At 37.3% G+C, this 132,881-nt stretch overlaps 15 protein-coding genes and 1 long non-coding RNA gene across 25 annotated transcripts; 7 read left to right on the forward strand and 9 right to left on the reverse strand.

The window, feature by feature from the left end:
• Positions 1-1,007: 1,007 nt before the first annotated feature.
• On the reverse strand, positions 1,008-2,811 carry LOC116198459 (aspartic proteinase nepenthesin-1). Its single transcript, XM_031528608.1, has one exon. It carries the CDS (start codon positions 2,496-2,498, stop codon positions 1,134-1,136), a length of 1,365 nt encoding a protein of 454 aa, XP_031384468.1. The 5' UTR covers positions 2,499-2,811; the 3' UTR covers positions 1,008-1,133.
• Positions 2,812-6,280: 3,469 nt separating this feature from the next.
• LOC116198573 (uncharacterized protein At1g10890-like) lies at positions 6,281-8,908 on the reverse strand. The gene is made up of 4 exons (XM_031528756.1): positions 8,693-8,908; positions 7,938-8,156; positions 7,141-7,360; positions 6,281-6,839 (listed from the first exon to the last, which is right to left on the reverse strand). Exons 1-4 carry the CDS (start codon positions 8,818-8,820, stop codon positions 6,582-6,584), a joined length of 825 nt encoding a protein of 274 aa, XP_031384616.1. The 5' UTR covers positions 8,821-8,908; the 3' UTR covers positions 6,281-6,581.
• Positions 8,909-20,134: 11,226 nt separating this feature from the next.
• LOC116199528 (probable LRR receptor-like serine/threonine-protein kinase At5g63710) lies at positions 20,135-24,946 on the reverse strand. 4 transcript variants are annotated; one of them, XM_031529901.1, is made up of 12 exons: positions 24,657-24,946; positions 23,983-24,123; positions 23,722-23,857; positions 23,529-23,600; positions 22,966-23,109; positions 22,822-22,893; positions 22,668-22,733; positions 22,450-22,520; positions 22,226-22,366; positions 21,619-21,960; positions 20,998-21,392; positions 20,135-20,756 (listed from the first exon to the last, which is right to left on the reverse strand). In XM_031529901.1, the coding sequence occupies exons 1-12, from the start codon at positions 24,667-24,669 to the stop codon at positions 20,448-20,450; spliced, it is 1,902 nt and encodes a 633-aa protein (XP_031385761.1). In that variant the 5' UTR covers positions 24,670-24,946; the 3' UTR covers positions 20,135-20,447. The 4 variants fall into 4 exon arrangements, with proteins under 4 accessions (XP_031385761.1, XP_031385763.1, XP_031385762.1 ...); XM_031529903.1 differs by having other exon boundaries at positions 22,226-22,282; positions 24,657-24,945; XM_031529902.1 differs by having other exon boundaries at positions 22,226-22,363; positions 24,657-24,945.
• Positions 24,947-26,701: 1,755 nt separating this feature from the next.
• LOC116199529 lies at positions 26,702-33,567 on the reverse strand. The gene is made up of 13 exons (XM_031529905.1): positions 33,023-33,567; positions 32,237-32,723; positions 30,845-31,149; positions 30,661-30,753; positions 30,475-30,565; positions 29,923-30,016; positions 29,502-29,599; positions 29,209-29,278; positions 28,867-28,970; positions 27,984-28,100; positions 27,792-27,868; positions 27,646-27,690; positions 26,702-27,555 (listed from the first exon to the last, which is right to left on the reverse strand). The coding sequence occupies exons 2-13, from the start codon at positions 32,549-32,551 to the stop codon at positions 27,006-27,008; spliced, it is 1,959 nt and encodes a 652-aa protein (XP_031385765.1). The 5' UTR covers positions 32,552-32,723; positions 33,023-33,567; the 3' UTR covers positions 26,702-27,005.
• Positions 33,568-44,172: 10,605 nt separating this feature from the next.
• On the forward strand, positions 44,173-47,965 carry LOC116201210 (probable magnesium transporter NIPA6). 2 transcript variants are annotated; one of them, XM_031532351.1, is made up of 9 exons: positions 44,173-44,637; positions 44,789-44,849; positions 44,946-45,036; positions 45,161-45,321; positions 45,420-45,547; positions 45,640-45,777; positions 46,661-46,753; positions 46,835-46,952; positions 47,514-47,965. In XM_031532351.1, coding segments are annotated over exons 2-9 (861 nt in total). In that variant the 5' UTR covers positions 44,173-44,637; positions 44,789-44,848; the 3' UTR covers positions 47,645-47,965. The 2 variants fall into 2 exon arrangements, with proteins under 2 accessions (XP_031388211.1, XP_031388210.1); XM_031532350.1 differs by having other exon boundaries at positions 44,789-44,845.
• A 3,117-nt stretch (positions 47,966-51,082) lies between these two features.
• LOC116198919 (ammonium transporter 3 member 1-like) lies at positions 51,083-53,812 on the forward strand. Its single transcript, XM_031529188.1, has 3 exons — positions 51,083-51,835; positions 51,917-52,202; positions 52,927-53,812. Exons 1-3 carry the CDS (start codon positions 51,173-51,175, stop codon positions 53,445-53,447), a joined length of 1,470 nt encoding a protein of 489 aa, XP_031385048.1. The 5' UTR covers positions 51,083-51,172; the 3' UTR covers positions 53,448-53,812.
• Positions 53,813-62,735: 8,923 nt separating this feature from the next.
• On the forward strand, positions 62,736-63,134 carry LOC116200390. The gene has a single exon (XM_031531236.1). It carries the CDS (start codon positions 62,736-62,738, stop codon positions 63,132-63,134), a length of 399 nt encoding a protein of 132 aa, XP_031387096.1.
• A 5,576-nt stretch (positions 63,135-68,710) lies between these two features.
• Positions 68,711-75,346, forward strand: LOC116199498 (uncharacterized protein At5g08430). Its single transcript, XM_031529866.1, has 10 exons — positions 68,711-69,032; positions 70,309-71,062; positions 71,290-71,393; positions 71,689-71,748; positions 72,347-72,397; positions 72,720-72,790; positions 73,027-73,295; positions 73,675-73,896; positions 73,980-74,216; positions 74,768-75,346. The coding sequence occupies exons 2-10, from the start codon at positions 70,405-70,407 to the stop codon at positions 75,190-75,192; spliced, it is 2,097 nt and encodes a 698-aa protein (XP_031385726.1). The 5' UTR covers positions 68,711-69,032; positions 70,309-70,404; the 3' UTR covers positions 75,193-75,346.
• Positions 75,347-83,287: 7,941 nt separating this feature from the next.
• On the forward strand, positions 83,288-88,450 carry LOC116199497 (chloride channel protein CLC-c-like). Of its 5 annotated transcripts, none has more exons than XM_031529863.1 (8): positions 83,288-83,420; positions 83,981-84,353; positions 84,466-84,666; positions 85,239-85,416; positions 85,493-85,755; positions 86,058-86,327; positions 86,424-87,546; positions 87,957-88,450. In XM_031529863.1, exons 2-8 carry the CDS (start codon positions 84,124-84,126, stop codon positions 88,044-88,046), a joined length of 2,355 nt encoding a protein of 784 aa, XP_031385723.1. In that variant the 5' UTR covers positions 83,288-83,420; positions 83,981-84,123; the 3' UTR covers positions 88,047-88,450. The 5 variants fall into 5 exon arrangements, with proteins under 5 accessions (XP_031385723.1, XP_031385722.1, XP_031385725.1 ...); XM_031529862.1 differs by having other exon boundaries at positions 83,361-83,538; XM_031529865.1 differs by having other exon boundaries at positions 83,362-83,538; positions 84,494-84,666.
• A 131-nt stretch (positions 88,451-88,581) lies between these two features.
• LOC116199499 (SUN domain-containing protein 4-like) lies at positions 88,582-91,233 on the reverse strand. 2 transcript variants are annotated; one of them, XM_031529868.1, is made up of 6 exons: positions 91,069-91,233; positions 90,940-91,001; positions 90,557-90,731; positions 89,168-90,408; positions 88,996-89,081; positions 88,582-88,905 (listed from the first exon to the last, which is right to left on the reverse strand). In XM_031529868.1, the coding sequence occupies exons 3-6, from the start codon at positions 90,702-90,704 to the stop codon at positions 88,674-88,676; spliced, it is 1,707 nt and encodes a 568-aa protein (XP_031385728.1). In that variant the 5' UTR covers positions 90,705-90,731; positions 90,940-91,001; positions 91,069-91,233; the 3' UTR covers positions 88,582-88,673. The 2 variants fall into 2 exon arrangements, with proteins under 2 accessions (XP_031385728.1, XP_031385727.1); XM_031529867.1 differs by lacking the exon at positions 90,940-91,001 and having other exon boundaries at positions 91,069-91,232.
• Positions 91,234-92,572: 1,339 nt separating this feature from the next.
• Positions 92,573-96,764, reverse strand: LOC116199500. The gene is made up of 6 exons (XM_031529869.1): positions 96,485-96,764; positions 95,235-96,066; positions 94,723-95,141; positions 94,085-94,154; positions 92,980-93,988; positions 92,573-92,837 (listed from the first exon to the last, which is right to left on the reverse strand). The coding sequence occupies exons 2-5, from the start codon at positions 95,942-95,944 to the stop codon at positions 93,925-93,927; spliced, it is 1,263 nt and encodes a 420-aa protein (XP_031385729.1). The 5' UTR covers positions 95,945-96,066; positions 96,485-96,764; the 3' UTR covers positions 92,573-92,837; positions 92,980-93,924.
• Positions 96,765-109,908: 13,144 nt separating this feature from the next.
• Positions 109,909-115,325, forward strand: LOC116201523 (long chain base biosynthesis protein 1-like). The gene is made up of 13 exons (XM_031532785.1): positions 109,909-110,034; positions 110,168-110,334; positions 110,441-110,535; positions 110,930-111,021; positions 111,211-111,304; positions 111,388-111,460; positions 111,541-111,673; positions 112,033-112,207; positions 113,977-114,117; positions 114,203-114,298; positions 114,401-114,542; positions 114,656-114,783; positions 114,932-115,325. The coding sequence occupies exons 2-13, from the start codon at positions 110,229-110,231 to the stop codon at positions 115,100-115,102; spliced, it is 1,446 nt and encodes a 481-aa protein (XP_031388645.1). The 5' UTR covers positions 109,909-110,034; positions 110,168-110,228; the 3' UTR covers positions 115,103-115,325.
• Positions 115,326-115,384: 59 nt separating this feature from the next.
• Positions 115,385-116,821, reverse strand: LOC116201524 (probable carboxylesterase 18). The gene has a single exon (XM_031532786.1). The coding sequence runs from the start codon at positions 116,609-116,611 to the stop codon at positions 115,604-115,606; it is 1,008 nt and encodes a 335-aa protein (XP_031388646.1). The 5' UTR covers positions 116,612-116,821; the 3' UTR covers positions 115,385-115,603.
• A 959-nt stretch (positions 116,822-117,780) lies between these two features.
• On the forward strand, positions 117,781-119,223 carry LOC116201835. The gene is made up of 3 exons (XR_004155952.1): positions 117,781-118,071; positions 118,595-118,671; positions 118,748-119,223. It is a non-coding gene; the product is annotated as an uncharacterized LOC116201835 (long non-coding RNA).
• A 130-nt stretch (positions 119,224-119,353) lies between these two features.
• Positions 119,354-120,706, reverse strand: LOC116201833 (probable carboxylesterase 18). The gene has a single exon (XM_031533260.1). The coding sequence runs from the start codon at positions 120,626-120,628 to the stop codon at positions 119,519-119,521; it is 1,110 nt and encodes a 369-aa protein (XP_031389120.1). The 5' UTR covers positions 120,629-120,706; the 3' UTR covers positions 119,354-119,518.
• Positions 120,707-127,799: 7,093 nt separating this feature from the next.
• On the reverse strand, positions 127,800-129,189 carry LOC116198679 (probable carboxylesterase 18). The gene has a single exon (XM_031528898.1). It carries the CDS (start codon positions 129,001-129,003, stop codon positions 127,942-127,944), a length of 1,062 nt encoding a protein of 353 aa, XP_031384758.1. The 5' UTR covers positions 129,004-129,189; the 3' UTR covers positions 127,800-127,941.
• Between the last annotated feature and the right edge of the window lie 3,692 nt (positions 129,190-132,881).

The raw sequence follows: 132,881 nt of genomic DNA on the forward strand, positions 1-132,881 counted from the left end.
CTGCAAGTGCAAATGAGCGAGAGGTTGGACACATCGGGAATAATTGTGAATTTCTCCAAAATCATGTATTATAAGTATGCTCGAGTGAAACACAGATTAGGATGTTGTGTTCGAAAATAGATACATTATTGAAGTTGTTGTTTGGAATTTCTTGTATGTAACTATAGAAATGTAATGGAAATAAAATCACTGCATAAAATGTTACATTATATAGCAATACCATCTCCTCATACCAAAAAATTCGCATAATTCAGTGATATAATAATAATATATACGAAGATAGGTAGAGTAGAAGGACACATTAATCGATGGGCGTGGAGGTGACTGGTGATCTAACTTAGGAAGGTCGTATATATATTTTTTATTTGGCCTTTAAGCATTGGCTATACATACATAACTGTCCGTTTGATGGTTTAATTACAATTTGGTTTAAGATTACAAACATGCCCTCTCCTTTTATATTCCTTCCCTTTTATCTTTAGTTAGGTTTGAATTTATATTACAAGTACTGCCCAGACCAATTATATTTCTCCCAAAAGAATTGACTATTTTGTTACTGAATTTTGACATATTATAATATACAGAAATCATAGGGAGAAAATTGCACGTACGGGTCCCTTCAGAAATTTGGAAGCCTTCTTCCCATTTTGAGCCGTGATTGCGATTAGGTGGTTGGTCATTTTTGCTTAGAAACGATGTTAGATCGGTGAAAAATTGACAGCAAATTCTTACATGTTAACACATGACATGCCCTATTGCAGGGCCACGAAGCTTATATTATACTAGCCTAGCAATGGTTAGATATGTATACTTAGCTTGTCGATATTAATTAATTCTTTTATATGAAAAGAGAGTAGAACTGTGAGCAATGAACTAAAATGTAATTGACCACAAAAGCTAATGTGCCCTGATATTGCATGGAAGCGACCCTTATGTTAACTAGGCATTATATTGGCTAGATGTAATTAATTAGCCCTAGGATATGATTTTAATTCAACTAAAGAGAGCACGTAGAAATGTTATTTTTATTAAGTTGATGAACTAAAATGTAAATATCATTAGTAAAATATCACGCAAACAAAAAAGTAAACGCACGCCTTTGGACTAGTTCAGAGATTAGATGAAGACATTGCTCATAATTGATCGCACTGCGTTGGGATGAAAGATAGTGTTTCCTTCTCAAGATCATGCACGACCATCATGTTCTGCTGCTGCACGTTCCCGAAGATCGACATCCCGCTCGAACTCCCCATCGCGAGGCACATGAGCCCGACGCTCGAGTCTGCTATCATATAGTTGTCCCCTGGCAGGTCTAGGTCCGCACCCTCAAAGTGGAACACGAGCTTCGGGACCTCGACCTGGGCTGACCCCGAGGGAAGCGTGAAGCAGAGGTCGAGCCCGGCCGTCCCTGACTTATCGACTGAGAGCTTTGTCTGGGAGATGAATTCCTTCTTGACCAGGTCAAAGGCGCTCTCCTCGAGGTAGGTGATGGTCGTGCCGGAGTCGATGATGAGGCCGCCACTCCCGTCACTTTGGAGGGAAAAGGTGGATTTCTTGATGGGCAAACGAGTGTCCCCGACAGAGATTCCTTCAAGGGGAAGATAATAGAATGATGGCTGTGATGGGTTCTTAATCAGTGGGATGGTTATGATTGCACTTGAGGATGTTTTATTGCCAATTGCTTGGGGCCCAATCAAGAGCTTGCTTGTCTTTGAGTCATCGATCGAGGTCAGGCAATAGGAGAACTCGGGCACACCAAGCTGCGACACGAGGGATAACGGCCCACGCCCCAGGCCCACGAGCCCGGCACCCTGGGAGAAGCCGCTTCCCTCATTGTCCTGCCCGCACCCAAACCCTACTTTCGGGACCGAGACCCCTTGGCTGTCCCCAGAATCTCCGAACGTGAACGTCTCAGTGGCCATGACACCCTGAGTGGAGGAGTAGTCGCCATAAGTGTAGAGGTACTCGCACCCACCGCTGTCGCACATGGACGTGGGCAGTGCCATGCAGAGGTTGCTCGAGCACGACAGTGTCGTGAAGCTGGACGACTTCTTGGGGTCGAAGATCGGCGTCTGCTGGTCATAGCACTGGGAACAGGGCTTGCACTGGGTCCAGATCAAATCGCTCCCGGTGTCCATGATCGCCGGGAAGCTCGCACCGGGCGTGCCGATGGAAAGCTGCATCAGGAACTCCCCATTCCCCGAGTGGATGGGGGACTCAGCTTCCAGTTCCGAGGTTGAACCTGCCGCCAGGACCATCTTGCTGAGTCTGTTCAGCCGGTGCTGGCCCCGAGTGAGGGCGCGCTGCAGGCGCTCATATCTGGTGAAGTTCTTGCCCGAGTCGATGTGCTTGAGTGTCACCTCGAACCCAAAGTGCTTCACTTCATTCTTGACGAGAGCCCACCTCGACGTGGCCAGTGACTCTGTCGGGAAGCACGCAACCCCAGCTAGCACCACTAGTATCAAAGGCAACAAGCTGAAATTGCCCAATGAAGCCATATATATATATATATGCAACCAATCTTCAAATAGAAACTAATTTGATCAAAGAGAGGAGGGTTGATGTGTGAAGGCTTTATAGGTAGCAATGTCTCTCTATATATGCTTTGGGAGCATCAACGGGACTTGACATGAATAAATATAAATATATATACATATTATATGTATGTCTATATATACAAGGGAAGTGAGGAAATGGTCTTAATTAAAGGAGGGAGAGAGGAGAGGAAAGGGCATAACGCTTTCCTCCAAAAGAGGAGGAGGAGGAGAAGGAGAAGGGCTTGGAGAAACTAAAGAGGACTCGATCGTTTGAAGACTTATTAGAACAAGAAATTAATGCTTGTAGTTCCATGTGGATATATATATATATAAATACATGTATATGTATGTATTTAGAAAGACATACAAGTAAGTTGAGCTTTCCTACCGAAAACAAAAGTAAATTAAGCTTCAGTGGGAAGTTGTGAAAAAATGCTGTATGTCCTCTCCTCTTAGCCGTGGTGATTGGGCAGGAAAATTATATACAAAAATTAATAATACGTTATTCACCGGAAAAAAAAAACTTATAATATGTTGCAAAATAACACTGTTTTAAACCATAAGAAAAGCAACTATATGTATATATATAGATATAGATATATTTTTTTAACTAAATTAATGTAACATTTTCTTTTTATACGTACTACATATTCATAAATTTCTATGAATCTTAACTAATTCAAATTCAAACTGGATCACCACTCTCCCAATTATAAATTTTTTTCATTCACAATACTCGAATCCTGTACTTTACTTAAGAAAAAAAAACACCAAACCACTTAACTCACGTTATTAAATTAATGTAATGATTTATGTTCAGTAAGGATCCTCCTTTTAATGAATGATTTGCATAGGTTGCCTATAAAAAAAGAATGACTTGCATAGGCTAATCTGAACGTGTCACCTCACAGTGTGTCAGTCTTATCAGTGATTATCGGTAAAACATTTTGGAGGGCATTTGAGCTCGATGATTATATGCATTTTCCAATGATTAGTGCGTATATATATATATATTGAATTGGAAATATAAATATTAGTTTTACATTGATATGATGCACGCGGATGATTGTAATTTGAGATTATCGATTGTAAATCTCAAGTGCTTCGATAAAAAAAAATAAAAAATTCCCCGAGCACACTCTTAAAATTTTTAACTCAGGAAACCAATTATTATGACTCATTATATACCCCCAAACAATGCAATATATGACGGAGAGTTCAAATTTTACCGAGAAAATCTAAACTCTATGTCAAAACAAATAGATCCTTACATATAGCAAATTCGTTATTTTTTAAGAAGAAAGTTATTAATTTATAATTAATAATTTTTTCGCCCAAAAAATAGTTATAATTTTTAATGTAACGAGAATACTTGCTAAATAGAATATATGTATGTATATGTATATATATATATTACGCCTTGTTATTGGATAGGGCAATTTGTTATTTTCTTTTGCAATATGTCAACATACTTATCAAAAAGCTATATATATATATATATGTTATGGAGCATAAGATGAGGCATCTCATTTATATAAAGTTTCTTGCTGCATAAAAATAAACTTACTACTTTTTTTTAGCATACTTCAAATTATATGGTAACTTTCACTCGTTAACGCAGTAATGAACAAGATATTAGAGGATATTATCAATATTCTTTTGTGATTTGATTAGATTCTATTTCCTTTTTTTGTTATGGGAATACCTCGGTGATTTTCCCTTTAAATGTGTGTAAATACATTGTAATTCTCTCTAAAGTAATTAATCGAATAATATTCTTTCTCTTAAGAGATTTCCCCTTTGTTATTCTGCTAACACAAGATCCGCAATAACAGTCAGAACCAATACGAAAAGCATTTCCCTTGTTTTTTTTTTTGAAATTATCAATGATTACTAATAATGGTTTTCTCTTTTATCATTACCATTATATATATACATATATATATATACACACACACACAGATACACATAAAAACACACATATGAGTACACTTTGAGTGGGAGGACGGTTGTGACTTTGTGAAGAATGATTTGATTATTTCTTTTTTGAGTAGTTCCAACGATAAACCCAATGAAGCCGGTCGACTAATATTTATATTAAAGTTATATGTGAAGATTGGACATAGTCCTTGCACCACAAATACAGACACAATGGAAATATAATCGCTGCGTAAAACAGGATTGTTTGTTACAGCGCGGATCGATCTCCTTGTATTAAAAATATGTTGCTTTCTAGTTTTGGTATAATTGATGATTAGATATGAAAGATAGGTAGAGGAGAAAATATGCAAATATTGTGATGGGAAGGAGGTGGGTGATCTAACTCAGAGAGGTCATGAGGGCTTGTTCGGCCTTTAAAGCATCAAGGTCGGTTTAATGGTCTGATTTCGGAGTTCGTTTTGAGACTACACAAACATGCCCTTTTTATTCTTTTTTCGTACTCTATCTGTATTATTATTATTATTATTTGTTACCAATAAGGCTCATAAATTTTGTACAAATAAAATAAAAATCTTAATAACTAATAAAGGAGCATGAATGGTTCCATCATGAAAATAGAACCGAAACCTCTTAATAATCAATCAAATGGCATGCGCAGTTGTAATACACCATCTTTCTCACTACATCTTTAGAAATTAGATTGGAATTTCTTTTGCAGTGTTCTTATTTTTCTAATAATTTTTATATAATAAGAAGTATTCTGGATTTGTCCGATTAATTCTACGGGCACAGATAAACACCCCGCAATCACGCATGACAGGCAATTTTGACCTTACAAATCATGCCTGGAAGTGGCCCACTTATGTCATCTTCTCTAATTTTTACCGAATGTCAACATTGTTGGGTATAAATTATTGGAGCCTATTTAAAAAAGTATAAATTATATTGGATGAAATGTCACGAGTCCCTTTAGTGATTTTTCACAAGCCCCTTATTGCAATTTTAAGCCATGATTAGGTGATTGGTCATTTTTGCTTAGAAATGGTAGCTCTGTCAAGAATTGACAACAGATGGTAACATTAACACAATGCATTCCCGCACTGGGCGGTCACGATACTTCTTGTGAAGAAAGCTTGTGATTTACTCTTGCTAGAGCAATAAATATCTCAAGTCTTCATCAAGTCTAGGCTATGGCTATTTACAATTAGTCGTCGGACCTTAATCTAATCTTCTCAATCTTGATTTTGCATTGTAATATAGTATCTGTAAAGCTGTAATCTTTGTTGACAGTACAGAGCCACAAACCAATCTTAGTTGACAGTATCAGAGCCACAAACCAATCTTATCAGGCACGAAGATAGTCATCCCTAACAACTTGAGAGAAGCCGGTCGACTAAGCTTTTACATGTTCTCTATCTTTATCCCTTGTAGGAGCTTATTTGGTCCTTTTTAAGAAACAATTCATTATACCTACAAACGAGACCCACATCTGACCTTATACAGACACGAAGAACGATTCCGTAATGGGATTATATTATTTTTCCTGAAGAAGAATTCCTAAAGCTTCTAACTACGTCGACATGTAATGACACTGTTTAAGGAAGGAAAGAACATCATGAGATTGAGAATGCAAACTAGAAAGTGGGCCCAGACCGGGAGGGAGGTTGTGATGTCTGCCTGTCCTTTGAGTAAAGTTGCCTCCAATCTCAAAACCAGCACCCAAGACAGATCTGTTCTGACTGAAATCTTACTATGGATCCATATATTTCATCAATCATCTGATAATCACATCACAGCTTCAATGAGAGAGAGTAAAGAGTCAAGCTCGTATAGCTTATATATTCAGTAGAATTTTTACAATCAGGCAAATCTAATAGTCATTGAGAGCAAAATTCAAAACATCCTCTGCCACAGATAAGGGAATCCAATACCTAACATCGTCTGCATTTTCAGGAACATGGAATGCCCGCTTATAAGTTAAGACTGCTGAGCCGACTCACCTCCTTCTCATAGTACAAAATGGGACAAATAGTGCATTTTCTGGGTATGCACATCCGCTTGGGATGGGAATATATGCAACCGGATGAAATTAGATTCCAGCTGTTACAGACCGAATGACATCTTCGAACGAGATTGGTTTTTAACCAGTAAGCTCCTCTGCTTAGCACGTTCCTCTTCCTCTTCCAACCGTTTCCTACGAGCAGCCTCTTCTTTCTGCCTCTGAATCAGCTCCAGCTCCCGCTGCCTTTCCTCTTCCTTACGCGCTGCCTCCTGTGCTTCTCTTCTCTGGGACTCTTCCACCCGCCTCCTGTTCTCCTCCAGCATCCTATCAAGCTCCTCTCTCTCTCTTCGGGCTTGTTCCTGCAGAATATTACAATGAATATTAACAGTCATGAAAAAATCCGCCCATGAAAGGAAAATGGTATACAATAATTTGCCTTTTCTTGTGTCCCCTTTTATGTCGAAGATTACTGGAATTGTTTTCAATTCAAGCCCTTCATCCCAGCTATTTGCTGCCTTCACTAAACACACCATCAATATTGAAACCAAACCTTAACATTGTACACAGTTCATTGCAACATATTGCTTTAACCCTTCCATGTCCCTATCTCTATGGCCAATTATGAGATCATTAGCTATCATAAGCTAATAGTATCCTTACTTCTTTCCGTCGAGCTTCCATTAGAGCAGCTCCCTTCTCTTTCTCAAGTTGAGCTGCAACATCGGCCAATAATTTGGCTCGTCCTTCTTCTATTCTTCTAGCTATTTCTGTGTTAACTTCCTCAGACTTCAACCTCTCCTCAACATTCTTCCGGATTGCTTCTTCAAGTCTCTGTGCAGTCTCTTCTTCCAAAAGTTTCAATTCTGCCTCATGTTGAAGCCTGACAGCATATCCAAACCATGAGACATGAAATTGTGCCACAACCCAAGAATGAAATAGCACAAGCAAACCCAAGCGATGGATATGAAAAGCCTACGGAAAACATTTGCAAATAGAATTGTCCAATAACATGGGATAGTCTGGTCCAATGCTTCAAACGTACTTTACCCTTTTCTGATCTGTAATAGAATGAAGTTTCAATAGGAATGGGAAACAAACTGAATTATATAGTTGCTTCCTTTGAAAAGCCAAACCAGAAATATGCAAGGTGACCTTCGCCTGCCAATATTAATATATCAAACTCTAAACTTTGCAAAGTACGGAATTGTTAAGCATCCACATCCAGAAGATGCACAGTAGCAAGTTTTCTATTGTCACTGACTTAACAGAAAAGTGGAAATATTATCCATCCTCACAAATGATACCAACTTTTAACTTTTAAGCAAGTTAAACAGATGCAATCTAAGCTTATTGACTAGTACAAGAAAAAGAATGTAAACTACAATATATTAACCAACTGATACTGCCAAAGAGTGACGAGTAAACGTAAAAAATTTAATAATTATATCAACAAAGACCTTTTCTTTTCTTCTTCCTCTTTTTTGAGTTTCTCGATGACATTCTTGCGTTCAGTAGAGGCAAGGCTAGGATTGGGGGACTTGGGTGGTGGGGACAGGGATCTGCTAGGACTTCTCTGCCTTCTGTGGCGCCTGGGCGTCGGGGATCTTGTCCTGCGCCGCCTATAAGATGAAGAGCGACTTCTTCGGCGACGTGGGGAGCTCGAGCGACTTCTTCTTCTGCAATAAACGTAAATTTCGCGTCCTTCAGATTCAACTCCACACTAACATCATGACAGATAACAAAAAAGACAAGAAAAACGTGACCTTCGAGAAACAGCAATTCTAGTTTCTCAACAGCAGCTGAATCCTCTGTGCACTGAAGGAACAATGTTCCTGAAGAGGACTAACAAGAAAAAGCCACCGACAATCAACCAAACAGTAACAGCAACATCGGAGATTAACATGTAAAGAGCTTCAGCAATTGCCTCACAATCACGAAAGCAGAAATCACATCATACGGGCATCAAAACTAGGATGCCACCTTAAGAGGGAAGGACAAAGATAAAAATTTTACAAACACATTCAGCCAAATACTTCACTACTTCCGCCGCACAAGTGACGAATTTCACGTTCCACTGAGCATTCATATCCACCATGAACGTTCTTGCAGGGAGCAGCTAAAATTTTTGTGAAAATACAACAATTCATTTGAAACATGGAGTGGACATCAAGTGGTTTATAATCAGATTGAAGGGGAAGAAATTAGGGACGACCTGCTGTGGGAATTGGAGTACGGCGACCGGCTGCGGTCCCGTCGACTTCTTCGGCTGGAACGGCGGCCAACTGGCGACGGAGAGTGCCTTCGCCGGTACGACGGCGACCTTGATATGCTTCGAGCCATTTGATTCCTTCCACTTTGCCGACTTGCGAAAAGCGCAAAATCTAAAAACCGAAGCGGGAGAAGAAATCCGAGCAGGAGCTTCCGGACCGGTGAACCGGGTCCACCATCACATGACTATTGCCTTTAAGGTAAGGTGTAAATGAGCCTAAGCCGAATCTGAATCTTAGGAAGCTCAAGCTCGGATCGTTTATTTGCTCGTAAGCTTGGGCTTCGGCTCGAACTTCGTTGAGTCTAACGGTACGTTTGGTTTCAGAGTTAAAGTAATTTTGATTTTAATTGTGGAAAATGACAAAATGTTGTGTAGTGTGTTGAGTTAAAATTAAAGTTAAAATTTTTGATTTGGGAAATGTGTATTTTTGTTGTCTAGTAGGTTGAGTTAAAGTTAAAGTTAAAAATTTTGTGATTTTAACCCTGAAAACAAACGGACCGTAACTCATATCTGAGTTCAAGCTCGCCTCATTGAACAAAACTAAGGCTCGAAGCAGAAAAGTTGTGACTTATATAAATTCGGATAAATTTGAAGCCGTTTAGACCCGAAACAAAATCAATATATATAAACTTATAAGTAAAAGTATAATCCAACATTACCGTTTATAATAATACATGGGTCAACATTTATCCTTATGCTTTATGGGCCTAATATTATGTGGGTCTGTAGCTATATATATATATATATATATCTGTAATTAAAAAGCTCGTTTAGAGTCGCTAGTTTCCCGAAATCATTGAGTTCGACTAGGCTCTCTTGACTAGCGAGCTTGAACTTAGCTCGATAAGATCAAGCGGAATTCGAGGTTTCATCAAGCCGAGTTTGAACCGCTCGCGAATTGTTTCATTTCACTTATAGGCCCATGACAGCGAGTCCATATCTCATCATCTCGATGCCGGTGACCGAGCAGAGCATCGCGTCTCGTGGGCCAGATCGATGCCATTATATACTATTCAAAGGCCCAGGCCCATGCCTTGGTTTTTCTCCCGAGTCCCGGGATTCATGGCAGGTCGCGTTAACTCACAGTTGATGACCCAATTGAACGAACTAACAGTCTAGCCCAAGCCGCCCCAGGTTCGGTCTTGGCCTTAAAGCTTGGTTTAGGTATCGAATATGAGGACTTATTCGTACATGAATAGAAAGTTATTTTTATCTATCCATGCTAACAATTTCGGAAGGTGTGGCATTGGTTTGAGTATTGTAAATTATAAGGAATTTGAGATTATTGAGAAATTAAGTCGTGGAATATCATATTTCTATGAATGTCATATTTCTGTATTTAGCAAATACATTGTATTCCTTAAAATATACATAATATTGTGATATCTTGATATTTAGTATGGTAATAAATTAATGAGAAAGATATATAATTTTATAATAATACACTTGTTATATAATTATTTTAGGTAAAAAAATAATTTCGATTGATGAAATTAATAAAGAAAATTTTAGAAGAGAGGATTTACTAGTGAGAGGAAAAGATAGTGAAGAGAGACACGGAGTGTGTGAGAAAATTTAGGGTCGAACAAAGGAAGTCGGTAGTTAAAAAAAGTTGAATTTACTAAAGTATCCCAACTTCTCTTCAATCCAATAGCTATCAATTTTTCAAATTTATTTCTAAAAGGCATATTTGGGAGAAGGAAAGTTACAAACTATTTTTCCTTCTCCCATATAGTAATATAGATCAAATAATTAGAGTTAAAATTGAATAAGAACACATTAAAATCTATTTTTTAAATTTAATTTTAATATAAATATATATTTATTCATTTATTTGTTTACAGGTGCTTGTAATTTAAAAAAATTACTATCCCCACATAATTATATTCATAAAAAATAAAAAATATACACTTTATTATTTTTAATTTATAATAATTGTATGAATTAATAAATGAAGTTAACTTTAAAAAAATTAAAATATAATAGAAAAAATAATAATAACTTGACTCTCTTACTTGAGGGTAAAAGGGTCAAATTATATAATATTAGTCGTGAAATCCATGCGTTACAAGAGATAGAATGTCAAAAAGAAAATTTTCAAGCACAAAAAGAGGGGTAGATAAATTATACGCATCCAACAGCAAGCGGAACACAAAAAGATGATAAAGGCCAATAATTTACACAGAGAACTCGCGAATCAGTGCAAAAAAGATGAAAAAATGGAGATTGGTAGATTTATATTTTCATATTTGAGATGAGAATCACAAGTTAAAAAACAAATTTAAATATTGAAGTCACCTTCATGCGTGAATTCTAATGGTAAACGTATTTACTTTTTGAGAGATCACATCTTGTGATAGCAACATTTTGCTCTAACCGAATTGATCACAGTTTATGTGTGGTAAGTCCTATTTATAACATATTGTAACGATAAAAAAATATGATAATATTTGTTTTTTGAAAGTAAATATGATTCATATCTATAAAAAAATATTATCTAATTTGTTTTTTGAAAAAAAATTGATTAGTATCTATTAAAAATATGTCTAATTTATTTTTGAAAACCAAATATGATCTTTAAGATCTTATATGATTTATTTAGATAACATATAGTTTGAAATACAAATATGAATTTTATTAATTCACAAAATGAATGAGGTATATTAATTCAAATCTATTTTTATGTTTTAAAAAATTTAAAAGTTAAAAGTTAGAAATTCGTTTTCAAAAAAATTCAAATCTATATTTATATTTTTTTAAAACTTAAAATTTTAAATTTTAAAAATTATTTTTAAAGAAATAAAAAAAAATGAATGGTCCTACAAATCTATATCTATATTTTTAAAAATTTATCTTTTAAAAAAACTCAAAAAATCAAGAAAATTCAATTCAGTAATGGAGCATTCTAAGGCTATCTAATCAGCCCTCTTGTATTGTACTTTTATATATGCTAGTCGTGGAGTTCGTGCATTGCACGAGATAGTACATCAATTTGAAAAGAAAATATAATTAAGAATTAAAAAGAAAAATCCCTTCGAGAGTCAAAGTGGAACAAAAATAATATAATAAATAATATTCTTCACATTTAGTGGTAGACGAATTTACTTTTGGAGAGCTTGTATATAGGGATAACCTTTTGAAAGACAAAAGTCACATCAACAATCTTGAGAAACAATATGAGAAAAAATAAGGAAAAAAAATTACGATAAAAATGACAGAAAAAATCAAAGTATAAATTTAATCAACTCACTTGCACCTAGGGATAGACATATGTTTCGAGAGCTCGCGTTTAGTTGTAGACTTATTAGTTGAGGTAAGGCCAATACGTATGTGTATGATGATTACTATTTATAACCATCATATATAATCTAGATAAAATATAATCTAATTTGTTTTCTTTTTTTGGTTAACAAGTCTGATTTTTTTTTAAAAGAAAATTTAATACATATATATCTATACCATAAAATATTATCTAATCTATTTTTTAAAGATAGATATCTATAAAAACATATAACTTACATATACTTTTTCTTCTTATATATATTGAAGGATGTTATATATTAATATGTACTTATTTTCATGTTAATATTGATGTGAAGAAATATTAATTTTTATTTTAAAAAATTGAAAATTATTAAATAATATCTATACATATAATAAAATCTTCTCATTTATTTCAAATACATTATGATATATAAATTGTAAAAATTAAAGAAATCATGAAATCAAATTTTATGATGAGATATCTTTAAAAAAATATATTTTTTATTAAAAATAATTCCAAAAATATAAATAAATAAAAACCTAGAAAATTCCTTTTGGAAAATAATGCTAATATATTCTTATTTTGATGTTAATATTGATGTGATGAAATATTAATTTTAATTTTAAAAAATCCAAGATTATTAAATAATATCTACACATGTAATAAAATCTTCTCATTTATTTCAAATAAATTATCTTGTATAAATTATAAAAATTAAAGAAATCAAGAAATCGGATTTTATGATGACATATCTTGAAAAAAATATTTTTATTAAAAATAATTAAGAAAAAAATCTAGAAAATTCATTTCAGAAAATTCATATTACCTTCACTTGAATATCACTATAGTGTACAAAAGATTTTATGATATTTTCGGTCTTTTTAATTGGAATATTATAAGCGAAAATAATTTCGAAAGATTTTTTTGCTAATTTCATAATAAAAGATAATTTAAAATTTTAAGAACTCAAAAAACCGAGAAAATTTCATTCAGAAATGGAGTGTTCTGAGGCTATCTGGCATGTTCCATCTCATATCGTGCTTTCATATATATATATATATAGATTTTATGCGTTTTGAAAATAATTTCAATAATTTCGATTAAGAGTCACTGAAAAAACATAATGATAAATATAACTTCATCCATATAGGGCTTGTCCAAGTGGGCATAAAACCCCTAACAAGAGAAGGCTTAGATATCTCAGTACTCCTAGTGCTTAGGGATGCTAGGCTTTTGAATTACCATGAATCCATCCTTGGGACAGTCGAGACTAGTCTGTGCGACGGACCAATCCATTTCAACTGTTTCCCAAATTTCACCATGTCCCTCAAAGACCAAAACATAACTCATGGCTTAACCTTGCAGATCAAAACGCATAATTACAAGATTGCTTTAGGCTCCATCCCTTTAGCCCTTGTGTACATAATCCATTACAAAACGATGGTCTCAGCGTTTGCAACCAGAGCCTTCAACCATAGCCCCAAAGGAGAAACCCTCATTTTCTAAACAGACATTGCCAGGTCAAACACTGTAGTCCCTAGACCAATTAGGTGGAATGAGGTAACTCTTCCTGAAGAATGGGTCTTAGAAGACGCAGTTGCACCTGAAAAAATCCAAAATGAGGAACTTAGTCGAGTGAGCCAGTTCCAAGATAGGAGAGTTTCCATAAGCTTTCGCCATAGGAGATCAGTCGACATACAGTCAACCTTAACCCCTTCGATAAGTTCTTCCTTTAGAAGCCCTGAGCTAAGAAGGAGATCATTCAGTGTTGCCCCATCGGCAAACACTTTCCAAACAGCTACTGAAGCCCCTCCTAGGTCCACCAACCTTAGAGGAATTAGTAGTGTCGCCACAGATATCCCTAGGCCAGTATATTCTGTCCCAAACACAGATGAAACTGAGTCTTCACCCCCTTCACCCACATTTTCATCCATAACCGATACGACCAGGATCAATCCTAACCCTGAGATCTATGTGATTGAAAAACCCTTGACATTAGCATCCAACATCCTTAGGAATGATTTCTGCTCCAAAGAAAATGAAAATTGGAGGAATTGGTTGCATGATGTCTTTACGAAAAAATATGTAGAGACCATAATGCAAAATCAGTGGATCCATTTCATGGAGAAAAATAGGAAAAATATCCTTTTCTGGGACTGGTTCTACCAGGTCTACATGGAAGAAAAGGCCATCAAATTCACTGAAAAAACCATAACCTGGAAACTGCCTTTTAACAAAGCCATAGTTTCCTCAAAACCTCCTCCAAAATATGTTGAGCCAAAAGAACCTGAGCAAACCAAAAACCTTAGGTTACTCAACATGATGATCAAAAACACCCGCGCTTTAGAGCATGAAAACCGGGAAGGGGAAAGAAAACAAGTAGAGTCAGAACTTCGCCAAAAACTCCATGAGTTGCAAAAAGAAGTGAAAACTCTAAAAAACGATGAAAAGCTGGTTCAGACCTTGGACGATTCTGAACCCAAACCTGAGTGTAAAAGCCAGGAATTCACCCATCAGAAATACCTCCTAAAACCTACAATTAAGGTGCACGACTTCCAGATGGAAGCAACTGCCCTATTGGATACAGGTGCAGACACCAATTGTGTGAGGGAGGGATTAATCCCATTAAAATACTGTGAAAAAACCCATGAATCTTTACATTCTGCAAGCAATAATAAACTGAAAATTTCACATAAAATTGCAGAAGCAAAAGTCAAAAATGAAGATTCAACTTATAAAACTGGTTTCCTAGTTGTCCAGGACTTAAAAAATGAAGTCATTCTAGGAACCACATTCATTCAACTCATCAAACCCTTCCTTTTCACCAACTCTGGCATAAAAACGGTGTATTTAGGAAGCAAAACCCTTTTTCCTTTCATCACAAAACCTGTAACCATAAATCTGGACATAATAGAGGCAACTGAGAGGCAAATTGGCTGGGTAAAAGATGAGATCTCACACCATAATGTTGAAAATCTGCTCCAAAAACCAGATTTGAAACAAAAAATCGATAATCTCAACAGGCTGATTCAGGAGTCAGTTTGCGGAGAAACCCCAAATGCTTTCTGGGATAGGAAGCAACATGTCATCGATCTACCTTATGAAAAGGATTTCGATGAGAAAAATATCCCAACAAAAGCCAGACCCATTCAGATGAATCAAGAGTTAGAAAAACACTGTAAAGTGGAAATCCAGGAACTCTTGAACAAAAAATTGATTAGACCTAGCAAGTCTCCTTGGAGTTGTTCAGCCTTCTACGTGAACAAAAACGCTGAGCTCGAAAGAGGAGTACCCAGGTTAGTAATCAATTACAAGCCTTTGAATCAAGCCTTGAGGTGGATTAGGTACCCAATACCTAACAAAAAAGATTTGCTCCAAAAACTTCATGATTCAAAAATATTTTCAAAATTCGACATGAAGTCAGGTTTTTGGCAAATTCAAATCACCGAAAAGGACAAATATAAAACTGCATTCACCGTTCCGTTTGGCCATTACGAATGGAATGTAATGCCATTTGGGCTAAAAAATGCCCCATCTGAATTTCAGAAAATCATGAATGACATCTTTGGTGCATACTCCGATTTCATAATAGTATACATTGATGATGTCCTCATATTTTCCAAGACCGTTGATTCTCATTTCAAAAATGTGAAACATTTTATGAGAATCACATCAAAAAATGGTTTGGCTGTGTCTCCGACTAAGGTCTGCCTTTTCAAAACCATAATTCGATTTCTAGGGCATAATATCAGCAGGGGCACCATAATCCCCATAGACAGGTCCATCCAGTTTGCTGATAGATTCCCTGACCATATCCATGATAAGAAACAGCTACAGAGGTTCTTAGGTAGTCTCAACTACGTTGTAGACTTTTACCCTGGCCTTAGTAAGCTCTGCAAACCCCTCCATAACAGGTTAAAGAATTCTCCTCCACTATGGACGGATGAACAAACCAACATTGTGAAGCAAATTAAGCTTCAAATCAAAACTTTGCCCTGTTTACACTTGGCAAACCCATATGCAAAAAAGATTGTTGAAACGGACACCTCTGAAGAAGGATACGGAGGAATCTTGAAACAATCAAAAAATGGAATTGAACAGGTCGTCCAGTTCACATCAAAACATTGGAACCCAACCCAGAAGAATTACTCAACCATTAAAAAAGAAATTCTTTCTGTGGTCCTTTGCATTTCGAAATTTCAATTTGATATTTTAAACCAAAGGTTTTTACTTCGGATTGATTGTAAATCTGCAAAAGAGGTTCTTCAAAAAGATGTTCAAAACATTGCGTCAAAACAGATTTTTGCCAGATGGCAAGCAATCTTGAGTGTCTTTGATTTTGACATCGAATTCATAAAAGGTGAGACTAATAGTCTCCCAGATTTCTTGACAAGAGAATTCCTGTAGGTACCACCATTAGCATGAGGACTCGTTCCTCCAAAAAAAAGGCTTCGGCCTCAAAACAGCTGGCTCCCAGCTAGTCGATCAAAAAAGAGGAGCAATCCTCAAAACAAAAGGCTTCTAGCCAACCCTCCTTCGGACAGATCACTGTCGATAGCCAGATTAAAACCTATCGACAGACTCTCCAACAGGAGATCGATAAGCAGGGCTGCATGCAAACCCTGCCAAGTAAAATTCCTAAACCCAAAAGGGAGAAACAAGCTCTTGAAAAACAGAGTTCATCTCCCCATAATCTCGATAATGATACTGTGGTTCAGCAATGGATTACTGTATTAAAAGATAAACCGGAACTAGCACAAGTGCTATCTGGGATATCTCCTCCTCAGCTGGAGACTAGCAAGGGAGAGAGCTCTAGGCAAATCGCCAAAAGAGCAGAAAAAAATCTCACATCATTTTCCGATAAGGAAACCAGCTCTTCAAAAACAGCACCATGGTTTCCAAAATCATTATTTCAAACTGTTTTGATCATGGAAGAAGGTTTTTACCATGAAAACCCCTTCTTCGCAGCATCAAAATTGTTTCCTGAAAACTGATATTTCCGGCCAATGGACATTTCAAAAATCCGGGAATATTATGAGAAAATTCTGAGTGATACAGGTTCAGTTGAGTTCAAACACCACATTGTCCCTGGATCATCAAACACCATATCCCACTCTACTGCCAAAATACAGAGAGTAATCCTCCCAAAAGAGTGGAATGAGGGAAAACCATATCAAATCCATAAATTCCCAACCAGATTCTCCTCTGATCTCCCCCATAATGCTATGTACTCCTACTGGGATTACCAGCAAGTATGGTACAATGCATTTTTGTACCAAAACCATGAGTTCAGACACACCTGGCTCCTTTTCTTTCATTCCAAAACACCAGCCATATTCCCCTTCTGGTTTGCCCACTGGTGGTCACTCTGGGGTTCAATTCCAGACATACTACCCCCCATAATTCATGAGGCTTACATTACGTTTGCTTCTCGATTCAAACCAAAAGGGAATCAAACCATATTTCCTGTGCTTCTCCAATTCTACCAGATTTTTGGATTATCATGGGTTCATAACTGGTCCTTCGGATACAAGCCAGATCAACAGACAGGCTTGCAGACACTGGCCAGAATCTTCAAATGCAAATGGTGGGTTAAGTTGAAGGTAGATCATCTTGATCCCCATTTTGTTCTCGATTGGTTCAGGAAAAACGCTTTCGTCTCAGACAAAGCACAACTGGACCACCAAAGCTTCCTCCAGGTCAAAGCCAGGGCTTCCTCCTTCCTCTCAGCAACAAAAACTGATGAGGATTATATTGGTCGTCTAGGCCAAATTCTCCTGGAGTTCAAAGATCTGAATACCACTGCATCGTCTACTTCGGAATCCCACAAGGAAGGCGATGATAGTGATCCATATTCAGACTGATTACAAGCCTCCGCAACCGAGAGCGTCCGCCCACTGCTAACACGTTTGGATCATTACCGGACAAAAAACCTTTCGGCTCGACAGGCTATGCCCCATATAAGCGCAATCTCCGAAAGCGTCCCACCACTACTCACAGTGATACCATAACGGACAAAAAACCTTTCGGCGAGCGTGCTCGACATAAAGCAGCAATCTGTCACTATTTGCGACAAAAAAGACACTGTAGCTACAGTTCTTCCACTGAGCTCGACAGTACCCCGCATGTGAGTGTACAGTCCAAAGCTGCACAGTTCTACAAGGCATCTTCCATCGCCTATAAGAGTGGCCTCTCCTCCAGCATTGAGGGCAGAACACTTCCACCTAGAACACTCTCTTCTTCTCTTCTCTTCTTCTCATATGTAAACATCCGGCTCCCATAACCCGGATCCTCCAACCCCCATTCTGTGTGTAAGTTCCAGTGTAAGCTTGGGTCGAGTTCTTTCAGACTCTTCCCTTCTCATTTCTTCTTTTGTTTTCTTGAACATCACGTACTCCCTTCAGCCCATCATGGGCTAAGTTTCTGAATAAATCTTCCATGTTGATCTTATATTTATCTTGATCGTCCATGCATATCAGAGCCTTGTTCTTTCAATATTCTATGGTTATCCCTTATGATAGATCTTGGGTGTAAATGGTATCAGAGCCATAAGTGGGGATAGGATGTATAGTTCGTTTTTATTCTCAGATCCAGTAGAACTCATAGGTCATGTCATCTAGGACCGCCTTCATGGCTGGTAGAAACTCATATAGTGTTCCTCTTCAGGTGTGGCAAGGTACATATCTATACAATGAATTGAAGCTGGTAAATATAGTAATTAGGCAGCCATAGCGTAAGATCTCTTTAGAAGTATAGATCCAATATCACAATGAACTGATGCTAGCATAAGAAGTAATGTTAGGAGGCTCTAATGTCCATCCAGTCGCTCTAATGGACCCTACACATTCACCGTTCATAGGAACCCGGGGGGAGTCCTAAGGTATTCCCGTTTGTAAGTCCCGACAGTTAGGGCAGTGTCAGGGAGAAAATTGGACAATGGCCCGGTAGTGTTATGAACACCGTCTAAGTAGATGGAGGTTATCGACTGGAGTAGAGTTATCCTCGTGCATTATCGTTCGTCTAGGTACAGCAGTTGGGATAGGAGATAGATCGATAGAGAGTCTTACTGAGTTTGTCTGCCTACTATTATTGTTAAAACCAGGTACAGCAGTTGGGTAAGGTATGTGCTAGATCTTGCAGGGAAACACTGTGTGAGGCTTCTTCCATTCGTCCAGGTATTTCTTAGATCTTAATCTTTGAGAGAAGCTGGGTAGGAGAATTAGATACGGATTAGCATCTTCAAACTGGCTAATGGTTCAATAGATCTCTAGAGCTTTTCGTCTAGGTATAGATTGGAATACTGAAAATGTAAGGAACTGATATGCTGTTTGAATATCTTGATAAATATTTGAGAGACTGGAAGGTTTATTAGTTTGAAATATGGATTGGTTTAAAGCAAGCTCTTCGAGTACATGTTCTTCTGAAAATAATTTCGATAATGATTCTTTCGATAATGATTCTATTCTCTATGGGATAACCATAGAATACTTGGCCCTGCTTTACCTTAATTGTTATTTGAACAAATAAAATTTATGTTTTAGTGCGAGTGGGAATAGCATTTCTCTTATGCATGTCCATGGTCCATGGAGTGCTGAAAATTCCAAACATCTCAGAAAATAGATGGCAACTATGATTCATACTTAATAGTCAAATACTCAGTGACAGACTCCAAAAAGTTTTCCAAAGAGTGCATTCCCCAAGAATACCATCGCTTCGGGACCAAAAAAATGTCGCCCAAGAGTGGGAAATTTTTGGGCACGAGAAGTCTGAATGCGAAATCAAAGGTTCCAAGTTTTCTCCACATACGAGAAAATTGGCTTGTTGTTTGTGCAAATGGCATATGCATTGCATGTTTTGTTCCTGGTCGGTTTGGGTCAATCTTACACAGATTGCGCGTCTTCAGGCAACCCAAGTCAGGCCGGAGCTGGATGTGTTATTAGGGATGCGGATGGTCGATGGGTGTGGCTGGACCCAGTCGTTGCTTCATCCTCTTGGCCCTCATTTCCATCGCTTCTCGCCGACTGCATCGATTCGCTCTATTATGGAATACTATTCGTGCTTCCGTACACTATCTTTGGCCTACATATCTACCGAAAAATTAAATTAGAAAATAAAGAACATTGAGAAACTGCCTTTTCATTACACGAGATGGAAAACAGAAGCAGCAAAATGAGAGATATGCCACAAAAACACCCAGTATATGTACATATTTCATGTCACTGAAACATAATATGATGATGCCTACGCAAGACTCGGTTAGTCTGTTTCTTCTTCTCGTTCTTTTTTTTTTTTTCCTTTGGTGAACATCTCATTCTTTTTTTTTTTTTCACTACCTAGTATATTAGGCGATATCGAACATCGCAATCCAAAGCTGTTCCTGATTCAAACAGTCTGTCTCCAAAATTCCAGGCGAGTCGTATTACTAGAGCCCTGTTATCTGGCCTTGGATAGCTGTATTGCTTCGAGCTGCGTGGTCTCTTCGACCCAGGCAAAATGGTGAGACATGTATGAGTACTGCTTATTCCTTTCTTCCTCATGCTGCTCCCACTGCGCCCATCTCTCTGACAAACCGACTCCTTGCAGCATGTTGACCACATCCGTCATACTTGGCCGTTCATCAGGCGAGCTCTGGGTGCAGAGAAATGCAACCTGCACGATGGTCTCAACTTCTTTGAGGTCGTACACCGCCAGGTTCTGGTCCACTATATCTTTGAGCCTGTCTTCTCTCAACAGCTTCTTGATCTGTTCACATTGTATCAGACCGATTTAATAATGGTAGTATGTTACGTGAACGATTTCATGAAAAGCCCGTCTCTTCAAAAAAGTTGGCAGGTGACCGGTTCATAATTTTCAACTGGTATTAGAGCACGAATCTGTTTGCTAGCACTGATAAATTCCCCTTAATATCTACTTACCCGACATTCATTTGCACTTAATATCTACCAATTAACGAAATATATACGCGAAGTGATAAAAACCTTACATGGTCAAGCAACAGAACATCCTCCTCCTCCTCGAGCCGGGAGAAGTCGATAGCCCGCTGACCAGTCACAAGTTCGAGAAGTGTTATGCCATAGCCAAAGACATCGGTCTTTTCTGATGATTTACCTGTAGACAGATACTCTGGCGCAATGTGGCCCATGGTGCCTCTTACTTGCGTGGTGACATGAGTGAGCTTTGCATCGACGATCTTTGCTAGCCCGAAGTCGCCAACGACAGGCTCGAAATTATCATCCAGGAGGATGTTAGCGGCCTTTAGATCCCGATGTATAATCTTGGGGTTACAATGCTCGTGCAGGTACTCCAATCCGCAAGCTGCACAGAATGCTATGCGTTTCCTTGTTGGCCAATCCAAGCCCTTCTCCCCAGGTTTCAGATCTATAATCAATCATATCATGTGGAAACGTATTATATATAATGACAGACACCAAGGATACGTTAATGTTCGACAAGATATGTGTACCTGCAACATATTTATATTACAGTTTAAGCTTTTATATACGTTGGCAGCAGTCCAAAAAAAAATTAACGTGGTATATATATCAGTGTCACAGTTTGAATCTTGGAGCTTGTGTTTATCTCCGGTAAGGGAAATTTGAAGTACCTCTCAAGTGGTATGCGACACTAAGGTTCTTCATATACGGGTATATCAGCATTCGCTCCGAAAAGGTTGTACAGAATCCAATCAGTCGAAGGAGGTTCTTGTGAACAGCAACGCTAATGAGTTCTACTTCCCTACAGAAGGCGGCTTCCCCCCCAGGACTGTAGTAGTCAGTTAGTCGTTTGACAGCGATCATTGTGTTGTCTGAAAGGACACCCCTGTAAACCTTGCCAAAGCCACCCTGCCCAATTATGTTGCTCTCACTGAAATTGTCGGTAGCAAGTTGTATTTCCCGCCATGAGAATCTTCTCACTTGGGAAAAAGAGATTTTCCCAACATCATCGCCTAAAGTTAATGAATAAAAACAAGGCTCCAATCACTAAATTGCTGCAAAGGACCAAGGCCTTGTTTGGTGCGATGGAATAGAACGGAACAAAATCATCAATGGAGCAGTCCAATTACGTAGCAAGAATTGTTCTTTCCTTTACTTTTTTTCCAGTTGTTCGTACCAAACAGGGCATGATCCATTATATGGCAATGCGATTGAGAAGAAAGGGGGGGGGGGGGGGGGGGGGGGGGGGGGGGGGGCGGGAGGAGGAAAAAAACTCACCTGCAACGTCAACGAACACATCGCAATTCTGTTTGTGAAACTGGAGGAATCGGTACCCTAAGAGAGCCCCAGTCAACAGAACGAAAACACCGCAACTTACACCAGTTATGACCCCAAGTTTCAGCTTCTTTGATGACACTGCTATGTTTATTCCATCCAAGTTTATTCACAATTTGCTGATGCAGATAAAATTCATCAAGGCTTAGGAAAGGAGGAGAAGAAACCTGGAACTGGTGATTTCGATACACAAGGTTGAGTCAAGTTTGAGCCACATAGAACATGAGTTCCTGTGAAACTGACAATAAAAGAATTTCTCCAATTAAGTCAAGAACTGCGGATATCTATAAGTGATTGCTAAGATAAAATTTCAAATTCCAAGTGGCACCAGTCTGAGCTTATTCAATGTTGTTCAAAAATTTTGAGGAGAAACGTTATGGCATACTTGAAAATTGCCAATGAAAAGAGTGCGCTTGGAACTCTTCCCGTCAAGTCATTGGATGAAAGGTCCCTATCAAAAAGAAAACCATTAGTAAATGAGAAATTTGAACATCAAAGGGCATATATCATCTAAGGAATGTCGGACTAGGTTTGCTTACAATTCTTTCAGTACTGTAATGTTCGCTATTGTGTCGGGAATGGACCCAGATAGGTGATTTCCACTCAGTATACTACACCAAGGTTAAAAGTGTTACAGCATAAATAGGAAGCACAAATTCTCTGACACACGGAGTTATACTCACAGATGCCTTAAATTGGACAGTCGACCCCACGAAGATGGTATAGTGCCACTGAACTTATTATTCGCGAGATTCAGAACTTCTAACTGCTCCATAGTTCCGAGAAAATCAGGTAGTTCACCTGTTAGATCATTGTTCTGCAATTCCCTGCAGCAAATGAGGTCAAAGTGTATTTGTGAAGCGCGGCAGATTTCACCATCAGGGAAGACAGTTCCCGTTCTATTTCCTTCGCACGAAGACTGCATTTAAGTTCCATATTCCCCTTACTTTTCTATGAAGAAGCAAAGGCATATCATAAGTTTTTCGGAGAACCACACTTTCTGAAGTATAATACAAAAGTTACTACCCTTTATTCGAATCTCGGGGAATCTTCTACAACCAAACGGTAAATAGTAACAAAGGACAGACGAGTCTATCGGGAAAAAAACAGAATGAGAAGTTTGTGACAGACAATCAATAACTACCAGCCACTGAAGGGATTCTATATATTTACCTACTTCCTTCCATGAAATCGGTAATAAAGAAAAAAAGGCAAAAGGTAGAGCTATTCTAGTTCGACAACTTACAAGCTGACTAGGTACTTTAATTTGGTGATTGCAGGAGAAAGCGTTCCTGAAAATCCTTTCGATTCCAGGGCCCTGTAATTTCCAGGAAAGAACAGACTTGATTGAATCTAATCCAAGGTTACAATAGTATGAATGTGCGTGAAGCATGATCATAAAAGAAGATTGGAATAAATGGAACAGTTAATGTACTCACAGGGCTACAACATTAATCCCATCTCTGCAGGTGACATGGGACCAACTAAAGCACGGGCTCACAAAGTTATCGTTCCAATCGTTAATAAGATGATTGGAATCATTAAGGACCCTCAGGAAATCGACCAAAGCTTCACCTGAAGAAGTCATAGAGAGCACCAAAGCATTAGATCGTAGTCACCTCAAATATCCTGTTGGAAACACGATCTTGCAATGTATTACAGTTGAAAAATAAAATAAAAAATAAGAAGAGGAAGATAACCTTCGACATCAGGTGCATTGGATGAATAGCTCAAGAACACGAGAATGATGAGCCAGGAAGTAATCAGATTAAGATGAATCCTATGACCGTGGAAGTTTCCCATCATTTTGGCTCGTAACATATTGCCTCTCCTCAATAACTCTGCAGAAAAAGAAACCAATTCTCCATCGATATTGGACTGACTTGCACATAAACATACAATAAGATGTCCACGCACAGCATTCAACACAGAACAAACTGGTTCGGGAAAAATAATAAGCACAAGCAACCTTAAGCAGCCACTTCGATCTCCAATGACTTTCTAAATGACGTTTGAAGAAAACATTGACAATTAATAAGTTCATATAGCCTAGTCCAAGCATCAACTTCTGCATTAACTTGACCGATGCATTAGACACATATAAACTCTCACAGAGTGCAATTTCTCCCCTAAACTCCGGTCATGCTATGAACTTATTTCCCTTACTGAGTTATGATCAATCCAAATATCAAGAAAGCATTATCCTGAATGTAACTAAGCGGGGAAGCAACTCCGCCTCAAGGATAACTCATAAGTTTCGTATCATTCATATCAGTCAAAGCAGATTAGAATCACAACTTCTTCATGATGAAGCTGAAACAAAAAGGGCAACTAACAGAACAGAACAGAACAGAGAGAAAGCTATAGAGCTTGCCTGATTCAACCATAGCTTATCAAACCCGGAAGACAGTATGAAGGTGATGAAGCAGTGGAGAGGATCAATGATGTGGAGGGTGGAGGGAAAAAGATTTGCATATAATACAACAATCACAACCATGATCACCCCATGAAAATCAAGTTGGATTTGAGTTGTGGAGCCCACGAAGCATTTGACAAGGTGGTAAAAGGGAAGGGGGTGAAAGAATTCTGGGAAGGGCCAGTTGGACGTGAAAGTGGAATGGAACAATACCATGAGGAAAAGGAGTATAATAGTGAAAGCTAAAATTTGTAATGTGATGAATATATATATCTGCTTTTGGTTCTTTTGGGTGGTGGTGGGAAATGGAGAATGAGAATCCCACTCACTCCCTGCCCTCCAAATTAATGGACCTCTGCCTGTCCTTTCTTTCTCTCATTCTTTCCTCTCTCTGTCTTTGTGCTTTATTTTGATTTGATAATTGCAATTAAAGAACTGCCATTATCCCATTGGCACTTCTTTTATTCCTCCTTTATGCAAATAATGGTGCTGATGCTAATGTTCCATTCCTTTCCATCATAGTCTCAGAGAGAGAGAGAGAGAGAGAGAGAGAGAGAGAGAGAGAGAGAGAGGGAATGGATCCTCTGTGTTCAAGCAGAAGCTTAATCCCACTCACCTGATCTCATTTGCTAAGTTGATATTCCCTGTTGGGGTGACAAGCTGACAGCAACAGCCAAAATTTAATTCATACCTTTCTCCTTTCTTTTTCCTATTTCTTTTGTGTCCTCCTCTTTCTTCCCAATGGAAACATATTGCATAGTATTATTATTTATAAGCAAGAGGACAACAATGTCCCTGGCAAAAGGGATAAACAGGACAAACTTTAGTGGATAAGACTGCACACTATGCATGAAGCCCCTCTATGCTCTACCCACTCTACCTTATCCTCCTCTATTTATGTTCCAGTCATCGGCTGTTTCTCGATGTGATCGACTAATGCCGAAGTCGATATATTCTGCGTTCACATCCTCTCATTCTCATACTCCACCCCAGATTCATCATCCTTTTTTCGTAGTTTACGGACTTTACCCATCGATATGCATACCTCAGGCAGTCCGATGGCCGGTCTGGTTCTGAAAGCTACAAGTGAAGTTGGGTCATGGTGGATAGGGAGAAATGGATGACAATAGAACAAAAATTTGGTCAAAGGTAACAATGAAGGAAAGGTAGGAGGTGACATCTGAGGAGACGTTTCAGTTGGGAATCAGCCGACAAGGGGGATGGGTGGAGAAAGTTTCATGTATAACTGGTATACTATATGACACTCTGTCGCAAGGTTTAATTTTTTTTCTCTTTTTCTAAAACCACCATTTTTCAAATTCGTAATTACTTGTACTGAGGTGTTTAATATCAATCAACTTGTAATACAAGTTATATGAAATATTCATTATATACAGGACTTTCTCGAGGTATACCATAAAATATGTACTTTGCATGAAGAAATATAAAAAAAAGGCGTTATTGCTTTGATATTTCAGAACGCAAGTTGAGTTTTAGACCAAAGGTTGCTTACAACAATTCCTTGCTTTTTAGCTTGGAATATACGTGTGTGTATATATATATATATATATATGCATGGACATATTATATAAATGTTTTGGGCAAGGACGGTTTCAACTCAGTGGATCATAGCGCAGAACGGTGCATGTGAGCGAACAAAGAACCTGATTCGAGGAGAATTTGTTCGGTCTGATGACCACGAACATGGTAGAAGCGTGTGCAATACGGGAATAAAAAAAAAAAAAAGACGTCTAGCAGACCCGACTTGGATCGATCTAATCTACATCTTAAACAGCTAATTTGGGCATGACAAGTTTACAGCTGAATAAGTCCACGAAGAGAAGCCTAACATCAGAAACAGTAAGACTGGGGACTATTATAGATCTCAGGATAAGAACAGAGGCAGCCTTCCAGAATTGGGACAGCAAACAACTTACAAAGCCGGAGCACGACCGTGGAAGAAACACCAAGTGCTAGGAAAAATGTGTATCAGCTAGTCTGAGTAATCGGTCTATAAAATATGCAAACTTTCTTAAACTCCAAGAAAACAATATTTATCTTGCATTCCCTTACATGTATATATCACAACAAATATGCAGCAAATCTCGAGTACTCCAGATATTACCACGTGAAATGAGTAGCATTGAATAAATACTTTTACCCTATCACTGTGCATTATGCAGACGGAATCACTCTCTCTCAAAATGCTATCTATGTACACCGACACAAATAAATCAAGTGCATTTGCATGTAGAAGACCCTCATCTCCGTACCTTATGTTTGCCTACCCCAATCCGGATGTATATTTTATCTGACAACCTCAACTCTGTCGATCACATCCAATGCCTTCTCTTTATTGATGCCGAAATCGATTGCTGGAATCCCTGAGGAAAGCCTCTTAAATGGGAGTGGTTCCTCACTCGCCTTACTCTCCCCCGCGGGAGAGTAACTGGAACTCTTGCTCAATCTATCGTGCTTTCTCAACTTCAGTTTCATGGAGTCAAAGTCCTGGCTCTTGCTGACACCCCGGCATCTGATCTTCCTATCAACTATTTCCAGTAGCATTTCCTTGTCTTCTGGGGTTAACAATGCTTTTGAGGGGGAACTTTCACCATTGGTTCCATTGCTGGGCTTATCTCCCGACTCCTGTTGAGGGGTTGAGCAGTTCGGGGATTTCATGGGGGACTTTGTAGGACCTCCATTATTTGGAGCGTTCTTAGCTGATTGGCTTACCAAATGGTGGAGCCATAGAAGCTGCTCGAGAATATAGCTTTCAGTCTTCGCCTTATCAGCATGGTGAAGGGTTTCAATGCGAATCACATCAATTGGTCCTGTGGGTTTTCTGTTTCCCTCAGAACTGCACATATGAAATTATATTAAAATAAGGACAAAATGGAAAAATATAGGGGAAAAAATGGAAGAATAGAGTCAGCGTACAGATTCTTACCCAGTATTTGCCCATTCCCCGACCCATCCAAAACCATGATGCGCTCTGTTACAAGTGCATTTCGAGAAAGAGAAATCAGAACAAAGATTGGAAATTTATATCAGAATATTAGTGCAACAGAACACATGTAAGGAAAACGATCTTACTTGGCCGTGTTACTGGCAATCGGCACAAGCCATTGCAAGGTTTTCTCCATCTCAGCCTTGATTTCCACAACAGAAAGCTGCAGAAGTGAACCAGAGGAAACAATTCCAAATTAGCAGTTCTAGTCCTTTACGCGAGGAAAAGGTTCAGACTAACATCAGCAAAAAAGAAATGTTGTAGAATGAGACAAGTACCTCTTCCTTGGCAACGAAAGAATGTATCTTCGGGCGCAAAGCAGACTTTATACTAGGAGGTAAGCTTTGGTACAGAGTATCCCTCATATTCACTGGTATGTTACTGGAACGAGCTACCTGATAGGATTAATAATGAAAATAATGGTAAGAACATTAGAATACACAAACTTCAGGTGCACAATATGGTACAACCTAAAGAACAAAATGTAGCAGGGTACTAATAAAAAACAAAATCTAAACTAGTGGTTTCTCATAAGACCATTGTAAATCCCTGCTTGACAGTCGTAACTGCCTAGTTTACAAAGACCCATAGAAGAACGTAAAATGCTCGAGAGACAAATTACAAGTGAAAGAAGAACAAATAATTATCCTCCTCCTCTTGATATCTCATGTTAAGGCTATACTTTGTTTCTTTGTGCCTCTCAGCTATCTTACTGAACAACATTTTGTCTTGGACATTAACTTGACTTGAACTCTCAAGTCAAATTTAGACATAAGTATCAGTAGGCAACTCATAATATAGTCATAAGAATCTTGTGTCTACTATAGTACCAAATTGACACAAATAAAGAAAGGGACCAGCATCTATTCATTTACCTTAGCATCTGCAAAAGAGATACCACATTGTTCCCACTTGTAATCTATTACCAATATCGAGCAAGCCTCTACTTTCTTTCTTTATTTAGAGTTTTTTCTTAAATATTCAAGGTCAGTTACAGAAAAGCACACAGAACTATGTGTCTGCACATATGTTTTCATTCTGCTGCCATAAGACAGCATTAGATGTTACCTTGGTCACTAGCAAGTTCAGATTGTAAGTGACACTCGACAAATGGCTCAAAGAGGATAAACTTGAAATATATATATATATATACACACTTACAAGAGTATCAATTTGGATTATTATATTTGCATAATGCAAGGAAAGGCCGGCAGGTCCCAGTCTCTGGTTACTCGGTCCAGATGGCTTTGCTGGTACATCAGCATCTGCAAAGGTGATTGTCAGTCATTCAGTCTAGTAACACAAGAAGTTCAGTTTCACATCATGCGCAACAATGTCATCTAACACAATTTTCTCTTCACAGGAAAACAAATAATAAACTTGTGATCTGTTGTATCAATATTTGTGACCCGAAAGAACATTTTTCCCGGGATATATAGATGAAGTATGCAATTAAATCTAAGCCTAAGATCATTAATTTCAAGACCTTGAGAGATTACATACCAGCAGCACCGAAAGTGCTATGAATTTCCAGAAGCAAGTAATGAACAATATCTACAAGCTTCTCCATCACCTGCAAATTAGGAAACCAATCATTGCTTCTATCTTATGAATCATTTCTTACATCATTTATTCTCCAGTTCAAGCAGGCAGATAGACCCTCTTCAGCCAATCTTATGATGCTTTACTAAATATAATAAGGTCTTCGTTTTTAAGATAGAAAATACACATTTAGAAATTATCAAATAATTTAGATGATTCATGATAGGAATGCAGCAGGTAATCTCAAGAGATACCTCTTCCAAACTTCTGGACCAAAGCGACTTCTTTTTCAAACTCTTTACTTGCTTTCTTTGGCTTTTAAGTTCTGATCTCAAAATGGACAGGCCATCACCTACAAAACATAGAAGGATATGAGGAACAAGCTTCTAATACCAATAGCATCAAATGCAAGTCCTCTGGATATGAGCAAATACCAGAAGTCAATTCTACATAAGCATAAGTAAAGCGGCAAATCAGATAGTAGGCCAGATATTTAGATACATAAAAGATTGCTCAATATAAATTCAGATTTTTGCCTCTTCTGTGCCAGCTTATATCTTTTTGAAGTTGAGTAACTTTCAATCAGCGTACTGTCACCCTAACTCATGAAGAAGTATCTTAAATTAAGCTGAAATTAGTGATTCACACTATTATTTATCTAGAAAAGTGGAAAACCTTTCTGTGCAGAACTCGAAATCTCATCCTCTAAACGCTTTCGATGATAATCTTGCTCAAATCTGTCCAATGTGTGCAATTCATGATATAAGTCCTGAGGACACACAAGAACCATTTTACTATCACAAAAGTAGGAAGGCATCATCATTTATGTCTAAATGGAAACAAGGAGAATGGAAACAATGAGCATGGGATTTTATTCCTATTGCCAGACAAAAAATCAGTTAATTGAGGTTATATAAGAAGGGAATTGATGTCAAAGATCATCCATTTATTCACTGAAAAAAGAATATCAATTTAGCTTTACTAATCTTTTATTCAACCTGCATTATCAACATCACCGCATTGGAATACTTTTCTTCACTTTATTTTAGTATCAAGCTTGCATATCATAATATTCTTAGCATCTTCAAATGAACATAAACATTCCACTTTCATCCTAAATCCACAGACATTAATTAACTTTAAACACAAAAGCTCATCTATTGCGCAATCTCATGGCTACCCTTCGGAGAAAAGTTCAATCTTAGATTACACTAGGTCGACACTTACTGCTGTATACTGAACCATCGTCATCAACTGCTGCATCACGGTCTCAGCCTCTTCTTTCAATTGCTTCTGCGGAGTTAATTCTCTTTTTATTCTGTACAAAACAGAAGCTTATAAGCTATCACTAATTATGATATAAATAAAAAAAACTAAACTAGAGAATATACATAAAAAGAATAAAAAGATTACTTCTCAAAATAGCGGTCTAAGTTGTGCCACTGAGGATCTTTACAGCGATTCCCAAAACGAACTACTTCACTGGCGAAAATCTTCAGCTCTTCCCTATAAACAAAGGGATTGAGAACAATTAATCAATAGGTGATCAACAATCCTGCAGTTCATCCATATCTTATAAAAATTTTATAGTCTCTACCTCTTGTCAGCTTCAACAATCCTTAGCAGTTCATCCATATCTTTTGATATCAACTGCTGAACACCTTCCGAAGGAAGCACTACTTCTTTCAAGTGTCTTATACTCCTCTTTGAAAGGGATTGCATGAGACTGGATCCCTTAACTACAGTGTTTGCCACCTCAAAAGCTAATATCTCGAGTTCACTTCCTTTAGTTGCCACTCCAGAAGCGAAACCACTGTTAGCATTTAAATTTGTCACACTACTCCCAAGAGCATCAAAGACTTCAATAGCTCCTCTGCCTAACCGTGAGCTAACCTCTGAAACCTGCAAAATGCAAGATTGCCGCACTCTTCAGATTTACGGTGGCACCTTTCCACAATGTGGAGTTGTGCTTCATATGATTCAACAAGAAGTGTCTTTTCTCGGTCCGGTGGGTACTGAGTTCAGGTTTGGTACATCAAACTGGAAAGTGAATCTACATGGCATAAGTTTCAACACCAATACCACATCCCTTTTCATATTCCAACTATTAAAAAGCACTCTACACATTTTCAACAATGCTCATGTAATTCGAATCTAACCAGAACTTAAGCAACATGCCATTACTACGTGGTGCATATATGCTTCCATGCAGGAAAAAGGAATCTTGGTTGAACAATTCACGCGTATTTGCAGATTTTGACTTTCCAGAGATGTTATGAGCACCTTACATTTCTTTTTTACCTGCTTTCAATGAGTCATCAACAAGTTGTATGCTTTCCATTGCTTTGTTGTTTAGGAACATTCACTTCTTAAAGTTAGAAGAATTAAAGCTAGAAGATTTCAGCATCTCATTTAACTTAAGTAATAATTTTAAATCATGTTCTACTTAAATGCGTGGAATTGATTTAGAGGAAATGCGTGGGCCACCGAGATTTATATGTCTAAGTCTCGGTGCCCCATGCATTTGCATTCCTCTAAATCAATTCCATATATTTAAGTAGAACAATAAGGCTTCATCTAACACGTATAAGTCTCCCCATAGCTCATCAATACAGGCATATGTTAATCAGTCAAATGAAAGAAAAAAGATGACTCCAACATTTAATCAGACAGGCCATAATGCGGGACGAGAATCAAAATTCACCATTAGATTTGTGATTCTAGAATTACGGTTCTACATTGTTTACATAAGAGACATTTTTATTCCATTTTTCATAGCCCATTTCAACTTTAGGGTGATCTTAAGCATCAACTAACTCAAAAGGAAGTACAAAAACAAAAACAAAAAAAGGAAGGAAATAGAACTGCCATCAATGAAAGCAATATTGACGGATGCTAATTATATCACAATTATAAGTTTTAGAACCATAATTTGGCAACTCTAATAAACAATTCCAAATCTTGATTCTCATCCAGCATCAGGACATACCTTTGCAACTGCCGCCTGGGTGGACCTAACTGATCTAGATTTCTGCATCGTATACCGAGGAATCCCGTCGTAAAAATCATCGTCATTACTTGAATACTGAGCCGTGCTTGATTGACGAACAGCCTGAGCTGGCTCCTGAGATTGTTTGGGCTCCCGGGACTGTTTCTCCATAACTTCCCGTGCCTGTGGAGGAATTATAGTGTTGCTCTGCACGCTAGAGCGATAAACCGGGGCGGACTTGTAAGGGTTTAAGCTCCCATTTGTATCTGCGTATGGGTTTTGCTTAATTGCAGCCCTCGAACAAAGCCCTCCCATTTTGTCCAAAAACCCAACTAAAATTCAGCTTTCCACCAATCTTCCCATACAAGACAGGGTCACGGGATCAACTCGAGCAGCCCTGATCAATGGAAACTCCCAACACAGAATCTGCCGAGCAATCCTATTGAAGTTCTTAACAGCTATATCTTCTTACAATCCCAGCAGCAACCTAATATCAGAGAATCAAGAGATGAACTTCATGAAGCAACCGGAAACTAGGACCCATTTAAGTAGCAGGGCAGCTCAGGAAGAACCCAAACCACCAAACTGTCAACCGGGGCAACATAAATGGAAAACAATGACATAACAAGCTACCCAAAATAGAAACTTTGCTCAGTCATAAAAGGAAAGAGAAAAGCAAAAAGCCCAGGTAGATAAATGAGTGAAACTATCAATCAAAGAAGGGGAGAAGATTTAAGGGGTTGAGCCTGTTGGGGCAAACGAGGCATGGAGGTGGGAGAAACTCACCGGAAACCGAAGGAGGAGAGCTGGATCTGCAATTCGCGAGATGAGGGTGATGCCCCCAATTAAGGATTGAGAAGCTTCCCAAATTCCAAACCAGAAGCTCGAGGAGGACGAGGAGGAGAAGACCGATGAAGGAGGAGGAGAAGGAGAGGTGAAAGTCCACCCAATTGTCCTCACCCGCCAAGAAATCTAATAATATTCAACTATAATGACAGGGGAAAGGCAAGGGGATGTTGGGAGTACGATAAAAATAATGGAATCCCATTCCCATCATTAAAAATGTCATCTTTCTATGTCGGAAGCAATGCAAAGGAGGAGGAGTATGAGTTGGGTGAGAAGGGGAAGGAGGGCAGCCGTCTTCGTCTGCGTTTCTGCTCAGCTCAGCTCAGCTCAATTGTCAGAGTCAAACCACCGCCTTGGACCAGACGGCAGAGCAGAGCAGAAGGTGGAATCGGTCAAAGTTCAAACATGTCCACCGCTGACTTTTATTTCCACTTCCCACTTTACTTTTTAATGATGATAATGATTCCCCTCGACGGCTCCATCGCAACCTTCTCTCGATCGACCTGATGGAACCCGTACAAGACCCCACCGAGGCCGTGTTTGAGCAGAGGAGCGAGCCCGAGCTGAATCGGCTGTTGCTTAGTTTTGAGATAGGTCTTGCCTCTGGTTGTAAGACTTGAAACTGGTTCGACTCAGTTTTGTGTAATATAATTATTAGTCGGGCAAGAAGCCATGGCTTGGGATCAGTTAAGCCTAATTCCGGCTTGGGGTTTATGGTAAATGGTCAGATGAGACTTATGAAGATTAAAAAAAAGTCGTACCCAATCGACACAATGGATCAAATTTGAGTAGGTTATCTCTATTTAGTTCCAATAGGAGTAAGTAAATCGCTCAGCATTCATTAGTCACATCGCTTGCAAGCACTGCCCCTGCCACCAACTTGGCCTATCTATCCATATTTGGTAGTGGCTTCTTGTGGACATGGTATAATATGGCCACGGTGAAACTGTGGGATGCTTTGTATTGGATTAGATGGATGTATTTGGATGTTGGTAGTTGTAATGTAGTCTCCCGGAGCTCTCGATCAACCCGGAAATTGTTGGCCAACCTACCATGTGAACTGCCGTTTGTGCGCCGCAAACAACACATGAGGGAGTGGGAGATCGAAATACGCCGCATCCAGAGAAAAGTAGTGCAGATAAAATGGTAAGACGGTCATCACTCATCATGTTTGTTGATATCTTAGATCTCGGGTGAGAAAAAATTATTGCTAAGAGTATGATGTGGTGTAAGCTTGAGGTGAAAATATCCGGTTTTGTGAGGTTCATCTAGCAATTTAAGTAAAAGGGATTTGAGAGAAATGCAAGAAAGACAGGTGCAGGAGGGTTGCTAAGAGACGAGTGTCACGGGCTGACATTCTGATCCCTTCCTAAATGCTATGATAGGGCTTTTATGTCTATGTATTGATCTTCTTTATTTGGCCAATGTGAGCTGCTATATTACAGGTACTAATCCAAGTGTTGTGCTCCCTATCGTGAAATATCTGTGTAAGCTTGTCAACCTTGGTGAGGGCTGGGCTTGAGGAGCCTCGGTACACGGTTCCTTGGGCTCCCACAGGGGCTCCAGACTCTAAGCCAGTGACAAGTGGTATCAGAGCAGGCCCTGGTGGGAAGAATCAATGACGACGAGGGTTGACGAGGAACGCAATAGCAACTATGGGGACGCTTCGGCTCAGGTGAGGGAGTGCTTTCTTGCGGGAGGTGAGCGTGGAGACTCCAAGTTTGGTTGTTAAGAGCCGCTGTTATTCATTCAGCAAGGAAGCTGGTTGCGGTGTCTCACTAGAACGATATAATCGCTTAACATGCTGGGGAAGAGACATTGGACAACACCCAGCGAAGGCGTGCACAATCAATGAACCAGATGTATCCTCATGTTCTTATTCATGGAGGAGTTTGCGTGGTAGGCACTGAGTTGCTGAGGGACTGACACCACGAGGATGTGGTGTAGGGTGAAGGCGATGTCGAAAAGTTGGGATCACTGCATGGATAAGCCCACAACGAGGACGTTTGCAGATTGGCTTGGGGAGAATGTCACGGACCGGTATTCCAGTTCCTCCCCAAATGCAACAATTGGGTTTTGATATCTGTGTACTAGTAGCATTCATTGTACATGAGTTAATATGAGATGCTATGTTACATGTACGTACTTTGGGTGTTGTGCTCCTTATCGTAAAATATCTGTATAAGCTTGTCAACCCTGGAGAATCTCGGTACATGGTTCCTTGGGCGCCAACGCAGACTCTGGACTTTGAGCCCATGGCACGAGTATGGTAGGTGGATCATGGGCTTTGACCAGAATACAGGGGTTGCCTCAGCAATTACAGCTGAAAAGTGGGCTCTAAGGACCAGCCTCGCAATGTCTTGGGATCGAGGGGTGCGAGACTCATACTCAAGGTGGATCCAGTGGTGGTTGCCGACCGCCTCTCATCATTATTCCAAGTGACAAGTGATGTGGAATGAAGCTTTGTGGAGAGACATTCAAGACCTTCTTCATCGAGCTTGAACGATGGTAGTGGGTCAACCCTTTCCTGAAGAAACATTTGTGTAGATCGATCGGCGAATTATACTATTTTGCTTCGCAACAACTATATAAATAAACAGAAATGAAGTGAAATTCAAAACAATTGCCGTTTTAATTTTGTAATTAGGGCAAACTCCGCAAGTAATGGGTTGTATCAGACAACCTACATTTTTTGAATAAAAAACTGAGGATGAAATTGAAGAAATTATTATGCTATGTTTGGATTTAGAGTTGAATTTTAAAATTTTATTTTAATTTAATTTTACGCATAACAAAACAAAATTCTAAACAAAACAACTCATATAAAGTCAAAGGATGAACCCCATTTATATCACTCTTATTTATATCACTTTTTTTCAAAATCAAAATCACATAACTCATACAAAGTCAAAGAATGGATATCATATATAACCATTTATATCACTCTTTTTCAAAATCAAAATCTGATTTTAAAATATTACTTATAATCTGAAATTGTAGCATTTTCAAGAAACGTGGAGCTTGGGATCCTGTCCCGGCCTGATATATGTCCGTCTTTGAATCGATGACGTGTCTTAATCTGAGCTGGCTTAATAGATGGGAATGGATAGAGATAATTTATGGGATAAGATTTGTCAACGTGTTCCTTGAGGGGGTCAAATTAGCTAAATTATCACCCCCGTAAACAATTGTGAGCTATATGGGAAATTATAATAAAAGCATTGACCCTTTGACACGTTGGTGATTTAGACATCCAATATGTATTATATAGCTTTTAAAATCATACATTTAATTTAATCATGCAAAAGTTCGAATCTATTAACGACCCTCGAACACGAGGCATTAATAGCGTGCGAGGATGGTAGAGAACCGCCTAGTAGTAGCGCCACCTCTGCAACTTTGATGTATCGAGGAGTTGAAAGTCTTCGGATAAAATGATCTTTACTCGGAAAAGTTAATTTAGAATTCTTTTATGAAAAGCTCGAGTGGGTCATGGGATAAGATCAAGTTTCATCCAATGTATATATTTAAGAAATGTTATAGTTGAAAATGAGAAAGTTATTATTACAAAAAAAGAAATATAGTGATGGATAAAAGACTAATGAAACGTGGAACGTCATGATGTTACGGAGTTTAGGGTTTCTAGAAGGTTAGTATATCAAAATTCTTTTTTCAGTGGGAGGCAAATCATGGACTCTATCGTTTAGCAATTGAAGTTTATTAGCATTTTGATGTTTTTTTTTTTTTCCTTTTTTTACCCTGGAATGTATCAATATCTATATATATATATACACACACACATTAATAAAGGCTAAATTGTACCTGCATTTTCAAATTTCGTCGATTTTGTGCTAAATAAATACATTGATTTCAATGTTGATAAACTAATCCGTTATCGTATATAAGTTGTAGACAATATATAATCCAAAGATTAATCAGCCCTGACAATTCGTCTAGTCATCAAACTCTCCTAATAAATGTCCTCATTAATTATTTTTCCTTTTGTTTTTCTTTTGTAATGTATATTTTTTTGGTTGAATTACAGGGCGAAGTCCAATTTTTTAACTAAACAATTAATTATAGGTCCGTCTATTTCCGGGGGGGGGGGGGGGGTCATCCCCTTTTTTTTTCTTTTGTAATTCTTGTAATTTTAAATTTTCCCCCACTTCTTTTGAGTTTTCAAATCCGGTCCAAAAAATATACCACGCAATTTGATCCATACGTTATAACAAAAGATTCAGTCATAAGGTTGACGCATTATACATTTTTGTGATTTAATATCATATCCCAATAAAATTTTACATAATTCAGTCAACGTGTTAACGCTAAATAATTCAATCGTTAAGTCGAAAAGTTACACATCTTTAGTGTTTTCAAATCTAAACCTGATAAGATACTATGTAATTCAGTCGACATATTACGCCAAAAGATCCGATCATAAACTTTTTTATTTTTTGTAATTTTCATTTTCTAAAATTTTCTCTCTTTTTTTAGCATTTTCAAATCCGATCCTAATAAGATTTCACGTAATTCGGTCAACAGATTACACCAAATGATCCGATCGTTAGATCGAAAAGTTACGCATTTTAGTGTTTTCAAATATGACCCATGTAAGGTATCATGTAATTCAGTTGACGATTTATGTCAAATGATTCGACTATTATAGTCAAACTATTTCTAAAAAATACTTTTACCCTAACTTTTATTTAGAAAATTAAAAGAAATTTTGTACTAGAGGTGCTAAATATACAAATTACGATTTATGTAATATTCTTTTTTAAATTTTAGTTTGTGTGTGTGAAACATTTTCCCTCTCTTTTTTTTTAATTTTTTTTTCTTCTTTTATCTAATATTTTTAATCTTGGCCCGACAAGTTAGTGGTGTAAATTGTAACCTAATTAATCCATCAGGTCAAATGCCCAATCATTATAGTTGACAAGTTGTTCCTTAAAAAATATAATGTCATGTTTTATGCCTATATATATATGCTTTTCTCTCTATTCTCTCTATCTATTTTACCTTTTTTGAAGAGTTATATATATCATATACTTTATTTATTTATTTTTATAAATATTCATTCACAGACACATGCTTTTTTTTTTGTTTATATTGCATCTTTCTTACGAAATTATACTAATTAAGCACATATGTTGTGTTTTACAGGTAATATTTTTCTCCTTTATCCATATGGGAAGAGCCAATAATGAAAATTAATTTCATTGTTAATTTATTTTCATATACTTATAAATTACAAAGATTTTCTTCTCTTAAAGTCAATCATGTCTTCATTTACTTAACATTATTTTCAAAACTTATTCGTACCTCTCTTTTTATGAGCAAAACTATAAACTTTGCATTCAAGAATTAGTCAATTTTAGACATTCAAACACATTCCCTGAAATAAAAAAGAAAAATAATATCATATATGATAGCATGATATCATCTTTAATAATTGTAGATCCGTTTGTTTCTGGGGGAAGTGGGTGGGTTTTTCCTACTTGCGGCACCATTCCCTCTTTTTTTTTTTGTAATTCTTGTAATTTTAAAATTTCCCCCACTTCTTTTGAGTTTTCAAATTCGGTTTGAAAATTGTACTACGTAAATCGATCATTATATTATGCCAAAAGATCCGATTATAAGGTCGACGTATTACGCATTTTTAGTGATTTTATATCCTACCCCAATAAAATTTCACATAATTCAGTGAACATGTTAATGCCAAATAATGTTTTCAAATCTAAGCCTATTAAGGTATCACGTAATCCATTCAACACGTTATACTAAATGAACCAATCATAAACCCTTTTTTTTGTTTTTGTAATTTTCATTTTTAAATTTTTTTCTCCTTTTTTAAAAATTTTTAAATCCAAATCTAATAAGATTTCACGTAATTTAGTTGACATATTACACCAAACAATCCGATCGTTACTTCGAAAAGTCACCCCTAGTGTATATTAAAGCAGGAAGAAATGTGAAATGACCCAAGGTCCAATCATGAATCACTTACGTCAAAGTCAAAGACAAGAGGTCAACACTATCTTGACGCTGATGCTATTTAATTAACCGTGTGCGTTTGGTTTTAGAGTTAAACTGGGTTGAGTTTTGATTTTATTTTGTTTGTAATGATTGTAATGTTAAATTATTAGAAAATGTGTGAAAAAAGTAAAAAAAGTAATTATTGTATTGTTGAATTGTGGAAAAAGTAATGAATAGTTGAGATAATTTATTATTAAAAATTGAATTGAATGGTTAGAAAAATTGAAAAAAATGAAAAGGTAATAATTGTGTTGTTGACTTTTGTTGTGTAGTGAGTAAAGTTAAAGTTAGAGTTAAAATCTTAAAATCAAATTGGGAAATCAAACGGGCGATTTCACAATATGATTTTAAGATTTTAACTCTAACTTTAACTCTACTTACTACACAACAAAAGTCAACAACACAATTATTACTTTTTTTTATTTTTCTTCAATTTTTTAACCATTCAATTCAATTTTTAATAATAAATTCTCTCAACTATTCATTACTTTTCCCATAATTTAACAATATGATCATTACTTTTTTTACTTTTTCACATTTTTTCTCATAATTCAACATCACAATCATTAAAAACAAATTAAAATCAATACTCAACTTAACTCAACTCTAAAACCAAACACACTATCTCTCACAAAAACCAATAACCCCTCCCAAATTTTCACATATTTATTCAATACGTTCAATATTGTTGAAAAAAAATGAAGATTTATCCAAGAAAGAAAAAGATATAATATAGTTTTTTCGGTAATAAAGATATAATATAGTTGCACTAACTTGATTTGAAATTTGCTCGAATTAAATTTTATGAATCTAAATATTTTTAGATAAAATGATTCCATTATTTCAATGAGAGATCTACTTAATTAAGTTTTAATAAGATTACCTATCCATCTTTATGGTGATCGTAGTTTTGTATCGTATTGCTAGGACAAAATCACGTTGGAACTCCGTTGTTGATAATTACCCTGTTACTTCCACAAAAGATATTGTGATTTTTTTCAAGCAAACCTCATGTCCACCTTAAAGATTTTAAACTTAATACCGAACTCTGCATGTATGTGGCACTGGCATCATGTTGGTTTAAAACTTTACATCAGAGGAACGATTTCCATGCACGCAGACAATATAATTGTGACATAATTAATGGCGGTTTACATCAAAATCAGTTGATTAGCTGTGACCACGTTCTCAATTTGATTACCGCAAGGCAAGCTCATGTCATATATCGATCACCATTTTAACAAGATTCTTTTATTAACTAATTAAGTGTTAATTTAGTGGTAAACAACTATAATTCTCATAAGGAGAAGACACAAGTTCGAATCTAAAAAAGAACACTCGTTGGAAGGACGAATAATCTTACTTAATCTGCTGGAATTGTGAGAGTAATGTATCTTGTAATTTTGATGACCAAATAAAGATTCTTTTATTATGAAAGGTATGATGATTAACATAATTAAATATACATCTGATATACCCTACGGCCGGCAAATTAACAGATACAAAACATTTGGAACATTTCGCTTCATATAGCATATAAGAGCACCAAATTCTTTTTATTAAAATACATCCACGACGTGTTAGGCCGCTTTATTAATTATTGCTAAGAGGATTTTGGTCTAGTCAGATGATATATTCCTGCATGACATAGAGTTGAATATAATCTCCAAAGAAATTAAATGAACAACATGATTTCTGATCCAAATGCAGTTGAGAGCCATTAATCTTTAATGATTGATGGAGTGACGCTCTCTCTCGGCTGGGGATTCAATTAGCATAATTTTTTTTTTCATTTTATGAATATTGCTTTTATATTTCAGTGATTAAAGATATTTAAAAAATTGCCAAAGCCTTGTTCGAACATTTTTTAAAAGGTTATGACCTTATTACCAGAAAAATGAACATTACGTACAGCTTTAAAGACAAAGTGACCAACCGTTGCCGTCCAATTTGGTAGTTCTACCATACTAGCTAGCTAACTTCGGTCGTATGAATACCATACGAATTCAATTTCCATGCATCATGTGTTCATCTTTTCCTCTGCTACGTAAATCTCGAATGCTGCCTGAGAATTAAGCCTTTCGGCGGCCATCTGTTCCTCACGAGCCATGAGAAAGTGTTGCCTTTCAGAAGTATGATCATCTCTCAAAAATACCGTTTCTTGCTAACAACAGTAAGTACATGAAGACTAGAAAGGATCGTAAAGGTGACAGGGAGCCCCGGTTTTACGACCCGTGGCTCTTTAGACTGGGGCTCGAGAGCCATTGGTTTGCCTATCCCAGGGCTCTCGATCTTCTATGTTGGGTGTTAAGAGCCTGGGGCAAGCGCAACCATAGGCTCGCAAATTGACCCGGGCTTTGAAGATCTCAACCGAAGACTTGCGAGGACGAGCTTTCTTAGAGGTTAGATCTCACTGCCGAGGTCAAATTTGGCCACCTCGGACTCTTATCAGTCTCCTTCACCTTGAGAACAGCCGGAGAAGTTGCTTCGTTTTGTTAGAGGTCGAGTGGAAGCGGTGGTGACGACAGAGGAGTGGGCAGAGTTCGGTGGTGGTGTACTACCAAGAGGATTGAAAGTATATAATAAACGAGACGTGTTAGAATTGATTTAAATAAATTGATAGTTATAAGACTCGATTGACAATTTGAGAAAACATATGGGATTTATGTTGTAATTTTTCTTTTGTAATGTATTCCATACAGACATTTTTTTTTTCTCCGAAGGATAATTGTTCCGTATAGACATTTTAGTTGTAGCTGGAAATTTTTTTTACATCATTAATGTCCACATCATCGCCCATTAACACTCAGTCATCAGTTGGACTAAAAATATATCACAGATTAGGCATTTTATAATTGATTTGGCCAAACTGCAATTGTAGGATCTGATTTCAAAATCGAACAAACTTATAGGACCAGAAGTCATAATGGATAATTTAGGATCGGGAAATCAAATGTTTAAAACTTTTTAAGCACATTAGATTTAGAAATTACATTTCTTAAAAAAAATCTTTTCGATTTTAATATCGAAATTTAAAAACACTTCGATTTATCTGAATTGCTTTTACATCTCTTTTATAAAAAGACAGATTACTCTTACAAGTTAACAATTCAACTTAAATTGATATCAAATTGCTTAGCATTTTGAGCAAATTTTGTTTGCTTCTTGTTCTATTCAGACCACGAACTTTAAAATGAAGTTATTTAGCTTCATTTTCAATTTCTGAGTGCATTCTATATTAAAATATAACTTGTAAAAGTTTTTTCCATTTTTAAAGAACCTCCTCACAATGTCAATTATATAAGTGACGCTCGTAAAATGTTTCAGAAAATATTTTACTAATTCCAATAATAAAATATAATATAATTAAGCACTTGTGCAATTGAAAATTGGAAATGAAAATTTGATAAATTGAATTCAGAGATATATCTTTATCTCTATATTGCACGTATTCTTAAATGAAATTACTCCATTAATTTTTTATTTATAAGTGCATCTAACATTGACATAAAAATTGTAGAAATTTTTTATTCAGCACCAGTTTACAATTCCAAGAATGTGACGTATCACTTGTGAAATTAAAAAATTTTGAGAACACATATAGTTAATATTGACATAGAAATCGTAAAAACCTTTATATATTCTGAGCACTATTTTACAATTTCAAAAATGTAATTAATTACTTGTGAAGTTAAAAATAAAACAAAAATGGAACTAAAGATCGATAAGAAATGAGAATGAGGCGAAACCTCGGTCTTGCCATGTATACATAGATTCCTTAATTTTGGGTGATTGTGGTTTAACTATTTTAAATACTTAAAAAGATTCTTAATTTTAGGAAGTTAAATTTGAAAAGTTATCATGCTAGCCTAAAAAAAAGAAAACAAAAAAAAACCGCGGTCACCGTGAATGGTTACTTGCATAGTTTAAAAATTGGACCGGACATCAAAGCAATAAGGACTCATATTCATGGGTTTAATTGGGGTTAAATGGGTTGTACAGGATTTTTAAAAAAATGTCTAAGTAATTTACAAAAATAAATAGAAAAAAATGAGGCATATAATAATTTTATATTATTGTATATATAGAATAATTAGATAAATTGTATAAGAATTAAAACATTTCTTTTAAAAGGTAAATTACACTATACATCATGTACCATTGATGCAATTTTTTCATTAGATTACTGCAATGAAAAACAATTAAGATAATTATTCAAGTGATTAAAGGTCGAGATCTTCAAAGAACAACCAGCAATGAGAGCTAAGCCAATCTTACCATAGGTTGCGCATAAGATTCTTTTAAAAAAAAAAGATATATTACAAATTATTGTTTTGTTTGAGATTAGAGTTAAATTGAGCTTAACTCTATTCTAACTTTATATATATATATATATATATATATTTAATTGGATTGTAATGATTGTATTGTTGAATTACGAGAAAAAGTAATGAATAGTTAAGAAAACGTAATGGTTGTGTTGTTGAATTGTAAAAAAAATAACGAATAGTTAAAGATAATTTAGTATTAAAAATTAAATTAAATAATTAAATTTTTTTAAAAAAATATAAAAATAATAATTGTGTTGTTGAATTGAAGATAACTAGAGTTAAAAATAAACTCTAAAACCAAACAAATTATTATGCCCTGTTTGGATTTCCAAACACTTAATTTTAACTTTAACTTTAATTCAACACACTACGCAACAAAAATACATATTTCCCAAGTCAAAAATTTTAACTTTAACTTTAACTCAACACACTACATAATAAAAATATACGTTTTTCAAGTTAAATTTATAATCACATCTCATTTGTCATTTTTCACAATTAAAATCAAAATTAAAATTAAAATTATTTTAACTCTGAATCCAAACCTACCCTTAGAGGACCGTGATTCACGTCAGCGCAACAACTTTCACACCAAAAAGAATAGTAAATTGACGGCAACAGAACGGAAAACGTTAAGACGGACGGAGAAAGCTGCCGGTCACGTGGACTAGCAGGTGAGCCGTAAGCGTGAGACTCGCCTCTGTCTGTCTGTCTGTCTCTCTCTCTCTCTCATTCCATTCCTTCCCTCCAGGACTGGGCTGGTGTCCCCCCTCTCTCTCCCCTCCCGCTCTGCTTCAACCTTCGGCAAAGACGGAGAGTTCATCAGTCTCTCCTCAGCGTGCTTCTCTCCATTCCAATGCTCCCATTTCAGGCTCTCAGCTCCCGCGGATGACTGTTCCAGTCCGCTTACAACCAGCTGCCTCCCTTCGATACGACCGGAGCTGCCAGACCCCCTGAGATTCATCCAGCCTCATCACCCGCCACCGGTGCTGTCAGTGGCCGATGCGGCAATACTGAAATTTGTCGACAAGCATACATAGGGGACACGCATCGCGGATGGTGTACTCATGTACTCGAGTAACTTGATTGGGTTCATTCTCGCAGTTGTCTCCAGCGCCTTCATCGGCTCCAGCTTCATCATCAAGAAAAAGGGCCTCCAGAAGGCCGGCGCCAGTGGCCCTCGGGCCAGTAAGATGCTCTGCATTTGCCTTGTCTACATTTACGCATGCATAATCATATATATATCTGTAGAGCTGCGATACTGTATGTGTTTGTGTGAATTGAGTTTATCGGTCCGATGCCTTGATTGGTTGATCTGTGATTGATTGTGGCATGCAAGGTGTGGGAGGATATGGATACTTGTTGGAGCCCTTGTGGTGGGTTGGGATGATAACCAGTGAGTGAGAAATCCTGCTCTCATGCTGCTTCTTTGTGATTGGAGACAGTGTCGTTTCGCCATGTTTCTGACCTTGAGCTGGTTTGGATCTTATTTTCAGTGATTGTCGGCGAGATATCGAACTTCGTGGCTTATGTTTATGCTCCTGCCGTGCTAGTGACCCCCCTTGGTGCATTAAGTATTATCGTCAGGTAGGTTCTTCTTAACTGGCTTTGATTTGCTTAGCTGGGCGTAGGAGCTAAGTGCATTTCGATTGAGCAATTCACAGGGAAGACTTTCTGATATTTAGTTCGGTGTGAATTGTGGAATTGGCAGTGCTGTTCTGGCACATTTCATGTTGAATGAGAAGCTTAAGAGGATGGGGATGTTGGGGTGCCTTATTTGCGTGGTAGGCTCTACCTTAATTGTCCTCCATGCACCGGAGGAGCTTAGTATTGATTCTGTTCAAGAAATATGGGAATTAGCAATTCAACCAGGTTCAATGCTTAAAAGATTCCGTTGTTTGTTCGATAATAGTCATAGCATCATCTTATCCTCTTTTCCTACTCGTAATTTGATGTTTTGTTCCTTCCAGCATTTCTTCTTTACACAGCATCAGTAGCAGCTGTTGCTTTGGTTCTTATTCTGTACTGTGCTCCTCGCTTTGGACAAACCAACATAATGGTGTACGTTGGAATCTGCTCTGTTATTGGATCGTTGACGGTAAGATATATCCTCTGGCATGTCTGCTTGTGATAGCTCTTAGAATGACTTGATGAGAGAATAAATTGATTTATTTGTTGTTATTTTGGCAGGTTATGAGTATAAAAGCCATTGGAATCGCAATCAAGCTTACGTTGGAGGGCGCAAACCAGCTTGTATATTATCAGACATGGATTTTCGCAATGGTGGCAGTTACCTGTATAGTCACTCAATTGAATTATTTAAACATGGTTAGTTTCCCATATATGCACTGCACAATAATCTGTTTGAATATACTTTTCATCTCAAGAACCATGCTGCAGCTGGAAACCAAACAAATGTCACCAAGTTTTTGAGACTCATTGATCTGAATGGGAGCATTTTTATTATTTTTTGCTCTGCAATTTGTGTTTTTATTCCTTTTTGTTTGTTGATTTGGCGATGCTTTCTTGCAATTAATAGTTCAGTTCATGGCTCATGCTTGTTCTCCTTCTTGGTGACTATGGGTCACCAGACCTTACATTGCAATTATATAGTGAAATAAGAGAAAAGGGTCGTGGATAGTGATGATACTTGTGCTAATGTAGGCATGCTTTCTTTCACAAGTAATTTGGATGGATGTGGTTTAGAAAGTGAATTACAATGCAAGAAGGTAAAATAATTTACTGATGGGGATCATGTGCCTTAAATTGAAATATGGAGAAGGATTTTGACCTATAAGAAAATGGGAAAAGTAATGTTGTATAAACGTGTTAAGATTTTTTCACCCCTTATATGGGCTAGAATGCTGGCATAAGCCAACATTTAATTTGGTTCTTATGTTTATTCAGCCTTCTCAGAAAAATATTTCTACTTTCGTCTTCTTACTTTCTTTTTCTTTGAGATATTTCCACTTTCCAGCCAAAAAAGTAAAATCCAAAAGTGTCTTATTTAAGGGACTGGAAATATATTTTAACACTCACAGGGTATGGATTAGAATAGCGGTCATGGGGCATCCTGCATAGAGTTCTGACGTAAGTGCTACAATATGTTCTGCAACAAATAGTCTTACTATTTGATGAGTGAGATTCTCCCAAGGTTGTTCAATTTGTCTTTGGACCTCTTCCTTACCTAATGCATTTGACGTGGATGCAGGCATTGGATACTTTCAACACCGCCCTCGTTTCTCCTATCTACTATGCGATGTTTACATCCTTCACAATTTTTGCCAGTGTAATAATGTTTAAGGTATGGGAACATAATGCTAACTTGTGCTTGAACGCATGCTGCTTGACAATCTACTCATTGTTCTTATCACTCACGGTGCAGGACTATTCTGGTCAAAGTGCAAGTAGCATAGCCTCAGAGCTATGTGGGTTCATCACTGTGTTATCTGGAACTGCGGTGTTGCACAGTACAAGAGAACCAGATCCTCCCCCAATTACAGGTATGTCCCCTCAAGCATATCTATATTATAATAGACAATCATTTGGAAATTTATGGTTTTCAAGGGTATTCACTTATCACCAGCCTGGGTGCATTACTGAGTCTTGACAAAAGCCATTACTCGTTCCTTAATTCGTACAATTATAATGTGAATGGAGACGATCTGTAGAGAACTCTGATGGACTAAAAGTTGAATCACTACAAGCATCTTGAGGGAGTAGGTGTTCCTGAAGACTGGTTTGAATCTTATGAATTGCTCGGGCATTGAAGAAAGATTCCAGAAGCTATAAACGGTGGTCGTTATTCTTCTTGTAATACTCAGAAATCTGTTGCAAGGATGGGAGAGGGGAAAACAAAACGAAAGAAGAATATCTTATAGTGGGAAGGCAATGTTGGTTAAAACTTAGTGATGTGTGGCAGAGTGCAATGTAATTTCAGAGATTGAGTAGGCTACCGGACAGTCATTAAATTGTGTATCTATTTTGACTAAATTAATCACCAGAAGAAAAAAAAAAATGAAATTGTTGTTTCATCTAATCGTCTCAAAACTTCAAATATGCAGATCTATACACGCCGCTATCACCAAAAGTGTCGTGGGTCATCCAAGGCAACGGGGAAGTCTGGAAACAGAAGGATGAAGATGGGTCCTTCCCTAGTTTCATCACCGTCCTTCGCCCGGACTATTTCAAATAGTCTGTCGGTGCTCGAGAAAATGCATTTCACTTCCAGAAGTGGCCGTCTTTCATAAGTTTTAACCTGAGAAACCCAGAAGAAGTCGGCCTTTAATTCCTAGACGCTTCTTCTTATACACTCCCTAGCTTGCTTGAGAGACCCCAGTTCTTGTTTGCCAAAATTTTGCGTCCTGTTAATTCTTTGCGAGTCGGCCACAATTATCTTATAGAATTTCAGAATGAGCTAACCCTTGTAATTTTTGCTTTGATCATTTCAAAGAACGCGTACATTGTGTAAATTATGCATTTTTTTTCAATTTCAAATTGTTCAGTTGATTACATATGCATCAGATGTTTGCTCCCGCTTATTCAGGAGTGAATCTTTTTATAAAAAATTGGCGTAAAGATTCATAATAACATGGCACCTCTCCTCTGACAGCAATTGATTGTTTGAGTAGAGCAGTTTTGTAGTTTTGGTGCTATGACTACTATACTATTATCGATGAATTCTCATACCATGACATGTTCTCAATATACCGTAAACTCTCGTATGTATATCTACATCTACATGCCCAGTCAAAACTTGATCGGAAGGTGCCAATTCCCGATCAATTTTGTTTAGGTCGGTGTTCACGTACTGATGTAGCCCAACAACGAGGATGATAATCCTATTAGTGCGTGCATATGGAGCTGGTGACAGATTGACCTATTAGTAACGGGATTGAATCATTGAATGTATATCGAACCTCATGGAGTCTTATGTTAAGAATAAACTTTTGGGGTAGGTCCCATCTCCACCAAAATAGTACAGCTTCACGCTGAAACGAATGTATCATAGTTTTAAAACCGGATATGCGACCGGACCCAATCATATCTATCCTGAGCAGTTTCCGCTGGGATCGGGCAATTAAGTTAGTGCCAGTTTTCTCAGGCAATTGGCTGGTCCCCGCCACGAAGCTCCACCGGTGTCTACTCGAATTGCGTTCACATGCATCTTCTAAATTAAGATTGTAGGGCAATTCGGAAGATTACATCGTATTTGCATGTCACATAGAAGTATCCTCCTGTCATTTTACTAGGTTTTGTTAATACAGAGAATGCATGTGTTTGCATTAAAAGTTTGGGGGTGCCTTTATGACATCCGGCTTTTATATGATATACGAGTCCTCTTCTGCTCCTCTTCTTCTTCCTTCGTTCCTTCCCTTTTTTTTTTTTTTTTTGTCTTTATTGATTTTAAGGATTGGAAACCTAGGACGACTGGGAACGTGGGGCTGTTAGCAGTACGAGGATGCTGACGTTGATGGCAACCCACGGCTGGTCCGAAGAGGGTGGCACTGGTGTTATCATTCTGGCAAAAAAGATGATAAAAAGAGAAAAAATAAAATAAAAAACAGTTTTTCCATATATACAAGAAAAAGAAGGGAAGTTTTTAGCCTTAGGACAAGCTGATGATCACATGAATTGTGGGCATTAACACTCCATAAACGGTGCTTTACAGTTGGCCCATCATCTGCCGAAAACGATGCCCTGTTGAACCCGCGCTGAATTGACAAAGGTCGCGTTTGACGTCTCATGAATCCGATTCTCAAATCAAAATGAGCCATCTGGCTGGATGTAGTTAATGTGAGTGCCATTTCCATCTTCGGCCTCTAGTTTTTCTTGTGGATGTAGTTAATGTGAGTGCCATTTCCATCTTCGGCCTCTAGTTTTTCTTGTGGATGTAGAGATCTTCTTTCAAACTATATGATCGATTATCGTAAAAGTTAAATGGCTTTAACACAAAACTGCAAAATCACTGATACCCATGCTTCTATTAGGAATAGAAAAAAAAAAAAAAAGAGAGTTTACTGTAGTTTTCCAGTATGCATTAGGAAAGTTGGATCTGGAAGAAACAGAAAAGTAAAATAAAAGAGACAAAATCAAAGCAATGAGGATCAAATTTGGAACCTTTTGACGTTAAGTTGGTGTTTTGTGTTGCTGCACCAAAATCCATTTTTCGGTTATAAAGGGGCCAATGGTTGAGAGAATGCCAAGTGAGGAATCACAGAGATGTATTATTGATCGATTGACGTCAATGTAAGGTCCATTGACCTACTAATTGCGGGTCCAATTTTGGAGGAGTGGACAAAAAACACTGACCCAAGATATTAAGTTAGTGATTATTATAGAACCAAAGTGGGTCCCCGGGCATTGTACCTTTGACACGTGGCATCATAGGATTGTGGTAGAATATTCAAACTCCCGAGTCCAATGAGATTCTGTTCTAATTTTTATTATCGGTTTTTTTTTGGTAAGTTAATCAGGAAAGAGCCTAGCGAAATTAAATAATATAAAGGTGGGGTATAACGGTTCCAAATAAATTTCGTAATATGAAATGGTTAAGGCTGTAAGGAATAGATGTGAGAACATAGAAAAAAAATTGAAAGATTCATACAATTGTCTCCTCCTCACGGTCGGTTGAATCTGTCCTCGTTATGTCCTATGAATTGATTTAGAACCTTCCACTAAATCACACCTCAAGCCCTAAATTGTTCTTCAACCGACTTAAAATTCCATAATTCACCAATGAATTTGAACTTTGAATTTATCGTTTAAGATTTTCATAATTTCTCACTCCAATCTGTATGCGAATTTCTTAGGGAGCGTTTAGTTTCAGAGTTAAAGTAATTTTGATTTTGATTTTAATTTTGATTGTGAAAAAAGATAAATGAGATGATATTATAAATTTGACTTGGGAAACATGTGTTTTTGTTGTGTAGTGGGTAGAGTTAAAATCAAAATCATGATTCTAAAATCTGATCATGAAACTAAACAGGCCCTTAGTATTTATAGGTAGCGTTAATGTAAGCATGGTTTGAGAGTGTTATTATTGATGGAAAAGTAAAGAAATAAAATTAAAACGTTTAAAGACAAATAGAGGCGGAGGAGATATTAAAACTTAATTAGAAATTTGATTGTTGAATTTCAGTGTCTTTCTTTATTGTAAAAATTATGAAATTGATTATTTGTTGTATTCAACTGGTTGATTCCGTCTATAAAGAATGTGACTTGGGATTGACTCACATCTCTGGGTGCGAGCCAGCATCGTCGAAAATGTCTATGGGATAAATTATACGAAATAAAAGTATTTTTATTATTAAAGATATTATGGCGCAATGGCACACACTTTTAACTGATAATCAAGAAGTTTCAAATTCGATACTCGGTGATATTACTTGTGCAATTTTATTAATAAAATAGCATATCGAAAAGATATTTATAGGACCTCTCAAATCCACAAGCATGAAATATATTTAAGCATGCGAAAACAATATTTTTTCTTTACATAATTAATTAAGGAAAGACCAAGAAATATTAGAAGTCCATAATGTTAATTAAATCTTTTATATGTACACCGAAAATGAAATCTTTTATATAGACAATTGCATGTCATGTCCAAGGCCATATTTGACTCCCAACTTCCAAGTCCATTCTATATATACCTCCCAATACCCTAAATTAAATCATTTCTCTGTCGATCTCTGTAAGGAGAGTAGAGAGTACATTAACAATGGCGGCCCCTCCTCCGAATGTAGTGCCCATAGCCTACCAGGGCGGCACGTCGCTGGCCGTGCCAGACTGGCTGAACAAGGGGGACAATGCCTGGCAGATGATATCGGCCACGCTGGTCGGCATGCAGAGCGTTCCGGGCCTCGTGATCCTCTACGGCAGCATAGTCAAGAAGAAGTGGGCCGTGAACTCGGCTTTCATGGCCCTCTATGCCTTTGCGGCCGTGGTCATCTGCTGGGTCACCTGGGCCTACAAGATGTCCTTCGGGGACCGGCTCCTCCCCTTCTGGGGCAAGGCCGGACCAGCCCTTGGCCAGAAGTTCCTCATCAAGCAGGCTGTCCTCCCGGAGACCACGCAGTACTATGACAGCGGGGAGGTCGAGACCCCGGTTATTGCCCCGTTCTATCCTATGGCCTCGATGGTGTGGTTCCAGTGCATGTTCGCCGCCATCTCTGTGATACTGCTCGCGGGATCCGTCCTCGGGAGGATGAACATCAAGGCCTGGATGATGTTCGTGCCACTCTGGCTGACTTTCTCGTACACCGTCGGGGCATTCAGCCTGTGGGGAGGCGGCTTCTTGTTCCACTGGGGCGTCATGGACTACTCCGGTGGCTACGTCATCCACCTCTCCTCCGGCATTGCGGGCTTGACCGCCGCGTATTGGGTCAGTCAGTCCTACCCCTAGCTAAATTTATTAGCGGCAAGTTTTACGGTGCAATCACTTTTTAGAAACTGTTCGTGGCAGGTGGGACCCAGGTCGAGCGATGACAGGGAGAGGTTCCCACCAAACAATGTGCTGTTAATGTTAGCAGGGGCGGGGCTGCTGTGGATGGGCTGGGCGGGGTTCAATGGAGGGGACCCTTACACTGCCAACATCGACTCTTCCATGGCCGTCCTCAACACCAACATCTGCGCAGCCACCAGCCTCCTTGTCTGGACTTGGCTTGACGTCATCTTCTTCAACAAGCCCTCCGTTATTGGAGCCATCCAGGGCATGATGACTGGCCTCGTCTGCATAACACCCGGTGCAGGTGATACTGATCTCTCTAGCCAGTAGTCTCTGTGAACTACGTACATGATGTGTTTTCCAGAAAAAAGAACCTGCATATATTGACTTTGTACAGTGGTCGCGGTTAAGGGTTCAGTTCAGGACGATCGATTGGAATTGATTAGTCCTCTGAAGTCGTCTAAATCAAAAGTTGTCGGCAAAGCATCCAACCCAAAATCTCTTAATTTGATCTTAGGAAATTATGCAATTCCAACTTTTAATTAGTTAGGTATATATCTTTTGACTTATATCGCGTTTTTCGTATTACATACAATGCTATGAGTAAAGTTGACCAAGACAGGGTAATCTATCTTCCAAGTAGTAATACTCCCTGACATCATGACCACTTCCAATTGATTCTCGAGGCATATACAGTCACATTTTACGGACGTCATATGCCATTGATGGATGGTACCACGGAGGGCATATCATCCCCCACAGGCAGGGCAATCGCACTCATAGTTAAATGATACTGACGACATTAATTATTCATTGTATTGATGCCGACCCAGTGAATAAATGAGTTGTACAATATATGATGTTGGATTCAAAGGAACGTTCGACCCGGGATAATGTCTGTCGCACCCTAAAGTATTGATCTAACGATAATTAATTAGTGGTCCCTGAACGTTACATGTACTGTATAACATTTCACCTTGACCGAGTTTGTTTTCGGAGTTCCAATGTCACAAAATATTGTAACGTAGGTCTTGTCCAAGGATGGGCTGCTATAATAATGGGAATATTGTCGGGCAGCGTCCCATGGTTCACCATGATGGTCGTGCATAAGAAGTGGACCCTCCTCCAGAAGATTGACGACACCCTCGCCGTGTTCCACACCCATGCTGTCGCCGGCTACCTTGGTGGGATTTTGACGGGCATCTTCGCCGAGCCCGAGCTAAGCACGCTCTTCCTGCCAGTCACCAAATCCAGGGGAGCTGTTTACGGGGGCTCGGGTGGGGTCCAGATCCTCAAGCAGATAGTGGGCGGGGCATTCATCATCGGCTGGAACATAGTTGTCACGTCCATAATATGCCTCGTGATAGGCCTGGTGATACCACTGAGGATGCCGGAAGAAGAGCTTCTCATAGGGGACAATGCCGTGCATGGGGAGGAGGCCTATGCTCTTTGGGGCGATGGAGAGAAGTACAACCCGACGAGCCATTCGGTCTATGCAGATGACACATTACACTCACACACATCTACTGGTGCTACTCAAGTAGTGTAGGCATGCGTAACAAGATTATCCGAGGTGGAGATCATCTCTCGATGAAAGACCGTGGCAAGAATGAGGGGATAAACTTCACTATATTTAATGGGTTTCTATGGAGTGCTCCATGTACACTCAAACTCAAAGGCCAAGGTGCTGCTAGGCATAGTCAGCGAGCAAAACTTGAATTTATCACTACATTTGTGTATATAAAGTAATTTCTCGTCCTCTTGATGATGCTGGTCATCTCAGGACTGCCCAGGAATTTGTTCAAGCTCGCAACGAGGACTGTTAACTTGTCTATGAAGAAATGGTGCAATGTCCTCTGAACTAAGCCGGATGAGGGCTGTATTAAAATTAATACAAATGGAGGTTTTAGATAATCCAGGTCTTGCAGGGGTTGGGGGATTGATTCGAGATGATAGAGGTAGTATTTGGATTAGCATATTATTGGCATTGCTTCTTCTGTCATAGCTAAACTTTCGGGAGCTATTTCCAGCCTTCATATGGCAGAATCTCTTGGCTTCCGCTGTATAATACTAGAGATGGTTTATCAAGTTGTGAAGGAGATGCTATCGACTGGCTCTTGGTCGAACCACGACTTTACGTCGATTAGTTTGAAATATTCTTGATTGAGATTAGGAGGTGATCAAAGTGAGACATATTTATCGGGAAGGAAATTATTCTTGTGTGGATTGACTTGCTCGGCAGTTTATTAAGTTTTCTTTAGGTGTCCATGTTCTGGACGTTCCTCCTAATGGTCATAGTCGTCTTTTGTTACGAGACACTAGTGTACTTTGGGAGTTTTTACTTCCCGACTCTGCCCCTATTTCACCGGAAAAAGAGTTATCGTGACAAGCTCGAGTGAGGAGAAGAAATCAAAAATTCGTTGATATGTGAAAATTTTAGATGATCACAGTCATTTCCGCCAAATGTTAATATGTATGCTGTTTCAGAAACAATTAATAAAAAAATTTATACTATTCCTTTACTTCCGATTTCAAAGACCATTCCTTTTAGTTTGATAATACGATTGAAATCATAAGATTTAATTATTTCAATATGACTAATTTGTCAGGTTGATTACAAAGGACTTTCCATACTCCCTGCTAAAACCATATAGTTGGTCATCAACAGTACACGAATTAGGTCCTAAAATTTGATTGAGATGCTATTCAAATACCATATATACACATAATTCATTTGATTGAATACATCTAAAGAAGGAAGTGATGATTTTTCCAGTGAGTTTTGGCATCCATTGATCGCCGTTATCATTGAGAGAGATTATATATATACAACTCTTTCCGATCATTGGATATGCTAATGCTGAACAAACGACCAGTCTTTTTCTTTACTTTCAAAGCCTACCATCTAGCTGGCTCTATACACATACAACAGCAAGCTAACCAGCAACCAATTTGAGAAGAAACGATGGAATCTGTATTCGGATTTTGCCACGTACCACGATAATTCAATACAAACGAGCATCTATACATGTGTTCGTTTACGAGTAAAATTGGGGCCTCCACATTTGCATAAATCACTGTCACAACACACCTTTGAATGAGTCCTAGGAACTCCACAGTTGATATTTGATGCTATATAAGCACGTCGGCAAAACTGAGGTTTTATCATATATATATATAGATATTTTATGTGTATATATATAGATATTCTGTTTATTATTTTCGAAAGTTCAGTGGATCCGAACTAATCCAGTTTAAAACTAAGTCAATCCACTAAAGAGTAAACCAATCTCTCCATCGTGACCTTGAACATAGAGATCGAGGTACACACGACTGGTGAACTCAAACTGCCCTAGGCCCTTTATCACACGGACCCCGGCCGTGGAACCTGGTGCCCTAATTACGTTTTCCAGGAAAATTGGACTTACAATTACAAATACTAGGTACTACGGCCCACACGTTGCCTCGGGTCAAAATGGGCGATTTGACTATTAATTAGAATGAAATCTTAACTTTTTTTTTGGGATATAACAGAATTCGAGAATATACAAATTGTTGGTAAATCTTACGCAATTATTGAAGGAATAGATTTCAATTCTAGAATATGGTTCATGGAGATCTGTAGACCCATTTGTGAATGATCTAGTAGTAAAGATATTGATATATATATATATATATATATATATACTATAAATTATATATATATATATTTTTTAAAAGTCTTTTAAATGAAATCAGATTATAACTCTATCTTAATCTACTTATTGTTGCCATCAATTAAAGGATATATTAATTGAAGAAGGATTACTATGAAAAAGATTAATTAAAGAAGTTTCTTCTCCCAAAAGAATCAAAGAAGCTTTGCATTTTCTAAGATCAAGTAGCAAAATATCTATATATAGAAAGGAGAGAAAATTTGGGTGCTCGTAATTGTATATGTGTATGTGAAAATTCTATGATGCTATATTAGAATTATTTAATTAGTGAAAATATTTGATAAAATAAGGAGAAGATGGTGATTTTGTGAGATCATAACATCTTACATTATCTATTTAAAGAAAATTAAAAGGGTAGGGATTTTAAAAGGAGAGAGGTTAAAAAAAATGGAAGATGTTGGACATTTTTGCAAAAGAAAATAAAAGCAATGAAACAAAAGCAGAAGCAAGGGAAAGAAAAGTTTTGAACCCGGGACCTGAAGAATTTAGATGCGGGGCATTCCACTACACCATCATCTGTAATTTGTCCTTGCCTACTATCAAAATTTTTCTTCAAATTATAATTATAAAAAGAAAAAATAGCCAAGAAAATCAATTACTTTCATGAAATTTTCCGATCCATAAATTTTATAGTTTTTGGTTTGAAAAATCGCAACGTTTAACCTCGTTTCCTTGATATACTAATCCGTTAATTAGACCGTCAAAACTGCTGACGTGGACATTAACGATGCTAATATGGCAGACGGTTGCCTACGTGGATGTCCTACTGAAACTTTTTAACCTAAAAAATTACATATTTTACTTTTTTTTCCCTAATTTACCAAAAGATCAATTATTTTTTCCTCATCTACCAAAATATCAATAATTTTAAAAATCACATAGTTTGCTTATATTGCGTCATCTACCAAAATACGGCTTTTTCAAAAATTCATATCTACCAAAATATGACTTCTTCGAATGATTATAAGTTTGATTTAGGGAATTATATATAGGTATGTAGATATGAATGTTAAAATAATTTTTAACAGAAATCAGTTATAAGTTTATCATTTGCAAATAAAAAAATATTCATATATGTTAAGTAATATAGGAATTTAGATATATTATACTATAAAGACAATAGCCATACCAAAATAATAATTCCAACAGAATCTGTGTATACTAACATCTATAAAATTTTAGCATGGTTCAACTTGTTGAACACAAGTTCTATTGGAATGATTATTTTATCATGGTTATTGTCTATGCAGTGTAATATGTGTAAGTTCCTATATGTATGTATGTGTGTGTATATATATATATATATATATATATGAAAGCAGGATAAAGGTGAATCGAGCCAGATGGTCCCAAAACTTCATTTCTGAATGGAATTTTCTCGATCTTTTGATCTTTTTTCTAAATGATAAAATTTTGAATATTTAGAAATATATAGATATAGATTTGTGAAACGGTTCATTATTATATCAATTTTCTAATTTTTCTTTATTTTTTTATTTTTTAATTTTATATTTTAAAAACAAGTAAATATAGATTTATGGAACTAGTCATTATTTTCTCGGATTTTTTTAATATTTCATAAAACCTAATTTTTATTTTTTATTTTTAAAATATATAGATATAGATATCTGGGACCGATTGCTATTTTCTCGATACACGTAGTTTTATTTTAGGTACATTTACCGTTAAATTTTTAGAGGTGAGTTCTTCAATTAATTATTTTTTTCTTGCACATAAAATTTTTTAGAATTTTAGGATTTTCGAATTTTTTGTTTGTAGTTTAAGTGTTAAATTTTGATATGTAGATATGATGAATTTCTATCTTCGGCATCTTTCTCATATCTGCATTATCAAAATTTAATAACAATAGGTCTTATAAATCTACATCTATACGAACCATGCCAAAATAAGTTGAACCATGCTAAAGTAATCAGTTCCAATATCCTACAAGTTCAACTATGCTAAATAACCATGCTAAACTTTTATAAATATTGATGTGCATAAGTTCTGTTAGAATGGTTATTTTGGCATCGTTATTATCTTTGCTGTATAATATGTTTAAATTATTATATTACTTAATGTGATAATAGATATGGATATTCTTTGAATTTATAAATGACAAACTTGTAACTATTTTAACACTTCTTTTCTATTAAAAATTCTTTTAACATTCAAATCTACATACATATATAAGCCCTTAATTCAAACTTATAATCATTCAAAGAAGCCATATTTTGATAGATGTGATTTTTTAAAAAAGCCATATTTTGATAGATGAGGGAATATAAGCAAACTATGTGATTTTTTAAAGTTATTAATATTTTGGTAGATGAGTGAGAAGTTATTGATATTTTAGTAAATGAAGGAAAAAAAGCAAACTATGTAAATTTTTAGGTTAAAAAGTTTGTGGCATGCCATCCAAGTAGGTAACTGTCTGCCATATTAGCGCAATTAACGACCACATCTCCTATTATGACGACCCAATTAACGAATTAGTGGATCAGAAAAATAGAGTTAAACATTGTGATTTTTCAGGCAAAAAATTAAAAAATTAATATGGGGAAATTTCATGAAAATAACTGATTTTTAGGTTATTTCACCTTAAAAAACTATAATGGGAAAAAAGACGCACACATCTATGATACATCTGCTACTCGTTGTCTACTGCAGACGAACCTGTAATCATTTTTGTGTTAACTAGGGTGATGACCCGTGCTACGCATGATCATTAATGATGTTATTATGAAAATATTTTACTGTGGCATTTAAGCTAATATAGGCTAGTTAATGGGAAAAATTATGTGAGATTAATCATTTTTAAATTAGTAGGATAATTAATGTTCTATAATTGGTGAAAATTAAATTGAAGCAATTAATGAAGCTGGTAATCATTCTCCTCGAATAATGTCAGAGCTAACATGTGTTTGCTAAACAGCAAAAAACATCACATTTTATAATTTATGGAAAATAATTTGAAATTTATACATTACTTAACTTTCAATTAAGTAAATATGACAAAATCAATTAAAGTTTATTATTTTTTCTAGTAAAATATATAGAAAAAATTATAAGTGTCGACAGTATAAAGTCCATATGTACCCATATTACCATAAATCCTAAAAGACTATGTTATAATAGATCTGAACATTTACCTAGGAAGGGTAGAATGTGGTACGTAGTATGCGAGAAAATCACCCGCTAGATCGAGTATGCTACTAATCAATTTTATAACAAAATTCATGAAAATTAATTTGTTGTAAAACTTGTAGAAAAATAAAACATGCATATTAATATTATTTACTTCATCGTTAAACAAACAAATATATTAATATATTATTTTATAATATTAGTATTTATTTTGAAGTTAAGTAACGTATTTATTATTGCATTACTTTATAATTTTATTATTTACTTCATCGTTAAGAATTTATTTTCCTAATATGACGAAATTACAATGTGAACGCACTTATTGTTTTCGTTCTTTTATTCATCGAAAGTCAAATATTATAAACGGAAATGAATCGCAGTCGTGAGAATACATAATTCGAATCGTATTCTCCCAACGTACTTCGAAAACAGCCCAAGTTTTACATATGTATGTGTGTGTGTATATATATATATGATGCTCTGACTCTGTGACCTTTTGTGTGATTGCTAATAACAATGCGATGAGTGGCACAGTATTGGATGCCATATTACTCCTCGAAATCAACATATCCCCATATCATGGGATACGAAAAGACTAATTCATAATTATCAATTAAATTGCCACATTGAGTGTTCCAAAATGCATAATTATTCTCCATAGCTTGCTTGAAATGCTTCTCACAAAGTGTAGCCGCTTGCTTTTCATAATATTTTGTTTGAGACGCTTCTCGAAAGTTGAAGTTGTTTGCTTCTCATAAATTTGTTTCACTTTATTTTTTTCATTTTGTCATCTTAAAAGCGAGTCATTTTTTGTATCGTGCACTATAATTTTAACTTCAAATTAGGGAGAAATTTTCACAATTATTGGAAGAATATCGTCCTTCATAAGTTAGGACCATATTAGTCCTTTCGATTATACAAGTATGAGTAATTTTTGTTTGTTAAACCGTCTGCTCATTAAGAACATACAATTATAAGTAGGGGCAATATTAATCATTCAGTATTATGCACTCTTAGACATTGAGAAGATTTTGAGAAGGATAGGAAATCGATGGAAAGTTTCACACTCCATTTGGTTTTGCAATCGGATTTTAACCCGTTTGGATTCCCAATAAAAAAATTTTAACTTTAACTTTAACTTTAACTTTAACTTAATACACTACACAACAAAAACACACATTTCCCAAGTCAAATATTTTAACTTTAACTTTAACTCAACACATTACACAACAAAAACATACGTTTCCCAAGTCAAATTTATAATCACATCTCATTTGTCCTTTTCCACAATCAAAATCAAAATCAAAATCAAAGTTATTTTAACTCTGAAATCAAACGCACCATAAGATTTAATCTCTAACTTTAACTCTACTCACTACACGATAAAAATTAACTCTTCAAAGTCAAAAAAGTGGGCATCATATATAAACCCATGTACAACTTCATTATACTAAATTCAATTTTTAATACTAAATTCTCTCAACTATTCATTACTTTTTCACATTTTTTCTTATAATTCAACAACACAATCATTACAACCTAATTAAAATTAAAATTCAACTATACTCAACTCTAAAACCAATCACACCATTAGTTTCTAAATAGACAAGACTGTGGTCTTAGTCCTTGAAAGACCACATTACCATGGTTTTGGTCCCTCAAAAATATTTGCTATGGTTTTGGTCCCTCAATCTCTATTATGTCTAATGTTTTAGTCATGCCGTTATCTGTGTGTGCAAACTGTAACGGAAATCTCACGTGGCGGCTAACATGGATGTAACTCCGTTAAAATGTGATTTTTTTAATTGCGACCAAGTACGATGTCGTTCACCCCACACCCCCCTAAATATATATATAAAATATATATATATATATATATATATATATTTCAGTCTCTCAAATATTTATCAAGATATTCAAACAGCATATCAGTTCCTTACCTTTTCAGTACACTAATCTATACCTAGACGAAAACTCTAGAGATCTATAGACCAATAGCTAAGTGGTTTGAAAATGATAATCCTATCTAATTCTCTTACCCCAGCTTCTCTCAAGATCAAGATCTAAGACATACCTGGACGCTGGAAGAAGCCTCACACTGTGTTTCCCTGCAAACTCTAGAGATCTATAGACCAATAGCTAAGTGGTTTGAAAATGATAATCCTATCTAATTCTCTTACCCCAGCTTCTCTCAAGATCAAGATCTAAGACATACCTGGACGCTGGAAGAAGCCTCACACTGTGTTTCCCTGCAAAATCTAGAACATACCTTGCCCAACTGCTGTTCCTGGATTTAACAATAATAGTAGACGGATAAACTCAGTATGACTCTCTTCAGATCTAAGTCCTACCCCAACTGTTGTACCTAGGCGAACGATAATGCACGAGGATAACTCTACTCCAGCCGATAACCTCCATCTACTTAGACGGTGTCCATAACACTACCGGGCCATTGTCCAATTTTCTCCCTGAAACTGCCCTAACCGTCGGGACTTACAAGCGGGAATACAAATGATAGGACTATCATGAGTCTAGGCATATATATATATATGCCTTTTGCTGCCTTCTTTTGTTGCTAGAAATCCCCTGCAATTGCCTCTTACCCGAATCCCCAATTTGAAGCCCTAATTGCTCACCCCCAAATTTGAAACCCTAACCTTACCACTTCAATTACAGTTCAATTGCAGAGGAAGGAAGAAGTTCGAGGCTGGCCGCTCCAATTACAGTTCAATTGCAGAGGAAGGAAGAAGTTCAAGGTTGGCCGCTCCAATTACAGAGGAAGGAAGAAGTTCAAGGTGGGGGAAAGAAGCCTTAATCAATTGCCACTCCAATTACAATTCAATTGTAGAGGAAAGAGATGAACAAATATCGCAAATCGAGCATGAGCTGCTACTCCAATTTTACTCAAGCATCTTCGAAGTTGGGTCGATTATTTGTTATTATGGACAAAGAGCAAGTCGGATGATCTCGAAGACCATAGCAAATCATAATCAACTATTTTATAGGAGTCTTTTATGGAAAGATGAAGCACATACCTACAGGTATTTCGAGTATATTGCCTTCACAATTGAATTTTTCACCTCTTCAATGTGCGATTAATAGATTTTCGCCGCCTAATTTCAACAAACCTAAATCAAATTATAGAACGATTTCACCATTTGGAGCTCTCTGTTTATTCTAAAACTCAAAACGACAACGTTTGTGTGTTAATTTTAGTTGGAATGGCTGAACCAGTTCGGTCTAAGGGCGGGCAGGTTGGGGTAGGGGGTTTGGTTAACATAGTTACGTCTAGCTCATACGCCACATGGGATTTCCGTCAAATTTTGCATGCGCAGATGACGACATGACTAAAATATCAGACGAAATGGAGATTGAGGGATGAAAATCATGCTAAATATCTTTGAGGGACCAAAACCATGGCAATGTGATCTCTCAGGGACCGAAACCACAGTCTTCTCTTCTAAATATATTACAAGTTCTAATAAATTTATAATAAATTAAGACAAAAAAACTCGTTCGCTTTTAGCATTTCTTATATAATTCAGCATATAGAGATATTACTTTCAAGTGTTTCTCCATTCACAATATTAACAGTTATATTTCATATTTTCATATTTAAAAAATATTAAAAGAATAAAATAATTGGTCACGATAACTCTAACCTGCGCAAACCAATGGTCTAGTTAAAATTAATTTGAAAAACAATCTATGGTCCTCCTTTATAATTGAAAAAATAATCAAGAAACAACTATGAAATGGAAGTAAATTTAATAAAGATATTCCCAAATACTGGAATATATAAAGAAAAAGGATATTAGTAAATTTGGCACGAGCGTTAAAATAGGAAATTGATTTCACTTCAGCTCACTATCATAGGCATATTATATGGCCAACTGTACTTGACGAAGTTGCTTTCCAATGAAACACCGCATATATAGATCAACAATGAGGAGAAATTCGAAGAGACCATCAAAATGGAATTGAAGCCAAACCTCCTCTTCTCGTTCTTCTTCTCCATTTTCCTAATCGCGACAACATGCGCATCGGTTTCGGGGATACTCGTCCACACCTTCAACCAGCTGGGGAACGGCAAGGTCCTGAACGTGCACTGCACCTTGGACCTGTCAACAGACATGGGAGCCCACGACATCCCAGACAGCGGCTCCTATGAGTGGAGCTTCAGTCAAGAGGGAGAGAACGGCAGTCTGCTCGAGTGTGACGCGAGCACGAAGGGGGCGGCCAACGTGCTCCATTTCGCCGGGTATCTCAAGAGCAGGGACGCGTGTACGTCTAACTGCGACTGGCGGTTCACAGACAAGGGGGTGTTCCGATTAGTTGATGGGCAGTGGAGGTTTCATTTCTCGTGGCCATAGTGAAATTTGAGAAAGCTTAGCTTGTGTGTTTATGAAGTCTCTAATAATATAGTAATTGTGCCTTGTTAATCGGCAACAAACGGCTTCTTTTTCCTCTCTGTGCATATGCTGCTGTTGCGGCTTCCATGTGAATTATCGAGATCAAGCTTGGATGGCACGTATTTAACTCGCCTAACAAGGCGGATTAATCAAAATGTGAGCAAACTGGCCATATGCCTGATCCCCTATCGAAAGAATTCTAAAAGAGAAAGGGTGTCTGATGTGTATGCAGTAGCAATGCATGGTTATCAAATTTGCGAGTTCACTCATAAAACTTATACGAATTCAAGAGCCTTAAGTTCTCATGAAATCGAGTATACTCGTGATGGAAAAAGACTCGCATTCGCATAGACTCATGATGGAAAAAGACTCGCATTCGCATAGACTCATGATGGAAAAAGACTCATAATCAACTGATTTAACAGTGTCGGTCCAATTAGAGTTATTGTACAGATTATGTGGTAAAAACAAAAAAAAAAATAGAATGAGAAAGGAACGAAGAAGATAGGGGAGGGAGGTGGTGGGCTGGTGGCTCCCGGTGACGGCCACCACCCCTTAAGACGAGGTCGGTGGCGGTAGTAGAAGCCGCTGGCAAACTCGTCTGGGAGGTGCAAGAGTAGGGGAGATTCGAGCAGTTGCCAGCCACCATCTCCCAAACGAGGTGGCTGACGGCCTCTGGCCACCCCCCGGCCCAAAAAAAACTTCTTCTTCGCAGAGGTTTTGCTGTGTTTTTTCCTCTTTTTTTTTAAGTTTCAGCTTTATTTTATAAGAGAATTATTTTATAATAAATATCTATTCAAAAATATTTATATTACAAGAATTTATTTAAAATATTTAATTTTCAGAAAAATTTATTGTTAAATATATTCTTACAATATTTTATAATATTTATTTTACATAAATTACTAACTAGTTTTACTATTACTTTATTTTCATGATCATGTATTTACAATTATTTTTGAGATTATTTTACTGTATTTATGAAGTTATTTTATTTCAAAATATTTTATAATTTGTCAATTATTTTTAACTTTTAAAATTTACAATTATTACTTCTATAATTATTTTTTACAATTACTTTATTAATTACAATTACAATTAATTTTCTTCTTCCAATTATTGTATTCATGAAATGATAACTTGTAATAATTAGATTTTATGAATATATAATTTTCAAAGTTTAAATTGACATATTAAGGTTATATTATCCAAAATCAGTGTGAGCGGCCGGTGAGGGTTGATGAGAGCAGTTGCAACACTGACTTAAGAACTTGAAGAAAAATGACGAGCAAAGTTGATTGGCCAACACCAACGGTATTATTGGCTCGGGAAAATAATAACACTGTCGTAAGTAATTTATGAGAAACATTACTCACCTCTAACTTACTCACAGTGGTCTGAAACACACACATTGGCCTAATTTCTATCAAATAATGCACATACTTAACTATACTAGAAAATAATAATAATAATAATAATAATAATAATAGTGCAATATGGATTACATAGTTGTGGTTGTACATAGTATATACATGTACGCTCGAGCCAATCATTACAAACATAGGGACCAATTAAATGAGTTTTATTTTTCCCACCACAACAAATCAAAATTTGTCATTACTAATAGTTTGATTAGCTCAGGCCCACCTATAAAAATATATATTATTATTAGTAGAAAAACTTTAAGAATTGTAGTTTTATTGTATGTTCTTACTCGCTGCTTGAACAATAGGGACTACAAAACAAGAAGACACCATGTCCATTAAGACGTGTTGGGGCTTTGAAAGTAGCACATCCCCCGCTTCATTGTTTTTCTTAAATGGATCGAGGAGCGAATTCAATATCAGAATGGAGAAAGATGGGGAATATCTCAATGTGCCCATAATTGCATTGTCGATGGTCATTTATGGACAAGGGAGACATGGAATGGCTTGGGCAAGCATGAAAAGAAGAGGAATACAAGAGTGGTTAATCGTCGTTGTTTCACAAAATTGGGTGTTGTATCTCTTTGGGGTTTTATTAGGCTGTGCTCAAATGACGTGATTATCCTTGATAACTTATTGACATCTCCAAGCACATTAATTGGAGAGAAATAAATAACTAGGTCGAGCAAATTAGGAAAAATGTCCAGCATAGCTAATTCGTTTGGACCCTAATAAGTATTAGGTCGTGCCAAGTAATTTATGAGGAAAATTGTCTGAGGCCAACTTATTTGTTGGTCCCCACCAAATAGGAAACTCTATCCTTATTAATTTATGGAGAATATGTGTTTATATGGCCGGCATAAACGGCTCAAGCTAATTGAAAAACAACTGAAGTATATGCGTGACCCTATCAAGATATTTTGATAATTATTTAAATACTAACTTACAATGTTCATGTTATACAACAACTAGCAAGCTTCCTCGACATTCAGTCCAGTCCACAACGACTAATTTATCGTTAATTGTCTGAATCATGGTGCATAATTGCATATTTTTGCATGAACAATTTATATTTGGTATTTCGTCCTCTTGAGTGTCAATTCTCTTTAGCGTTTTATACTAGTGTATTATGATCTGACATGAGATATGAAAATGTTGGATTATTTCTTATATGATCTACTAGAGCAAAACGATCATCTAGAGCCAATCCAAAATATGCTTGCCATAACAGTTGGTCGGAATGAATTGAATTTTTTTTTTTACTGAATAATGCATTGAACTATTTGTTGACATCAATTTCTTGTTAGGAAACTAATCCTACCCAATTTATTTTTATAAGAGCAATATGATATGATAATATTATTTTCTTGGACAATTATGCCGATATATACATTTCATAATTATTCAAATACAACCAATAATAATCAATATACTGCGATTATGCATTTATTCGACGTGACAGTTCTCGTTGTTATGATTATGCATTACCAAATAAACTCTTACGCTTTAAAATGGGTTACACGTAAGACTATTGTTTGCTCAAACTAACATATTAGAAAAATAGTATATCGTAACATATAATATATAAATTAATACAATCGTATTAATTGTATTAACATCATTTGTTTTTTTTATGTAATTGATTTTTATTAAATAACCCGTAATTAGAAATAACTATTTAAAATGAAGAAATCTTTAATAAAGTTGCAAATAAAAAAATTAAATTTTAAAATAAAATAAAAATAAAGTTGAATATAAATTTGGTTTTTTAAAATAAAATAAATATATAAAGAAAAAGATATCTAAAATAATTTTTCGGTAAAAAATATAAAATGAAATTGTAAAGTTGATTATTTTATAATTATAAATTAAAAATAAAAATTTAGATAATTGTAAAATAAATCAAATAAAGGAATATCATAAGATAATATTTTTTGTGTAAAATAAATATTTAGTTTATAATTATAATTCTTGTAAAAAAACTGTAAATTTTAAATTAAGTAAAATAAAATTGAAAAATAAAAACTAAACCAATATTAGCGAGGAAGAAGGGAAGAGGGGCAGGGTGGGCTGTTCGGGGGTGGTGGCCGGTGCCAACAATCATCCTCTCCCCTTCTCCCCTTCTTTTCCGTACAGAACCACCCCCCCCCCCCCCCCCCCCTCCTAATTCACAAACTTAAACCGGTATTATAAAGGAAAAAATATGTAAATTATAAATAGTCAAAATCAAACATTGAAATATTTAATGGATGAGATTAGTGTCTCACCATGGGACATTATTTAGTGTTTCACTCTTCTAACATTAGGCTTCTTTTCATTATATGTCTGATTTTCACTAGTAGAGTTTACTTTGTGAACTGTTTGGCTTCCCTTCTGTCCTCTCCTTTTGAAAAGCATGAAGCTTTATTGATGCATTGAGTTCATTTTCACTTGCCTATTTATTACCAATATCTTATACTTAACCATGGGCTTCCATATAAAAGATAACCTAAAATTATAAGGAATAGATTATAAGACTACTAGCTCTCACGCATGTGTTATGTGTATGCGCAATTACTTTCATATTTTTATCCAATCTCGATTTTGAATTTTATGAAAAAATTTGTTAGGTTTATGGGAATTATGATTTATTTTTGAGGATATTTGTTGTTGTAACCAATAAAGGGTGGATAGTTTTTTTAATGGAAAGAAAGTGGTTGAATTTTAGGAATTTTATTTTTTTTTGTTCCATAATAATAAGAGAATAAATAGGAGTAGGGTTTTACAATAAGATAAAACTATAGAAAAAGTAAAACTGATTACAATATGAGACTCTTGGTAAAACAATAGTTTAAGATATAAGATAAGGCGAGAAATTCTTTAATGGTCTTATTTTATCACGTGGCGTGAGAAAACACCAATGATATTGTAGTGAAAAAGTAAACGTCAATCACTCGAACAATTGACATAGTTGTTCTTATCTATGATAATCTAATTGATTCTTTCTCATCATGGGAGATTTTTTTCTGGAATTATTAAAATAGATGAGCATTTAAGATTTTCTCCAATAAGACACCTAGTAAAGGAGGATTCAATGATTTTGGCAATTTATTATATTTTTTTATTACAAATTTATTATGCATTGATTGCACCCTATTTTGCTGAAATAATAAATGCTAAAATTTATAAAATGAAGATATAGCCTATGGAAATAGAAATACTGGTTTGAGCTTATAATAACTTGATCATACCCATCAATAAGGATGGTTCAAGCAATTCGATATATACTCTTCTCAATTAATGTCTCGGGTTCGAGTCTTGTTAATGGAGAAAATTCTTGATTGGAAGAGTTTTATCCGTTAGTGAATATCCAGGTACACACTAAAAAACTTGATCATACTTGAAAAAAAGGAAAAATAAGAAAGATAGCATACATAATGAACATTTACAGTTTTACCCCTACTGATGGCATCTCAAAATGCTTCTGATAGTTTAGGTTGTCCTAAACCACACCACGAAATATGAGAGACAATGCAAACTAGCCGCGAATCACTAGCACCATTGATAATATTATCTTTAGGGGTAGAGCTCAGTCACATCGCTCACATGATTTTATAAATATAGTAGAATGCGAAGTTCATAACATCTCATTGGCTCAGATTGAAGAAAAATCAATTATCGAACTTTTTTCTTTTATATATATATTTTGGGGTCAATGTTGAACTGTAATTGAGTCACTTTGTGACTTGTCATTCTCTCGTAAATTCCTTCTTCACAAAATTTATAACTTATAAGAAATATGTGAACCGCAACCAATACTCTACCTAAGAAGTTGGTGGAAGGTGTGACGAGAGATCTGGACCTTAAATTGCTTGACATGAAGGTGTGAAATTGTCAAAAACCTGAAACTACAGGGCGGGATCTACCACTGCAAAAAAGTTAGGGTAGAAAATCGTAATTACAAAAAATATAGGGTGCAAAACGTAAATTAAAAGAATGAGGCCCAACCTCTCCTTAATTCCTGGGCCAGCCCAGGTCCTTCTCGGGTTCCTGCAAATCCAAATGACGAAAATGCCCTTACCAATGTAAAGTCTCAACTGGAGGCATGGGGCCCACCTATGGCGACTACACTTTCCCCCAATTCTCAGAGAGACAGAGAGAGAAGCGGAAGCTGCTCTCGAGTCCTTCCTACTTCGTATTCTCAGTCGTTTTCCTCTCCCTCGCCATTGCCGGAACCGATGGAGCTCCGTTCACCCTCACCTCAACCCGCCGGAAACGGAGCTCCTCTCCTTTCTGACAGAATCCTCCGCGGACAGTCAGCCGAGTGAACTACGAAAATTTCTCCGTCTCTCTGTCCGTCCGTCCGTCCGTCCGTCCGTTTGTCTGTCTGGGTCTACTCCATGCATTGCATTTCGGAGTCTCCGGCGAGCCTTGGGAATCGAGTTTATACGCTACGGTAATTCTCGAATTCCATCTTCCTCTCGTTTCCTTTTACTCCGTGCTTTGGGAATGTTCGTGCGTTTGTTGCCACCGTCAGAATTGCTATTCCGTTCAACTTTGTTGTCCATGTGCTGCGTTCTTTGAGCTGGAAGCAAGCTTCTGTAGTATTTTGGTCTAATTAGCTGCGGGGTTCGGACTCTGTTACTCGCGGATTGTGTTATCAGTCAATTTGGTCCGAAGTCTCTGGCTTTCTTGTTCCAATCCATGCTATTTGCTCAATCCTAGCAACTTTGCGTGCTGCTGTTGCTGATGTAAAAGTGCTGAAATATAATTGCCGAAAAGTAATGATTGATTTCATTATAAGTTAAAAATGTTGGGGGGACAACAATTAAAAATCGATAACATTAATTGCTTAAAATAGTGAATAAGCAGAAGCAGTTTAACAAGCAGCTATTACCATGTCGGAGAAAATCATGTTTGCAACTGCTAAAATTAACCAAAATCATGGTTTGAAATATTTATCCAAACACTGTGTCTACTTAAATAATAGAGGAAAAAGCGTTTAATGGGAACTCCCACTGCATTCCTAAACGAACTCTTGGTCAGCTTGCGTGCTACTTTGTTTGCTCTGCCTGTTAGCTTTACCTTGGAGGGACTGAAGGATCTTTTCTCTGTTATACCATGGAAAATTTTGAGTTGGGATGGATGTTATATGATATTGCATGAAGAACCCTCAAGGGTTAGTGCAGTGGCAGAATCTGCGTTCTCCTGATGAAATGTCCTTTGACACTGGCTTGCACACAAAGTTGCTAGGATTCATGAGCTTGTTAAGGGCTCGGGGCTTGGCAACTATAGAATAGCGTCCCTCATAAAAGAATGTTTGGAGAAAAGATAAAGACAAGCTGTGAAAATGCGTTCTCGATTACTCCCCCAATTGAAAATCACTTTTTTATTTGCTTTCAAGTACTTCGCTTGATGGTTAATGAAACTTTTGTGATTGCCATTTTTCTAACTTGAAATACTGTCTGGCTGCTGTTTCTTCTTGAATTTTGAGGGTTTCGTTGCCAAATACGGGACATATGTGAACCGTGAAACTGAGGCCCTGAACTGCTATGCCCTTGGCATGGCTACATCTAAACCAAGAATTAATTTCTACTCGTATAACCATTCAAGGGCAGCCATGTCTCCTGGAAGGAGCTTTTCTGGTGCTTGGAGTTGGGAGTCTGTAGAGAAGCTATGCTATGTCTAACGTATACATGTAAATTAACGTGCTTTGTTATTTTATTTTGCAGTTCATGAACCTTCTTACCCCATTGGTTTTCTGAGGAGAATTGTGTATCTTGACGGGGGGGTAAACCTGCATTACTGATGTTCATACCTCATTAAGAATGAGAAATAGAGTGGAATTGGATCCCGTTGAATGGGTCGAGGAGTACAATGGGAACTATTACCCTCCTCCACAAGGAAAAAGAAGGTACCAACGAAGGAAAAAGGAATTTGTTGGGTGGGGATCCCGGGAGCTCATTGAATTTCTTGAGTCAATTGGAAAAGATACTAGTGATCAAATCTCTAAGGATGATGTGGCAGCTATTATAACAGGATATATAAATGAGCATAGACTTACTGATCCCAACAAGAAAAAGAAAGTTAATTCTGACGAAAGACTTAAGTCTCTCTTTGGAAGGAAATCGCTGAGACTGAATCGAGTCTCCAACCTGCTCTCAAAGCATTATGCAGAGAATGAGGAGTCACCAGATGATGTTTCTTCACGTAGTTCAGGGGGTGAAGATATACCAGCTAAACGTCAGCAGTCTATTTCTGAGAGAAAACCATTGAAAAAGAAAGTTTTGAAAACTTTTACTAGCCCATTTGCTGCTATAATTCCTGATAACCTCAAACTTGTATATTTAAAGAGGAGCTTAGTTGAAGATCTATTGAAGGATTTTGAGAACTTTGAACAAAAAGTAATTGGAAGCTTCGTGCGGGTTAAATCTGATCCCAATGATTACCTGCAGAAAAATCCTTACCAGCTCCTGCAAGTTACAGGTAAATACATTTGTCACCACATAAAGCATTCTTGTAAGTTTTCTTTGCTTTCATCTATCTATAAGATGTTTGAAAATCATTTCTTCTCCTAGAGTTAGATAGTAATATTTCTAACCAAGTGAATATAAGTGATAGATGATTGTAAAATTTAGCATTGGATGTTGACTTTCATAACCATCTTTCTCAGATTCTTAAGAAGCTGTGTTGATTGCCTTATTAACTTTCAGGCATGAGGAAGGTCTCTGAAGGTGCTGATATGAGCAGTGTTCGCCTTCGGGTTGCTGTAAGAGATATTCGTATTTCCATGCTTTCGGATGATAACTTTACCAAGGTAATCCACACGTATGGGGAATTACATTTTTATAGCTGAAGCCTAATGATTGTTTTGGGCATTATTAATTATCAAGTGAAGAATAATCAATCATGTTCAATGGCTTCCATTTTTCAGACTTGATGAATGTACCGATCTATTTTAATGTTACCAATCCCTGTGCTAAGTGGCTACATTTGGATCCCAGTTTTGTTTGAGCTATCTTCTCTCACAAGCTTTATTGTTATTTACTATTCTTGGATAACCGTCACGATTATTTATTAGATAAATTTATGACATCTCATCTTTTCTGTAGGAGGAATGCGAAGAGTTGTCCCAGAAAATTAAAGATGGAGTATATAAGAAGCTCAAAATGGTATGCTCTCTAATCATAACTTGAAGAGAAATTTATGTCAATTCCTTAATGTTTTCCAGCATAATCATAATTAGAAGAGACATTTATGTCATCTTAATGTTTTTTCCGATCAAGTGTTATCTCCCAGTTTATAAGCCAATAGTTTTGGTTTTAATGGAACAGAATGAGTTCTGAAGAATAAAATGTAATGGCATTGACAGAAAAATGGTGATTTTTGTACTGATCTTGAAAACATGATGAAATGTAATTAAAATGTTGGACCTATTAATTGAGATGTTATTCTATGGAAGGTCCATTTCAACTAAATTGCCACCAAATAAAGAAATGGAGTGGAAGAATGAAATGCCTATTCGTTGCTATTCTATTCCATTTCCCTGTACCAAACATGACATTAGGGAGTTGGAGCCTTTTGTGCTATGTGTATGAGCAGCCCCTTTTACTATCATGAAATATTCTGCCGTAGCATTTAATATCTTTGTCTTAGCTAAAAATGGAATTGTCGGCTTTTTGCTTTCTTTTTCTAATTTTTTTTTTCTTACTCATTTGTGCTGCCACTGATTGTTGTTACTTTTACCAATCAATATGCTTAATTTTATAGGTGGATTTGGAAGAGAAAGTTCAAGCACTGCATGAGGATATAACAAAGCATGTAAGCAAATTTCATTTCCTGTATGTCTTAGTTCCTTTATCATCAAGTTCTGCTTTCGTTGAAAACCAATTCTCCTGGGTAGCAACTGATACCTGTTTAATCCATATGCAAACTCTATAGAGTTCAGAAGATGCATAAATGACTAGTTGGTTCACGGCTTATGCATAAGGTCAAGTAGTCTCAAGGGACAAAACGTTTATCTCCATGCAGCAATAGATTCCAAGTGATATTTTCTTTTGCTTGACAATTAATTATGTGATTGTGGATGCATTTAACTTTTGTTCAGGTTGTCCCTCATCATACTCTATTATTCTGTTTTCAGTGGCTCGTCAGGGAAATATCTTTGCTACAAAACCTCATCGAACGAGCCAATGAGAAAGGCTGGCGCAAAGAATATCCTTCCATAAAGTCTTTTACTTCGTAATTCCTCTTCCATTTTAGAAAGCTTTATTCTATTTGTGTAGGTGCTCCTGACACTTTGCATTTACATATTGATCCTTTTGATTGCCTTTTCTCTTTAAAATTTGTATATTGAAGCTTAGTAGATGAGTCAGTGTAGAGGACTTTCCTTTATCAGTTAATATGCATTTGATTTGTGATTTGAATCCTTAACTTGTTTGAGTTTTTACACTGGCTGAATACTTGGATAGAAAGCACCTGCTTCAAACCCCAGCTGAACAGTCACGCATGCTTTGCGAGCTTCCAAAATTAGTTCCTGAAAGTATAAAAGTTGATTCAGCAGTGGAAACTTTTCCAGAGTATGATGTAGACTCATTTCCAGAGGATGATGTAGATTCGCTTGGTTCAACTGAACCAATGCTTGGGGATACTCCAGAAATTTCCAAGCCTGAAACTGTGACAAATGGTGCTGATTCTGCTTGCGTGATGGATTTTACTGGTAAGTTTTCAATCTTTATTTGTTTATATACTACTAGAAATTTGGCCCTTCATCAAACTGGGAAAGATTGGTTCAGTAACAGTCCCACCAATTAGTCTTTGTGGCAGAAGCAGTTTAGGCATCAATATTCCACCTTCATGATCCAAGATCAATATTTAGCGCCAGCTATAGTATCTTTTACTTGGGACTATTTGAACAGGTGCTGATTTGCTTGAAATTCTGATAAGCTCATACTGGTCTAAAGCGGATCAAACCCAGAACAGTTCTCAGCAGATTTATTACTGATTGGCTTATAGATTATTGGCTCAGTCTTTTAATTGCTGTATTGAAATAAAGAAAAGTGTGTCGAGTCTCATTTGCATGTTGCTCCTCTATCAAGGATATAAAAAGCAACGTCTGGAACAGAATCAGAACAGTAGAGAGAGACATGCCAGTGTGGACTTAAACTTTAACGGAGGCTTTGAAGGAACAGCAGGGAAGATGCAGGAGGCTTCCCGAATGATTGATTTCAGTCGCAGCAGGCCTGGCAATGCAAGATACAGTGCCGCACCAAATGAGGCTTTATTGGGTAGCTTTGCCAGGAAGGCTGATTCTTCTACGGGTGTGTGTCATCTTTAAGCAGTTGGTATGCACTAGAACTTCAAATCTTATTGCCTATTCACACTAAGTTTCACGTGTTTGCAGAATATTGGCATGTCACATGTGTTCGAGAACCCCAAACAAACCATCCTGTAGAGAATGGTGTGAATGCCAGAGAGAGACCCGAAAGTGTGGACTTAAACAACGGCTTCGCAGGAGCAGTGACAAAGACTTCTCAAGTGATTGATTTCAGTTCCATCGTGCCAGAAATGAACAAATTCAGTGCTTCATCAAACGGAGTCAATGTGGTGACCAGTATAACTCGTGGAATGTATTCTGCAGGTATTTGTCATTTCCATTAGCAGTTCAGCTCCACTTTTAAAGTGGCCCTCCCCTTGCTTAACTTTGTGTTTCCATTCTCGCCGTTAAGATCACCACAGCCAATAGGGAAAAAGAGGACATAAGAGAAATCATCCTCCCTTAATTTCTATCTCCGCTGTCTTCCACTGTAACTCCCACCTTCGTCTTTTCTCTTATTGTTTGAACTGAACTTTACATAAATAAAAATTATCTTTTGTGGTCTACTTTTAGATGTGATGGCGTTAATGGAAGAACTTCTATGGCTACAATGGTTTTCCATGTTGCCAAGTTCAACTCCTCATGTATATCAACCCTTTTTTTTTTTTTGGAGCATGCAGATTAAAACGATCTTTGATTTTTCATTAATTCTAGTCTCTCAAGAATTTCATATCTATTCGCATGTTAATATATAGTACTATTGATCATTAGAACCCCAAGTCGAGTGAGATCTAACTTACTTTACATTTAAGCAGATTCTCCAGCAAGTTAAATGCTTTATTGTTCTTTTGCCCGTGTGTTTCTTTTGTTTACAGAATATTTACATGGTGCCCGAGCGGAAGAAAACCTTCAAAACGGACCATTGCAAACAAATGCAAGTAATGCAGAGAGGCCTTCAACTGTGGACCTGAATAGAGGTGTCCAAGGATCACGTGAGAAGAAAGTCAAGGCCAGTACTCAAGTGATCGACCTGAGTAGCGATGATGAGGATGATACCATCAAACATCATGATCCTCCTCGTGGGAACAATAACAGGATCGCTTTTAACCTTGAAAGTATGGTATGGTACTACAAAGACCCTCAGGGTAACAGACAGGGCCCTTTCTCGCTCGAAATGCTTAAACTATGGAGTGACGCCAAATACTTCCCTCCTGATTTCAAGGTATGGATGGACGGCCAAAACCCAAGTGAAGCTGCATCATTGGCTGATATGTTCAGATGGATTTTTCCCAAACATTAGCAATTCTGTGAATGTAGGAGTTCTCTTACTCCGATTTTCTGATTGTCATTAATCTGCGCTTAAGAGAATCGAGGGAAATTCCAGATCGGTGTAATGTCGGTTGAGTTGCGGTGATATAGACAAATAATTGAAGGCATCCTCTCTTTGATGTACATTCCTTTTCTCCTAGCACATATGATTTTCTTCAGTCTTCTGATCAATGGAACGGACTCTCGATCTAAACAATCGGACATATAGACATTGAGATTGGGGTTACGATGAGAACTTAGGAATGCAAAATGTTCCGAGTCAAGCTGCTCTTGGACCATCTTCAAAGCGCTCCTTGATGTTCCCCTCTGATCAACCCCGAAGCTGCTCTCGGACCGTCTTTAGGGTTCGAGTATTCACCGAGTCGAGCTAGCAGCTTGTGGATCTTCGAGTCTAGCCTTCTTTATCTTTCCGTCTTAACATATTTTATCTTGTATGCGTAGTGTTCATCCACATGGTTATGGAATGACCTTGTCCTTTCCAGCTATTTCTAACTAATTATTGCACTGGATGAAATGAAACATCACATGGACGACAGAGTTTTCTCTGTTGTCGATCAGTGCCGCAAGGTCTTATCTAAGGCGAGGCTATTATTGCCGTTGCCTTCTTTATAATCTAACCTCAACGTGCATGCGACTTCAACATTTCCGAACTGTCGATTCAATCGCTCTCATTCGGTCCGGTTGATCTGACTGATAAGGGTCGAGGTCTCGCTGTCCTTAATACCTTTGACGGTACAAGAGCACATCATTCGCGAGTTGGAACTTATCAGAAGTATCAATTGTTTGATTCGGTACATGAAAGTTCAGAATTTGTCACACCAGGTCAGTCTAGGACCCTCCAAGGGAAAACGAAATGTCTTCTGCTACAGATGTTATGTCCATGATCTCCATTTCATGTGGCCTGATAGGGATATTGACCAGAGAACATGTTAAAAACGAGTGTGGCCATTATTAATGATCGGTGCAGAGGTGACAGCTCCGCCCTGCTTCTGTCTCGTGCATCTTTCACCTACCGGAACCTACCAGTACTACCTTTTTCTCCCGTCTTCTAATTTCTTCTAAATATCACAAGCTCGATAAGATTTGCGTCCACCATCAAGATTTTTATTTTTTTTTTCCTTTTCTGGTGGGCCCATGAAGGGCTTTTTTGGATCATACATGGAGAAGCAGACGCTCGCTCGATATCTTAATTCTGGCCCCATGTTTATAGTTGATAATGAACCACATACTTTATACTTATCCCGAATTGGTGCCGGATTCGGTCGATTACTTCTACCATGATCATAAAACCGTAGGTCGCCGAGACAGCGGGCGAGTGTCTCAAATAGATGAATGCTGGAAACAGTGTACGCACGCCTTGAGTTTAAGAATAATTAGACAATTTACCCGTACACGCTCAAGATTATGATTTATTACTGAAGTTAGTATGTTTTATTAGTTAATTTGATTTTAATTTTTTTTTTGTGGGTATCCGGAATCTCATCGACTCCCGACTAATTCAGTTTGAGCCGGGTCGGCCCACTAAGGGGGTAAAGCTCAACCAGCATAGATTTGTTTCCATTTACAAGACGTGAACCCGAGACTTTGCTCAAGGGGAATAAGCGCCGAACCGATTGAAACAACCCATGTTGGTAAAATTATGGGAGATATTGCTATTGTAATTCCGAGAGATGGAGCATTAAATGTTACTTCCCATCCCAACAAGTGTGTCTCTTGGGATTTGAACTCGTATTCTCTTCTTAGGGGTTGAGGTTGCTTACCACTTCAATCAACAACTTGTTGGTTGATTTTAAATAATATTAACAAATTGATGTAATTCAAAGAAAATATAAGTTATTAATATGGATATTGGGATGGTAAGTGTTTTTAAATTTTAGAAACTCTCTGAAAATTTTGATAAATTAATTGATACAATATAAAGTTAAAAATTCTATAAATTAAAAAAAAATACTATGAGATAATAAATATTTATAGTTAATTAACATCAAGTTCAAAAATTCTCTTATAATTTAAAAAATAATTATTATATATTTAAGATAATATGTATTTTTTACCAAAGAGGAAAAGTAGTTTGCAAAACCCTCTTTAGGGTGCAACCAAACTAAGTTGTATTACCCGGCCTTATACACACACACACACACACACAAAACAAACTTCCAAACGTGAGACCTGAAGCCCCCACCCCCGGGAGGGAAAATAATTATAATTAATTTTATATTTTTAATTTTAACTATAGTATATTAAATTGAGATAAATTATTTATCAAAGTTCAGTTTTATTTAGTTTAAATATTATTAATGATAATTCACTGTTAAATCAAAGAGATACTTTTTTTAATAGTGAATTATATTATAACAAAAATTTTAACTTCAAATGTATTAGATTGGTTGTCATTGGATCATGAATTTTATATATTTTTTAAATTCGTGTGATTAAAGTTTTATGACTGTGAGATCTAAATTATTTTAAGAAAAACCTAAATTTTCACTCTATTCCAAAACACTTATTTTTATACCTAACTTACTTTATTAATTAAAATTATTTTTGCAACTAAAATGTTGGATAGTGAGGAACCCTGGGTATACTTCTCTAGAATATGTTGGCGGATTCTGATTATTATATACAATATATAGACTATTAGACAACAATTTTATTTTATTTATTGTGTCTTAATTAATATTACGTAAAATTAATCTTAAATTACTTATTGGGATTCATTATAGGTTAATAAGCGTCACAATTTAGTTAATGTTCACTTAAGGTATGTGCAAAGTGGGATACTGAGGAGTTAGGAATTTGAGTTTTCAGCACAAATGTCGACTTCATTTTTTCAAAAAAAAAAAAAACTTTACCCTTTTATCATAAATGGGGGTAGAATATTGAATATATTATTTATTTATTAGTTAATATATTATAGAAAAGTTAAATGATAGCAATTATTATGTAAGCGATACTATAAATATTATGAAAATATTCCAACAAAAAAGGATTTCAATCACTTACTGCGATCTCACTAATAAGCAAATATTTATAATTTTAAGAAAGTTAAGAACTTTTTATAATTATGTGACGTCACAATTTAATTCTTTTTTACTATTTGATTAAATGTCAAGGGAAAAGAGACATGATATTTTCATTAGATAAATAAATTATAAATATTTTATATTATTTAAATTCACTAATACTTTATATATATATATATATGTAGGTAAAAATAATATTATAAAAGAAGTAAGCAAGGGATATTGGATTGTAAAAGTTCACTTATCCAAAAGAAAATTAAAATTCAAAGGCTCTAAAATTATTATTTTTTATCAAATGAAATTAATAATTTCGACTTTTTACAATTTCAAAATTATTTTATATGAAATTCCGCTAATATTAGATGTGATGTATATTCACATGAATCTTTGTTTGTAATTCACAAATTAAATATGAAATTTACCATATTGAAATTTGTAGGACAAAAACTAAATTTTTGTTAGGTAATTATACAAACTCTATAATCCATACCCATTATTTGTTTCATACTTAATTTCTTATTATGAAATTTCCACACAAAATCTGACGAATAGCGGGCCTATGATATATTACGTATTAGTATTCTAGACAACACCACTTTGTTAATGATAAAAAGAAAATTAGAAAGTTTAATGCTTCTAGGAGTGAAATTTTACTTCGCAAAATGCAGGCACCCACTTAATGAACTCATAATAATCGAAATAACCGAGGGCAGGCAGGACTTGAATATATGATGGATTAATCAGCTCCGCATCTACATCTCCCTAATAGATAAAGCAAAATGCAGAAATACCAAGCAACCATAATTTGTTATCTGATCAAGAAAATAAGAAAACAAAATACTACTACTAATAATAATAATAATGATGATGATGATGATGATGAATTGGGTAAATAACCAAGAAAAACTTAAAAATTCTCAATTTTCATGAATTAATTTTCTTTTTATGAAAATTCACCAACTATTTGATCTGGTATCATTTATCATGACGTTACTTTTCCTGTTAATTTTAACAAAATCTACTGAAGTGACACTTGATGGTACCGCGTGACTCACATAGACAGACCACGTGGGTCTCAAAAGATTTTTTTTATAATAAAGACGATTTTGAATATTAAAAATAAAAACGTAGCTCGTCGGTGGCCCGAGAGGGGCAATGGCGACCTCCGATGAGACCACATCACTGTTTGAATTATTAAAAAGAAAAACAAATCGTAAGAACTAACATGAGTTGGTTCAAGCGGTTCGGCGCTTATTTCATTTAAGCAATGTCTCGAGTTCGAGGCCTTGTGAATGTAGAAAATTCACTATGGGAGAACTTTATCTCTTAATAGGTTGATCCGACTCGACTGGATTAGTCGGGACCCATTTGAACTTCCTGATACCATAATTCATACTAAAGAAAAAACAAATCGTAAAAGAGAAAGGGAGAAGGGGCTCGGTGTTAAGGCCTCGATGGCAGCCGCCTCCCCCAATTAGGGTAATTGGTGACTCCATGAGGCCAGCGGTAGCCTCCTATGGTGTACCTTGTACTCATGTTCAAAGGACCAGTGTACACACATATATGTAAACGTGTATATGAATATATATACTTGGATATCACAAATTCACAATATTGCACTATATGTCACAATCAATTCATAGATATCCATTCACCCTCTCGGTTTCTCAACCTCCATTGAAACTAATTTGTCGCATTTGCAAATGCCAGGATCATGCATGATTTGATTATTAATCCTAAAACGTGGGATATTGTATTTTATCCCGGGGAAGCGAATTCGAGTATTCTCGTTTTTACAACACGAGGACTGGTAGGTTTATCGATCGATGAAGCAAAAGAAAGCGCGGCCCGACTACACAGAGCAAGATGGAAACGGTATAGCAATAGTAACATGGATGGACTTAAGGGGAGCTGAGAGGAACTGTCACTTTCCTAAAATTTTGACGTTATAAAGAAATTTATATATTATAGTTCAATTTTTAATAAAAAAATCCTTATGCTCTTCTCTCCTAAATCAGAAGTATTATCATTCTGTATCCCTCTCAAAGAGTTGGTCCCCTCAATTGTAATCTTGGATCTATCCCTGAATAGCAGCCGGCTGGTGGGTTGGGTTCAGGGACCCATATGGAGTACGTGCAGACAATTTGGTCAGCTGGTGGTCCACACTGTGCCCCAAACCATTGGTGGACGTGGAGCTCACCCAACGTACGGACAGAGAGACATATATCTATATATTGATGATGAGATCTACATATATATATATATTTTGGATAGGTGATAAGGAGATATTAATATATATATATATGTGTGTGTGTGTGTATGTATTAGGAAAACTAACATGAAAGGTTAAAAAGTGCATATTACATGGAGGAGATCTCCTTCTGGCAATCGGGGAGATTGTCAGGACAGAATCCAATTAAAAAACAGAGACAAATGTGATCATTTTGCTGATTACATGTGCCCATGATTTTTTTAATATGGGGGAAGCTCAATCATTGGTTGTTCTTGCTCTTTTCTTATAGTTTTTATTATTATTATATGGATTTGGTTGTTCTTGCTCTTGTCTAATGATTCTGATCTAATCACCATGTCCAAATTGCTGCACGTCTTTGGAATCTGGGACAAAGGAGTGAGGATTTCTTTAATGTTTCGGTCAAATACCACGGTTCGGTCCCTTAAACATTGGGTCCTTATGATTCGAGTCCTTGTACTTCAATTTTGTCCAATCGAGTCCCATGAATTCGAGAAATTAGTGTCATTCAACAGCTTGGTACATCTCTACGAAAATTCAGTAGTGAGGCAGATGGAAGGGCCCAAACGCCCATTTGCAATATTTATTGGGGTCAGATTAGGGTTCTCTCCCAACCAAAGCGATCTCGATCAATGGTAACTGAAGTTCTAACAATGTGGTTTCGGCTCTGTGAAGAATCTTTAGTCTACAATGGAGATTCCCTCGACTAAGGTTTATGGCGCTCCCATGCAAACTTGATTAGAACATAAGGTACTTGATCAATGCACACGCACCGGCTGAACGGAACTTCTCATGGAAGGATACATGGACTAGAATTTAGTCTGGTACCAGGTGGTCTTCTCCCATAGACGGTCATCTTATGCCGACAAGGAGAACTAGCAGATTCAGCTTTAATAGCCGATTTCCTTTTCATAGTTGAGAGACTTAAATCGACAAAATTGAAGTGTGAGGACTCAAACGAAAAAGAGAAGCTCGAAATTGGTGAACCATTCTATTGGACATCTCTTATTTAAATTTTCTTGATTCTTGACTGCCGCTCGAAGATAAGCTTTTTACAAGCTATTGACATTTGATTAGTTATTACAGAACAAAAATTATTAATTATATTTTATTGGGTTTCCAATAGTAATAAATCTGTGAGATCATGCCTGAGGATCAACAAAAGTAAATTGAAACATCATATAATTAAAAAAAGAAAAAAAAACCCATTCGAAGAATTCGTAACATTTTTGTAATGACTTTAAATTAGAATATCATATTCATGTGATCAATACCGATTCATTTATCTATAATAGTCTTATAACTATTATCTCATGTCGCGTGATGATAGAGATCACCATTTTTTTTAATAATTCCTGCGGCTTGAAATTATAGGATAAAATCTATGGAACCCTCTTTCTTTTCTATATTTCCAACCTAACGAAAGAGGTGAACGTCAACATCAAAACAGGCCATATACCTCCGATTAGTCGGTGATTCTTCATCAGTTTACTGGTTTCTTATGGGAAAATAATATATCAATCAATTTAATTAATTAATAAAATATAAGAGTTTCATCAACGAGAGTAAAGTCCCCTCCACCACGTATAGGCCACATGTTGATGTTGCTTCATCAGGAGGGAGATTAAAAGAAAATGCTAAAATTTTCAAGTGAGTCGATTAAAAATCATTATCATCAATCTTGACATATAATTCAGTTAGTAAGCTATGCTAGAGGACAAATTTACTTGCAATGAGGTGTTTAATCCAATAAAAGAACTTGAGGGTATATGGCGATCTCATTATTTAAAAAAAAAGAATCATTATCATTAGAGAGCATGTATTTTTCTTTTTTTAATTAGAGATTCATGGTTCTTGTATAAAATATAGAATTTTAATATGAAAAAACACGAGTAATTATATTGACAAAAATTAAATTTAAAATCTCTTGATTCTTGTGCGAGAACGTGTGTCGTTATGTGCATTTTATTTTTCATGTATTGTCTAATTAATTAATTAGTTTTTCTTGTTTCGAATTTTTCACTTCTCTCTCCATAATTGAACTGATAGAACCAAACTGCGTTATTTTTTTTTTCTCTTTTTTGATTAATGATGGCCTGCTCCAACAATAGACATTGCAAATTCCATTCTGCCACGGCAGACATTTCCACAGATTTTCTGGTCAAAAATGAGTGCTCTTTGCTCTGCTGTGGCGGTTACCCAAAAATTTCCCTGGTTTATTAATTAATTTCTTTAGTTTGAATCATAACAAAATTTTCTTTTTGCATAATCAATAAATATATTTTCTTTTTTTTTTTTTGAAAAAAGAGAGCATAGAATTAGAATACAACTAATCCAATTAAAATGACCTAATCATCCACATACTTAAGATATCAAGGTTCGACCCACCCTAAAATCATGCAGTAAAGTACTTCATATTCCGTGTTTTGGGTGATTGGCCGGTGTCCAGTGATCTTACAAGAACGTTCACATGGATCATGAGACCTAAATAGGTCGAACCCGAATAACTAATCCAATTGGAACGCCCTGATGCTCCACATATTTCAAAGTTCGAGCCACCCGGAAATCGTGCAGTAAAGTGCTTCATATTCTGTGTGGCTTGGCTTGCGTCCCGTGGTCTTATGAGATTGCTCACATGAGCTGTGAGATTAATTAGGCTGAACCCAAATCCCCCTCGTGTCATCAATATTATTAACACATATCGAGGAACTTCACATTAAAGTTGACAAATCATTAATGGAGGATGGAAACAGTGCTGAGTGAGTCTTTGGGGGTTTGCTAGATCTGATGTCCAATCACAATTCTCCACCTAACAGTTGGGAAAAGTCCGATTGCCCCTCTCCCCATCTCATTCTATCTACTACTTCTATTACCCAACTTTTCCTTCTTCATCCTGTTTGCTCTGTTTCTGTTTTCCTTTGTCAGGTCTTTGATTGCTCCTTACACAGTTTCTCACCTCTTTTATGTGCCGACACAGAGACTGTCTCATATTTATATTATGAACCATCGGGTCACTTCCTGTGTTTTTGTTCTTCCATTTGCTGTAAGCGGTGAACAAAATCCTGAATTTGCAGTGGTTTATTGGTCATTCATGTGTTGCTGTGTTTGTCAACATACCCTTTTGTTGCTCTTGCTTGTACAAGTATCATGGAATCCTCAGCTTTTGATTTATCTTCTCCTTTCTTGTGTGTTTGTGCCCCCTTTTTTTTTTTTTGTTGGGTTGGGGGGGGGGGGGGGGGGGGGGGGAGGGTCCTGTCTGTCTCTGCTGACTGTTGAATTCCATTGATTGCTGGGGAAAGCACTTAAAGGCACACAACTGTTCTATGGCTGAAGAGCTACTGTTATGGTTCTTAAAGTGACCAAGATTCAACTGCTCTTGTTATGGGTTGAAATTGATTGATTACTTTCGCTTTCCAAATCATTGCACATGCCCTTTGTCCCCGTCCGGGTAACAGACTGTTTCGCTGATTGATTCGTTCTCGCAGTTACGTGTTCATTGATGTACTGAGGAGAGCAGAAGAAGAAGAAGAAGAAGAAGAAGCATAATACACTCTTTTGTCTGCAAGCAGAAGAAGAACAAAACACTCGTTTGTGTGCTCTTAGAGCGACCCGAGTGGGATTTTGGGAAATGGATCGGGAAAATCATGCGAACCATGGAGATGACGAGGAGCATGAGATGGAGAATGAGGATAGGAAGGACATGGAGAGTGGTTGGGCCGAGATATCCGAGAAGAACATGAACATGAGGGCATCGATGAGGGAGCCTCTTCTCGTTAAGGGGGTTAACAGGGGCAACGCCACCTCTCAGATTGCCATAGTCGGGTCCAACACTTGCCCAATCGAGAGCCTTGACTACGAGTGAGCATTCTCTCTCCCGCTGCATCCTTGTCAACCGTAACATCGGTTCCATGCTATTGATTCATAATGTTGTTTATTCTCACTGCTTTATATTTCTTCGCTATAATTTCAGGATAATTGAGAATGAGTTGTTCAAGCAGGACTGGAGGTCGAGAAAGAGGACTCAGATATTTCAGTACATTTTTCTCAAGTGGGCATTTGCTCTGCTGATCGGACTGTTAACCGGGCTAGTGGGCGTCTTCAATACTATGACGGTCGAGAATATATCCGGTTACAAGCTGCTGCTCAATATCTATCTCATGGATGAGGGCAGGTGAGCCTAATCTCCAACTCCCGAGTGTATTCATGCTTTACTCTCCATTGGCATCGCTTCTGCACAGTAAAACCAGTAGCACGAAGGATTCTTTCAGGAGAAACTATGAAAATTGCAAAAGAGTTATTAGTTCTTTGTCGCCTTGTCCCGAGTTTGTTTGAGGGGACAGGTTGAGAAACATTCTATAATCGATATATATTTTATTCGGGAAGGAACTTGCAGTGAACCGTTTTCTGGAATGACATGGGACCTGCACCAACACTGCCCCTTCACCGCGGTTGCTGAAGGCAGCAGCGGTTGCCAACAGGCGGCAGTGACCTTGGTAGATTCCTTTGCTAAAATCTGCCCGGACACAAGAAAAGAGTCTTTCTGTACTCAATCGAGCACACATTTTGATTTCTAGTCGAGGAAATTGCTTTCCTTGTATGCGTTCTCTTCCACAAAACCAATCACGGCAACTAAGAAGGCTTGTCGTAGGACATTGTCAAACAGGAACCAAAAAATGGGAATGAGTGTGAATTTGAGATGCTTTTCTTAATCAAGTTTCTGACGTGGTAATGGTTCCAGCGCAGATATTTCCTGGCTTTCGTCTCTTTTGTCGGGTGCAACCTCATATTAGCAGTTGCCGCTGGTTCTCTCTGTGCTTTCATTGCTCCTGCAGCTGCAGGGTCCGGTATTCCTGAGGTTAAGGCCTACCTGAATGGAATAGATGCTTATTCCATTTTGGCTCCGAGTACCCTTTTTGTCAAGGTAAAGAAGACTAACATGCTGCAAAAGCAGGGAGAAAAAATTTCCAATTTTGATTCTTTTATGTTAATATGGACAGATTTTCGGGTCTATACTGGGCGTTTCTGCGGGTTTTACGATGGGTAAAGAGGGGCCAATGGTACACACGGGGGCTTGTATAGCCAATTTCCTCGGACAAGGAGGCTCCCGCAAGTACCATTTGACTTGGAAATGGCTCCGCTTCTTCAAGAATGACCGGGATAGACGGGATCTCATCACTTGCGGAGCGGCTGCTGGTGTTGCTGCTGCTTTTCGTGCCCCTGTTGGTGGAGTTCTTTTTGCCCTCGAAGAGGCAGCTTCATGGTCACTCTCTCTCTCTCTTCTCTGATTACTCTTTATTCTATTTAATTATGTTAGTGCTGCAGTTACTTTCGAATTGCACCGGGTGCGTGGAAACCAAATGTTTTTCCGGACAACAATCTGCTGCTGTTCAAGACAGCAGGATATTGTCGAAATAACTCGACTTTTATGATCCGTCCAATTATAGGATAACTGTGTCCTAACAATTGAGCATGGAGCTGCACCGAGCCTCACCTGCAAGGAATCTAGTTCCTTTTCGTAATTGATAGTCTGATATTACCGCCCTTCACCCGGTGTTGTCCCAGGTGGCGGAGTGCTCTTCTCTGGAGGACATTTTTCACGACAGCGGTGGTGGCTTTCGTTCTGAAAGCTTTCGTACAGTTATGTTCCACAGGGAACTGTGGGTTGTTCGGGGAAGGTGGTCTTATAATGTACGACGTTAGTTCAGCAGGAGCAACATATGGCAGTGGAGATATACTGGCGGCGATATTTTTAGGAGTGATCGGAGGCCTCTTCGGGAGCATGTATAACTATCTAATCGATAAAGTCCTCCGCGTTTACAGCATGATAAATGAGTAATGATCTATGCGCCCTCTCGACCTTTTGTTTCCGGTCTTGGAGCAATTCTAGGAATGTCTCGGTCCTGATAAAACTTGGTGTCTGTGGTGCAGGCGGGGCGCGGTATACAGGGTACTGCTAGTCATCTGCATCTCTCTCTTGACGTCCGTGTGCGCGTTTGGCCTTTCATGGACTGTAAGTTGCGTCCCTTGCCCCACCGAATCATCAAAGGACTGTCCTACTCAGACGGGCAATTACTTGAGCTTCCAATGCCCGTCGGGCTCCTACAACGACCTCGCCACCCTCTTCCTGAACACAAATGATGATGCCATCCGAAACCTCTTTAGTACGAACACCACAAGGGAATTCCGTATCTCCACTCTCTTCATCTTCTTTGGGGCCATCTACTTTCTAGGTATTGTCACTTACGGGATCGCCGTTCCCTCTGGTCTCTTCATCCCAGTTATTCTTGCTGGAGCTTGCTATGGTCGTCTTGTCGGAAGACTCTTTGAACCAATCTCGGACCTTGATACGGGTCTCTATGCCCTCCTAGGCGCTGCCTCCTTCCTCGGGGGCACGATGAGAATGACCGTTTCGCTTTGTGTTATACTGCTTGAGCTCACGAACGATCTCCTGCTTTTGCCCCTCATGATGCTAGTCCTTCTAGTTTCAAAAACCGTGGCTGATATCTTCAACAAGGGAGTTTACGATCAAATTGTGAAGTTAAAAGGACTGCCTTACCTGGAGGCCCACGCGGAACCTTACATGAGGCAACTCGTTGCTCTTGATGTTGTTTCAGGCCCACTCATCACCTTCTCCGGCATTGAGAAGGTGAGAAACATATTGGATGCTCTGAAGTACACGGGGCATAACGGGTTCCCTGTGATCGATGAGCCACCTTTTGTGGATTCCTCTGAACTATTCGGGGTTGTCCTGAGGTCCCACTTGCTGGTTCTGCTCAAGGGAAAGAATTTCTCATCAGAACAGGTGATCAGCGGACAAGATATATTGCGGAAGTATGCTGCGCTCGATTTCGCGAAGCCAGGGTCAGGGAAGGGCATTAAACTGGAGGATTTGGACATCAATGAGGATGAGATGGAGATGTACATCGATCTCCATCCCATTACTAATGCATCGCCATACACAGTTGTGGAGACGATGTCGCTTGCAAAAGCTGCAATACTATTCCGGCAGCTTGGTCTCCGGCACATGTGTGTGGTTCCGAAGAGTCAAGGGGTGAGTTCCTCCCTCTCTCCCTCCCTCTTTCTTTCCCACTGGTTTTCATGTGGTCCTTTTATGCAGCAAGGAAGAACCAGTAACATCCTTCGGTTTAGACTACTAGGATACATTTCCTGTGTATTTTGCGGATCTTTGCTGCCATTACGGCGATTCTCCCTCGGACAACATAGTGAGGTGCATTCAATTAGAAGTTCGTTCTTCTTAGGAGAGATATCATGGTCTAGTTCCAATGCGCCGTTCTTTTAACAACAGAGGTTGGACTGCTCAGCCCGGACCACGAAATACTTAGTTATCGTACTCCTGGTAGTGAACTGCAGTAGTCTGCTGCATCCTTTTGGAAAGTTAATGCAAAAGTCGAGAGAGTCAGAAAAAAAAGGGTTTCTCTAAACGTTTCTCTTTTTCTGCAGAGGCCTCCGATTGTCGGGATTCTCACGCGACATGATTTGATGCCGGAGCACGTCTTAGGACTTTACCCCCATCTCAAGCCGCACAAATAGACCGGCAAACGTATCTGGTTTGGAGGTCGAAAAGCCTATTCCTTTTTCCTTTTCTTCTCCTGGTTATCAGGAACCAGCTTCTTCCCCGCACTGTTGCTGAAGGGACTTCGGTTTCCCTTGCGATCGAAGCAACAAAATTCTTCCATGACTGGCACACAACAAATTTTGCCCGAAATCCATCTGTCTCTGAAAGCAGCAGTACGGATTTTACTATCATTCATTTCGAGTAATGTACACGAGAGTCATAGACAGACATCTGTACATTTTGTATAAGGAAAAATGTATTCCGCCATTGCTCCAAGGTACCATGTAGAGTATCGGGGCAATGTCCAAAAGAATAAAAAAAACACGTGTGATGAATTTGATTGGTAATGATCATATTGTACCTACAGTTATTTATCAGATGGTTTCTGCGTGAAATGGATCGATACAACTTTTCGTTTCTATAAAGGAATGGCCAATGTTGTTCATCCTGCAGAAGTAGAAAATGAGAACAAAGCTAAGTCCAGCAGCTCACAGAGCATGGTAAGAAGGATTATCTGTAAGAATTCGATATCACGAAGTAGCAAAATGAAGCATATATCCTTTGTATAGACATTTCTACAAGTAGGCAGCTCTTCGAAGTAGTCAGAGTAAAAGAATTAATGCCACAGTTGCACAATTCAACAAGAAGAAGATCCATGAGATCTTAGACTTACAAAATTCTGCAAAATTCTGTTTCCTCCTAAAAGTATTTACCGTCAAATCTGCAACTAACTTAATAGCCGAGAAGGAACCAAACATAAATGTTAGAAGAAGCACGACGATATTTTTGTTCTCCAGATCCACCCAAAAGTCCGTGACCCTTTCCATTTGGGATCTGCAAATGGCACAGAGATTGTATCATCAGATACATGTGTCTATGTCAGCGTGAGGTTTGTAAAAAGAGAGCAAGAGGGCAAAGGACTACCTGAGAATTTCGTTTTCCCTGCTCAGGATATCGAATTGCGAGGAAACAAGGGATTTCCACGAAACTAAATCAGCTACATCTTTCACCTGCAAAACCCATACAACAACATTGTAGGAGAAAGAAGCCGAACAATATTAGTGGAATTGAAAGTTTAAGGTAATGAACAACATACTGTTTCCTCCTTGTTTTCAATAAGACTCATCACATCCAATCTCATCTTCTCCAAGAGCATGGCCGTCTGCGCAACTTCTTCATCTAATTCTTTAAAGAGATCCCCGTATCTCGTGTTTAGCTCTTGTAAGTACCGTTCCAATATCGACAAATTCACATCCAGAGACCGTACCTTCTGCATCAGTATCTTCATAACACTCTCTCCTGCAACTCTTCCAACAGGCTGCGGCTGTATATCCCTAGTCTGATCACCAGATTGACTCACGTGGTCAGCCTCCTGTTTCTGCTTATCGTCAGATACTGGTTCAGAGTAACCTTCAGAAACATGATCCTGATGGGGTCGATCAGTTTGGGGGGCCATTGGCTGTGGCAAAGTTGATCTTGTTTCTTCCACCGATTCCTCAGGGTGAAACGCATGATCTTGAACAGAAATCAAATCCTCCAACATGTGTTCAACTGCATCGATTCCATAAACTTTTACTGTGCTTAGGGTACAGTAAAACTCTGAACCATAGTGGCTAAGTAAATCTAATTTCAGATACCTCGCCCACTTTGGCTCCTTAAGTGTAAACCTCTGTGATTGTTTCACCTTTTTAGCAGTGAAATGTCCAAGCTTCACCCAATTCTCAGTCGGATAAATCAGATTGCCCAGTACCTCAAAATCCTTCAGGTTGGAAGAATGGTGCTCAAAATTTGCTATCTCAATTGTACAGACAAGAGTTTCTTCAGATAGTTCTATAATCACGAATTTAACCTCAGCTGAGCATGGATTCCGAAGGTACTTGTCCATATCCTTACCCAAAATATTTGAAGTGCCTTTCGCCTCTTTGTTATAAGCCAAGACCTTAGCTCCCTTCGAGGCAGATGCATAGTTGTATTCCACCCCGCTGGGCTCCACTCTGTGCATGATGCTTACATTTTGGCCAGGCACCGACTTTTCTCTAGGATTGATTGCTTTATATTTAAACTCATCGAGTTTCGGTGGTCTATCACGTGATATCCTATCACCCTTTCTCTCTCCCTCACCCTGCTCTTTGGTACTTGCAAAATGATCTTGGAGTTCCCCTTTGGACTCTACTTGAATGTCACAAATTTCTGACCGAGGCCCTACACAATATGGAGCCCTCTCATGGAAGATAGGACAAACATCAAAATTGGGCAGAGCAAAGGGTATGTTAGCCAGCCGTGGCTCAACCTCATGCCCACACATTTGATCACCTAGAAACCTATGTGTAACCGCACCTGCAGCAAGCAACTTCAAGACTTGAATGCCTACGACAACAGATCTCGAGAAAGAAGCTTTGCTGGTAATCCCAAAAGCAGTTCAAATATACAAAATCAAGCACATATAATCAACGGAAGCCGGAAGCATTAAACAAAACAACGTTACCTCCTCCGTTACTATCGCCATAACCGGTATAAGAACACAGCAGCAAAGCAAGGCACTGGAGCCCAACTAACAGAAACGGACCGAGCCTTGGAAGAGAGGCACCGTCCACAGCTCTTCTTTGAAGAAAAGCTCCGACCGATCTCGGCATCACACATCAACCCCAGCTCAACACCCACTGCGGAAACCAAAGTGACAAAATCCAACCTTGAGTACGAAAACTAACCCAATTCGTGCCGCTTGCACCGAAAAGACCATCAGAAAGTGAAATCACATGCAAAGCATAAAAAGGGAAATAACCAAACAGACAGGGCAGACTGAAGAAGTGCAGGCTTATCTTAATAGCTTAACCATTGATACAGCAGAACAGACAAGGCCTACGGTACCGGAAGCTAGATGGGGCAGAAAAACCGTCAACCATGGCGGCTATGTCTCGGAGACATTCATGCTGTTATACAGCGATCGGTGAGATTATTGCTGAATAGAAAGGGAAGCACGGGAGAATTCTTCCTCACCTCGAAGACCGGCATGAACTGATCCTTCCGTCTGCTTACCGTTTCTGATTCTCAGCTCGACAATGATTTGGAGAGTCGTTCAATTTCCATCTCCATCACTGCAACGGAACCTTCTTTACTCCTCCCCTCTCCTCTCCTCTCCTCTCCTCTCCTTCCTTTCCCTCCTATTTCTTTTCCTCTCACTTCTCCTCATTTTCTTTTTCGAGTAAATAGACTACTTTGTCCATGAGAGATGCACTTTGCATCAGTTCGGTCCTTTTTTTTCTTTTTTTTTTCCTTTTTTTTTTCTTATTTTACATCAATTGCATCCTCCACTCTTTTTTTTCCTTTTAGAATTCGTCCTTCTCGGCATCAAATTCGTTATTCCCGACATCGAAAATTGCCCCCGACTTATTTGGCTAACATTCATAACACTCTCTCCTTCATAACTTCTTCAAATTCATCCATGACCCGATGCTTTCCACAGAACACCAAATGTTGCATTTTCAGTGTCGATGGAAATCGATTTGAAAATTTGAGGTAAAAAAAAAAACGCCATTTGCCACAAAGACAAAAAAACCTTTTAACATGTCGTCGCGACTTTCCGATCGAGATCGGCAAGCTCTCTATATTAATAACCGATAATCGTCAAGTATAATGGGAACCCAGAAGATCGGAAATACAATCCAAGCGAGCTCACAGGCTCAACAAGAAACTGGCACACTGCACGAGCCCAACGAACATCAAATTATCAGCTAGCTATCAACTAAAACTCCCCAAGTCAATAAGAATTTGCCTCTGATGATGACTTGTTACAGCTTTCCTGCGCAAGTTCTTGATCCCCAACCAAAGGTCTTCCTTCAACAGCTTTACTAATAGGGAGGTCCATATAGCTTTGACTATTGTAGGATTCCCAATTTGCACCTATCAACAATGGCACTTGCTAGTTCTCAATGCTTCCCAAGTGCTTGACACAGTAAACAAACAACCCTTCAATGCAAAATCAATTTATACCAAAATACCTTTGATGTTGTTTCCTTGGTCAAAGGAGTCTGGATAGGTAAAAAAAATTTCGCATTAAAAAGTGACTTTATGTAAGACTACTTTGAAATACCGGCATCGAGCTTTCTCGCTCTAACTCTAAGACAAAAGGCCATAACAAAAGGGTTTTCGTGAGGGCCGCCAGCTTCGGATGATGGATAGCTTTTTTTTTTTTTTTTTTGCTGTCGATAGTGTCCGACGCCGTAGCAATCGACTAGTCCATCGAGTTGTGTATTGTACGGCTTAAGACCTGCCAATTAAACCTCAGATGCCAACTTTCGAGAGAATCAAACCCTGGACCTGACTTACTGTTTGTTGTCAGCTTACCGGCGGGTCCAATCTCTCGTTGGTACGATAGATAGCTTTTGAGCACAATTGAAGATGGATAGAAAAAGAGAATCAATTGGATAAGAACCTTCAAAGGTTTTAAAGAACTGATCGAGGACGCGTATATTTATTGAATAATTTAAAGTACTCCGTGATGAAAATATAATATGTAGATCGGGCAGTCAACCATCACATGTACTTCGCATTAAAATAAGTTTTGCGAAGCCAAGGTATAGAACACTGCAAAAGATGGGTCAAGTGAATCTTCCCATTTCAATTTGGAACGACTCTCGCACATGACTGTTGATTATGCACTGATGCCGCCCGCTAAGCTACTGAACAACACTCCCTTGGAGTTATGGACGATTGGTACGCCTTGACCCACTTGCTACCCAGTTTGCAGCTCATACTTACGATTCTTCCTGTAAGCTTGACAAATTAGGATCCAGAGGGACGAAATGTAACCTGCTGTAAGATACTCCGAATATATCTTTGCTAGAACGAGAAAGAACGAATAAGAGTATACAACTAGAATTCATGACCCGTGTAATGTATGAATCTTACCCTTTCTTGCTGCCATTACAGCGGTCATCCCTCGTGCCATGCATATAGCGAGGTGTATTCAACTAAAGGTTCATCATCCTTAGAAGAGATATCATGGCCGGGGTCCGAAGGACCATTCTTTTAACAATAGGGACGGGATTGTCAACCCAGACCATGAAATACTTTGTCATTGAAGTTATGATACTGAGCTGCAAAGTTCAACTTCAGCTTGAGAGAATTCAGAATACAGGGCTTTGTAAGCTTCTCCTTTGATGCAATGGCCTCCTGTTGTCGAAATTCTCACGCAACATGACTTGATGCCGGAGTACGCCTTTGGACTCCCTCCCACCCACCTCACGCTCCCGCAAGTAAATTGGCAAACCGGGGGACTTCAGTCTCCCCCGCAATTGAACCGGCAAAATTTTTCCATGACTTGCAAGCAACAATTTGATACCGATATGAAAAGTGTTATAGTCCTAGTCCAACCAAAAGCAAACATGCGCCTAAACGAATAAAAAGTTATCCTCAAGCAAATACTTGTTCTTTTTAAAAAAATATACTCTTTTTTTTATTAAGATAAGCCATTTTCCGACCATTTTCATCACTCGTTCCGAATGCAACTGCACGGCAAATATCCATTTTAGCCAATTAGCAAAATAAAAAGAAAATGAGGCATACGACAATCTCAGTAAACCTCATCATGAATTATGATCAGCCTATGTTCCATTCATTCTGGATTCATATCAATCTCATGCCTCAACCTCGACACAGTTTATTACAACCGCTAGCTTACAACATCAGGCATAATTTCTATTTATAACAATCTTAAGAATCCTTAAAGATAAAAGTTTCATCAATTTCTAAATAGAATGTATATATACAGGCAACTGGTATATAATGGACAATCAATAGAATGGATAGGCCTGGCCTCTGATGTTAGCTAACAAGATCATGGAAGTACGCAGTTCACCTGCGCCGGAATTTGGGCCTAACAGTTATGACCCCCGGCCTTATCTCATCAAAATGGTATCTGCATAACAAGGCCAGAAATTAAGAACATAATCTGCAATCAATTGGAAAAAGTCGGGAGAAATAACAGCTGTTTCTGCAAGTTATATTATCTTACCCATTTTCATTGAGAAAACTTCTCACGGCTGCTGGAAGTGCAGCTCGCCCTCGACTGTGGTTGCCAACCCCTACAGGATTTATTGATATCATATTATAATATCAGCGGTTTAGCACCCTCATACCCACATAATTCTCAAGTAGCAATCACGATAATTACAGTAACCTAACAATTCTTACAATAAGGTCTCTGCAATCTTTAAGATGATAGAGCAATATGCCTTTTATTTGTACCATGACAGTCTTTTCTCGAAAACTCAGGCTTCTGTGTGATATATACACAAATTCATAACAAGTTTAAGCTTTCAGATCAGTTAATTATGTATATATACCACTTGGCAACAGTTTTAATAGCTTAAACGCGCATATCGAAGGCAAGGTAATGCATTTGTCACAAAAGAATCCCCTCATCAGTATGCTTATATAATGCTCGAGGTGAAATGGAATAGAAGTGAGATGTAAATGAGTAGGAAAAGATATTCAAACCCAATCTTTAATAACACGCGAAAATTATGGAAACTCATTGCTTAAATTGGTAGACATAGTGGTATACTATAATTATTACTTCACAATATGCAATATCTCACCGGAGCAAAACTGATCTTCTGTTCTGGTAATACAAAGCATCAATGTTCTTACCTGTGATGACTTGCAATGAAGATGATATTTGCCTGGAAGCATGGGACTGAGTCGAGTTGTCAGTATCTTTGCTTATCAAAGACTTGACTGAAGAGGACCAGACGTCGGCATCCTTCTTCTGAGATGGTCTATTATTCCTACTGGGAGATATGGAGCGGTTAAAGGATATCTGACTTTCGATTTTCTGAAGGTGTTCTCTCAATACTTGAATAGCTTCAGTCGCATGAAGACCGTGTAAATCCAATTTCCACACATCATTTCCATCGTTCCTAGCGCGTAAAATCTCCATTGCTGCCTGAGAATTAAGCCTTTCAGCCACCATCCATTCCTCGCAAGCCTTGAGAGAGTGTTGCTTTGCAGAACTATGATCACCTCTCAGAAAGGCATTTCTTGCTGCCCTTGAATGCTGAGATGCCGATCTATTAAAGGAAATAGTGGTGAAACCAGATTACAACATTAAAAAAGAAATGATAGAATATGAGCCATAATAACAAAAAAATCATCAAGCATACCTCATCACCCTTATTGCATCTTTACGATATCTCACATAAATATCTTCATCCTCCTCCCACTCAGGCTCAAGAGGCAGGGATTTCAAATCTCCGAAAAGAAATTTCGTTCTAGCAGTTTTACCACAGTCGTCCTTCCTGGAGAAATCACATTCATCTTTAGAGCAGCTTAAGAGCTCTTCTGGATTATGCACTGGAGTTGCAGTAAGGGCACTGGGATCTGCATACTTCCTTGAAGGAACAGAAACTTCTTCTCTTTCTCTTCCATCTTCAAAGATCCCAGCTAATACCATTCCTTCAAGCAAGATTGAGGCCTGATTGATGTCATTATCAAGAGCTTTCACTATGTATCCAATAAAGCCACCATCAGCCCAACTGTGAACTTCTTTTAGCTTCTTCAATGCCGTGGCATTACTGTCTTCTATAAGTGGTTTATTGTCCTGAGTTTTACAGGAAGCGCCCATATGAAGCTGTCTCTGGCCGTTCCTAGCATCGGGCAAAGTCGGAAAGTTGATGGGAGACGACAGAGTCGATGAGGAAGAACGATTCGAGAAGTCATTCTTCCTGTTATGGTTTCCTGATGCAGGTAATGAGCCAGGGGACCTCATCGTAATAGGTGGGAAGGGGTCCTGTTCGAGAGGTTGCTTTTCTTGCTGCTTAAGAGCAAAGGCAGCCCAACCTGAAGGTTTGTCCCGGGTTCGTGACGTATTCATTTACTTGCCTTCATGCACTTTAATCTTCCGTCAATCACTTCGCACTCAAATGGTCAAACCCCTCCCCGGCTAACTTATCAGTAGAATTATCAAGAATATGCCTCTTATTTATCCTAACAGAGCTGCAAACAACATAAATCCAGTGAGACCGGCCCGACTAAGTACAGGGGACGCAGATAAATGGATCCAAACACTAACCAGCTCCAACCTAATATATCCCGATAAAACTGCAAGCTCAACTGTGCACACTTTAATAAGGGAAATCCACCATTATTAGCCCAAGACAAGATGGTAGAAGGCAGGCCTATTATGCAGTCCAGACACATAGGTTGTCTCATGTAAAAATTATGCAGCAACAAAGGGCATTACTAAAATTAAACATGGAAATTGCGCAGCTGCCTATCCGATTAGGCCAACCCCCATCTTCTACCAGCTAGTAAGAACGTCAAACCCCAGCTCTAATTTCAAAGGGCAACAGACAACACGATACAGAGGAAGGAAAAATCAAAACTTTCGGAATCGAATTAACTTGAAGCAAACCTGCTAAAGGCGACGCGGGAAGATCAAACGGGAGGAAGAGGAACCAGGGCGTGAATCGAGAGAAGAGTACGAGATCGAACGGCCGGAATTGCTGCAACAGAACCGTGGGAACTCTGGGCTCATGAATCGGAGCAGCGCAGCTTCTCATATCCATAAAATCGATTTGAATCTTCTCAAGGAGCACGAGAAAGGGGATTGAAAGGCCGTCTGCTTCTCTCTGAACGGAGGAAGAAGAGGAAGAAGCAAAGCCCCGGCCGCCGACAAGGAGAGGGTCAGGATGTCTGTTCAAGCCAAGCCTTAAGAAGGGAGGCAACCTATGAATTTACCGATTTGTCCTCGTTTTGACCACTCCCACTTCCCACTCAAACTGTCAGCAGCTACAAATTATTTGTGTGCTATTGATTGATTATTTCGGCGTGTTTCATGGGAGTTAACTGCCAATTTAATTGTCGGCATGATTTAATTTTTTAAACACTCTTTTTCATCATAATAGTCTTCAGATGTTCATCGCATTAGAAGAAATAGTCATCCGTAAAAGTGACATTCACTTACTCTGATACAATTTTTATTTTATCGGAGAGCATTTAGGTCTTAGTATCTATTTCAAAAGCTCACGTTAATAGATTACGACATCGAGTTTCTTATACTGTTGTCAAAAGTTATAGGACAACTACTCTCAACAACAGTAATTATTTTATTTATATTTTTTCTATTATATTCCCAATAGAATAATTCTTATTATTTGCGTTATACATAAGTTTGAAAATAGGAAACGACTCGAAAGCCCGCCTTTGAGCTTCATGGTGGTAGAGATAAGAAATTCATTTAGTTTCGGGGTTTGAATTTTACTTCACTCCGTTCCAGCCTAATAAGGACAAAAGTATATATTATATGTATATAAATTATGAAAAATTTATTATTAAAAAATTAACTGTAATAATGATTAGAAAAAAGTAAATGTAATAAATTATTATTAAATATGAAAAAAAGATAAGAATATATATATATGGTGTAAAAGTAGATATGTAAATTTATTATTAAAAATCAATTTTAATAATGGTTAAGAAAAAATATGAGTGATGATTTATTATTAAATGGGAGGAAAAAATAAAAATAAAAAAGGTTTGTTTGTTTATGGAGTAAATCATACTCCATTTAACTCTATTTTAATTTTTACTCAATTCAATAATGTAATTATTACATTTTTATCTTTTTTTTAATTATCACTCATACTTTTTTCTAACCATTATTGTAATTAATTTTTTAATACTAAATTCTCTCAATTATTTATTACATTTTCCTCAATTCAACAATACAATCATTAAACTCTAAGAGATTTGGCCTAATGGTAAAGAAGGAGCTCACGTATCCATCCGATCCAGGATTCGAAATCTCTTGGTGCCACCGAAGTGCCTTAGGGGTGATTACTCGCTCCGCACGTCGTCGAAGCTTCACGGAGCTCCGGAGATTAATCGGGCGAAACCTGGCCACCCGGGTTAGAAAAAAAAATACAGTCATTACTTTTTTTTATCTTTTTCTTCAATTTAATAAAATTCTCTCACATATTTTTTTCATTATTACAATTAATTTTTAATAATAAATTCTCTCAATTATTTTTGTCTTCATTCCGTAGAATTAAGTAGAATCATACTCTACTCCGTTACAAAAAATAACTATAATGATTATGTGATAAATTAAAGGAAGAATGGAATTTGAGTAGAATATTATTTGGAAACCAAACCCCACCTTATCTTTCCACCACTTTCAGGTATAAGCTTTTAATGCTCCGAATCATAATTTAGACACAACCTACTTTGGAGATAATGCTCCGTTTGGTTTCGTAATTAGATTTTAAAATTTTAACTCTAACTGTAACTCTACTCATTGCACAACAAAAATTAACTATTCAAAGTAAAAAAGGTGGGCTCCATACATAAATCCACATACAACTCTATTATACTTAATTCAATTTTTAATACTAAATTCTCTCAACTATTCATTACTTTTTCTCATAATTCAACAATACAATCATTACAACCAAATTAAAATCAAAACTCAACTCAACTCAACTCTAAAACCAAACACACTAAAAGTCATCTCAATTTCATGTTTTATTATATAAAATTCTTTCAAAAAAAATATATGAATTATGGTATAATTAATCTTTAGGATTTCAGCTGATATAAAATAAAAAGGATTATAATAAAATATGACTATTTATATTTATACTATTTTGAAGAGAAAAGAGTGTGCCTGATGTAACTTGTGTTTTTCGAAATTGCCCATATTACTTGTACTTTAATAGCCGAAAACCATTTAATCTCTACTATTATAAAAAGATAAGAAGGTAGTTTGTCTCGCTTTCACTTGCCGAAAATGGCCATGCTATATATTATCCAATTAATAAGGATCATTGGATTAAGGTTAGAAAAGTAAATTCAAAATATAACCACCAACTACCTCTATTTTATGTCCTTATTTTCTATCCATCTATTTCTCTCTCCAACACTTCCTCTCTCTCTCTCTCTCTCCTTCCTCAACTTCTTTCTATGACAGTGCTCCGCGCAAGTTGCAATTTCCATTTTATTTTCATTTTAATTAAATTTATTCAATTAATTTCAATTTCAAAGTCAAATTTCCTGAATTTTCACGAATGGAATTAATTGTTTTATATCAACAACTTTATGCCGAGTAAAATACACATCAAATAAAAAATATTTTTGTGTAAATCTCGACCGCAGCGCACGCTTACGTCTAGTTAAGACAAATAATAATTTACTAACAATAATCACCTGCGAATTTATATTTTTCACGCACACTTCTTTTTTTCTATTATTTTATTTTCAATATCTCTTATTTCCCTCTTTTCAACTTCCTCTTGGCTACTCGGCTAATTTTGATGGGAAACTTTTTTTTTTATCTGTTGTTCTTTTACTTTTACTATGTAATTTTAAGATAAGTAGTGTTAATGTATTTCGCTAATAACTGTTTTGTTCTTTTCTTTTGGGTGAAATAACTGTTCTATTCTTTCAATTAGACAATTGACCCCCGCTCCGCATGGGAACAAAATTATAAAAAGACTTTAATTTTTTAATGAAATTATGATTTATATCTTATAAGTAGGATATTTATAGATGAAACAGAAGTTTACGGGAGAGAAATAGGGAAAAAAGGAAAGAGAAGGAAGAAAAGAAAAGAAAAATAAACATGGGGAGAATGTGGGTAAAGGGCCAGTGGGGAATTGAGGGGAGAGTAGAGAGAGAGACCATCAAAGAAAAGGCAGGGTGAGGGAAGAAAGTAATAATAGACAATTTTACCCTTAATAGTTTCCTAATTTATTTTTGTTTGACTAACATTGAGGGATTTTGTAATTGTTGCATGAGACCAAAGGTTTCCATTACAGTAGTATGAGTAGTATAGATAAAATAACTCTCACATGACCTAACTAAATAAAGAAATTCAAGAAATATATGGAATCTTTTGAGTTTTGATACTCTATTTGATTTTTAATCTTCTATATGTAAAATGCAAAAGGAAAAAGGATGGCAGTTGGGTAACTTTCATTATCTCTAAAATTCCCATTAGAAATAAAACAAAAAAGTTCATAGCCATTAGATATTGATGAAGTTATGACTATACTAGTAATTTTAACTTCTTTAACTGCGCATTCTTCTCTCTTCCCTTAGTTTTCTCCCCCTTCTCCCCCTTTCTCTCACTCCTCTCTCACGTTCAATCCCCAACTGCCATTTCTCACTCTCATATCATAAGTTCCTTTCCTTTAAAAGAAAATCAATTTTTTAATTAATATTTTACTTAATGAAAATACTTTTATAATCACATCGAAAAAGAAAATATTTTTACAATAATCACTAAAAATCCCATACATATTAAAATTATTATGAAAAAATTAGATTTTTTTTATGAGTAAACTAAAACTTATTGAAATGGCATGTGTAACACCAGTTATATCTTTTAGGGCACGCTTGGTTCGTAGGAAATGATAGGGAACGAAATGCATATTCCGTACGAAATACTCATTCCAACGTTTGGTTCATGGGGATGCAGAATAGCTACATCAGGTCGAAATAGGAATCTGGCTTTCATAGGGGATAGGTGTGCCTCCCTTGAATGTTCGAAATAGCTATTGTCCATCCCGAAAAAGGTATGAAAACCCGAAAATACCCTCAAGTTTCTTCACTTATTACAATCTCATGCCATCCACTTCTCATGCTTCCCCCGATCGTTTAGCAAAGCAAACCCGAAGCTGAAAGTGCTCGATCCCTTCTCCGGTTTCATTCCTCCCTCGACATCTCAAAGCTCACTCTTCACCCCCATTCCCCGCTTGAAGCTCGTTCCCCTCACTCTGTCGAAGTTTGAAGCTTGCACTCTACCCCATTCTCCGTTCTAATTAGGTTTGTCTCGATGCTACCCCCAAACCCTAGAATCTTCGAAGCCTTAGCAGACTCGAGACACTGCCGAGGGTGGAGCTGCCTCTCTCGCTTTGATCGAATTGCCAGCGGCCGGCCATTCGATCAGGGCAGAGAAGCTTAGCTGGGGCTCTTTCTCTCGGGCAAGCCTGGGGGAGGAGTGACGAGTGTGAGGTTGGAGAAGAGGTTCTCGTCGAGTGGGAAGACGCCGTCGAGGGATCAGGTGAAGGTAGAGGTGACAAGTCAATGGGCTGGGACTGGGGTTGGGGAGCAAGAGGTCGACCTTGACCCCGTTCGTGAGCGATCTGGACGGCGGGAGAGTCATGTACTATTCGTCTTCTTCATGTTGAAAAAGATGAATAGTGCATTTTTTTATTCTATTTAATATAATATTTTTATATATTTTAAAAGAAAATCAATTTTTTAATTAATATTTTACTTAATGAAAACACTTTTATAATCGCATCGAAAAAGAAAACACTTTTACAATAAACTCAAACTTATTAAAATGGCATGTGTAACACCAATTATATCTTTTAGAGTTTCTAAGGGAGACAATAAAATGTACTATATGCCGTGCGTAGCACGTATAAGTGTCTTGTTTATGATAATTGCTAAAAAAATCTATACATATTTAAATTATTATGAAAAGTACAGGTATTTTTTATGAGTAAACTAAAACTTATTAAAATGGTCTATGTAGTATGGGTTATATCTCTTAGAAACTCTAATAGAGCCAACAAAAAGTACAATACGTCGTGCGTAGTATAGGTACGCATCTTATCTTTCCATATACGATTAACATGTGCAGTATGGGTAGGTTATCTCTACTCTATATCTATCTATATATTATATAAGTCAAATTGACTCCCACAAACATTTCATAAGGTTATACTTGATAGGGTTAGAATTGTAAATTTGCTTCATCTATTAATAATTTTGTTAAAACTGCTTATATTATTTTAAAATTTGAAAAAATACAAAAAGGATTTTATCTATTTATATTAATGATATAATTGCAAAATCATATTTTGATCATCGAATTCATATATCAGTACTCTCTATATATAGTAGAACACACTATTTAATGTATATAAGAGCAAGCTCCTGCAAATTAATATAACCTATAAAATTGTTAATCAAGAAGTGATAATAAATGAAAAAAATCACTTTCTAGATAAAATCCAATCCAATACATAGATTAATATATATATATATATATATATAAATAATGATCTAATATTTGTAATATAAATGACAATGCATAATATCATAAATATGACAAATTAAATTTTCAAACTAATATAATCTAAAAATTAATAATTCAGAACTGATAAATGTAGAAATCGCTTTTCTAGATATCATTCAATCCAATATGTAAATTTATATATATATATATTTATATAATTCTGCTAAAAGTTTTTTATATAAATGACAATGCGTAATTTCATAAATATAACAAATTTAGATTAATGATGTTAAAATTGTCAACATAATCATTAATTAAATGACTTAAAAGCAAGTTTGGTTTGCAAAAATATGAATTAATCAATAAGTATCTGAAATGAAAATCTTGTTGAGATTTAGAATTCCACATTAAAAAGTTAAGAGTAATTGAATGGGTTTATATAAGATTAAGTTCCACAACCTATTGGCTCGAGATTTTGGGTTGAAGATGAGTCAAATCATTTATAGTTCAAGTGGGAATTTTACATATATCAGTATAGGTTATACTTCCGCGCGCCTGTATAGGCTACCTCTTCGGGTCTAATGTCTATTTGTGTTTGGCCCGAGTGTGACCAGATTCAGTTTTGAGGCAACTAAAAGTGCGACTCATATTAGTCAAGCTCGAGTGTGAAACTCGTGATAATTAGTTTGCTTTGTCCCCCCTTGCCCAAGCACATAAGAGAATATCCCGACTCGTGGTCAGTTGTTGAGAGCAGGTGTCTAATGTCTATTTGTGTTTGGCTCGAGTGTGGCCAGATTTAGTTTCGAGGCAGGTAAAAGTGTGCCTCATGTCAGTCAAGCCTGAATGTGAAACTCATGGTAATTAGTTTGGCTTGTCCCCCATCGTCCGTGCACGAGAGAGAATACTCGACTCGTGGTCACATATTGAACCACACATTGCCACATGAGACAACCTATTAGCCTAAACTTTTGAATAGAAGATGGACCCAGTGAAAATTCAATATGGTATTAGAGTTTAGGTTACATATATGCACGCCCACGCATGCTTGCACACCAATACCATGCCAAGTCTAGTATGTCCGAGAGCAGTCAAAAAAGCGACTCGTATTAGTCCTCCCTTACCCGAACATGGGCAGGTGTTAAGAATGAATCTCACATGGAAAAATTAAGAGTAATATATATATATATATATATGGACTATAAATAAAATATATATAAGAAGTTCAAGAGCTGAATATTTGTTTTAAATCCATCCAATATATAAACAATTACATAAATATTCAATATATATATATATAATACGATAACATTAGTTGAAAATAATTCCATAATCGTTCAAAATTAGTCGAAGACCAGTAAAGATTTTTGTTTGAAATTTAAAATGAATCAATGATAATCTCTATTGTTGCAAATATATTTTCCAAAAAGAATTATCATCATATCAAGGTTGTCACATTCGAGAATTTATGTAAACTTAATAGAGACCTTATAAACTCGAACAGTAAATCATATCATAAACTCCTAGCTTACATACTATATATTTCTAGTTATAAATAAACTAATATAGTTTCAATATAAAATATATCTCTCGTAACAAGATCCAAAAAATTATATGAGAATACTGAAATATGTAGTATTTCCATGATCCCATATAGTTTTAAGTCCAATGGACACTTATATTTGTACTTCATAATTAAACAAAAAAAAAACTATATCTCAAATCAAATACCTTCGAATTCATAATCCAAACAAAAAAAGAAAGTAGAAGTAAAAAATTTTACAGAAGACAAAGGAGCGAACCAAATAAACAAGACAAAAAAGTATCCTAAAATATAGAAGGTTTTCCATGATTTTAATGAAATAGAATTTTGAAAAATAGAAATTTTTTTGGGTAAGTTAAAAGAAAATAGAAATTTAGCTTTACTTTAATAAGGCTTTTGGGTAAAATACACTCCCCTCCGATTTTGTTCAATAACACTCCGCCCATTTTTAATCAAAATAGGCACTTCATCCTATTGACCTTATTGACTTACAAGATAAATTTCTTTTGACCCCAACTTTTATTTTCTTTTCACTTTCATCCTAATCCTTTGTTCTTTTAAATTATTTTCATCTTCAATATTGCACAGTTTATTCACATTGATTTTGTTGTCTGAAGTTTTTGATAAACTTATTAATGTGCATTATTTTTAAGAATAAAAAAACTTTAAAATAAAAAAGAGAAGAAAGCAACTCTTCAATAACCACTAAAGTTCTCAATGCGAGAGTATCCAACGATGCGGCATCCCCTCCTCAAGATCGATATTCGAAACCACTATATTTGTCACTGAAAGATCATGTCCACTATTAAACACTCGTGTTTCACGGCCAATGCCATCAACACTCCCACGAAATTTCGAACCACCATTTTCACGGTTTATAACTTTGGGTGCTGGTGTGAATACTAATAAAAGTTTTCAGATACCTATATGATGGGGTATGTGCAATCGGCAAGCTTCCACTAACATTGATATCTTAAATTAGGACCAAAAAATCACAATATTGGGGATATCAGAAATTACTGATAAAACCTTCATCCCCAAATCTAACATTTAGAGGTCCTAATTTAATATATCAATGTTACAAATGGAGCCTTACGGATTGCAAATACCACATCATAAGTATCTGAAAATCTATAATAGTAATCACAACACCAACCAAGATTATAAATAGTGAGAATGCTCGTCCAAAATATCATGGGAGTATTGGTGACATTTACCGCGAAACAGGAGTGTTTAATAGTGGGCATGATCTTCAAGTGACAAATATAGCTCTAGATATTCAATCTTGATGAGTGGATGACTCGCCATAGACACCTCGCATTGAGAGCTTTAATGGTTGTTGACGAGTTGTTCTCTTCTCTTTTTTATTCAAAATGCTTTTTATTCTTAAGAATAATGCACATTAATAAGTTATCAAAAAAATATAAACAATAAGATCAAATTGAATATATCGTGTAATGTTGAAGATGAAAATAATTTAAAAGGACAAAGAAATAAGATGACAGTGAAAACAAAATAAAGGCCGGGGTCAAAAGAAATTTATCTTGTTAAGTTAACAAGGTCAATGGGGGTGGAATATCTATTTTGATTAAAAATAGAGTGGAGTGTCACTGCGCAAATCCTTCGGTGAGGGGAGTATATTTTACCCAAGGATCTTTTTAATACTCTAATAAGGCTTGGATTATATAGCAGGCTAAATTTATGGAATATGTATTTTTTTCTTGGAAATCAACAAAATAAACTGATATATAAGCCGACTAGGTATACTTGATTGCATGACCTAAATGCGTAAACTCGTAAGAGTTTAAGAGTTATTTCGAAAGGCCATTGAGTTTATGGTAGTTTCCAATTGCATAGCAAGTTAAATTGATTGCATGACTTATGATAAGGTACTCTAATCTCATATTGGAGAGGCATAAGGTTTTTGGCCTTTTATTAGAGCAAAATGCGCCCCTTTCTCCCAACAGGTGCCTTTCAAGGGCAAAATCATGCGAACCGGGCCCTAAGCAGCTAATACCTCTTGGCGAGCCTCTCCATGGCCAAGCCTAAAGGTGTAAGCTCGTAAGAATTTACGAGTTAATTCAAGAATTTAACGACCATCATTATAATAAACTATAATTTTTAATTCGCGTGTTACACGAGTAGTTTTTCTACTGAGAATTGTTGGATCTTTTGCCTTTAGATGTAAGATTATAATTCTTTTTTTTATCAATGAAGAATTTTATGTTTTTCTAAATTAATTATAATTTCAATGTGAATAAAGTAGTTTTCATCAACTAAGTAGGATCCAACTCTAAAGTACAAATAATTATGTCGTCATTTTATGCAATTAAATGATTAATTTGTTATACATATATAAATTTTATCTGCTAAATAAAATTTTTCGGATAATTTTAAATCTTAGGATATTTGTATTGCAATAGTCTAATAATATATTGACCTTTGTACTTATAAGTTTTAGTTCTTTCATAGATTGTATAATTAACTAATTACTTGAAAATTAATTTTTTACAAATAAAATTTTTTAGATTGGGGCAAGAGTACCTGCATAAATTAATCCAAATAAAGTTTTTTCTTTATCTTTTTTATTTTAAATACAAATAAAATTTTCAAGATTAATGGAAAAAATACTTAGATAAATTAATTCAAGTAAAGTTTTTCTTATTTTATTATTCTTAAATTTAATTTAATCTAAATTAGATCTAGAAGTAAATATTTAGATATTGACTAATCTAACCATGTATCAATAAATATTTACTTTTCTAACCCTATTTATTGCATAAATATTGATATTTTTATCCCGATATAAATAATTACCTTTATAACCCTATTTATTACATGTGATACAACTTTATATAATCTAGATTGTAAGTGACGCAACGCAGATCACGGTTTCTTGCGCCTAAATTCGAATTTAGACTCGAAGGGTTGTGCATACGTCTAAACCCTAGCGATATGCTGAAAACCAAGAGTTGTGCAAACTCAAAGTATTATTAAACAATAAGAGTTTTTGAGATATATAGTTCTCAATTCTGGTACATTGAGATGGACTATATATATGCCTAAGAAAACTAAGAAACTAAAATACGAAATTAGAATCTATGCCCTTACTATGTAATTTCCTAAAACAAAACAAGTAATTATTCTAAAATTGGAAACTTTAGACTCTTGACTCGAACTAAAATTGCAAGTAATATATAATTCTAAATATATTTCTTACTAAATTAAATATACTACCTAATTAAGATAATAATATTCTCAATCTATGGATCAAGACATCTCATCTTCTCCTTCCACATCACGAGAATATTTCCTTGATATATCCAAAATATGCTTCTTTGGGCTTGGACTTGTTGATACAGATATGGGCTGAAAATTCTCCGCGTCATTCTCCCCAACTTGTGAAAAACTCGTCCTTGAGCTTTCGATGTGCTTCGAGTATTGTAGTTACCATGAAGTTGAATCGCTCGTATGGATGGATCTTCATTCACCAAAGCTTCAAATTCCATATGTGAAAATGTTAATACCGATGACACCTTTGGGAACTTCTTTTCAAAATATAAATTCTTCACAATCAACATAGGCAACTCATGTGATTCTAGAGTTTAACTCATTCTTCACCTCGATATCATCTTCCTTTACAGGACTCTCGACAATCTTGGAAACTTCCTTAATCTTCTCCTCCTTGCAATCGATTGGCATTGGTCTCTCATCTTCCTTTTCGTTTCCATGGTTACTATTCAGAATTTTCTCTTACATCGCTAGATGAATATTCGCCTTATCACTAAGATTTACCTTAGCCCTTTTCATAATGATGTTTTGCAAAATTAGCAAAATTTTCTCGAGTTTATGTTCTAATTTGTTCCTTGAATTGCAATTCGACCTTAAAAGCTAAGCTGCAAGCTTCAGATAAAGTCAAAATCACATTGTTCCCCGTTCTTTCTTGTATGTCAGGATTTAGGCCTTTCAGATAACGCTTAATTTTGATATCTTCACTTTCCACTAGTAGAACGCATTCAGCTAAGCGAAGGAATTCCATAGTATACTTTTCAACCGTCCTAATTCCTTGAGAACTTTGCTGGTACAATTGAATTAAGTACTCTTCATACTCCAAGGAAAGAAATATTGTTTTTAGAAATCTTTTCATACATCTCCATGTAAAAACCGGATCTAACGTGATCTTGTTGCAATCTTTCCCACCAAGTAAAAGCTTTACCTCTTAAGCGATAAACCACTCGATCTACTCCGCTTCTGTTATCAGGGATATCATAGTAATCAAAGAAACAATCCACATCGGAAATCCACTGTAGAAGATTCGCGTCGCTTACTCTTCCATCAAAAATAGGAATTCTTCTTGGATGGTAATCTCCTGGATCCCATAGAAATCTTTAGCTTCGCAATAATTCACAACTTGATCGTATCCTCCATCTTGATATAGTCTAGCATTGACTTGGAGTGTACGATCGGCCAAACCGCGTCGAACAACAGACTCCTCACAAGGAACAACTTGATATGCCCGACGTCCGTCTCCCGCATTCTAACCAGCATGCAAACCTAAAGCTCCAAGCATGGTACGTAGCTCCTCGAACCTTTGGTCCAGTCTTTGCTCAAACCTCCGTTCAAGAGTCCGCTCCATCCTTTCGATCCTCTGCTCCTGTGCTTGAATCGCGTCCACCTCCTACTCTTCCGCATTAAGGTGGTTGTGAATCGCCTCGTCTGCTATGATCAGATATAGGCAACTCCTTCTCTGATACCAACTGACGTAGCGTGGATCACTGTTTCTCGCGCCTAAATTCGAATTTAGACTCGAATGGTATAACACACGTCTAAACCATAGCGATATGCTGAAAATCAAGAGTTGTGCAAACTCAAAGTATTATTAAACAATAAGAGTTTCGGAGATATATAGTTATCCCTTCTGGTACATTGAGATGGACTATATATAGGCCTAAGAAAACTAAGAAACTAAAATAGGAAATTAGAATCTAGGCCCTTACTATGTAACTTCCTAAAACAAAACAAGTAATTATTTCAAAATTGGAAACTTTAGACTTTTGACTCAAACTTAAATTGCAAGTAATATATAATTCTAAATATATTCCTATCTAAATTAAATATACTACCTAATTAAGATAATAATATTCCAAATCTATGGATCAAAGACATCTCATCTTCCCCTTCCACATTACTAGAATATTTCCTTGATATATCCAAGATATGCTTCTTTGGGCTTGAGCTTGTTGATACATATATGGGCTGAAAATCCTCTGCGTCAGTAAGGATGTATGAAACGATTTTTTTTATAGTTGTATGAAAACGATCCATACGACTCGGAGCATGAAAAACTCAAAAGATATAAATTAATTGATAATGTATAGTATTTCCACAAAAATTATAATTCTGCCGCAAAAAACATGTTCATAGGAAATTGTAAAGGGAAAAGTACAAAAACCTCCATTGTGATTTGAGCTTGAGACAAATTGGATCTCGTGATTTTTCAAGAGACAAATAACACCATATAGTTCACTTCATGAGATATAATAGACATCACCGTTAATTTTTTGTCACTTTTGGTCCTCGAACTTTTTTTTTCATTATTACCCTCAAACTTTCAATTTTTTTTATTTTTTTTCAGTTTGGTCTTAAAATTCGAAAAAAAAGGGGAAAAGGGCCGGGGCCGTCAGTTGGCGATCTCAACCCCACCACCGAGGTTGCATAGAGAATGCCAGCAACCATGGACGTGGGGTCGTGGCCGCAGATTGGCAACCCCACCCCCTAATCGATCGGGATCTCAATCTCGAGATTCTAGTCGATTCGAGGGCTAGAGCCACCAATCAGAGATCCCAACCCCACCCTCGAGATTTCCGGTGTCCTCTGTGGGTGTTCGCAACCTTGGTGGTGGGGTCGGGGTCGCCGACTGGCAGCCCAAGCCCCTTTCCCCTTTTTTCCCCCCTCAAATTTTAGGATCAAATTGCAAAAAAAGTTGAAAGTTTGAGGGGAATAATAATAATAAAAAGTTTGAGGATCAAAAGTGATAAAAAAAAATTAACGGTGAGATCCATTATGTCTCATGAAGTGAACCATAAAATGTTATTTTTCCCTAAAAAAATTATATAATTCAATTTGTTTTAAACTCAAATCAGAAATGGATTTTTGTACTTTTTCCAATTGTAAATTGTGATACGCGAAAGTGTAATGTCAGGGAAATTGTAACTTTTCCTAAAGTTCAGGGGCAAAACTGCATTTAACCTAACTATCCTTTTGACCTCTGCATTTGACCCTGAATCTGGGGGAAACCAACCGAACCATGTGACCTCCGAAACGAAGACTCTTCCAAATCGTACCATTCGAAGGCGGACGAATTCAGACGGAGGACGGAGCCAAAGAAATCGAGGTCCCAATCCGAATCCACACATTTATACCACGATTTCAATCCGTATACTTCCTCTTGATCGGTTGATTGATTGGTCGATCGATCTTCAAATTTGCGATGGATGATTCTGTTGACAGTTCCAAATGCTTTGCAGGAACCTGCAGCTGACTGGTGATTTCGCGCCGCCGGTTGGTCTGAGATCATTGGTCGTGAAGATGGCCTCTGCAATTCTGAGCATGGCGAACGCCACCTTGGATTGGGTCACCATGGCCTTGGACGCTCCTTCAGCTCGGGCTGTCGTTTTCGGTGTGCACATCGGCGGTATGTAGTCTCTGGCTTCGTAGAATTTTGCTCTATGAGAATGCGTGACTTCAATGCCTGTCAAATTTTTGAAGCTCATGTCTGGTCCTTGTGTTCCTACGAGCAGGGCATCTGTTCGTGGAGGTTCTGCTTCTGGTGGTAATTTTTTTCTTGCTTTCCCAGAAAAGTTACAAACACCCCAAGCGGCCATTGACGGAGAAGGTTGGCTAGCTTTATCATATTGTTGATCTCTGATTGCCTTTCGTAACGATTGTTTGCTCTTGCACTTGTGGTTCACCTCTTCGATTATTAGTCTTAATGGATGTATAAAAAACCATATCTTTTTGAGCTTCGAGTATTTGTTTCCTCAGTAAAAGATCAGGCTGCTGGTTTAAGCTATTATCCTGAGAGTAATGATCGGTAGTGTAAAACTTTGCCCCGTTCTCTTCCACATATCTAACAAAATATCAAGTGATCTAATTCTTCCTCTATGCTAAGATGAGAAGAAATGTCCATTGTCCTAGACCTTGTTTGGTAACCTTGCCCTTTGTTCGCCCTGTATTTTAATGTTACAGTTTTATGATTCTTCTCTTGGATGAATGCTTTGTTTCTGCAGGAAATTGATGATCTGTGTGATGAATGGGTCCCAGAACCTCTTATTCCGCCGTTGAAGAAAGAATTGCGGCACGAACCACCTGTTTTGGAAAGGTAAAAAAGAATCAGTTCACAATTTTTACTCGGGATTTTTAGCAACTTCATTGATCTTCCGATCCCATATTGTCAGTTATCACACACGGTTTCATATCTTTTATTTGCCAAAAATAAAAAATTTCTTACTCCAAAGCACTCATTTTCTTTCTTCTTTCAGGTTTGTACTCACAATTCCCTTTTCTGCAGTGCTGCAGGTCCGCACGCATTGGTCAATGGCAAAGAAGTTGTGAATTTTGCTTGTGCCAATTATCTTGGATTGATAGGGCACGAGAAGCTGCTTGTGAGAAAAATTATTCCTAGCATCAATACATGATCTGCATGGTTATTTTCCTCTTTGTCACTAACGTTGGCATTTTGTTTCAGGAGTCATGTATGTCATCAGTGGATAAATATGGTGTCGGTTCTTGTGGCCCTCGTGGATTCTACGGGACGATTGGTGAGAGTCATGTTAAAATTTTTGTGTAGGTGAGATATTAAGCTTCTGAAATGTCTGTAAATCTTCTTTTCCTTTTGCAGATGTCCATCTCGATTGTGAGACCAGGATAGCCAAGTTTTTGGGTACTCCTGACTCAATTCTTTATTCCTATGGACTTTCCACCGTGTTCAGTGCTATTCCAGCTTTTTGTAAGAAAGGAGATGTAATCGTTGTGTAAGTATATTTCTCTCTTAATCAAGCTTGTATATTTTAAATGAGGTGCATCATTAATGTCACAGATCTATAAAAATTAGCTAGTCATTGGTGAAATATGAATTGGAAGTCACCGTATCATCCTATCATATTGAGTACTTTATTTAATGAATGTGATTTGTTCAGCGATGAGAAATTCTTACATCTTAGTTTAGTGACATTTCACCTCCATACATGCCTGATTCTCACTTCATAGCAATTATCTTTTTCAGGAATTTTGCCCTTTCCAATTTATGGAAAGTGGCTACTGCAATCTAATGGTTTGGAGCTTCAGTTTGGTCATTTCACAAATTTATTATGGTATACTCTTTTATGTCCAGGGATGAGGGAGTTAATTGGGCTATACAAAATGGATTACAACTTTCAAGAAGCACGATAATTTATTTCAAGCACAATAGTATGGAATCTCTACGAAGTATATTGGAAAAAGTAACTGCTGAGAATAAGCGAGCTGAGAAGTTGCGACGGTATATTGTGGTTGAAGCTATTTACCAGGTACTTATATATATTTGGATAAGCAGTTTTGAGCTTTGAAAACATTTGGATAGTACAATGATCAATTTAATAGTGCTATTCAATTAGAATACCATGATAGGTTGCTAGATCTTCCTAGTTATGGTGAGGAAATAATAACTTTCCGTGCTTCCTCCACTTATAATGAAAGTAGGTCGTTTACCTTTTTTTTCTTTTAATAGTAAAATGCAGATTACCCCCTGACCTTTGAGCTTAGTTGCAAAATGCCCTCAATCTTTATACCCTCAGTCTAATTTCTGGCCACTTTTCTAGCTAAAATTGGTCACATGCAGCTCATTTGACTTTTATGAAGGGCAAACAAGTCAATATGTAGCAATTTATTGAATTGTAAATAAACAGAAAAAAGACGAGCAAAATTAGGCCACAATTTTGCGCCCCTCCACCCCAGCCATCTGCTGAAACAGCTTACCTGAAAACCTGCCATGTTTGCTTCCTTGCTTCGTTGAATGCTTCCACCAGAATGGTACACCCATTTCCACATTTACACCAAACTCCCCTAAAAAAAAACCCAAAAACAGAGCCAAAAAGCAAAGGAATTTTATATTATTTCGCCACGAATGCTTCCCTGCTTCTTTGACACCCTCCCCCCCTCTCTCTGTTGTAAACCATAATACTACTAAGTTACCAAGCAAAGCAGAAGAAGAGACATTAAGAAGAGAGAGAATGTTCCAACTTAAGCAAGATCAACCTCCATTTCATTTATTCATGATTGTTGAATTAGGTTTATCATCACCAACACCAATCTCTCGTTTTTCTTAACTTCTGCAATCAACCTCTGATTCCCCACAACAAGCTCCACAACTCAAAATCCCAACCTGGGCCCTGGAAACTCCATGGAGGTGGTGTGCTCCCGCTGTGCGAGAATTATAAGAGCCAGAGGCTGATGGAGCCCTGTGTGGGCATCCTAGGCTTCTTTGTCGTCCTTATGTTCGTCACCGTCTGCTGCTTCTTCTACGTGGATGCCCTAATTTTGCTTACGGACATTTTTTTTTTCAATTCAATGAATTGACTTTTTTGCCTTCTAAAAAAAGTCACGTGAACTGCATGTGATTTCATCTGGAAAAGTGGCTACAAATTAGACTGAGGGTGCACCATGCTCATTTTTGAATAGGTCAGGTGGCATTGTGCAAAGTTTTAAAGGTTAGGGGGCACTGTGCAATTAGGCTCAAAGTTTCGGGGCAATCTGTTTTTCTCTTTATTTTAAGTGAGCGTTAAAGAAGTCAATTCTCATACAAACTACCCATTGTACGATGGATATGGACACGGCACAAACTTAACTGTCAGCGCAATTGTAGGAAGGTCTGAAACTTTTACCACTCTGAGGATTACAATTGGAACATGGCTATGTTAACTTTGTAATAGTCTGCAATAGGTTTGCTGGTTTCTTTTCCTCTTTGTTTATTTGTGTTGTTAGAGGCTCAGACATTCTTTGAAGTTGTGATTAAATAATTCTATGCGCATATGATGTTTGCATTTCTAGGAACTTAGGAAGATAAAATGTGGATGGTTTTTATTTTTAGGTCCTACGGTTCTGTGGCTGCATTACATTCTCTTTAAGTATCTTCAACTTCCTTTTTCGTATTAGCAATCAGTGACATACTTAGAGTCCTCTCCAGTCGGAAAGATTGCTTATTTGTGAATTCCACAAAGTAACTATTTTGTGACGTCGTTTTTGTTAAGATTAAAAACTGATATGGTTTCATGACTGAGTTGAGATGCTTTATTTGCAGAATTCTGGCCAGATAGCTCCATTAGATGAGATAATCAGACTCAAGGAGAAATACCGTTTCCGCGTTTTGTTGGATGAAAGCAATTCCTTTGGTGTGCTTGGATGTTCTGGAAGAGGTCTCACTGAACACTTTGGTGTTCCAGTATGTTCTGAAGGCTCGAGTCTTCTTTGCATTCAGAGCAATATATACATATGTATAATCAGTATTCAGAATCTGCTGTCTGCAGGTTGAGAGGATAGATATTATAACTGCTGCCATGGGACACGCATTAGCCACGGAGGGAGGATTCTGCACAGGAAGTTCTCGAGTTATAGATCATCAGGTATCATGCAAACACGCTGATACTGCTGAACATATATTATTTGCCCTTTTCTCTCTACTGGTGTGCCTCAAACTCAATGACAAACCCAATAATCTCTTGCAGCGATTGAGCAGCTCTGGTTATGTGTTCTCTGCGTCTTTGCCTCCATATCTTGCATCCACTGCAATCGCAGCTATCGATGTCCTAGAGGAAAATCCTCAGCTCTTAACGAAGCTGAAGAGCAACGTCGCTGTGTTATGGAAAGGTAAGTTCCTGGTTTGTCTCAATCTCTAGTGGTTATGTGCCATATATGACTTGGAACTTATCCTTCTGACTTTTGAAATTCTTGGCCATTGTTCGGTCCGTGAACTCATGCAGGACTATCAGACATTCCAGGACTCTCATTGGCAAGCGATCCAGAATCACCCATAGTGTTTCTTAGACTGGAAAAGTCGATGGGCGCTATGGAAGATGACCTGTCTCTGCTTGAAGATATTGCTGATCGGGTAAGTGATAATAATAATGATAATAATAATAATAATAATAATAACAGGTTGCTGCTAAGACCTGTTGTTTTTGGCGTAGCTTTTAGAGGAGATCATTTTCGTTCCACAAAAATAATAGTGGTAATTATTATGGGATGAGAATGTCTAGGTGCTGAAGGAAGATTCAGTGCTCGTTGTCACTTCGAAGAGATCAACAATTGACAAATGCCGTTTGCCTATGGGGATAAGGCTCTATGTTTCCGCTGGCCATACTCAGTCTGATCTCATGAAGGCGGCTGATTCACTGAGGAGGGTCGCAGCCCAAGTGCTCAAGGGTTGAAGCTTTACGGTTTTGGTTCTCTTTCACAATAGGAATTTTCACTTCTCTTGCCTGAAGCAACAGTTTTGCCGATAAATTATGTCGCCGCTCCTTGTGATTCTTTTTCGCGTTTTATCTGTACTGTCGGTAACATTCTGCTGCAAACAATTCAAGCTCATCAGCTCGTAAACGATAAGTTTATGAAGCTATTGAGGATCATGGAAGACAATTTCGTTTTCATCCACTTCGTCAATGTTGATCGCTTAATTAGGCGATCATTAATTCAGTTAATCATGAAATTGAGTCAGTAGCAGAGGAATTAAACTAGATGTACGATAACAATGGTAATGTGGTCGGATTGATAATGGATTCTATATTGTCTCAACCACTCGTTCGGTGAATGAAAATTACTCATGATTGATGGGCCGTGTAAGTTAAAAAAACTGCCTTGATTATGGTAACATTCGATTCGATGATCTTCGAGTAACAAAATCCTTGACCTTTTGAAATCATCTGAGTAGCCTAAGGCAGTTCCGGGAACGCATAGAAGCCGTGGACCATGTCCGGGTACCGAACCAGCTCTGCCTCCTTCCCCGATCTCTTAAGCCACTCATAGTACTTGACCAGCCAATCGCGCAAAGGGTCGATCCCACCAGCAAACACAATCGTGGCTGGTAACTCTGCCAGGACAGAGGTGTCAACAGCACTGGGACCACTCACGTTGGCTGCAGCATGGTCTCGGTCAGCCCCCTCCGGCAGGAAGGCCCACCACAGCCAATCCATCTGGGATACGTTGAGGATTGGGGCGTTCTCATTGCGGATCTCAGACTGTCCGCTCTGACCACCGAAGAAAGGCTGGATCGGGATAAGCCCTCTGATCTTGACCTGCTCAATCCTCGACTGCGCTGCCCTGACTGCCACATGGTGTGCGAGGTTTCCACCGGCACTGTCTCTGGCGAGGAAGCACCTGGACACGTCTGCATTCCTGGACAGCACAGTTGCGGAGTTTTCAGCTATGGACCTAAGGGCATCAAACCCGTCATCATACTGGCAAGGGAACCGGTGCTCCCACAAGTGGCGGTACTCAACGGAGGCAATGACTATGAGGGCAGGCACCTCACCGATGAGTCTCCGGCAGAACGTATCATAGGGCCAGGATGCTGCGCTCATGGTGGAGAAGCCACCGCCATGGAGGTAGATGATGACGGGGAGGGGGCCGCTGCTGGTGGGCGAGAATGCGCGGAACCAGAGGTTGCGGTTGGTGTTGACAGTGAAGTCGGAGGAGCTGATGCCATCAACAGGGTTTGGTGTGGGAGGGGCTTTGAGGTCGAGGAGTTTGAGGAGGCGGCGGTTGATGGTAACGTCAGCGTGGCATGCCGAGTTCTGGATCTTAAAGATGATGGAGGCCGCGGCGCGAGTTGTCCATGGCAGGGCTGCCAAGGGATCACTGGAGCCAAAACCGGTCACCTCGGATGATATATTCGATGGATCCGGCATCATCTGTTCTGAAAGAGAGAATTGATGAACCATTGGCTCCCTAACTATGAGGTTATATTAGGAGTCAGGACCGCCACTGAAGATGGCCGACTGTTGACCGGTGAGGGACAGTGAGGTTTGCCAGTTCGTTACCACAAGCTGCTCCGACAGTTGCTCCAGGGGCCCCACAAGGATGTACGGTATTGCACGGTCCTATGTTGCACTTCTTCGTGGCCATATGTATGGGCTTTTTAAACCCCTAGACTTGCATCAGAGGAAATATTGTATCCCTTCGATCACAGAAATTATTGAATAACGTCTTATTTCGTCAGGTGATATGAGGAAGTATCGTTTAAATTGTAACGAATGAATAATTTGATTTATAAATATATTGGTAGTGAGTAAGTCATGAATTTATATAATGAAAGAATTTCATTAGTTATTTCTCGTCACATCACTGTGAGGAATGATAAATTTTCTCATTCTGTCTGATTATGTATTATAATTAACGGAACAAAACATGTGGAGTGACATGATTCCCCAGCTGTTCACGTGCATAATCAATCTAGTCATCAGTCTCATCCAACCAATCTAAAGGTGGTCGCGTGTTGGCAAAGATCCTCATAAGATTACACCCAAATTCAAAAATTTGTTGCTAGTTTAAAGCGAAATGTGTCCTTGCTAAGCCGCCTTATGAAAACCTAATGTTATTGCTGGACTGTGCTCCAAAATGCGAAAGATCTGGGATTCGTTTGGTTTTAGAGTGAAAATATTTTTCACTTTACTTTATTTTTTCTTCAATTCAACAACGTAATCATTATTTTCCCCATTTTTTCTTTAAATTTTTTTTATCTTAACTACCATTCAATTTAATTTTTTAATGCTAATTTCTCTTTATTATTCATTACATTTTTTTCACAATTTAACAACATAATCATTACTTTTTTATTTTCTTCCTCAATTCCATTATTACAACCCCACTTAAATAAATATATATATATAAATACTTTTTCACCAATATCCTTATTTGTCTTTTACCTATTTTAGGAATGGAGTTAAATTTCAAAATTGAACTCTATTGTCAAACGAACCCTAGTATAGTGAAGCCTCAACAGTTAATATTTGTAATAAAAGTAGAGATTTAAATATAATATTCTAGATTTTTAATAGTTAATGATATAAGGAGCAATAATTGATATATCTAAATGACGACTTGAGATGATGCCGCTTGCCACATCTCCCTCCTCAACCTTTTGAGAATTGGGTTGATTGTGGTTTGATTGTGGGTTACTGGTTTGAGTTGCTTGGGGTGATTCTGTGAAGGGTTCCTATGCCCGGGTATCGGCCCAAGATCTTTTGTTACACTACTCCCTTGTGGCTTTCCTCATATACCACAAAGTATAGGATTCGACATGGATTATGGATTGACTGGACGGAGGATCCCCTTTCCCATTTTTCATTTGGGTTCATATTGAATTGTTGTAGGAGGTTGAGAATCGAGATTACGGTGAAAGGTGAGTTACTCCAATTGAGCTACGGTTATATGATGTATTTATCACATGTATATTTCTTTGTAGTGATCATGGTGGATTTGCCATTTTTTGAGTTCTTGCAATCATTTTTTTTTGGACATTTTTTCCTCTTATTGCCCAAGGAAAAAAGAAAGAAAGAAAGAAAGAAAGAGGACTTGGTGAGCTTTTATGAGGTTAGGTCCAGGCTAATCATGAGGTGGTAGGAGTTTGGGACAAATTTGTTAAAGGCCTAACCGGTGAAATACAAGAAAATGCGGGGTATTTTTTTCGTTTTTCATTTTAGACCCTATAATGGAAAATTGGATGTCATGGAGGATATTGGCTAATGATAGGCACATAAGGTATTTATTTACATTTAGATGGGCAGGGTTAGTTTTGACAACCATTTAGCAAGTAGTATCACCAATTTGATTTGCTATTCAATAGGAGCACCATCATAGGTTTCCCTGCTTTCTATATCTTTATGACGAACAGGTTTGATGATTCCGTTGTCTCTCTTTCCTAGGCCTGTTCCAGGCGTGTCCGCGGATCTAAGCTCCGAAACCTGCTTTTCTTAAGTTCGGTGTCCGTCACTTGTCAATAGTAAGCTTATTTGATGTCCTCCTTCGATTGACCTATTGGAATTGAACTAGAGCTTTCGTGATTGATTGCTTCACAGACCGACCTTGAGACCCTCGACAACCTACCAGATGATCATCCTCGAGTTCTCTCTGGCGAAGTTTTGTCAGAAGACAGAGACCGTGGCGCAGCATTGGTTCTAGCTCAATTCACTAGTTCCGAATCCCTCGTGAAGATTGTATCTTACCATAACGATGACCTTCCTCCATTGCTTAGCGCTTTCCTTCAATTCAATTACTTGCCAGTTACCACTATAGGAAATTATGTTCCTAGGGCCTAGGCTAGTGAGTTCGGTTCTGAAGGAAGAACGGTGCTCATTGTCGCTTCAAAGAGATCGACACTCGACCAATGCCGTTTGCCTGTGGGGATAAGGGTCTCTGTTTCCGCTGGCCGTTCTCAGCCTCATCGCATCAAGGCATCTAAGGAGGACTGCAGCCTGCTCAAGTGTTAAAATCATTACAGTATAACTGCCAGACCGTTTCGGTTGTGTTTCTCGACTGGAATTCTCTTCGCATCTGTTCTCTTTCGGGTCCTCTCTTTTCTCTTTTGCTAATAATTTTCTTCGCAGCGCCATCGGTTCGAGCTAACCATCAGTTGTAAAAAGATAAGAAAAGAAACTGCTTACTGTTTGTTTGTTAAGCCCCTATGAATGAAACTGGCTAAATGAACATATAATCAAACGGTCAAAGAACCGATTGCCCTGTACAACTGATTGTACCATAGACATAATTTATTGATCATCCAAGAGATAAATGCACATCAATGAAACGATCCACCACATATGGATTCAAAAACTGCATGCCTGCCTTATTTATTCCGACATTTGGTTCGATGACCGTTGAGTGATAAAATCCTTGATCTTTGAAATTAACTGAGTAGCCTCAAGCAGTTCCGGGAACACCCAGAAGCCGTGGACCATGTTCGGGTACTGAACCAGTTCCGCCTCCTTACCCGATCTCCGAAGCCACTCCGAGTACTTGACCTGCCAATCGTGCAGGGGGTCGACCCCGCCGGCGAACACAATCGTGGCTGGGAACTCTGGCAGGACTGAGATATCAACAGCATTGGGCCCAGTGACGTTGGCTGCCGGATGGTCTCGGTCGGCCCCCTCCGGTAGGAAGGCCCTCCAAAACCAATCAGCCTGGGCAACAGTGAAGATCGGGGCCTTCTCATTGCGGACCTCGGACTCCGTCCGCTCCAACCCGCTGAAGAAAGGCTGGATCGCGATAAGCCCTCTGATCTTGACCTGCTCGAGTTTCGACTGCGCTGCCCTGACTGCCACATGGTGCGCGAGGTTTCCGCCGGCACTGTCTCCGGCGATGAAGCACCGGGATAGATCTGCATTCCCAGGCAGCACCGTTGCGGAGTTCTCAGCTATGAACTTCAGTGCATCGAACCCGTCATCGTACTGGCAAGGGAACCGGTGCTCCGGCGAGAGGCGGTACTCAACAGAGGCGACGAGCGCGTGAACCTCACCGGCGAGTCTCCGGCAGAAGCCATCGTAGGGCACGGATGCTGCACTCATGGTGGCATAGCCGCCGCCGTGGAAGTAGACGATGAGCGGGAGAGGGCCGCTGCCGGCCGCAGTGGAGGCGTCGGGGACGAAGAGGCGGAACCAGAGGTTGCGACTGGGGTCGACAGTGAAGTCGGAGGAGCTAATGCCGTGGACGGGCTTCGGGTTGGGAGAGGATTTGAGGTCGATGATATTGAGGAAGCCGCGGTTGACGGTGCCGTCAGGGCGCAAGGCCATGTCCCGTAACTTCAAGAGAACGTTGACCGCGGCACGACTCAACCATGGTACGGCCGCCAAGGCATCACGATGACCGGAATCCGTAGCCTCCGATGGTTTTGTCATCTCGTCTGAGTTGAACAAGACAAGAATTAACTGACAAACCGCTGCTTGTCGGGGAGCATATGGCATCGGGTCTCTGAGACCGAAGCTAACATATATAAGAACTGGGAAGGCCAATGCTGGTCCGATGACCGTTGATGGACTGAACTTCCCTTTTTATTATTATTATTATTTTTTTAAAAAAAATTTAAATGAGGATAAGGGGGGTATACAGATCAGTTTGACGAACACCTCGATTAATTCTCTTTTTTTTTTATGATTTAAAATTACGTGATCCAATAATTCATGTAGCCTTCCACGAAGGGGACTTGGAACTGTCAGTCCAACCCATAAGGCTGGTGATGGACTGACTGATTATAGGAAGTGGTAATTATTGAAGAGATGATTATATATTCATGTTTGTGTCCTCCAACTGCGATTATTGCATTAAAGAAAAACCTGCATTCCTAATCGGACTACTTGTACCTTTTTGTTAGTTATTTATGATTTTTCTTTCATTGTAAAAAGCATTGAGCATCCCTTATAATCGAAAAAAAAAAAACCTACACTCCTACCTAATTAAAGAGAGTACAGCTCGTCTGGTGACCAAGAGATTCCATGTTGGATACTCATGTGGAACAACCTGTGTCCCTTCATAAGGTATATTTATAATTTCCATTTCATTGTACTAGGTTCATAACATCCTTTATAATCGAAAAAAAACTTACACACACATCTAATTTTCAAAAAGAAAAAGGTGGGAGACTTTTATGAATAGATTAAAATTGCAAAAGATGAGAAAGCATAGTACAATTAAAAATGTTCATATGAAGTTTTAAATTAGATTTTTCCTAATGAGATTGCTTGTGCCCAAAATTTAAATTTTTATTTATTTGTAGTAAGTCATGAGTCTCTTTTATAATATAAAAATTGTGAAAATATTGTTCTTACAATTTCGAGAATTGGGGATTTAAAATTCACTTTCCCCCTCAATAAATACGCTTTTCAAGACTCAAATTTATATTCTTCTCTTTACGGGGTTGAGATTGTTTACAACTTCAGTGTACAATTAGTTAATCATTCTCAGCCAACTCTAATATCCTAAAAAACTTTAAAAAAGACCTAAAAAAATCGAAATCCTAATTTTAACAATCACAATTCTTTTCTTTTTCTTTTCTCCTCATTATTCATGAAGATTTTATTGAAATAATTCGCCAACAAGAAGCTACCATTAAATTTCTGTTTCAACTATTAATCTAATTCTTGAAACATGAAAAGAATTTAGAGCATGAAACTCTTCTTTTTCTAAATATAAAAAGTTGCAATTTGCTCCTCTTTGAATTTGGCCACATACTGTCCGTGATTTTGGTAAAATAACCATACTAGGTGCATCCCTGCCGTCGCGAGGTGGAAAATTTTCTGTCTATCTTTTGATTTATCATACTAGTTTATGTCATATAGTGTATTAGTGAAAATCATGATAAAACAACTTGTATGAAGAAACTATTAACTCTTTATTGCCAGTAAACGATACAAACATTTTACAAGATTAAACTAATTAATTTATCATCTTTTTATACTTCTTATCTTATACTATCATTTAAGCATGCAAGAGTTGATTTTGTAACTACCTCCTTATTTATAGGATAGTTGAAAGTAAAGGATACCCTTTTATTTCCGGTTTAAATATCATCAATACTACTAAAAATGTAAAATGTAAACTAAAAATAAAAATACAGGGATAAAAATATAAAATTATTCAAATTTTAAATACATTCATCATCTTTCTCCTCCCTCCTCTCCTTTTGACGCACGTCCCACTCCCATCCAACTTTCGCTCTTCAATGTTCCCTCGCTCTCTGAGGTTAATGCCTTCCTTTCTCACATCATTTATAAAAGGATTAATAACAAAAAAAAAAAAACATAAACTTCTCACATTTCAATAATTTTAACATGAATAATTTTTTTAACCTAAAAATACACAAACTGTCGATTTGATAATAATTCTAACACTTCGTTCAATTGTTTATAATTTGAATGAAAATTGCGAACGTGTAGGTCGAATGAGACCCGCCGAATGTTTTTAATAATAAATTTATTTGAAAAAAATACAAAAAAAAAGAAAAAAATCCAAAATCGAGGAGGAGGAGCAGTGGGGGCCTCGTAGGAGGCCACCACCCCACCGATTGGGATCGCTGGTTATCCCAATTGGGGGGTGGTGGCCCCACTCATCGGAATCGAGAGAATCCCCAATTTGGGAGTTATCCCAATTCCGAAGGGTGGAGGCCTAAAGTCTGGCCACGACCTCTCCCTAATTGGAGTTGTTGACGCCCTCTGTGGTAGCTGACGACCACAATCGGATGGGTGGTGGCCTGTAACGAGGCCCCCACCATCGGATACCACCCCTCCCCGATTTTGCTTTTCTTTTTAATTTCTTTTTTTATATATTTTGAAATAATTTTATTATTAAAAAAATATGATGGGTCTCCCTCGATCTACACATCAACAATTTTCGTCCAAATTAATGGAAAAATTTGACGCTGTCAAATTGAAAGTTTGTGTATTTTTAGATTAAGAAAAAAAGTGCATGCCATAATTGTTAAAATGTGAAAAGTTTGTATTTTTTATGTTATTAACCGTTTATAAAATCCAATAGTAATTTTTGTAAATACTTCTAAATTATATTTCTTATGAATTTTTTATTTAATATCAATTACGATTTATATTTCGCCTATCATAGAGCGGATGTAAATTGTAAAATAATTTAAATAAAAGAGAGAATTTGAAGGACTATATTTTCCACTTGACATATTGTTCTTTTCTTTTTCTTTCCTCTCGCATGTCGTCAGTATCTCCTTCTTTTGCTCTCTCCTCTAAGTTGGCTTGGACTAGGGAAGGACTACTACGATCACGATCACATAACATGTCCCGAACTCATCAGACGGCGTAGTGTGGTGCCCCAGCTTTCTATCTCGCCATCTGTATGAGAAAGTCTTATACCTAAAGTGTATACCTTATGGCAATGTCACGAACTAATAAGGGAAGAGCAGAAGCACCACGTGACGGGTTCTGGACGGTCGATCTCTTTTCCCTGAATTTATTGATCGGCCAAACAATTCATTGTAGTTGTCTGGTCCCTCCATTTTCTTTCTCTTGGCTAAGTTATATACTTACTCCATGCTAAGTAGTTTGCAGACACAGCTGTCTGGTCCCTCATACAAAAAATATACTAATAAACGAATAAATAAATACAGAAGAACCAAATATTGCAATTATTATCCAAATCAAACATAAAAAAAATTGAGTGCCAAAGCGATAGGAGAGCCATATATACATCTTTTTTTAAATAGATTTTCTATAGATATTCTTTTAATAGATAGAGCCGTATATAAATGTGTCTGTATTTTGTGAGTAGGTAGTGAATTCAATTTCAAATATTGGCCCAGTTGATATAGGTACGATTTTCTTTTTTTCGCATGAACATAGTGATACCAGTGATGAATTTCTTCACTGATTTTCTATCTTATCTATGTTATTATGTCAATTACTATCTTCTAAAAAAATAGTTTAATACCTGAGAAATCAAATAAGGTCTGACTGTATAGTAAAACTGTTGATTATCCGGGATTGGATAATCACGATGCTTGTATGGTATTAACTATTAAGCTGACATTTTTACCTGTTAATTAATTTAATTTATATTTTCAATTTTAAAATGTACAATCACAATTTAATAGGTTATAAATGGCCCTTAATTTGAAAAAATAGAAATTTACTTGTAGTGTATGCCACCTTTTAAGTGCTAATAGGTTAGGCTGACAAGCACTATTTGAACAGCTACTGAATCTATATATTTATGTATCTATATATAATATATAATTGCTGGGTCATTCTCCTTTACACGTCATTAACCGATTTTTCGTTTCCCAAAATGTAATAGATTTACCATAACTTCACCAGAATTTATTTATTAGTATAAGTTCACATAATACACAAGTCAAATTACTATCAGCAAAAAAAGGTCAAAATTCGTATCTTATGAACTTTTTCCCTCAATTTCTTAATTAAAAAAGAACACTTACTTTTCAAAAAATTATTAATAAGTAATAGTAAAAAAATCTATTCTAATGGTAAAAGTAAAAGAATGAATATCAAATTTTAAATGGTGAGACAGTAATCTATATAATTACAAAAATGAGAAGAAGAGTATTCGTCTCACCTTCACTTTCCTAAAACGCCATTAATGAAACATATTTAGTTAATGAAAATTAATAAATTAAAGTTAAAATTGTAATTCTACTTCAGTAACTATCCAACGAACCCCTCTTCCTGTCTCCCACTAATCCGCTTTCCTTTCCATGCATTTCTTCTATTTTCATTCGTTAACTCACACAATTTACTTCTAATTTTTTAATTTTGTTTTCATCTACATTTTCAACTACCTTAATCAAAAAATTAATTTCACCCGGGCACTTCTCAAATTTGATCAGCCAATTTTGGATTTTTATTTTCTTATGATGTATTATTGTTCTTATCTTAATTTGTAATTTTTGTTTTTGGCAAGTATCTTAATTTGTAATTCGATAATTAGTATTTTATTATTATACGTAGCCTGGGTCGCATCTGGTTTTAACTGGCTAGTGTCACCACCTAGCCATGGTTATGTGGAGACACGGGTGCATTGAATACTTTATCCTCACGCAAACAATATTGTTGCAGTTCTAGTTCTAGACTTCGCTCCATTGGAGACTTTAGGATGACTCCCGAGCTAGAGTTGATCCCTTAGGTTGCTCAATATGATCAACTCCTCGCAAATCTTCACAAAATTTCTCATAATCTTGCACCCTTAGGCACTTGTTGGAGCTGCCTGCAAGAGGATACGAATCGACCCCTGCACGTTCTCCGAGATTGCCCCGCCGTAACTAGAGTCATATTGAAACATAACCACGTATTTTCCTGTCGAAATCTCCATCACTTGTTGTTCATTAATATGTGCCTTCATGCTTCTTCATGGATGGTTTAGCTGATCTGTTATTTTTGGTGTACTCCAAAAACCTATTTGTTGGCCAGTCTGGTCAAACAGGAGCTGTCCCAGAGAATCGAGGACTTAAAACCAAACCTTAATACGATTAGTTTTATTTTATATAATTACCCAAATTTTAAACTTTAATTTTTCTAGATTTTCTGCAATTAATGCAAAAATAATAATTTGATTTTGCTAATTGACATATTTAAATTCTTACAATTTATAGAAATAATGATATATATTAAATCAAAATTAAAATTTATATAAATTAAGAGGATGGAAGAATAGAAATATGGACTTGAGCTTGGGAATTGATTCAATTAATTGCGAAAAGGAACACTTTATGGGAAGGAATTTATTTTATAGCTTGAATGCTTCTGAAAAGAAAAGGAAAAAAAAAAAGAATTATTTTTGTTTTTTGGGCGAACAGAATGATTTTGACTTTGTTCTTGCTGGCAACAACCATGAAATTAGAAGGCTTTCTTTGGAAATGAAGTGATTTTCTTTTACTTTCTCCACTTAACTCCACTTGTCTTCAATTTAACAACATAATAATTACTTTTTTCCTTTTTCTTTAATCATTCAATTCAATTTTTAATGCTAAATCATCTCAACTATTCATTATTTTTTTTCACAATTCAACAATATAATCATTACTTTATCTCAACTGTTCATTACTTTTTCCTTCTTTTTTTTCATAATTCAACAATACAATCTTTACAACTCTAAATAAATATAATTATTTATAGAGGGAATAGAGTGAAGTCCCTAATTCATTCCCAAACAAAGTCTAGATAGGTGAAATGAATCGATTATATGACATATTTAATTTTTAGTAGGAATCTGCGTACACATTTCGATATATATTACTTAAGACGTAAATATAAAGATTTATTTTTTCCCATTTCCATTTTTCTGTCACTCATGGTCGTTGGTGGCCCCTGATGTCACTTATGACCTCGGAGAGCAATAGCTGCCAATGGGGCCCCTCACCCCACAATCAAAGAGATTCATCATCTGATCGTGGAGTTTTGCAGGGTTCTCTCAAGATTTTAGTTTGCTTAATTATTTTATTTTGAGAGTTCGTCATCCGATCGTGGAGGTCGACTCAAAGATTGTTTAAACATAAAGACTAGAAAGGGTGCAAGGGCTTGTGCCCCTTCCATATTTGACTTGTTGGTCGGTTGGAGCCACTGGAAAATTTCTGTTCAGGCACCAATAAAATGTTCAAAGTTCATGTTACCGCAAGGGAATATGTATGAAACAAAATGAATAGGGAGGAGAAGGGCCCATCGGAAAAATGAACACGAAATCTCTTAATACCTTGAAAAGAACATCTAGTGTTGCATCACATCTCCTTTCTCCTCTTAACACTAATTCGATTAATGGGTGAGACCGAGTTGAGTAGCGAATCAATCGAGTTGGCTAAATGAACTGACAATAGCCGTAAGAAAGTCGGATAAATTGTATCTAGTCTCAACAGGTCTTGCTTAGGAAATATTGTATGCCTTCGATATCAATCATAAAGGAATAGGAAACTTCCTTTTATTTTTTTGGTTATGAAACGGGGGCAAATGCCCAGAATCAATCATATAACAATGACCGAGATATGATGGTCCCAGCTAAATTGCCTGACAGTAAAAGATCTGAGGGGGTCTTTGATAGCACTGATTAAGCGTTGAAATAAAGCACCCAATAGGATTCAACATGTTGGATAAGCAAAAAAAGAAAAAAGAAAAAGTCACTTAATAGATTTAAGTCGAAAAAGTACTTAATTATTATGTAGAAAAAACCTACTTATTATTTTCAGTTGATTTACTCAGTTGAAGGATGATTATTAAAAATTTGCAACGGTACCTCCAACTTTTATCGTAATTACAATTCGACTCCATTTTTAGATTTTGGCTCAGAAAATTAGAAAGAGAAGGAAGAGCACGATTCACACCACAAAGAGAGAGGGTGTGATGGTCGGGATCGAGGCTTTTATGCCTTAGATCTCCCTTATCCCTCTATTCGATGAAGAGAGATAGATGAGAGATCAGGGACGGTGGAGACCTCGATCTTGGCCACCACCTTCATGGTCACCAATGGCATCTGCCTGTGATCTCCTCTGTGAAAGTGGTGGCGGGATTGGATTTAAAAGAAAATGTAAATGTGGATCAAAAGTGAAAAGAAGTAAAATTATTAGGTAATATGTAAACATAATTTCAACATTTATTATCTTTAACCAATCAAATATTTTTTTCATTTAATCAATTAAGCACTTATTCTGTTAATATCTTAAGCTTTCAATACTTAATTTTCAACACTTCAAATTAAGTCCAAACAAACATTAGGCAAGGGATTAGGAATTGAAAGATAAAGAACGCCTTATTATTTACTCTGACATTTGATTCAAAGACCTTCGAGTGACGAAATCCTTGACCTTTGAGAGTAACTGAGTGGCGTCGAGCAGTTCGGGGAATCCGTAGAAGCCGTGGACCATGTTAGGGTAATAAACCAGCTCCGCCTCCTTCCCCGATCTCTTAAGCCACTCGTAGTACTTGACCTGCCAATCGTGCAGGGGGTCCATCCCACCCGCAATCACCATCGTGGCCGGGAACTCTGCCAGGACCGAGATATCAACAGCATTGGGCCCACTCACATTGGCAGCCCCATGGTCTCGGTCGGCCCCCTCGGGCAGGAAGGCCCTCCAAAACCAGTCGGCCAAGGCAACATTCAGGAGCGGGGCCTTCTTGTTACGGATCTCCGACTCTGTCTGCTCCGTTCCGCCGAAGAAAGGCTGGAAGGCGATGAGCCCTCTGATTTTGACCCCTTCAAGCTTCGACTGCGCCACCCTGACCACCACGTGGTGCGCGAGGTTTCCACCGGCGCTGTCTCCGGCGAGGAAGCACCTGGATAGGTCTGCATTCTCGGGCAGCAACGTTGCGGAGTTCTCGGCTACGAACCTGAGGGCATCGAACCCGTCTTCATACTGGGAAGGGAACCGGTGCTCCGGCGAGAGACGGTACTCAACGGAGGCAACGATGGCGGACAGCTCACTAGCAAGTCTCCGGCAGAAGGCGTCGTAGGGCCGGGACGCTGCGCTCATGGTGGCGAAGCCTCCGCCGTGGAAGTACACGATGAGTGGGAGGGAGCTGCTGCTGGCTGTGGTGGAGGCGGTTGGGGTAAAGAGGCGGAACCAGAGTTTTCGACTGGGGTCGATAGTGACGTCGGAGGAGCTTATGCCCTTGACGTCGGGTTTTCGAGTGGGAGGGGATTTGAAGTCGATGATGTTTATGAGGCGGCGGTTGATGGTGCCGTTGCGGCGGCATGCCTTGTCCCGTAACTTCAAGAGGACACAGGCCATGGCACGAGTCACCCATGGTACGGCCGCCAAGGGAAGGCGTTCACCGGAATCTGTGGCCTCCGATGATTTGCCGGACGAATCTGTCGTCATCTGGTCTGAGAAGAGATGAAAGATCGATTAATAGATCGCTGCCTTGTGGGAGAGCATAGCCTGCCATCGAGTCTCTAATTCTGAAGCTATATAGGAAATAGGAATTGGGCCATGGAAGACGATAAGTCTGACTGATAGAGACATTGACTCCTGCTTTGTTCTCCAAAATTATCATTGGTTGTCTCCTTCGGGAGTGTTTTTCCTTCTGCCAAATGAAGTTATTACCATCATTATTAATGTGTACCAATAGTGAAGTTTTTGTCTACCAGACATGAATTTATTTTAGTAATTCGGCGCATGTTTCTTTTTAAATAAAATTTGAAATTCAGTCTTACTAATAGGGAAAATTCATTCGAAAAATTTTATACTGCATTAAATAGAATTTTAAAATCAGATTTTGATTTTGAAAAAGAATTGTATAAATGGAGTCCACCATTTGATTTTTTATGAGTTATTTTGTTTTGTTGTGAAAAAAGAGTGATATAAATAGGCTTTAATTTTGTATAAGTTGTTTTGTTTTGTTTTGTTGTGAGTAGAATTAAGTTAAAGTAGGATTTTAAAATCCTATTATGAAACCAAACAAATCATTAACGTTTAGAGGGCTAAATCAATTTGACATTATTATCTTTTTATATACAAGTAATAAACGTTGTTGCAGTTGCTATGACAAGCTACATAGGACAAACATAGATGCCCATCGAGTCTCCTTTGGGTTTACCGTCGATAAAACTATGCCAACTAGCATAAAAAATCGTAAGTGTTAATATCATCTTGAAAGTTTAGAAAGTTAGCACTCCTACCCCACTTCATTTTGATTTTGATGGTTTAAATATTCGAATGAGGATTGAAAAATTGTATGACGCAATTGGCATAAGTGGTTAATGTGGTTCAATTAATTGTTTTACCAAAAATTTAACTTTTTTAAAAATGTATATAATTTGCAAACAATTTAAGTGAAATTTTTTTAATTACTAATCATGTAACCCGTGCATTGCACGAGCGTTTGGATTTTTCTATTTTTGGTTGGCATTATTGAATTTATTATTTTATAATACAAAATAGGAAACAAATAAAAAGCACTGGAAGTAATTTCATTAATTAATGTCTCTAAATAGATTATAACTAGCCACTTTACTCATGTTGTGCGGGATTATTATTTGACTATAGATTTTATATTAGTTTATATATACATCACTAAATAATAATTCTATTATTATATTATGTATGGAATGAATTCATATTATGAATTAACTGATATTATTTTTCTTTTTATGAATTTTCATGGTTTAATTAATGTGGTTGTTTAATTACTGTGGTGAGTTAATAGATGTAAACCATGCAATAAATGAAAGTGCTCAATTGATATCATGAGGTTATGTAAAGGGTGGGACGTCAGGAACTGAGAATTGGAAGATTGGAGCGACGTCGTTAATTCTCTCTCTTTATTTTGCAATTATATATTATATATAGAAGTCTCATTAAACAATGGAAATATCCAATAAAAATGTAAATGTATTATGAAAATTTGAAAAAAAAAAAGGAAAAAAAGTTCAAGTATATATTAATGAGGATACTTGAAGAGACGGCCAATCACGAGCTGAGGGTTTGTCCAATACAATTAAGCGGGAGCTATTCGTTGCACGAATGAGATAATTTCGTGAAAGTACTCTAAATTATACTATATAAAAGATATGCAATTTACTTTCATTGGTAATTTACTCTAGGACGCATGGTATTTACCTAAAATATGCATAATGTATTTGATATTGAAATATTTTAGAGATAACTATCAAAATGGTCATTAAAAGATTTCAAAACTAACAAATTACTACTTGAAAGATATTTTGAAAGAATATGATCATTGAAAGACTAGAATCCATAACATTTTGGTATTTCCGTCAAAATTCCGTTAGTGCCGTTACGGGAAAATGACATGGATGCTTGTGTGGCATCTAGTAGCCAAACGGCGCCGATTGACAGTGCACATCAGCACGTACGACGTCGTTTATGGCCTAAAGTTTTAAAAAAAACAAAAGAAAGAAAGAAACCTGGGTGAAACGATGTCCTTCCTATCTCCTCCCCCCATCGAACCTGACGTGGCCCCCCCGGCGTCGTCCTTCCTATCTCTTGCTTTGACTGTCTGTTTGCTTGAAGTGCGAGCGATGGGAATGCAAACTCATCTTGAAGGTGATAGCTTGTTCGACTTTCTTCTACACCCTTAACTCCTCTACTCATTCCCTCTTCTCATCATCACCTCCATCTCCCATTGAAATGTTACTGCAATCAAAATTATCAAAATTATGGCAAGCTATTAACTTCGAGCAGACAAACAGTACAAGCAACAGACAACAATGCAATAGGAGACCACAACTTCGAGCAACACCAACCAGTTCAACATACCATTCGTCACCAAATCAAGTGAAAATCGACTAACCTCGAGAGCGCTGATTCGGCTGAAGAGACTGCAGATGAACTCATCTGGATTGCAATGGGCAACAGATGATCTTCAGCTAGGGCTGTAGGAAACCACAAATCGGACTTAGGGCTAGCAAATAGGACTTCAATCGGACAATCTATAGTTGAGAGACACTTCCCATACTTACCAATTAGCTCAATTAGCTCCTGCGATTAAATCCACCTCGTTGAGACCGTCGGAGATGGAGACTCGGTACAGAGTTGCTGGCGGAGTCAAACTCAAGCTTAACGAGTTCGTGTGTCCACGACCTTTGGGGCGACGACACCGGTGGGGGGAGGAGATAGGAAGGACGTCGGGTTCGATAGAGGTTCGTCAGGTTGCCCTAATTTTGATTGCAGATGGGGGGAGGGGAGGAAATAGGTAGCAACGACGCCGTTCGGTTGGGGGAGGGAGAGGCAGCAAGACGGCGTCGTTTCGCCTAGGTTTCTTTCTTTCTTTTTTTCTTTTTAAACTCCAGGCCATAAACGACGTCGTACATGCTGATGTGCGCTGTCAATCGGTGCCAATTGGCTACTAGATGCCACATAATCATCCATGTCATTTTCCCGTAACGACACTATCGGAATTTTGACGGAAATACCGAAATGTTATGGATTCCGGTCTTTCAATGATCATTTTGTTTCAAAACATCTTTCAAGTAGTAATTTGTTAGTTTTGAAATCTTTCAATGACCATTTTGATAGTTTTCTCAATATTTTACTACAACTTTCATATGTACTAGAAAAGAAGCCTGCGCGATACCGTGGGTCTCTAAAGAAGATCTCAGTCAACAATATTTTTATATTATAAAAGTACAAGAAATGATATTAGTAATATTAAAAGGGATAAAGTATTAACAAATTAATATCGCGTGACTTATTTTAAAATTGATAAAAAAACTCTAAATTCAAAATTGTCTTAGTTTTATAAACATATAGACATAGAGGAAAAAATGAGAAATTTTATTACATAAAATGATAAGAAAGTATAAAAATGCAAAAAAGTTTATATGAAATATGAAATATATAGATATAATTAATTTTATAAAAATTAAAATATTAATTCATGCTTTGCATATATAACTATACCATATCTATTTGTATTGCACATAGAATTGCCACTATATTTATTAGCATATAATTCTGCCTAATTTCTCTGCATTAAGTATATCATTTTTTTATATATTATTATTATAGCTTGTTCTTACTGCAATATATTGTATTTGATCCCGATATCTTTTTAAACATGATAGCATTCTAGAATGTACTCAAATATTATGATATTATTTATTTTTTGTGTAAAATTATGAGGATTCTTTTATTTAGTAATAAAAAGTAAAAAATATATGGGGTGCTTTATAGCATTTGAAAATATGCACCATATTGTAATAATACAACAAACCTATAAGTACAAATTTAATTGA

This window comes from Punica granatum, chromosome 3 (genome assembly GCF_007655135.1).
Source record: "Punica granatum isolate Tunisia-2019 chromosome 3, ASM765513v2, whole genome shotgun sequence".
In the NCBI taxonomy this organism is placed as follows: domain Eukaryota; kingdom Viridiplantae; phylum Streptophyta; class Magnoliopsida; order Myrtales; family Lythraceae; genus Punica; species Punica granatum.

Coding starts and splice junctions, on each gene's coding strand:
- LOC116198459 (XM_031528608.1), bottom strand. CDS start 2,498: ATGGCTTCATTGGGCAATTTCAGCTTGTTGCCTTTGATACTAGTGGTG.
- LOC116198573 (XM_031528756.1), bottom strand. CDS start 8,820: ATGGCTCGAAGCATATCAAGGTCGCCGTCGTACCGGCGAAGGCACTCT. Junction 8,157..8,692: donor TACTCCAATTCCCACAGCAG/GTCGTCCCTAAT, acceptor CGTTTATTGCAG/AAGAAGAAGTCGCTCGAGCT. Junction 6,840..7,140: donor TGGAAGCTCGACGGAAAGAA/GTAAGGATACTA, acceptor AATATTCTGCAG/GAACAAGCCCGAAGAGAGAG.
- LOC116199528 (XM_031529901.1), bottom strand. Junction 23,110..23,528: donor TTAAAGTACCTAGTCAGCTT/GTAAGTTGTCGA, acceptor CATTTGCTGCAG/GGAATTGCAGAACAATGATC. Junction 21,961..22,225: donor TGTGTTCGTTGACGTTGCAG/GTGAGTTTTTTT, acceptor CATTAACTTTAG/GCGATGATGTTGGGAAAATC.
- LOC116199529 (XM_031529905.1), bottom strand. CDS start 32,551: ATGGGAGGGCTTTGTTCGAGGGCTGCAATTAAGCAAAACCCATACGCA. Junction 28,971..29,208: donor TAGCACTTTCGGTGCTGCTG/GTATGTAATCTC, acceptor TCACCTTTGCAG/ATGCTGATGTACCAGCAAAG. Junction 27,691..27,791: donor ATTGCCAGTAACACGGCCAA/GTAAGATCGTTT, acceptor CACTTGTAACAG/AGCGCATCATGGTTTTGGAT.
- LOC116201210 (XM_031532350.1), top strand. CDS start 44,517: ATGTACTCGAGTAACTTGATTGGGTTCATTCTCGCAGTTGTCTCCAGC. Junction 45,322..45,419: donor GGAATTAGCAATTCAACCAG/GTTCAATGCTTA, acceptor TGTTCCTTCCAG/CATTTCTTCTTTACACAGCA. Junction 45,548..45,639: donor CTGTTATTGGATCGTTGACG/GTAAGATATATC, acceptor TTATTTTGGCAG/GTTATGAGTATAAAAGCCAT.
- LOC116198919 (XM_031529188.1), top strand. CDS start 51,173: ATGGCGGCCCCTCCTCCGAATGTAGTGCCCATAGCCTACCAGGGCGGC. Junction 51,836..51,916: donor GCTTGACCGCCGCGTATTGG/GTCAGTCAGTCC, acceptor TGTTCGTGGCAG/GTGGGACCCAGGTCGAGCGA. Junction 52,203..52,926: donor CTGCATAACACCCGGTGCAG/GTGATACTGATC, acceptor ATTGTAACGTAG/GTCTTGTCCAAGGATGGGCT.
- LOC116200390 (XM_031531236.1), top strand. CDS start 62,736: ATGGAATTGAAGCCAAACCTCCTCTTCTCGTTCTTCTTCTCCATTTTC.
- LOC116199498 (XM_031529866.1), top strand. CDS start 70,405: ATGAGAAATAGAGTGGAATTGGATCCCGTTGAATGGGTCGAGGAGTAC. Junction 72,791..73,026: donor GAGAAAGGCTGGCGCAAAGA/ATATCCTTCCAT, acceptor TTGAGTTTTTAC/ACTGGCTGAATACTTGGATA. Junction 73,296..73,674: donor TTGCGTGATGGATTTTACTG/GTAAGTTTTCAA, acceptor TCCTCTATCAAG/GATATAAAAAGCAACGTCTG.
- LOC116199497 (XM_031529863.1), top strand. CDS start 84,124: ATGGATCGGGAAAATCATGCGAACCATGGAGATGACGAGGAGCATGAG. Junction 84,667..85,238: donor TATCTCATGGATGAGGGCAG/GTGAGCCTAATC, acceptor GTTCCAGCGCAG/ATATTTCCTGGCTTTCGTCT. Junction 85,417..85,492: donor CGAGTACCCTTTTTGTCAAG/GTAAAGAAGACT, acceptor TAATATGGACAG/ATTTTCGGGTCTATACTGGG.
- LOC116199499 (XM_031529868.1), bottom strand. CDS start 90,704: ATGCCGAGATCGGTCGGAGCTTTTCTTCAAAGAAGAGCTGTGGACGGT. Junction 89,082..89,167: donor TTGAAAACAAGGAGGAAACA/GTATGTTGTTCA, acceptor TGGGTTTTGCAG/GTGAAAGATGTAGCTGATTT. Junction 88,906..88,995: donor AGGGAAAACGAAATTCTCAG/GTAGTCCTTTGC, acceptor TGCCATTTGCAG/ATCCCAAATGGAAAGGGTCA.
- LOC116199500 (XM_031529869.1), bottom strand. CDS start 95,944: ATGAATACGTCACGAACCCGGGACAAACCTTCAGGTTGGGCTGCCTTT. Junction 95,142..95,234: donor GATGCAATAAGGGTGATGAG/GTATGCTTGATG, acceptor TTCCTTTAATAG/ATCGGCATCTCAGCATTCAA. Junction 94,155..94,722: donor TTCATTGCAAGTCATCACAG/GTAAGAACATTG, acceptor TAAATCCTGTAG/GGGTTGGCAACCACAGTCGA.
- LOC116201523 (XM_031532785.1), top strand. CDS start 110,229: ATGGCCTCTGCAATTCTGAGCATGGCGAACGCCACCTTGGATTGGGTC. Junction 111,461..111,540: donor TGGATTCTACGGGACGATTG/GTGAGAGTCATG, acceptor TTCCTTTTGCAG/ATGTCCATCTCGATTGTGAG. Junction 114,118..114,202: donor CTGAACACTTTGGTGTTCCA/GTATGTTCTGAA, acceptor TGCTGTCTGCAG/GTTGAGAGGATAGATATTAT.
- LOC116201524 (XM_031532786.1), bottom strand. CDS start 116,611: ATGGTTCATCAATTCTCTCTTTCAGAACAGATGATGCCGGATCCATCG.
- LOC116201833 (XM_031533260.1), bottom strand. CDS start 120,628: ATGCCATATGCTCCCCGACAAGCAGCGGTTTGTCAGTTAATTCTTGTC.
- LOC116198679 (XM_031528898.1), bottom strand. CDS start 129,003: ATGACGACAGATTCGTCCGGCAAATCATCGGAGGCCACAGATTCCGGT.